Below are 134638 nucleotides of genomic sequence, written 5' to 3'. Positions count from 1 at the left end.
TGCGCCTCAGATAGCGGTAATATTTGCTTTTTGATCGACAATGTTCACGAGTATGAATGCAGCTACCAGTTCAAGACGGCTGGGCGTTCAGCAAGTGCTTAAACTTTGGCCGGGTGGCTGAATCGTGTGTCAGACAGACAGACCAAAGTTTCTGCGTTCAAGTATCCCAAGAAAGACTATCGTCTTTAAAAAAGCTCGCCTCAACCGTCGGCTGTTTTTTGTACAAGCAACAGAAACGCAGCGAACCAAAACGTCTTTATTAGCAAAAAAAAAATCTGCGGCTCGTTTTCTGCCTTGGCACCCTGCAGCGCGCACTGGTACACGTTCATGGTTCGGCGATCTCTCGCAGTAACCGAGTCCGAGGCGACGTCGCGGTCGTCTCTTCGGTTCAAGGAACCGACTGACTCGACTTGGAGGCGTCGTTCGCACTCTCTCTCTCTCTCCCTCTCTCAGAGTGTCCCCTCCCCCTTTACGCGTCCGGTACACGCACGGTCATATCGCCGTGATGCATTGCCGCCGCCTCCGGCTTATCTAGGAAGCGCTTCCCGGAAGTGTGCCAGTAAAAAGGAACAACAAGAGATCGCCTCCGAGGCAATACGTGCCCTGCTGATATGTGACTGCAGTCTGTATCGGGCACAATACACGCGTGTCGACGAAGGAAACAAGAACTTGTACGCTGGACAAGCTATAGAATTACGAACCCAGTTCTGTTGCCTTCCATATGTTGGTTTGTTTCCACGTATTATCCACGTATGTATGTACAGGGTCGACCACATCTAAGCTGAACACCTCATTAGTATTCAAACCGGTAAAACTAGAACGTTTCTTATACTTCACGAGTGCAATGCCCGTTATAGAACGTCTAATCATGGTGTCGACAAACACACTAATGATTTTCCGAATTATGTATTAAACAACAGCTTCAATGAGGTCTTGAATACTAATGAGGTGTTCAGCTTAAATGTGGACGACTCTGTACATACATGTCAGAGGCGTAGCCAGAAATTTTTTTCGGGGGGGGGGGGGGGGGGGGGGGGGGTTCAACCATACTTTATGTATGTTCGTGCGTGCGTTTGTATGTGCGCATGTATATATACGCAAGCAAAACTGAAAAATGTCGGGGGGGGGGGGGTGAACCCCCCACCCCCTGGCTACGCCCCTGATACATGTATATAACCATGTAACCCTACATGCATGGGTTTTTTTCATCTATATAAGTACCAGATAAATAACCTCGAGGGCGCAGAACGTTCTTCGACGCGGGTTCGATTTCTGGACATATATATTAATATTAATTGTTGGTGTTTAACGTCCTGAAACCACGATGTGATTACGAGGGACGCCGTAGTGGAGAGGCTCCGGAATTTTCGACCAGGATTCCTTAACCTTTACCTGGATCTAAATACACGGACCTCTACAGCATTTTGCCTCCATCGAAATGTGACCGCGCCGCGGCGACCGGGATTGAACCTGGGACCTTTGTGTCAGCAGTCGAGCACCGTATACCACTAGACCACCGCGGCGGGTGTACACAAAGTAATAATAATATCTGGGTTTTAACGTCCCAAAACCACGATATGATTATGAGGGACAGCCTTAGTAGAGGGCTTCGGAAATTTCGACCACCTGGCGTTCTTTAACGTGCACCTAAATCTAAGTACACGGGCCTCAAACATTTTCGCCTCCATTCGAAAATGCAGCCGCCGCGGCCGGCATTCGTATCCCGCGACCTTCGGGTCAGCAGTCGGAGCGCCATAACCACTAGACCACCGTGGGGTGTACACAAAGTCAGGCAGGACCCACAGTGACGAACGAGACCAACAAGCGCGAACTATCGACTGGATTATTGAACAGAACACGAGGAAATGAAAGCAATAACGTTTTTATCGCTCTCTTGATTTCCTTTCCCAGCCCTTCGAGACGCTGTGTACACAATTGAGTACAACCACTTGTTTTTGCTATTTGTATCAACTAGGTGCTAAGAAAAAGCAAGATATATTGAGCTTTGGATTAATTGAATCACCTGCACAATAAATTTTATCTTCGTTTAACTTCATTTTGCAGTGTACTGTTGCACATGATTACTGTGCTGAAGGCACTATACCACGTTCGACGAGCCGTGCGAAAAGTCTAATTTCGCTTTGCTCAAAATGCACATAACCAAAATTGAATTTGCAATATATTTCTAGATTTCATTCTATTTATACCAAAACAGAGCATGAAGGATTTCAGAATAAATGGATACTTTATTACAACTTCATCAGGATTACTTACTATAATGCGCACGAATGCACATATTATGGCATTATTTTTGTTGCAATAGAATATTGAGTGCCTTGAAATAACGTAGTATCGATTTGACACATTTACAGACAGTTCTTCATAAGCGGCGTCTGAAAGGGTTACATAGTGTTCTTGTGAAACTTTAACCTCTATTTCCTCTCCTGATAATTATCCCATGACGGCGAAATTAATGACAATAGAGTTCCGAAAGAATGGTTTATCCCTCTAAACTGATTCACCATGGTACAGATGGCTTGCGCTGATGTCACTGGAAATGCCACGCTATATAGCACCAACATGGCGAGACGCGAACTTTGTGATGTCACGTTATAGTGTTACCAGTACATCGCACGCTGGTTCCTTCGCTTTCGTGCACAGGCCCAATAACATTCCAGCGACGTCGTTACATCCTACCGAACCAGGTTAATCGCCGCGTCATTACACTCCCTTGACGCCATCTAACCCGCCATGTTGGAGTCATATTGTGTGTCCATGACGTCACGTGCAAGCTACCAATACCTTTAAAGAATATCACTTAACCATCTCGTGCACAGGCGTAATTGAGCAAATTGCTAATCTCATCATGAATAGTCGTTATGCACACATTTCAGATCCTTCCTGTGACCTGCGCGCAGTGAAGGAGTTTGTCTTATGTTCTTATATATATATATATATATATATATATATATATATATATATATATATATATATATTATATATATATATATTATATATATATATATATATATATATATATATATATATATATATGCTATAGCGTGTGGTGTGTGTGCTCCACAAGCAGATATTGCAGTACGCGTCATGCGAGCAGTGCATGCATGACGAACGCTGATGCAGGTGTGCACATACGTCTTGGCTGCGTTAAGTTATAGACCATGACGTCAGCCGTAGCAGCCGGAAATTCGACGCTCAGGAAGCAGTGAGCTGACGTCAAGTTGCCATCAGCCTCTTTGAACATTTCCTCTTTTTTATTTATCCTTTCGAAAAGTGAGACAGTGGGTTTGTGATGTATTAGGCGTGACACACAGTTTGAAACTTATCGTAGACTGCGTTTAACAATAGAAGGCGCATTGGCGCAGCCAAGTAGGTGGTGTAGGAGGTCAGAACCATGGCCCCGGAAAAAATTTTCTGGCTATGATACGGTGCAGAGCTTTTAGACGCTTTCCGAAAGCCATGAAATTTTCTGAGGGTTCTATTGATCGATTTTAGCAGCGTGAAAGAAGTAACACATGACAAGTATATGAAACGAAGGTATTTTGTAACCGTTATCTCTAAAATCGAAACTATGTAGATAACGTGACATATGTAGTATACCGCAAAGTCATATATTCACCGGTATCTATCTAACAAATTGATCTCCTCGTTATAATTGGCACTAACCTAATTACATAAAAACAGAGAGAGATTGAGCTGGTTTTAACATGTTTTCGATGTGATGTCAAAATAATATTAGTTGTTGTGCCACTGTACTGCCTGTGTCAAATGTTATTCTCTCAAATTTTAGAAAGAGATGCGTTCGTATCGGTAGGAATATATATAACTTGACCTGCAAAAATCCGGTAATTTTGCGTTTAAAGCAAGAAAAAGCCCGCTTCCACAATGTTTCACCAGGGGGCGCAACAGTAGTGGCGTACCTTCCTCACGCATCTACAGAGCTGTTTTCTTTCTTTTTTTTTTTTGGTACAAGAGTAAGCCGTAAACGTAAACGCCTAGACCGGGTTTATTTAGTTATTTTATTTTCACTACTCCAGACGTCTTCGGAAAACAAAACGAAAACTTGAGACAAAGAGAAGGAAAGAAGGAAATGCCTGTAGCAGAAGTAAGCAGCAATTTTCGGCTGCTCTTTTCGTCTGTACTCTTCGACTGCTCGAGAACCCATCGCAGCCTATGATTACGTTTCATTTTTCGTCGGGGCGTTTTTCGGAATTGCCGCTCCGAATGCTGTAGCTATACCACACGTCGAGGAGTTGTCGCTCCAAAAGCTGTGCGCCCCTGCCTTCAAACTGTGTTTATTTTCGGCTCGATAAGTGAAATCACAGCTCCGACATGGTTTCCCCTACAAATCCGATAACACGGGGAAATCAGTTTAGCATGTATTTTCGCCCCCCTCAGCGAAAAATAGCTGCAAAAAAAGTTATACAAAAAGATCATGAGTAAAAGGCATGTATGTTCTCTCTATCACCACTTCTAAGATATGCGTTTAAGCTTTGCGTTTGGTGACGTTAGCTTAAAGGATATTAATAATACCTAAAGGAATCTATGAGTGGCGATTCATTCTGCCGCGGGTATTATATATGCTGACAAAACCTGAAGAGAAAACCAGTGCAAGCGCGGGGACCCTTCGAGGTAGCGGATGCTAGCATTGCTTCTTTGTTGTAGTTTCAGCGCACTCACGGACCGCCACGAGTGACAGGGAAGTGAGTGAGTGAGTGAGTGAGTGAGTGAGTGAGTGAGTGAGTGAGTGAGTGAGTGAGTGAGTGAGTGAGTGAGTGAGTGAGTGAGTGAGTGAGTGAGTGAGTGAGTGAGTGAGTGAGTGAGTGAGTGAGTGAGTGAGTGAGTGAGTGAGTGAGTGAGTGAGTGAGTGAGTGAGTGAGTGAGTGATGAGAAACGACAACGTTGCAGACGACGCTTGAGTCGTCGTGTTCGTCTGTCAGCGTTCGCAATTTTGAAGGTATACGCAGAATGAACGGAAATAACGAAGATACACTAAAAGAAGCAGACGGCAACTACGCATGCGCACGTACCGCGTTGCAGACGACGCACAGATCGTCGTGTTCGTCTGTCAGCGTTAGCAGCTCTGAAGGTAGGCAGATAATGAACGAAATAACGAAGAGCCACCAAAGGAAAAACGAGCAGACAACTACATCGCGTAGCAGACGACGCGGCGCGTCTTCAGCAGTAACGCACGTTCGCAGACGACAGCTATGGCAACCCCGTTTTTCTCGTGGCTGCCGCGGCACAACGCTCAGTTATCCGGCAAAAGGGATGGACAAGCTCGACGCGGGGTGTATTTCTGGACGTCCCTGAAAAACGTGAGGTCGAAGCCCAGTGTTGCCTGACCCACGTGCTCGTTCACAGCCGGTCGTTGTTGCGCGGAGGAAGAGGGGACGCGACAACTTATCAACCCCGCCACCTTTTTGCTTTGCTTTGTTCATAGCGCTTGTGTTTTGTGCTTTTCTGCCGCCCGACTGACTGAGCCGACTCGGTGCAATGACGTCACCCACCCCCTCCTCAGACACTCCCCTACTGCAGCTCTCCCACGCACGCCCAGCCGTGTTTCGCAGAGCGCGTGTCATGGCGTCGCGGGGTTGCAGCCTGCGGCGATGACGAATAGCGGTTCTCTCGCTCTCTCTACAGTAGTATATCCTTACCTAGGTCCCTCACCGTTATCGTCTGCTATGCCGGGAGCAGAAACCAGACAAAATCAAAAGCGTCAATGGAAGCAGACGACAAAAAACGAAAAAACGTACGTCTGGACAACTACAAAACACCACTCCGGTGAGCCAATAAGAGAGCACGTACATGAACGGGGGTTGGAAGAGGAAAGGACTGTACGCTAAGCTTTTCCAACGTAAGTGGCGTGTGCCCCTGCAAAGCCCCACTAAGAAGCAAGAACCGTGCTACAAACGCAAGCTTGTACGCTACGTTTTCACTCCGTCTGTCGGCCGGTTGGAGCGTGGCACGCGCGAAACGAAAACAGATGAACGTCGAGAAGAAAAACTGCGTTAAAAGGAAAGACAAGAAGGTGGGGGAGTGGGTAAATACAGTTGGGAAACGACGCGGTGAGTGAGTGAACAAACGAAACCGGCGGCAGTGGTGGCTTTGATCTTGTATTGAATGTTGTACTTGGCGAAGACCCACAAATGCAAGTGGGTTTTGTACGATCGAAGCAGACGACTACTCTAATGCGAAGCAGACGACGACAGAACGACGCGTAAAAATATGTTGAGAAGGATGAGAAGGAGGAAGATATTTCATTCAGAAAAAGATCAATAAATTCAATAAATACATAAATTCACATGCCGAGAAGGAAGAACAAACTATACGAATGACTTTACGTCTGCTTTCAAAAACGTCTGCTGGTTTCCGAAACGGCAGCGGACGACACCATGCACCACTACACAACGCGATTTTATCAAGAGACATGGAGAGAAAGGATTCAAGCCAGCATAAAGTTTGCCAAGACGTTTGCTAAGACAACCTTGTTTACTGAAAGGCTATATATACAACTTTAGAAGCATTCATAAGCTTGGTGATTGTATTACGCATAGATGGACTTTCATGGCTACCTTCGAAAGTTAAGACGTCATGGCGAACCAAGTGCCTTGTGCTCCCCGCTACAATGTCGCAGCCCTTAAGCAACCATGGTGCGGATGAAACACGAGAAATAAAATAAAAATACTTCATGTACTTTGCAAAACTCAGCAAATTCATTTCACTGCGTTTTTTAGTCCGTTTTGTGATTTTTTTTCACTCAGGTGATTTTACTCCATTTTTACTCCGGTCTTTTTCACTTGTTATAACTCCGTTTTCACTCCAGTCTTTTTTACTGGTTATAACTTCGTTTTCTACCAACCTGTCACATTTTAATCAATTTTTGCTCCGTTTTTTTTTTCATTTGTAACTCCGTTTTTACTCGTCTTTTTTTTTACTCGTTATTCGTTCTCTGCACGCCTGCCACATTTTACTCCGTTTTTACTCCGAGTCCTTATTCCAAATTTTCTCTCCGATGATTACTCCGTCTTTTAGCTCCACTTTACTACTTTAATATTTTTTGCTCCGCTAGCACTTCCATTGCCTTACTCCATTCTTTCTTCACTCCGGTTTTGAAAAGCTCCCCCAACTTGGAAGGTTTTCACTCAAGAACCTTTATTGCAAGTGCTGACTCAAAATTTTCGCTCCGTTTATTACTCCGCCTTTCAGCACCATTTTATTGCTTTAATATTATTTTACTCCGCATTTATTCCCATTTTTCTGCACTCCAATTTTTTAAATTTTTTACTCCGGTTTTGAAAAGTTTCCCCCGGCTCACAGGGCTTTCACTTAAGTGTACCTTTATAGCAAGCCCCAGGCGACACATTTTTTGTTACGTGCTCTTTTATTCGTTTTTTTTTTTCGCACAAGTCCCATCGGATTATGTACCCCCTTCGTGGCGGTCGGGCTCGGTAAGCATTCGATCGATAAGCTGTGCGGTGAAGCGTATCAGGTGTGACTAGTCGCGACAGCGCGATTCTGGCGCGCGCCTACTCCATGCAGTCACGGTCCTGCTCAGCGGAATCAATAATACATCCTTACCGCGACGAACACGTACGAGATTAACTCGCGGCGGAAATTGGCCGAATTCTTGTCCGCAGTGTTTACCTGTGTCTTTCTGCGGCATTTCCTTTCCAGCTGATCTCTCGACTTTCTCTATAATAAGTTCCATCCCGTATACTTTGAAGGTACTTTTTTGTTCGAATATCAGTTATTTTTACAGCGATGATGTATATGGCTACACTCGGTTACAACCTACGAGGTCCTCTAAGAGCTGTTAGGGTGTAACCTAAAACAATCTAAAACAAACGCGAACTGAACGCAGACATCAAAACGGCAACTGTACATGTGTGCGTGTGTGTGTGTGTGTGTGTGTGTGTGTGTGTGTGTGTGTGTGTGTGTGTGTGTGTGTGTGTGTGTGTGTGTGTGTGTGTGTGTGTGTGTGTGTGTGTGTGTGTGTGTGTGTGTGTGTGTGTGCGTGTGTGTGTGTGCGTGTGTGTGTGTGTGTGTGTGTGTGTGTGATCACCCTACTGACAGGTGCTGTCGTACTTAGAAAAGTCAAAGTAATAATAAACAAATAGAAACCGTTAAAGATAAGCCATACTGTCACTTTGTTTTTTGCATAGTTATAGTTAACCAACGCAATTAACAGACAGCACAAATACACACAATGAAGGTAAGCATTGATTTGTCGTCTGTCCTATTCTGCGACAAAAAGAAAGAATCTGCGGCAGACAGATACACGCATGCGCGAGAAGTAGAACGAAAGCGACCGGAAATTACGACAGTTTCCGTGTGCCACGCATACGTAACATGCCCCTCCCCCGCCTTCTCCTCTATACGGTCGTCACCGGAAATGAACAGAAGACAAGCGACTTCCGTTTCCTCGTTACCATTGCCTTTGAACTGTACGCATGGCTCTTGGTTGCAAATTTGAAGGACAGATTATGCGTATCAGTGTGCTTAGATGTTATTGCATGTGCGTTGCTGCTGACAACGACATAAACTGTATTCAGTGACAACTTAAGAATAAATAATAATAATAATTGTTGGGGCTTAACGTACAAAACCACGATGGATGGATGGATGGATGCTATGAGCGTCCCCTTTATAACGGGGCGGTGACATGTCTGCCACCATGCTCGAAGAAAAAAGAAAAAACTTCCTTGTTTCATGCTGGCCTAATGCCTTGTCTACATTGATTAAATCTATCTTATTATACCAAAAAAATTTATAAATTCACGGTCTATCTCTCTGCCTCTTAAGGCAGAATGACCTTATTTTTTTTCCCCCATTATTTATTTTTGTACTTATCTCTACTCTTCTGCCACCAATACTCTAACCGTCTCTTACTTATTTCTATCGCGGACGTGTTCAGCTTTCCATTGTTGTCCCTAAAACCCAAGGCTTCCTGTAGACTCGTGCCCACAAGTATACCTGGGTGAATATCGCCACATTCAATCAGTACATGTTCCATCGTTTCCTTAGTTCCCCCGCCAGCATGTACTACAGTGTTCGTCTTCGTTACTGAATCTCGCTTTATAACTTCGCGTTCTAAAGCAGCCCGACCTAGCTTCAAACAGTAAAGCGCTTCCCCTTGAATTATCATAAAACCTTTCCCTCCTTATTTCGTTTTTTCCCTTTCGGTAGTTACTCAGAGCCGGCTTCTTTTCCATCGCTGTCATCCAATAAGTCCTCTCCGCCTCCCTGACCTTCCGCTTAATGCTCCCTGTTGCCATATCGCCCGCGCTGCTAGCCGTATATTTACTGGTGAGCCTCCTAGTTCTCTTTCTCCACTGATATGATCATGAGGGACGCCCCTAGCGGAGGGCTCCGCAAATTTCGACCATCTGGGGTTCTTTAACGTGCATCTAAATCTAAGTACACGCGCCTGAAGCATTTTCGCCTCCATCGAAAACGCGGCCGCCGCGGTCGGGTTTGATCCCGGGACCTTCGGGTCAGCAGTCGAGCACCATAACCACAAGATCACCGTGGCGGGCACAACCTAATTGCAAATATATCCTTCACGTGGTGCTTTAGGCAGGACGTTACCTTAGTTTTACCATACGCCTTTGTGTATAATAATATGGTACTTGGACGCCCCGGAAGATTTCAAACGATTATCCTCCCAGGGGCGTTGTCATAACTTCTTTTTCGAGGGAGAAGAGGGGGGGGGGGGCGAACCTCCCTTTGGGTCCTCGTAACAGTTTTCAGCCGAAAGGTAATAAATATTTTAGTTACAAAACAACGCACTTTTTTTTTTCACCGATAAGCCTGTAGCACTTATATCAATCAAAGCGAGAACACTTGACTTGATTGCGGACTCCAGCCGGTGCGGCGGGAAATTCAAAATGAAAGTTCGGCCTTCGCTTTCTCTGCTAGTAACTGACGCATATACTACCGCAAAATCAAGATATTTGTTCTAGTAGTGGCTACATAAACATATGACGCAGCACGTCTGAAAATTTTGCCCCGATTTCCAAGTGCTCCGAGTGTAATCGGTTAATCGATGAAATTAGACGGTGAAAGCGTGACGATTATTCAAACTCGCAGTTTTTTAACTTAGTCTCTATAGGCCTGGATGCCAGTACAGTCATGAGCAATATGAAAGGGAACACTGAAATCACCTTCAGAGGGAAGGGTTGCTAAATGCTGACAAGCAGGAAAGTGTTCATAACACTAAATGTTCAAGCGCAAATTTAGGTATACCACTTGCAAATCCATACGTTACATTGGTATCATCACATTGCCTGAGGACGAAATTGGTGTTCCCTTTCATATTGTTGACGACTGTATGCGTAGTTCACATCTCACTGATGAGCAGTGCATCTCGCACTGCTGATGGCGAATAATCACGACCTGGATCTAATCTCTCAACAGCAATTGGCTCTTTTCCGCAGCTTGCGTAAAAGAGCCAATCACGATCGGGAAATTTGATTAAGATCAGGCCCGCGATCGCGACCAAAGGTGACCGTGTGACACTGGTATTAGTGAAATATTCCATTTCACCTTGCGGAGATATTATTCGTCGATTACTTCCTTGTGCGGCACAAGACTCGCTGGCAGATAGATAAGCTAGGCGAACGCGCTTGATAAGGACGCTAAAGTCCTCCAGTCTTTTTTTTATTTGCTTCTGACATTCTTCTTCAATGCCCGTATATAGGAATTACACGCAGCGGTCTCTATCATAACATTGCACTGCAGGCACTCGAACAAGGCGGCATCGAGAACGATGGAAGAGCCACTGCACTTGAAGTCGCGTCTTGCACCGGCGATCATGTGGCTCCCCCCCCCCCCTCCAGCTGTTCAGCGTACACTGTTCGTCCGAACGGGTTTTCCAACCTCTTTCCGAATGCTGGTTGTGGTAATGGCATACCAGCAGCGGGCGACCGGAAAAAGACCAGACCTGCCGCCCCCCCCCCCCCCCCTACCTCCCATCCCCCAACCCCTCTCGAACTGTGGCAACCCTCACACTTTCGCCTGAGTTGTTGTGCAGATTTCCTTCATACAGAGGGGCCCGCAGTCAGGTCTTTCTGACATTTTTTTTTATACGAAAATTTGTGCTGTCATAAATATGTTATATATAATTATGTTATGAAATCATGTTACGTATGATGTCGTATTTAGTTTTTAAAGTGCTATAATGTCAGTAAAACAGTGTTGTTTGTGTGCTTATTGTTTTGCTGTGTGACGTGCTCTTTTTTCATAATTACATTTCAACGAATTCCAACTAGCCTTAGATTCAGATGCGTTTTTTCCAACGATTACATTCTTGTAAATTGCTTTATGTCAATAAATTCAATTCAATTCAACTGTGAATGGCGAGCAGTGGTGTTCTGGAATACCGCATTCACTCGCGTGTTAGCAGCAACCTACTGTAGTCGGTATAGTTTCGTTTCATTCTGAGGGTGAAATTAGTGCGGAGCCAATGAGATTGCGAGCGCTTAAGTACTGTTTTAGTTGCTGGATAAGTACAGCTGTTTCGACTGTCATGAAGAGCCGAATAACCGCCAACTGCCACTGAATAAGGAGCACGAAGGGATTGCGTACAGAAAACACAGTTCGGCGATGTGATGCTTCACTTCTTTGTTCGAGCAAGATTGACTGGAGAACTTCAAGCACTTTTCGAACTTTCGTTATGAAGATTTAGTCTCTTCTCTTTTTTATGTTACTTGAAATGTACAAACGGAACAGTTGTTCATTTTTTTTTTCACCGTTCGCTCCTGTCTTGTCTGTGGGCAACGAAAACGGCGTAGATGCATAAGCAATCGCCGATAAGGTATCCATCACATTTTTTTTCTTTGTTTTTCTTCAATAGCCCGAATTTACGTCATTATACGCTCAGCAACTGTTCTTTCGGGACGTGTGTTATCGTACCCCTTTGTACAGCATGGGACAAATTAGAAACCCACTTGATTGATTTCTCGCACAAAGCAACTCAAAAACGACGAAATTGTCGGAGAAAGCCAAAACAAAGCAACCGAACAGACACTTTCCCCGCATTGTACGCACTACCGCGCTATCTTATGAATGACGATGACGTCACGGCCGTAACGCCTCCCCACTGGTCCGCCTGACGTGACTGCACAGTGTGCTGACGTGCCAGCCGGGGTTCGGCTTCGTCTCAATGCACAGCTGACGCTTGCCAGTCTGCCCTCCTCCAAGTCATCCCCAAACATTCTTTTTCGAAACGTTAACTGTTTATTTAGCAAAGTACGAGACGTCACTTCCGAAACACTCGACCAAATGTCGGTGTTGATCTGAAACGGACGATTGAAAGCGCACGCTTGTAATCGATTTTCCTGATCGATGATTAAAAGCAAAATGCAGGGACCCGCGTATGTCAACAAACAGCTGTCAAAGAAAGCATCTTCCCCTTGCTTTCGGAGATGACGATATAATAATAATTAATAACTGATCGGGGTTTTGCGTCCCAGAACCACGATGTGATTACGAGAGGCATCGCAGTGGAGGGTTCTGGAAATTTCGACCATCCGGTGTTCTTTAATGTTCACCCAATTCTAAAGTGCACGGGCCCCTAGCATATTTCGACTCCATGGAAATGCGGCCACCGCGGCCGGGATTCGATCCCGCGACCTTCGGGTCAGCATTCGAGCACTATAAACACTTGGCCACCGAGGCGGGTTAGATGACGAGATGAGAATCAAAACAAGAGACGGGTTTTGAAAAAAGAAAACACTCACCAGGCGCCGATGAGGCAGCGGTGATTGGAGTGTCTCAACACCTCTTAGCACCACTCGCCGGTTGGAGTATTACAAAATTATGAAACAAAATCTCGTCGTTTTGAAATGTCAGGGACGCGAGAACTCCGCTTGAGGCGATGAATAATAATCCCCCAAGCTTGTCCTCCTAGTCAGCGTCACGAATGCGAAGTCGTCCGTCCCTAGCCCGGCGTTGTCGCGACGTTGAAGAGTTTTTTGCGACTTGTTTTGGAGATTCCTGACGATGATGGATTACGTGGACGATGTTCACTATCCGTGCGCTGATAACGAAGCTGGTGACAACGACACGCTGCCAAGATGACGACACACGCACAAACACTCGGGGCACTCACTTCAAAACAATCACACCTACTGTATTCGCTTCCTCCAAAACAAAACAACGTCGCGATAATCCTTTCCTCTGTATCCGTCTGCTTCTTCTGTGTCGCGAAGCAGAAGTACTCACTTTGGCTGCAGACGTCAGTTGACAGACGACGCGTTCTAATGGAGGGATGATGCTTTGACGCAGGAGGAGGGAAACACGACGAGCTTTGATGCTTCAGCGAGGTTGAAGACAACGCTTGTTGTTTCCGTCACATCCAACGGTTCATCAACTGCGAGCGCAGGATGGGTTCTCCGCAGCGTGTGTGTGTTGCGGGGAAAGCGAACACCGGTGGCGGCGGCGAAATGGGTGAGGAGGGAGAGAGGACAATAGAGAGGACGCGTCGGTGGTGATGCTGCAGCAACCGCGCGTTCGCGTCGTTGTGCTGTAGCGCTTTCTGCGCGTATGCGACGTTTGCGGAGAAGCTGACGCCAACTCCAGGGCCCGGCGGCGCTCTCCGCGCCGGCGTCGTGTTTCCCGATGCCGCCGCTACGGTGCGGCCTGGCGCTGCGGCGAGTTGCACGTACGTGTGGAGAGATGAAAGAAAGGCGACGACCTAGTTACCGCGCCAGCCGCTGGCGGCAAAGCGGCGCTGCGCGACCGACTGATTCGTGGCTGTCAGTGCGTGTAATATGAATGCTTGGCCTCACAGCGTGCTTTCGGCAACATCTCCCGAGAAGCCAAGCCTTTGTATATCGTCTTTAACGCTCACGTTAACGCGTGATGCAAGAGAGGAGAAAGTCGCGGTGAAGTTCCTACATTCATGCTCGGAGGCCACGGAAACGGGGATGGGATACTTGACCTTAATCGACTGTGACTTACATTTGCTATAAACAGAGACTGCATACGCATTAATTGGTGACAGCACATTCCGCGTGCTTGTGGTGAGCGTCCCAACAATGCTGCACACCTTTAACAAGACACGAACTGAAAGGTATGACGACTCGAAGGTGAACGCCATCTTTTCTTTCCTCTTTTTGTTCTCAGTCGATTGTATCGATCCCCACAGAAACCACTCTGCACCGAACGGGATTTTACACTGCCTCCGTGATCGGAATCAATGGAAGCTTTCAGCACCTCCCATGGTTTTGCCTCCGGAATCGGCCCACCTCTGACCAATTGCGACGATGTCACATGATGACATCATCGTGTGACGTCACACTATGCGACGTTTAGTGACATCGCGGCGGCATCATGTGATGTCCCGTAATGTGACGTTATAGTGACGTCGTAATGGCGTCACAGAATTTGGAGGCCTGTGCTGTGACGTCCTTGGGTGACGTCATCGCGTGGTGATGATCTTTTTCATTACTCGTGTTTACGCTGACGGTCACTGTTCGCGTTGCATGCGGCATCTAAGGCTTACGCGTTAATCTTTTCAGCTTACGCCCAACGCGACTCAGCGCGCCTCGACAACGGCAAACGCGGGTTTTCTTCGGTCGAGCTCGCGCCAAACAGGCCGTGCACGCGTGCGGCATGGCTCTCAAAAGAAAGGGCGCGAATGCAAGCTTGCGGGGCGAGGCCCTCATCAGTCACGTCAGCGCGCGCTGAAAAGGGCGCGAAGCACGAAAAGCGCGCCAACGCCCCTACGACTGCGCGCGGTCCATTTTCTAACCGCACGCGAATGCGAGTGAGTGAGTGAGAAGGAATAACTGCACAATGCTGTCGATTGTGTACAAGAAACTGGCGACGCTTTTCAGCACCCGACACGTGTCGTTTGCTTCCGTGTAATCGGAGCGTCGAATGTTCTATTCTCGTATCGCACTAAATATGTCAACACCTTTATGGGTGTTTATAACAAAGGTGTTTGGTTGTGTGGAAGATGGAGTCATTGGATGATAGGTAGGGGACCGGGAGGCGGGGGGGGGGGGGGGGGTGTCACATATTCTTCTCTCATTTGCCGACTGTCGAAGTCGACATTTACATCGAGATTACATCTAGATTTTGCACCAACCCATGCTCATTTATAAACCACCTTTACAGAAGCGCTCGTGATTCCTGCAATTCGTTGAGGCAGCTTTTTTTTTTTTTTTTTCACTCTGGAGCGGTATCTTAATTTTGTATCGAACATCTGAAATTTGGCTACTGCGCAATATTCTATACCATCGAAATGCTTCTTAAGTTATGATTTAATAAATAATATTAGAAATATTATTAAATATTCGTTAGTTCAATCACTAACTAAATTTGATTGCAAAGTGTGAGCACAGATTTTTTTTTTCATTTTTTATAGACTAGCATGATAGTGCGCGTCTCAAATTGTAAAAACCAGTTGCTTGCACACATTGAACAAAATTAATTTGGGCCTTCAACTGTTAAAGAGTGCATGGAACAAAAAATTACTCTCTAAAAGGAGTAAACTGTGTTTACAGTCCAAGGAAAATTGAGTATTTGGGGAGTACTTTTGCCATTGTCCTCTGGCTTGCTCGCGTTTCCCTTCTTGAAAACCCGGCTCTCGCCAATTCTCTATCAAGAATTCTATGTCACGCTGATATCGCGCACGCCGTTCGTGACCGGGAAGTGCCGGGACCGTACGTGCTGATAATTAACGCAAGGAAAGCCCGCGAAGTGGATGACGATTATAGTAGTGTGGCAGAAATACTCCCCAAATACTCGATTTTTTCTTAGAGTGACATGTTGTGGGACAAAAAAAAAAAAAAAGACAACTTCGCACTAGTGGCGCCCCAGGCCTGAAGGAAGTGCGGAACTGGACGGCCTGCCTTGTTTCTCGTTAGTTTTCTATTTGTTTCTTTTTGTCGCCTTCACTCTGTTTTTCTATCTCTTTTTTTGTCTCTGTTTATATCTATTTCTGTCTATCTTTCTTCCCTTTCTTTCTCTCTTTCTCTCTACTTTTCGCTTCCTCTTTTTTACTATCTCTTTCCCTGTCTTTCTTTGATTCTCTCTCTTTCTTTGTCTTTTTGTCCTGTTCTCTCTTTTTTTCTATCTTTTTTTGTGTCTGTTTCTTTCAATATCTTTCTCTCTCTGCCTAATTCTTTCTCTGTCTTTCTATCTTTTTCTGTCTTCCCTTTCTTTCTCTCTGTTTCTCTCTATCTCTTTCTTTCTCTCCCTCTTTACTCGTCCTCTCGCCCATCAGAGTTATTGCATCCAGCGTCGGACAAATCGGCGCACGTGTTCTGAAAGCGAAGTAGCAGAATAGGAAGAAGAGAGCTCATGCCAGTTCATGATTATGATTGTTTTCTGTTCGCACTGCACGGACTAACAGTCCGGCTTCAACATCCCCGCTATTAAAAGACACCCTAAATACGCCCCCTACTTTAAAGGGGTACTCACACGAAAATTTTCAGTTGTCATTTTTTAGCGGCAAATGAAAGACCAAGCCCTCAATAGCCTACAAAATGTACTGCTAAGCGTGGGTGCACCCTGGAAAAGTATTTACAGTATGTTTTTAAAAGCTAGTTTCGGTTCCTAACTGTACCCTGGCGTCACAACACGGTATGAGCTTTTCATCACGTGCTCGCACAATATATGGTGACGTTTCCACGGCCGCTCCGCACCGTGGCTCCGTTGGTGACGCACAAGCGGCCATCTTCAAAGTTTTGGTACCTGACGTCATCACAACTAGCCAGACTGCTGCGTGAAGTCACCAAAATTAGTACTGTAGCCTGACGTCAAACTAGTGTCGATGTCGATAGGTGCGCCATAGAAGAATTGACTTTATATTATCGAAATAAAATATCTTGTCAACGTTTGCTGAGCTTCACACTTGCTCAGAGCCGTCTCTGCATACAAGAGATCTGTATGGCAGAGTAAACTCGCCTTCGAAAAAAGGTGTCAGTACCCTTTTAAGGGTGTGTGGGACAAACTACTTTCCGAAGGGTGCAAACTGGGTGTTTTTAGAGTGCAACGCGGGGCCTCCCGCTTCGCGCCTTCGTTCCTCTTCGCACCTGCCCCGTCAGCCACTCCGATGCACACGACGACCCGACTGCAGGGTTCGTTGACCTCCCGAGAAGAAGAAGATTTGTTTTTTCTTCTTTCTTCATCCTCGCGAGGGCTGGACGCTTATATAAGACGTATAAACGACGAAGTCTGGGTGGTCGCGTTCGAGAAATCCTGATGGATACGCGCTTCCATTCGAGCCGTGCCCGAGGATTGTGTGGGCGTGTCTGGTTGGCGACAGGCTTCAAATGGGACGCTGTGTGGTCTAAAGGCTTTTGATTTGGTTTAATCTGATCTGATGTGCGTGCTCGGAGACATCAATTCCTCTTGTTAAAGTCATTTGCGGCCGAATTTGAAGGCAGAATTCGCACAGCGATATACCGTACTCGCCATTTCTTTCTTTCAGTCTTTCAGTGGTTAACGGAAGAAGGTGAATCTTTTTCGAGGCGCTCGATTCTTTGTTAGACAACCGAATGAATTCAACCGACATTTAGGACAGGGAAAGCATAGACGACATTAATTGTTGTCTTTAAGTGTAGTTTAGTATTTATGACGCAAATTTAAGTGCATTAAAGTCGACGAATAATCCCCCTTTACGAAGGTGGGATCCGAACCCACAACCTTTGAATTACGCGGACGGGGAAGCGCCTTCCGTTGTAGCTCAGTTGCTTGAGCGTAGGGCGCGCAGTTCGAAGGTTGTGTGTTCGGATCTCACTGACGGAAAGGGTGATCTTTAGTCAGCTTTAATTAATTTGAATTTATGCCATAATTATTACATTACAGTTAAAGACAACAACTGATGTCCGCTCTTATTTCATTGACCTAATTGTTTATTGGGATCATTGGCTGTTTCAGTGGTTAAAGGCGTCTAATTAATGCTCTCACTAATTCTATTGTTAGCTAATGAAACGAACAAATATATCGGTCATAAGAAAGGTCAATCTTGAATGTTCTTTCGAAGCAAAGGTAATGATACTGAAACATTCTTATTTCTTTCATGCCATGTGAGCCACCGTGCAGTCCAACGGACTGCACGCTGGTCAAGTCTTGGCTCTGATTTGCATGGCGGAGGCGAACAGTGCTAAAAATTGCCAAGCACAGCGGACACCCCCTGCTCACGATCAGAAATCATTACAGAGATCGATACTGTGTTTCAATCAATCAATCAATACAAATGAGTTTACTTTAGCTTCGATTTAGTGTCCTGTTTGAATTGAATTTATGTTGTCCCCACTACAGTATATATTGATATGAGTTGAATATAGTACGTTGATTCTGTATGGAACGTTGTTCAGAAAAGTAGCTGTTGCAGTTGTGTTGCATCGTTATTAAATCTCCGTCGCCCTCGATCGGCAGACTTTTTTCGTTGACAGAGTATTAAACATAATGCAGGATTCTCATTCAAGGGTTAACTGGACAACAGCTCCGAGGCCCGCGTGCGTAACTCACCTTCCAGGACATGCTGGGATAGTACCGTGCCGCCCTGCAAAAATAAAAAAAAGGAGTTTGGTGAAATGTGAACCTTTGTTAGGCCTAGGCATACGCCTCATGATTATAAGCGAGGCTAAGAACGAACGGGACGTAATATTGAACACAAATCACACAGATATGAAAAAAAAAAAAAAAAAAAAAAACTCGCGGTGTCCCTTACGCATTCGCCTACGACGACTCGAAGGCGAAAGCCATCTTCGTCCTTTTCTTCTCAGTCAATATACTGATCCTGCCCCGCACACGTACCTAACGTGATATAGCACTGCCTCTAGGATCCGAGACATGGCAAGCTTTCTGCACCTCACCTGGTTTCGCATTGCCTCCGTGATTGCGGCTCACCTTTGACCAAGCGACGATGTCATGATGACGTCATCATGAGACGGCATAAGTGACCTCGTGATGACGTCGCAATATTTAGCGATCTGTGACGTCATGATTACGTCATATGATGACGTCATTGCTTGATGATGAGTTTATGCATCACTTGTGCTGACGACGACGGTCAATTTTCTCGTTTGATTTAATAATAATTGTCGAGATTTTACGTCCCAAAACCACGATATGGCCATAACCTATGACCAATATGAAATCGATTACCTCACTGAGTTGGTGTACATGAAGTAAACGTTGCGTACCGCACACCTTCGCGTCTCTAGCTCCCAAGGCTTCTGGCGACCTTGGATGACGTCAGGGTACGAGCGCGCTATGGGAATGTTAAGTGGGCCCGCAATCCGACATCCCCAGCGTCGTTCGTCGAAAGACAATAAAATACGGGGTATAAGTCCCTTGAACTCGAAAGAAAGCTCCGCTGACTCACCTGTTTGTCGTCTGCCTCCAACAACCAGTATGCCGCTATTGAAAGCGTGATTACAGGGCACAACGTTGTGCTAGTTCATGGTTGCAATGTAAAAGCTATAAAAAAAAGGCTGAAAAAGAGCCTTTATGTTCTCTCCTTTTTCCTGAAGTTTTTACATTGCGCCAATTGACCTTATTCATGGCATGACAGGCACTGAAACACGTACTGCTTGCAGAACGTTTGAAGCTTTTTAGATGTTCAAAGTTTATTTTCGTTGTGAAAGAGGGGGAAAAAAAGGGCGCTGTATTCATAAGGAGGACCAAATCACGTTTTGTTTGTTTGTTTGTTTGTTTGTTTGTTTGTTTGTTTGTTTGTTTGTTTGTTTGTTCGTTCGTTCGTTCGTTTGTTTGTTTGTTCATACTGCACCCTCAACGAGGCTATAATAAGATTACGTAGCAGTACAAAGAAGCAAAAAAAAAAAATAAAAGAACAAGCATAAACATTTATCCGTTGGCTTGCGAGAATTCTTTTATTGGCAATTAACGGTTGTTACCGGGCAATTAACGCCCGCTCATTAACTCTCCCGAAAATTAACTCTCTCGTAAAGCGCAGAAAGTTTAGATTTGAATTTATATTTGAAACTAAGTAAAAACTGCGCGGAGGATGGAACACAAGCAGAAGAAGTAGGCAGGACGAGCGCAGTTTTTATTTATTTCAAATGACGTACCTCCAACTCACTTTATTCGAATTTATAGTTTCGTTTTCATTTAATTCTCTTTAGAGAGAACATTGGCATCAAATACGGAAGACATTAGGGCGAATTAGAAATCGAGCTTGCTGGCTCAAAATCACAACAGCCCGGGCCCAACCAACACAAGAGGCCGGTGACCTCCATATCCATGCTTCCTCCCTTGTTAAAGCTGCAGCTGCTGGCGTCAATGTTTCCGGTGTTTCGGCACTCCGCAAAGTGTAGCGCTTCCCTCTGTTTACTCCCCGTGAAACACTGAAACAAAGTTGGCGTTTGGGCTATATCAGGAAATGTGGTTACTAAACAAAGAGTTCGTGTACGGGCACCCCTTGAACGAAACGGAGAAGCTGTAAGGGCCTGTAGACAATGTTGTTTATGTATGCGCTCACTTCTGCTTCGGCAGAAGAAGAGTATCGTCTGCTCGCGTCTACTACTACTCGTGGAGGAAGAAATAAACATATGAGAGGTTATGTCTTCCTCCATTACGTCACGCAGCTGCTGCCTTGCGAAGCGAAACTCTCCGTAAGACCATAGAGTTAAAGGGACACTAAAGAGAAACAATGAATCGGTTTAGATCGACAAATTGTGCTCTGAGAACTCGAACGTCGTTAATCTCGCCATCATAGGTTTATTAATAGAGGAGAAAATCAAGTTCAAAGTCTCATTTTTAAATTTCGCGCCGAAATCTATCAGCCTGACGTCACGGATTTCAAAATGTATTTATCGTATTTTGGCGCCATTGGCTCAACAAAATTACTCCAAACTTGGTTATGTTAAGTCTATGGCCCCCTCAGAGGACAATGCACTTCGTTTTTACCAATTAAGAACTACGTAGTCCCTTGTAGGCGCCGTCAAAACATGTAACGTCACGGCGAATGGTGCAGAAACTTCAAGGTGGCGTCGCCACCCACATTTTGTTTTTGCGCGTTTTCTCGCTTACTAAGAGCCTTCGCTCAGCAAGCATGGTGTTTTTGGTATCGTGAAAGAGTACTTTACTAATATGAGAAAAATCGTTTTCCTCTCTAGTGCCCCTTTAATATGTAACGTATCGCGAACTAGTTACTAATCCAAACAGTTAAAGTAGAAGTGCAGGCGATGATGATGATGATGGGGGGGGGGGGGTTCTTGAGACGACGAGAGATTACTGAACAGGCGATATCGGGGTTGTTAAGTGAGAACGTTTCGACAAGAGCGCTTGAATTTGTCAGAGCAGCAACTGACGATCAACTCTTCGATCTTGCCAAAACTTCGGTTCCAGCGACGTTCCGAGTTAAACGACTTCTGATCACAACTGCAGTTACAGTATTAGTTATAGTTGTACTTATGATGCAGTGAAACCAAGAAAGAAATGTTCCGATTTCTTTTCCGCTGGTAATATCGGTTCAGCATTTGACCTCTGACGTATGTACGTCGCAGTCACGCGGCGATGACGTGTTCGGTCGATATATACACACTTTTTTTTTGCCTTCAAGCACGATTGAAAGAGAGAAAGAGAATGAGCGTATAATCATTCATGTAATATTAGACGTTTATTAGAACGAAAAATAGCATACGTCTCACGCGAACGTGACCTAGCTCGAACGAAAAGCCGGCATGAGCGAAATCAAGCGAAATAATGATCGCGAACTGCGCGCTCGCTTCGTCTTTGCGGCATTCGCGTGACTAAACGAAATTTCAAAAAAAAAAAAAAAAATGCGCAAATACTGCGGCTGCAACGATCTCAGCTGCTTACAAGAAAATCGTATTCTCTTTCAATGAAGTCATTCCGTTAACTTTCGTTAATTATGCTTCGTGCGTGATGCGTTAATTTTCTTCGTGCGTGATGTCTCGCTTACTAAGCGTCTTCTCGCAGCAAGCGTGGTGTTTTTGGTATCATGAAAGAGTAGTTTGCTAATACAAGAAAAATCGTTTTGCTCTTTAGTGTACGACACATCTCCCCATCCGTGACGCGTTCCCCATGCGCTTTTGTACGTAAACTACGTCGCATTGCAACTGTATGAAAATGCACACCAAACGGCACCTGTTGAACGTTTAGGCCGCAGCTGCCGTGTTGTCAGGATGGCCGAGCGGTCTAAGGCGCCAGACTCAAGGTTCGACACCTTTCCTCTGATAGGGGACTCGAGCCTTCTGGTCCACGAATGTGGGCGTGGGTTCGAATCCCACTTCTGACACAAATTTTTTACCATATGTATCCAATATACCTTTTAACTTGGACCAGAACTATCGATTTCATAACGGTATTATTATTTTTTTAGAAGACTTCTTCTGAATATTCTGCAAACTGGAAATGCTCGAACGGAAGTGCGTCACTAGGTGCTCGTGCCATCAGAAATGCGGCGTCCGTGTGTACAGAGCACGGTGTAAGAAAAATAATTTAGGTGTGGACACTCTCCGGCCGCCGCGAAGGAGAGCGCGTCCAGATCATGGAGGAAGGAATAACTAAGGAGAGGCCCTATCCTATCCCAATGCATTGCAAAAAGTGTGGCGGAAGTGACGTCAGATTTATGGGGCAAACAAACCGGTATGGGGCAAACAAAACAGCAGACGCCCCGCGGCGTGCTCTCCGCGGTGGTTCGCTTCTGCTCGAATCTGTAGTCCCGGCGTAAACTTAGCGCGTATTGCGCGGTTCGCACGCAGTAAAATGTTGCAAGCAGACGTTTACCAGGCTGTTCGTGCGTGGCAGGCCCGAGCGCTGCGTGCTGAAATTCTTCGTGGAGCGTTTTGTGCAACAGTACAGAAAGTACCGGTACGTGCCGTATTCAAAAACATTGAGCCCCTGCCTTATCGTATTCGAACTCACCTAGCAGTGACTTACGCGTTCTGCTGGGCGTTAGGCCTTTCTTTTCCTTTCTCGTAGCCCGATTTCCAGATCTACTGCCCGATTAGCGGTTCTTTGTTCGTGTATATGGAGTAACCGTAGTAGCTATTCGGCGCAACGCCAACCTATAGTTGGCGTAACTTCACGTCGAAAAGAGGACACCGCTGTATTGTATACGCGACCGTGCATGTAAAGTTTGTAATTCCAGTGCGCACACAACACAAGCACGCAGCGAGCGCACACCGCACAATACATACATCACGTAGTCCGATAACAACAACAAAAGTTTATTGCCCTATCGTTTGAACGACAAAGCCTCTAAAACGTACGATGCCGTCAGCGCATGGTATGTACGGCAAGGTCAATCTAAATAGGTCGCGAAAGTCGGAACGAAAAGTGGTCGGAAACCTATTGCGACAAACATCAACACCCGCGTGACGATTAAAGCGCTACTAGGTGAGGGGGGGACAAATAATGAAAACAAAAAATTAATTAAGCGTTTATTTTCATTAGTTTTAAATTTATTTGTCACGAATTAAATTAGTAGATTACTTTAATCAAACTTTAGTCTTGGGTATGTGGTTGAGTGGCCAATTTTTTTCGTTTATTTTCAGAAACAGCGGGCACATGCAGGCAGTCTGGTAACATGGGCCAACGGTTTTGCGCATTTTGAGATGCAAATGGCGTCGCTCGTTTTTGCGCAGTAGGTTTGTGCCTGTCGTCCGTAGATATTTCCTCGCATAACCGTTGTTTTGTAGTCGTGGTACTTGGCAGAAGGTAAATATAGCCCATCGTAGCCATCGGGAACCGTTCAGTGACTGTGTTTTGCCAGCGCACGGCCGGCGTGCTGTCGCCCTTCGGGACGATGAGTCCGCCACGCTACGCGAAGAAACGCTGCGCTGTCTACGGATGCAAGAGCAACACGTATGCAAGGTTTGTGAGTGTGATGATGTGGATTGTGTGGCCCGTGACGGGGCGAAGAGGGAACGACAGTTCTGCTCTGCGGTACGCCTTGGAGGGGACGACGACGAAAAGGAAGCGCGAGCGCCGTGTTGCTCGAGGAGTTGGAGCGCGACACGGTTGGAACGGCAGCCGCTGGTCGGCGGTTCGGGTCGCGACATCGCTTAACCAGGCGTCCGGCAGCCATGTGGACCTGGTGAGCCTGATTCCCGCTCTGTGCCCGGTGCTGACACAGAGACCGGCAGCCTAGTCTGTTCTGGCCTGAGGTCCTGGGGCCCGAGTGGTGTCACGAGGTGGCCGCGGCTCATGTTGGCGACGGGCAGCTAACCTGCGCTGCAGTGGCCTGGTGATCTACCGGCCTGCAGTGCCATCATCACCACCACTACCACCTCGCCACGGTCAAGGCAGAGTGACTGTTGACTGCCCAAGGAGTACCGGTGACGACCGACCTCGCCGCAGCGACAACAGTTCATAACGGCGAGTAGGACAGTTTGTGTGCGAGGCGCGTAGGACGTTTAGGATATAAATAAGGAATGTTGTAGTGTGTTGCGTGTGAATCGTCAGAGTTATCGGTTGTGTTAAAGTCTGTGTTGTGTGTACAGAATCACCTGACTGCCGGTTGAATTATTTCGGATCCTGGGCCCACATTACACCATCACAGTGTGCACGTTGAATTGTTATCCTACTTCTGATTTCTGTGTTATATATTTTGGGGTAATATCCTGTTCAACTGCAATATTTCGCCAATAAAATACACCTTATTTATCAAATCTGTCTTTTTCGTCTTCCCGTTATCTTGCAGGCTTCCATTATGGAGCCGTCAAAGTGATAAAAAAAAGAACATGCAGCTATAAAAAAAAGTAAGAAGCGGCGCCCTGTCAAAAAATTTCATAATTTCGCGCCCATCGCGTTAAAACGTGACGTCATTTCCGCTTCCGGTTGTGACGTCATATTTTTCTTTTTTTAATTTTGTTTGTCCCCTCCTCACATAGATGGCGACTGTTGCAACAACTAGCCACCGGCTTGACACGTGGGCTTCTACGGAAGTTACGCTACCAGTTTACATATACCTTGTGTACGGCGCGTCAGACGCCAAAAACAAAATTTCACGCGTGTTCCGAGTTGACAGAATGAGTAACAAGCAGCAGAGCGCACATCCGAGAGCTTCGCACGCAAATACCATGCCAGTAATGAAGCGAACGTATACGTACACATGAAAAGTGACACCCGGTACAGTCCGCAGTGCACGCGATTTGCACAGGGTATACACAACAGCTGGGCATTGCGTAGCTTTCCTAAAGAACACACACAAAGAGCAGCAAGCGTGAATCGCCTACACCGCTTGCACGCGTCGAAAAACAAAGAAACAAAAAAAAGGCTGCAAAGTTTCGCGATGCGCGCATGCGCTTGCAAACGTCGCTACGGAAGTCGCGAAATGTTTCGCTGCGCCTACGCTAGGAGGCGATGCGGGTGTTTGCGATGTGGAGGATTCACGAATGTGACGTCAGGGCCTCTCCTTAGTATTCCTTCCTCCATGGTCCAGATAATGTTCGCCTTTAATACATGCGCCGGCCGCAGTTTCGTGGGGGGCGCTGCGACATGGGGGCTTAAGAAACCTACTGCGACGAGGCGAACGCGCGTTTTTCTTCATTTTTTTTTCAGCTCATTGCATTTTTCACGGCGAGTTTTCATACGGCCACGGGCGTAAACGGCGCACCCGACGCACATAGCGTCCCTAACAGCGTTGCGTACGTAAAAGCGCGGCGTCTTGCTTAGAGCGCGTGAGCAGTCTTTCTGCTGGCTGACTTCTCACGTGCGCAACGCCGTTACGGACGCTACGCACGCAGCTCGTCTTCTATAGTACATGCGCCGGCCGCGGTTGCGTGGGAGGCGCTGCGACATGGGGGCCGAGAGGAGGAAAGAGGCGAACATTATGTGGACGCGTCGTCGGGCGGAGTGTCCACACCTAAATTATTTTTCTTACACCGTGGTACAGAGTAAGATAGCCACACCGTATGGCTTTCGGCTTCGAAGTTGTCTTCGGCGAAGGCGTGAAGGACCCAGAGTGCTTGTTGTTATTTCCTTTTCTCTCTCTCTCTCAATCGTGTTGTGTCATGTCCCCTCCTAGTTCTTCATCCCTTTCCTCCACGCTGTGACGTAAGGCCTCTCCTCCTGGTTTATTTATTCCTCCATGACAAGAAGGATAAGCCACACCTGCCCTTTCACTTACCAATACATCACGCATGCGCCGATTCGTAAACATTCGAGGGGGGATATCCTGGTACACGCGCTCCAGCTAGACGTGTCGTGGCCTGTATCAGATGCTGCATGCATCCTCGCGCTGCGCGCGCATCACAGCCGTTGTGCATGCATGCAACGTTATGCACGTTTGTATGCGCTGCCTTCGCACGCATATAAAGAAAAGGCCTACAGCAAGGCGGCCGCATTCCGAGGGGTTCGTTCATCCGTACGCACGCGTTCCTTCTTTCCAGGGATCGCTTCGCCAGCTGGACACACGTCCGGAGATCAGTGCCTCTTTTTTGTTTGCTGCTGCTGTTGTTTATTTATACGTAGACGCCTGCTTCTCTTCTTTGGACGTGAAAGAGAGGAGACACACGTGCGCTGCGTGGCGAGGTGATTTACATATATCATATATGGCAGTGACGGCCGGGGTGACCCTGTGTATGTGTTGCGGAATGCCGCGAGTGGCTTAATTCGAGGGAAGGCCCGCGCAGCTGAAAGGCGCGTACTGCCGGAGACGAAGTGGTCAACACGTCCGCCACGTGCAGGCCTGTTTGACGCGCGTGCTTACCGGAAGTACTGCACCGGAAGTCTGATTCGGTTGAGTTTTGTTATGGCTCGGGTAGACACGCCCCCATGTTCTGGACACTAATTCCCCCATTGGCCAAGTCTGATTGGCCCGGCTGCCACGGCCTCTCCGACTAGCTTGAAATGCCTGCATTACACAATCTGACAAGATGGCGGAATTTTATAATGTCCAGAGTAGCACCCTCGGGTAAGATTGGACGATGGGTACTCTGACCTGTGTTTACGATGTTAATGGAAGTACCTTGTGTATATACCACTGCGTGATTAGTGTAAAAAAAGTCATACAGTTCCTTATGCATTCCACTAAGACGACTCGATCAACACGAAAGCCATCTTCTTTTTCCCCCGAGAGCTTTCCGCATCTAACGCACGTAGTGTTGCATTGCCTCCGCGATCGGAAGCATTGCAAGCTTTTTGCACCTCAGCTGGTTTCGTACTGCATCCGGGATCGGCACACCATTGCCCAAGCGACAATGTCGTGTGATGACACCGGCATGCGACGTAATGTTACGTGACGTCATAGGCGTGCGCAGGGTTCCCCGTCAGGGGGGGGGGGCGAAGGTTCATCGCAGCGCCCCCCCCCCCACCCTACTAACTCAATGTATGGGGCAGATTTTGCGCCCCCCTCCTCTTAGGTGACTATAAGGGTCAATGTACGGGGCAGATTTTGCGCCCCCCTCTTAGGGGATTAGGGGGGCGGCCGCCCCCCCCCCCCTGCCCCCCCTGTGCGCACGCCTATGCGTGACATCACAACTTTCGGTGATCTGTGACGTCATATGACTCACAGGATGACGTCATCGTGGCGTCGATTCTTATAGCGTGATTCCTTGCATCGTTTGTGTTGACGCCGCCGATGCCGGCGGTCACTTTTCGCGTTTTATGAGGCGTCTAAGGTTTTCGCCTGATAAAATTACAGTGTTTACCTCAACCAAATTGTGCCTTCCTCAACGAACTACCGTCGTAAAAGAATTAGTTGCTTATGCGTTCATATTGCTAAACAGGACATAGAAGAACATACACAGCACATGATGTCTGCACAGAATTTCCGCTGTGCAGTTCAGAACTACCGTCAATCGACAACAGAGGAAGGGCCCGGGCTCTTCCGTGTTCACGCATCTGCTTCGCGCCTTGGTCGCCAGATATATGCCACCACCATCTGTGGCGACTGTTTATATAGGAACCCTCGGATCCGCGACGCGCTGCACAATGTGATGGACTGCAGATGCGCGTGCGAGTCACAGACGCGCATGCGCGCGAGAGAGCGTCGCGCAAGCTTGCACCTCTGTCGTCGTGGTGCTGCTGCGCCAGCGTGTGTTTGTGTAAAACAAAAGTGCCCCAATAAACATGGGCATAGGCGTCAGTTACGGTAAACGGGGGGGGGGGGGCGAGAAGGAAGGCACGTGGAGGCGACCGACCATCCCTTCCCGGCCACCACTCGAAAACCTTAACATGCCCATTTACCGGCTGAATTCAGTCTACGGTCACTTAGCGTGCTTTGAACGGACCGTGCGTTAAAAAAAAGGAAAAGAAATTATTTTGGAGTTTCGATCCCAACGACCATTTATTTTGTGTGCCGCCATTTTTAATACACAGCTACGTTTGTGGGATGTATAATATTATCTTACATTTACTGTTTGATTATTATATGTTAAAAGATGTGGGGGTGCTATCATCCCCTGTACAGTCGTTTTCGAATCATAGCGCACGCGCGTCCGGCGGGTTAGTCGTAGTTAGCTTGAACGCCGCCGAGCGAGAGGTGGCGCTGTGCTCGCGCGGCGGCGCCAGCAGCGCCGCCTGGCGCGAGCGAGGTTACGCGGGGGCGTGAGGAAGATCACTTTGTCTTTCTCGCGGCTTGGCGTGGTCTGCAACGGTCGGCTCCAGGGAGGGCCCGTGGGTGCGATACCGCGGCTCGTTCCCCCGGGCCCTCGCGGTGAGTCGGACGTGTGCGACACTGCAGTCGCGGTACATTGTGTGTGTTATGTCGTTTGCGCGTTGTATTGGGATTATATTGGATTTTTCGTCATATTACTAGTTGTTTATTACACTCGCCTGGCGGTGCTCGCCGTTGTAAAAGTTGATAATAAATGTCCACGTGTTCGTTTGCTCGACGGCGTGACTCTGTCCGTGTGTTCCACGAGCGCGGCTCTTTTTTAGACCCCACAAAGATGAGTATTCTTCATGCGTTGTACATTTGTTTCACTGCATCGCAATTATATACGCTAAGATAACTGTTTTATATGTCGTATTTCCGACAGCAGACTTACAGCTGCTGCCATATGAGGTCCTTAGGGCGCGCTCCAGCTGCGTGTCGCAGCTTTTCGCCTGGAGGGCGCCAGTCACATTTATTTATTTATTTATTTATTTATTTATTTATTTATTTATTTATTTATTTATTTATTTATTTATTTATTTATTTATTTATTTATTTATTTATTTATACAGTTCCCAAATTTAGGGTTATAGCAGGTTTGAGAACGTTATCCAGTGCTGGTAAGGCAACAAACAAAAAAGCCAGAAAATAAATGGATCACAATGCTAGTGGTAAAAGATACACACAGCAACAACAACAAAAAAAGAATAACTAAAAAAGGAAGCAATTCGCATGCTAGATAGATGCGTCGGAAGATGACATTGTGATTAATTCTGATTCTGAACAAAGAAAGAAACGATAAGACCGTTGATAAACGTGCATTGATCTGAATCGAACGACATGTACGCCTCGTTCGTGCTTTTTTCTTTCTTTTTTTTTTAAGTAGGGCATCCTTCAGGACCCTTTTCGGAAATCAAGTTCTACCACCATCACCAAAGGCGAGTCAAGAGCCAGGGGAGCATGCATTGACAAAAAGGTCATTGAACGAGCATGAATACCCAAATCTATGGCCCGCGCATTGAGTTAATGAAGTCACAATAATCGTCGATATCCTCTCGCACAGAATGGGGCGTGTAATATGTGATGACGTCATTGACGGGCATTCAGAGACTCCGCAAGTCCACGGGAAGTGACCCGATATAATGGAAGAATCGAGACTTTTTTTTAACGTACACCCCTACTGAGAAGGTTCGAAAGTTGTGGGTTCGAATCCCACCGACGGAAAGGGCACTTTTTCGTCCACTTAATTTCAATATGTCACATGAGTAGTATACACCGCAGTTAAAAACAACAAATAATGTCCCCTATGCCTTTCCTGGCCTAACTGTCTGTCGGATTCATTTGGTCGTGACTAACAAAGAAACGAGCCCCTCGGAAAAAAAAAAAGAAAGGTGCCCTGTTCTGAGGAAATAAAAGAACCCCTTCAACACGATCGATCACGTGACTGCGGGCAGAATATGTGTGTGTGTGTGTGTGTGTGCGTGTGTGCGTGTGTGTGTGTGTGTGCGTGCGTGCGTGCGTGCGTGCGTGTGTCATTCATTCATTCATTCATTCATTCCCGATGCCCTGAGAGCTCGGGTCGCATCCTGAACCCGACGACCAGCCTTAGCTGATCATCAACGACTTCTTCATCGGCGTGCGCACAGGGGGGTGGTGGGGCAGCCCCCTCCCTCCCTGTGATCTAAGAGGGGCGCCAAGAAGCTCCACTGTATCTTTTACTCAGCCTGACCTGATGGGAGCAAAATGATCCCAACAGGTCACGTTACAGGTGCACGTTAAACGCACCAACGCACTGCGAAGAAACATAAAGCGCGTGGTTGTATATAAGTACTCCAAGACCCCCCCAACACACACACACCATTTTCAACCACCCAACCCCACACACGCACTCCCTTACATCTTTCACTGCGGCGTGTTTCATAACGATATTGTGGTTATGCCACGTCAAGCCTCCCCAATTTAATTTTTTCTTAAATAACACCACTTTTTCTTCCCCGATCACATAAGCATATACGAGAGGAGCCTTCGCACGCGTCAGTCTTCCCACGCGTCGGAGCAGGTGGCGCTGTTTGCTTGATAAATGCGAGTGCGTGGTTGGTCTGACGCGTGCAGTCGCTTGTGCGGTGGCGTTTTGAGGTCAAGCAAGGTCACGGCAGCCTTTGTCTCAAGCTCTCTTAAGGTCAAGGCGCTCTTTCTGTCCACCTTCGCAGCAGGCGTACGTGGGTTTGAGACTCCTGAGCAAGGTGCCAGCGCATCTTTTGGGAGTTTTCTGAGGCTATGACACGCGATCCTTTTTCATTTCTTTCTTCCTTGTTTTTTTCTTTTTTCAAGGCGCGGTTTCCAGAAACATGACAGCTGAACGAGCGTTGAGCCTATGTCTACAAATAAATCACGCCTGCATCGATGAAGTAATTTTTTGTGTGTGTGTGGGGAATGTGCGCTTAATTCTTACACATCGTAATAAAAAAATCATGACATTCATGTCATGATTTTCATGTTACAGCCAGTCATTTACGTTCGTCTTAAAGTCATGTCACACCAATTTTGGTGTATATCCAGTTAATGAAACGGTCACGAGAGCACAAAGTCGTAGGCTGATAGATATATATACAGACTAGAGCTGTGCACGGGCCGTATTTCCGAGCCCGAGCCCAGCCCGGGCCCGCTGACTTTGTCGAAGGCCCGCCCGAGCCCGACGGCAAAGGGCTGCGAGCCCGCCCGGCCCGGCCCGACGTACGAAAACACAATCCCGGGCCCGGCCCGGCCCGGCTTTTTGAAGGTTCGTTGCGAAAAGAAAACATCGTTTTCCGGTAATTTGGCATTTTATTGAGCATATCAAATATTATCAAACGACACACGACGAACAGTGTCTAATAGAGACCTGTTAGCGACACTTTTGCTATACAAGTAGATGGCCTCATGCCAGCAACAATGGAGTTCGCTCGCCAAAGCCGTCACGTGTATGGGGTATTGCCAATGCAAGCGTCAGCTTGCACGAATGCGATCTACGTCGGGTCGCTCGTCGCTGTCGCGTGCATTTTCACTCATTTTGGATTTGGCCTTAAATCTAACGCGGAACAGTCGCGTGGCGTCGTCACTAGCTCAGGTGGTGTTACTTCTGTGTTTGTCGGAGTGCAACAGAGCAGTGCTTTACCTGCTCCCCTTTTGTTTAAAGTTGCGAATGGAAAGGAAAAAGCGGTAAAGGGCGGTCGCCGAAAAGTCGCTGTATGCGTGCTGGAAAACAATTCCCGCTCATTCTCTATATTTCGGGCTTGAGTCGGGCTTTGCGCCAGGCCCGAGCCCGGCCCGATAAAACTCCAAGTAGCCCGAGCCCGGCCCGGGCCCGAGGTGAAAATACGTCGGCCCGCCCGAGCCCGGCCCGCGGGCCGGGTCGGGCTCGGGCTTTCGGGCTACCCGGAGCCCGTGCACAACTCTAATACAGACAGACAGACAGACAGACAGACAGACAGACAGACAGACAGACAGATAGATAGATAGATAGATAGATAGATAGATAGATAGATAGATAGATAGATAGATAGATAGATAGATAGATAGATAGATAGATAGATAGATAGATAGATAGATAGATAGATAGATAGATAGATAGATCTGCACGCTTTTCTGGTGGCAATGAAGTGCTGCTCTGCATTGCGAAACTTTTCCCCCGCCTCAGAAAAGTTACCCATACGACAGCAATCTGCTTACTGACGACAAAGAAAGCAACGCACGTGAGTAAATTACATCTTCGACGACCAGTCTTGCACCTAGAAACCATTAGGCAGCGCAAAACGCGGTGACTGCAGGCGCACATATGTCCTTGAATAACCAGGAACGCATGCATATACAGGCGTAATGCAACAGCCCGCACACCGCGGCGTTCCGGCACTACAAATTGACTACAAAGCGCGAACTTTGGCGGATGTACCTTGGATGTACAATCACGTGTATCGTTCTGAAAGACGTCCGTGGGAATCCTGGCTGTATTAGTCTCCTCGTTTTATATTTGCTGACTTTTCCATTCACATGCAGAGTGTGGTAAGGTCGGACGAAATGTGACGCTAAGCGCGCGCTCTCTAATGGAGTCACTAATGCGTGCGCGTCACTTCTTTTCATTCAATGCGAGGAAGTTCCCACCTCAGAAGACGCGCATGCGCAGTACGTATCTAATAAAGTGCGAAGTAACTCACTCGAGCAAACATATACAGACCAAAAATTCCCGCAGTTAAGCAGATGTATCTACTTGCGCGCGCGCGCGCGCGTGGTGTGTGTGTGTGTGTGTGTATAAACTTAAAAATGAGGACTTTAGTTCGAACTTCACATTGCAGAACTGTCTTAAATTCGGTTTGTGGGTCTGAACTTACCGAGTACATACGGTACGCGTATGCTTTTGACTTCGGGAGTACTTCGCGTGTATTTTCGAGTCATGTACAAGCGTACGTGCACTTAATTATGCAACAGCCTTAATACTGTATCATCTTATTAACATGTAACATATGTTCTTATAATCATTAAATGGTAAGCATTTCTTGGCAAACTTCTGCCACTTTGAGCGTACCTATCTATCTATCTATCTATCTATCTATCTATCTATCTATCTATCTATCTATCTATCTATCTATCTATCTATCTATCTATCTATCTATCTATCTATCTATCTATCTATCTATCTATCTATCTATCTATCTATCTAGTGTAACTGTTTATCCGTCTGCTGTCTTCCGGCGTCATTACATCGTCAACAGCAAAATAGCACGTGTGATCCATCGCTGCGATGTCACCAATAGCTTTGCGATCTCTGGTTGAACTCTGCTTTACAAGAGGGCACCACCATCAACAACACTCACGTGTACGTCATCGGCATTCCGAAAAAAAAAAAGTACCTTACGTTTGGAAGGTGCATAGGCCTGCGAAGGAGTGACCTGAACTGGCTATAATTTATCCTCGGTGACATTTTTTTCGGGGTTCTCGGAATTTTTACGGGTGGGTTTCGGTGCCGCCATATTGGGCTGTTAACTTAGCCGTCTTATATCATTTAGCAACTAAACGAACAGTGGTACGATAGGCGCATACGCGTGAAAACGGTTGGGTTGGTGGCATATTCGACGTTTCGTGACCTCGCTAATTTCACGTCACGACATACAAAAATAATTAAACATTCACTTAACAGACCAAGATGGCGGCGCCCATGCGTAGAATGTAAAGATCGTCTATGGATTACATACGCGAGGACGTGTACAGGGTTGGCGAGTGAATTTATTGTATCCAGCGGTTATATATGGCGTACGTCAAAATGGCAGAGGGAGCTTTTATCTTTCGTGAGTATGCTCTTGTTTACGTAGCGATAGGCGTCCAGATGGCTTGGGGGCCGAGTCTGCGCAAAGCTGCAAACACCCTTTCCTCTCTATATAAGTGTTCGTTTTATTGCATCGGCATCATTTCCAGACGGCGCTCCGGAACCACTCGAACATTGCACTTGGTGTACACAAGCCGCGTTGACCGGAGCGTCGACAGGATGTGGGTGTAACGGATACCGTAATGGACACCGCGCGTTTCAGTGCATAAACGGTGTTGCAGCAAGTGCAAAACCACGCGAACAGAGTTGTGGTGCTTAAGTACACTTCTGCGGTGATGGAAACGACTTTTTACTGTTTGGAGCAGATTTCGGAGCAGAAAAAGTACCGCTTTGGAGCAGTCGTAAGCGTTTTCGCAGCAGAAAAAGTACCGCTTTGGAGCAGCCGTAAGCGTTTTCGGAGCAGAAAAAAAAGAAATGTTGTTTCGGGGCAGCTATTGGTGTTTTTTAAGAGCAGATGGCAAAATATGCCATGCAACTCCTGGAGTTCAAGGAATCGCCGAAGCGTCCCATAAATATATTAATAATATTAATATAAAATAATATCAATTCTTATTATAAAATGCATTTCACAGACAACAGTCTTCGTAAATTGCATGAAACGAACAATTATAAAGATGCTTGGTTATCGCATGTGCCGTGAAATGAGATATATATTTAAAATATCAGTACCTGTGGCAGAAATGGGACCAAAACGGTAAAGCTGAGTACCACGTTATAGGTGTACCCGCAGATCACATATATAACTGTTGCCAAAGCAGCAGTTCAAAACAGTTATGAGATCAAAGCAATTTCGGTCATTTTCACATTTCACCACAATAGCCTGCATGTCAAGTAAAAAAAAAGCAGCTAAATAAGATCTGTGCTTTATACTGCAGTTCTTGTTGCATAAACGAGGTCGGAGCCGATGAAGCTGCACATCAGCATACTGGGATGATAGTATATATACAGATTGTTTTCGGTTTCTTTAGGGCTTGCAAGTTGGTCACACGGTCACAGTTCATTGTTTTCATTTTCCCGGCGCCGTTTCGGAGCAGCATTTCTCTTTTGGAGCAGTTTGGAGCAGCATTTCCATTACTGCATTTAAAATATGTATATACACGAACGGATTATGTTACATGTGGGTCTGTACCAGCGTGACGTCAGCTTACCTTCGAGTGCGCGGTTTGGCTGCTTAATGCCTAATAAACGCCGTGGCGCTCGAAGAACGCCTCACAAAAGTATCGTGTTTACAGTGCAAGGACAATTCCCCGCACAGTATTCGTATAGTGCGTCTTTTCACTCTTCTTTCTCTCCTGAAAACATACGCACGCGCTCAGTGCAGTAACTACTTCCGTTTCGTCTGCTCCGCGCCGTCTGCTGTGACACAGTAACTGCATCGTCTGCTTAATCACTTCGCGCCGTCTGCTCGCATACTCAATAGGGAGTCACTCATACTCTTAAAAAGGAGTCGCTCACCGACAACAGTGCGGCGTGCTATTCACTAACTCACCGAATAGCTCATCTCCACCGGTCCACCATCCGCGCAGCAGCGTACAATCCACGCCGTTATCTCCGGACGTCGCGAGCCTGTAAAAGCACTTTTTCGTCTGCACCGCTCATCGCGGCCGCGGCTTCTGTTACTCGCTAGAGGGCGCCGCCATCTTGCTTACGTCCATTTTTGTTTCATTCATGCGTCCCCCTCCCTCCCTTTCCTCCATACGTCTTTTTGTATATTGCGCCGGGTTGCGCGCACGCTTTGCGTTACTTGCGCATCTGCCATCGCCCTCGCTTGCACTTGCCACAAGAGCGCAGCATTTTCTTTCCATCTTTGACGAGAGACTGGGCCCCAGAGATGACGAGAGAGCGCATTTTGCGCGGGAGGAGCGATCTACGTTGTACGCCCGATGAATTTATCGCTTTATTTTTGTTCGGTTTGCCGGCGTATTATGTAGCTTAGGGGCGTGTGGCTTCATCTGCTGCCGCTGCTTTCCCGAAAACTCCTCGTCAACTGCTGCCTCGCCTTAAGACTCAAGCGGAAACGCCACCAGGCTCTGCGACATTTCTCTCCGCAAAGGCGCCTCCCCCCTTCCGTAATTTTTATTTCTGTGCGCGTACTTGCATTGATAGCGGCGTCGACCCGTCGGGCAGCTAGCCCTGCGGAAAGACTGGTTTATACTTCTCTTGTCTGTGAGGCGCTTCTTCTTCTGCTTGTCGCCTGCTTGCTTATGTTTGCAATCTTCTCGCTTTTACTTCAGTTTGTCGTCTGCTATGTCTTCAATTTGTCGTCTGCTTGTTTTCACAGTCTTCTATTGCTTATTACAATTTTCTTGCTTTCACCGTCTTCTTCCGTTTGTCGTCTGCTTGCTTTCACGGTCTTCTTCTGCTTGTCTTCTGCTTGCTTACATCGTCTTCTTCTGTTTGTCGTCTGCTCTTCTTCTGCTGTTCCTCCTTTCCCTCTCTCTGTCGTCTGCATCGTTTTATAGTTCTGTTTTGTCCTTACCGCTCGCCCTGCTGCCGATCGCGGGGCGAGGCGGCCGGTTGCGCAGTGTATTATCGTTGAAATTTGTTCGTTGTGTTTCGCTGGCTTTATTTACATCCGGAGCCGGCAGCGGCGCAACGAAGGGTTTCCCGGTGTCGGCGCTTTGATAAAAGCCGACCCAGCCGCGCGCTTCGAGATTGGAATGCTAGCTACATCGGACTCCTGCTGTTGCCGCTGCCGCTGACAGACGTTTGCCGCAAGCCCCTGACACCGCCCCCCACCCCCTTTTATACTCCCTTATATGGCGCTTCTGTACGATCTACTGCTACAGAGAGCCAGACCATGTAGCAGTAGATAAACCGCCATGCGCAGTACGTACGTGGGCGAAGATGGAACGTGAAAGACCTGTTTAAGGCGGACCAGAAGCCACCACGGCACGCAGGTGTCGTTAAGAGTAGTTTTCTCCGGCCTTCTTGTCCTTCGATTATTGATGATGACCTCTTCGGCCACGAACGGGTGCGGACATGCACGAGCAGACGCTGTGTAGGCAGGCCTTTTTTTTTTTCTTCTTTTTTTCCAGCGACATTACACAGCCTCTAGTCTGACGGCCCCTGACGAAAACTAGTGGTCACGCTGGAGTGCCCACTTATAGGGACAATAAGTCGAACGCCGAACTAGTTAAGACCGATAAATTATTCCTATATCGTCGTTGAAGTTTGCGCCTAAAGCTCTATGGTCGGTACGTCAGCATGACGTCAAAGATTTGAAATACCATGTTGGCTGAATGAAAGTTTGAAACTATGGCACTCAACATCCGGCTTCCCTAGAACATAATATCATCGATTTTTTATTGATAGCTAATTATAGAAGTCAAAGCAAACGGTTCCGGTCAAAATCTATGACGTCACGACGGGCTGTCGCGGAAAGTTGCGGGGCGGCGGCGACTCCAGCTGTCTTTGTACGCAGTGCCTTCTTGTGGCAAGTGCGGCATTTTCCTGACATTTTTGTTATTACAGGTTATATAATTTTACTCTGTAATGTCCCTCTAGTGTTGTAGTTAATTCGGTGACTGGAAGTGACAGCATAGCGGCGTCTTTGGGAACACTTTAGTGGCAAATGCTGGATTGGTAGGCATATATTCATGGGCGCCGCCATCTTGGGCTGATAAGCGATTGTTTTGCCGGTTTTCTACGTCGTAATATGAAATGATCGTGGTCATGAAACGTTGAATGTACCTGCCCAAGCGTTTTCGCGGGGGCTAGTTCACCGTAGCACTGTTTATTTGATACGGATACAAAACTACAACGTTATCAGTCCAAGATGGCGACGCTTGAGCGCCATCAGTGGAGAATTGCATTTTTCGTACAGTTCATCGGTTTCCTTCGGTCCCGCACAGCATCTACGATGAAGGTATTACGTGACGTGCCATATTTAATGCACTTCCGGGGAGATTCCTGCCGGAACTTCATGACGTCACAGAGTTGTGTGACGTCATAGAATTCGCCGGGTAACGTCACCGAGTGCAAGAAAACGGACTCGGAAATCGCGCAGTTACGTGATGTCTTTAGTATAACATACTTTAAGCGCATTTATGCAAATTTATTTTCCACGGCTCATCAGTGGCTAGTTTTGTGATGTCACAAGTACCGAGTGCAAGAAAGCTACTACGTCTTTGACACTGGCGTATCCAAGGGGAGGTGTCAAAACCCCCACGAAATTTTATCATACAAACACATGCACGAACCAACATAAATGGTGGTTGATCGCTCCCCCCCCCCCCTTCTTTCACCTCCAAAAATTTCTGATTACGCTTTTATTCTCTGACATTTCAAAGCTACATTTTGTTAAAAATGTGGTTAATTTGGCAGTTCGGAAAGCATACACCAATCTGTACGGGCTCGTTTCTTTTTCGATTTTGTGTGTTGCACAGGACCAATCTTGAAACAACATAGTTACACAGCTTCACTTCACAGCAAGAACAACTTTGCATTATCTATATTCTGGCTGCACTATATACAAGTGGGTGCAAGTAGCAAACAATACAACTCCCGCTCTCAAATGTACAAGAAATACATCCTGTTATGTTCAAGTGTTATAGCACAAAAACCACAACCTGTTTCAAAGTGCACTTCAGTCCTTGAATAGTAAAAGCACTCACGAAGAAACAACGTTAGTCACAAACAATTTTTTTTATTGATACCACTTTTTGTTTATTTTACTCTAACAACAAAATCTTCTGCACGTCTCCGAACATTTGTCCAAAAAGAAGCTGTTCAGGGGGGGCTTTGCAACAAACGGGTCGGGCGTGGAGGAGCAAGAGAGGAATACAACAGAAAAAAAGCAAAAAAGAAAAAGGAGGCCAGGCCTATATTCATTTAAACACGAAACGGCACGCAAGAATTTATGCATACATATACATTAAAATAAAAGAAAAGACAATTGAGACGGGAGTAAGCGCACATCTCGACGATAAAAAAAATGACACTACACCGTTCCCGACAGAATGGGTCTCGAGGCATGAGAAGAAAGACCTCCCTATCAGAAGCCCGTACTTGCACTGCAGCCTGTGGAATGCGTGGCTCTTAGCTGGTACTCTCGACATGATGCACAACATATAGAGTCTATCCATCATCAGAAAGGTTTTTGAAATTCTAATTGACAAGGAAGACGGTTTGCAGGTAAGATGGTCCACCAAGAAATGGCTTGTCGAGAAAAGGAGCAGTGACCAATTCAGTCACCACTCCGAAGCGATTACGACGATCCTAGCGTGCAAGTCGGGTCAGTACGCTGCAGTCGAAATAATTTTGCGATGTGGCCTTTCACGTGCTACCGGGCAGCGAGCACGACGCAGTTCCGCGAGTTTGGAGCCAGCCATGCGTTCCACAAGCTGCGAGACGACCATGGGCAGTTTTGGAACCCTTGACAAGCCGCGGACGCATGAACAGTACAAATCTTTTGTCTCGAAGGACTGCTGTTGGCTTGTTAGAAATGCGGTGTTACTGGAAACGCATTTGCTAGAGAGAGAGAGAGATAGACCACACAACAAGGACCTTCAGTGTGCGTCGTTTGGAAATAAAATGGAGGTGGGGAGAGCCGTTAGCAAGACGTTGAAGACCTTACCGGTGCCGCCCTCAAATGCTAGGTTCCGCACTCTGTTGGAACGCATCACACTGGGCATCTTGTGCCAAGTGTGAACCTTTCTGACAGTCCCTAACTGCAACAACAAACTTAACGACGTGCCACGGGTACTCTCTTTAAGTACTGAAGACGACCGTAACCACAGTGATGGAAAACGCGCTGTTCGCGACAACGGCAGCGGCTGGCTCTTAGCATTACTGGCGGCTAATTTGAGGGCGACAAATTGGGGGGCCGCATGGCCCGGCTACCCTGAAATACCACGGACGTTGCATACTCGGCTAAGATGATGGGGGCATACTACGCTGCCTGAAAGGACACTGGCTAGTGTTTCGTCCTCTGCGGCACATGGGTGCATTTCGGGAGTAAAAATTAATCTGCGCTATGAGAGCTGACACCCTTACAAAACAATGTCGAGTGCACTGAAAAAGAAAAACACTGCGTCTAGAAGATGACTGGTTGCTTTCAACACATTTTCAACACCGCATCAAGGCGACCGTCATCAGACGTACAAAAAATGAAGACGAGGTTGAGACGGCTAACTAAGTCAGTTCCTTCACAATGTGAGACTAAGCCTAGACACAATTATCTGCAAAAAAGAAACCGAAGTTCTGGTGCGCTAATACAGACTACGGCTGGTCAATTGAGCCTTCTGTTAACAGAAACTAGGCACAAAGTTGCGATGTCACCGGCTGGGGCGATACAAGCTGCCTAGTAGAGACCGACCGATGGTCTAGTCCGACATAACTTCGACAAACCACTGCCACAAACGACTTCGTAATGAGACGGGAAAAAAGCCACTCCCCTCAACAGCAACCACAAGGCAAGAATAAGTCAGGAGGAGATCCCCTCAATGGCCTAGCAATTCGATGCTGCAAATGCGCTGGCTTTGCATTTACGGAATTCGGTGCAACTGGAAATCGGGCAACTGCCCCATTGCCTTAACAATCAGGTATGTTGCAAGCCATCAGACGACTTCTTTCAATGTCTCCCTTTTAACGCATGTTTTTACGCTTCAAAATACTGCTATACAATCGCGTAGTAATTTTAACCCCCATTTCGGCATAAACTTGCGTAGTACACTATTACAGGTGTAAACCTTAGATAGCCTAAGTACACCATTACAGGTGTAAACCTTATCACTACACCCCTAAGAAGAAACCTTGCACCGAAAAGAGAGTAAGATTTTTGAAATAAAACTTGCACCCAAGAGGGAGTAAAATATGGAAAAAGGACCTCGCACCCCAAAATGGGAGTAAAGTGATAGGGGATTCATTTGCACACCCGCAAGGGTGTGACAAAAACGGACGTTTCTCCTCCTGCGTGTATTCCTTGCGCTGTGCCAGTGACGATGCGTGCCGACAAGACGTCACTCGAGAAGGGACAACCATGACTAGAGTCACTAAGTGGGAAATCTAAAACACAACTGGCCACACCGCCAAGACGGAAAATGCTCAGAAAAAAAAGGGGGGAGGGGTCTGGCTGCAGCTTGAAATGTGCGCCATAACGAAGCTCAGGAGAACTTGGTTGTCTTCTCCACACCCGCATGCACGCACACACACACACACTAGTGATAGAAAGAGGGGGGCACGAAACAAGCACATGCAAAGCTAATAAAACAAAGGGTAGTCCACCCGCTCCGTTAGAGAAGTCGAAAATAAGACAATCTGTCCGCTCCGTAGATGACAAACTTCTCCTCAAAGGCCATGTAAGCCACACATATCTCTTGTGCCTGCCTCGAAAAAAGACATAAAGAAGCTAGTTCTATGTACAAGTAAAACGACAGCAACGAAAATCACCGAGGCAAAAAGTCGAAGGAGAGTGTGCAAATAAAATGAGGCAACTGGGTGAGAGGGAGACTCACTCTCACCCTTTCACACCATTTCTGCACTCCTCTTTTGTGTGGCCATATGAGGTCACACAGCAGAGAAGCACAATGGATAGAGAAGAGACTGGAAGTTTCACGTGAAATATCCAGCCACGTAATAATAATTTTCTTGTACAGGTCAGTCAGTCGGCGCAGTATGGCTACAGAAGCGCGACAAGGTTACGAGCACAATGCGGTTACTTCCAGACTTAACGCGCATGCCGCGAATAAGCCAATACCCACCCAACCCGCAACTTTTTCTCAACGCCCAATAAAACACACTGCGCCAGCTTTTCGGAGCAGAACGAGTTCTCAAATTTACTACGATGGCCATCCTAACGAAATGGCTGAGCCAATGCGGTGAGGTCGTCGCGAAACACCAAAGGTGCCGTTCTCGGCGTACGCTGTGCGTAAGATGACCTGCGGCTCATACCGGGGCCTTGACAAATGGAGTAGCCAATCGAACGCGTAGTGGCGCGCAGGAATTTGAGATGCGAGCCGTCTCCGGCATCTCTAGAAGCCCTTGAGACGTCGGCTAGTCGCTTGCTACAGCCACCAAAGTAGGGTTACGTTCCAGTTCGAAGGCAGAGCCATGGTAGCATGAAAGAAGGAGCAGGCGGCGCTAAACGTTGCAGACGAGGAGGAATTTAGGGTGGGGAAGGGCAGGGGGGCAGCATGGGTTTCTCTGGTGCGCTTAAGCCATTTTGCAAAAGTGAGAAAACAGATTGGCAACTTCTGTTCTTCTGCGATGCCACTTGCTACCTTTTTCCTTTTTTTTCCTGTTAAACAGCCGCCAAATATCTGCAAAGAAACGGGAAAGGGAAAAGGACTTATGGCATGGTCTTCAGCTTCGGAGAAACTCGTTCTTGCAGTTCTCAAGTCCTTGGCCACTACAGCATAACTGTACCTTAAAATGGCAGCATTTTTTGGCACTACGGACCTTTTCAAGCACACTCATGAAACAAAAATTAACGTGAGTAAGAAGGTGTCTTTTTGCCCCACAGCGATCTTCATCTATCTTGCACGCCTTTCTTTTCATTATTGCTGCCCTTCCGGCACTTCGAGGTAAGGCACAGCATGCACACTATCAGCGGACATAGTGTCCTTAACATGATAGCGGCGAGCGCGCAGCATTTTCAAGAAACGAAATGCAAGCTGGCCAGATGATGATTATTGTTGGGGAACAAAAAGACGCACTCAATTTTTAGAGTGTGGTATAGCTAAAACTCTGTGCAATATGAATACTTGAGATGCTCAAAGAGCCAAGCAGTAAGATCAGAAATGACCGCCCCAAACAAATCTATTCTAGGGGTATTCACACACATTGTTTTCTCTTGGCTAACTAGAAGCGTTTGCAATGAGATTTCTTTTCATAAACATCGCAGCATGGTTGTTACGTTTCATGGTTTTATGTCCACCTTCTCGCGATTACATTTGTAATTGCACTGCCAACAAAAGTAGCGGTTTGCTCGGCAAAATCATTTTACGACAGAGCTGTTAAGCTTTTCATTACGTTGTGTGGTGCCACCAGAAAACTATCATCATCATGAACCGGCACGCGCTCTTTGTCTGCTGCGCCAATTTGTCCGGTGTGGGACGCAGTTAAAACTATGTTAATTAGCCCATAATAATTACAGCATTGCTAATTAAGATCTTGTTAATTGAGGTCATACTAATTAACGTCTTGCGAATTATGACTATACTAATTAAGACCTTGCTCTCTCTCTTGGCTGCACCAGCCCCGCTGATCTTTTAGGCTGGGCACCACAAATGCGAAGCCGCCCTTTTTTTTCTGCACGACCACTCACCGGATAAACGCCCTCTACACGGAGAGGGATATGAGGCTGTTGTAGTGGGTCATGTTGCGCTTGAGGATCTCGGCGCAGGGTCCCAACACACGCTCAAAGCGGGACCGGTCGAGCTTGACACACTTGAGGGGCCCACGCGACACCACTGTGGCCGCCCGCGGCCGGTCCAGCAGCAGCGCGATCTCGCCTGCAACACAAGGAATTTGACAGAAGGTTACGCAGTCAAACCTCATTACAACGAAGTCACCTCTTACAAGGAAACGGCTTCATTATACTGCATATTTGTAACAATGAATCAATGAAGAGGTTATTCTTCATTTACTTCATTATAAACGATAATTCGTTATATCGAGGATTGACTGTATATCCTTCTGTGAGACGTTATACTGTATATTCGTATAAACGTATATTCGTAACATTGAATAAATGAAGAGGCTATTCTTTATTTATTTCATTATAAACAACAATTTCTCATATCGAGGGTTCACTGTATATCCTTCTGTGGGACCTAACTGCTTTCAGGTAAATTCTTGTTACTGATCTGTATGCCTACGACCTTTCAATGAAACAGCAAACCGACCCTTCCGTGAGAAACAAGCTCTCTCTAAGGCCTCTAAAAATGCTATGTCCTACTTGATTGTCAAGAACTTGTGGCAAAAGCACAGCCTGACACCACAGAAGGAAGGGTAACTGCGCCTTACATTACTGCAATCGGAAGCAACCGCTTACCATCTGCACGGTGATAATGAAGACAACATAGAAGGAAGCAGCATTAGGGATAAAGTTATTGCAATTACAAGCAGGTTTCAAGAGCTGCAGCAAAAGCCACCTTGGTGCTGAAGGTGCTTTCACTGAACAAAGGTGCGTGCTTCCCGATACATGTCAATCAAGTCACACTCAGGACAAACAGAATGAAGGATTGGGTGTAGCGTACCAAAGTAATCAGAGGGGCCAAGCCTGCCGACCTCTTCCTGTGGCTCGCTCTCGGATCGTCTCTGCAACACTGATGCTGAACCCTGCGAGGGGAACGAGAAAAAGCGACTAATGGTCAAACCAAATCGATCTTGGTGAACTGCGATGTCACAGGGTGCATGCAGGTCGCAACTGCATCGACAATGTTACCATGCACATGCGACACTGCTCACCTCCTCAATGATGAAGAAATCATCGCCGGGCATGCCTTGTTCCACAATGATGTCGCCATCGTTGAATGTGACAGGCTCGAGCGCATCGGCCACTGTGAGTCGCTCCCACTTGTCGAGGCTCTCTGTTGGACAAAACACCACAAAAGAGTTTTTTAACAAACAAAAAATACCACCACATGCCGCATAAACACCTTGATTTCATAACGAAGCTGTCCAATCGTACCTTACATGGGCAAATGCAGCACTGCTAGACACATTGGATGGGACTACTGCTTGATAATTATACGACGCCTCGAATTGTGAAGGTTTTTTAGATGCGAAGTACCTTAAGGCGGAGCTCAATCTGGTGGTGGTGGTGTGCGGCGTGACCACCCTTACTGAGCATGCGCATACCCTCTCCACTCACCCTCTCCAATTCCCCTCTCTACTTTCCCTCTCCCTCTCCCCTTCCCCTCTCCACTTTCCCTCTCCCATACCCATCCCCCTTTCCACTCTTCCTCTGAAACGCGGGCTAGACATGCCGAAATCCTCTCCTGCGCAACGCCGCGGTGAGCTCGAGCGCATGCGCGTCCCCTCCCCTTCTCTCCCCTCTCCTACGCTGCCCCCCTCTCGCCCGCCTCTCGACCGCGTTCCCCGCTCGCCCTGTGAGAATTAACGGCCAGGCTAGATGGAAGATACGATGCGCGTAGCATCCCTCTTCGCGTTCCACGACGCGAGGTCGGTAGCATGCCCAACGATCGCCAACAGAACGCGATCGTGCAAGTGCTCCGGCTTCGCATCGCCTCATGGTCCCCTTTAGCGGGAGATGGTGTAATTTTTTTTCAGTATATGTATGCGAGTAGTTTGTCCATAGATTTCTTGTTGTTTGCGGATACCGGTTTACCGGAGTTGTTCACCACAGCAGCAAAGCTGGTACCGACACCTGGTGGTGTTTTGTTGCACTACAACACACTCAAAAAATCTTTTGCTCTCAGCAGTGTTCTTGTGGAAACAAAGTTGTGAAAATAATGTGAGTTTATCAATGCTTTACACGAGCAGTTGAGTGCAATGCATGAGCCACTGCAATATTCGCTTTGTATATCTCTGGTTAGGCTCTGACATTGCCTATCGTGTATACTTCTCCGCTAACTCATAAATATGCAATGGTATGTTGTCTCATCATCATCAGCCTGTCTCATGGCCACTGCAGGAGGAAGGCCTCTTCCTATGGTCTCCAACCCACCCCGCCCTACACGAGTCGATTCTATGTTATGCCTGCAAATTTCTTAATTTCATGGCTCCATCAAACTTCTTGCCGTCCACGGCTGCGCTTTCCGTATCTTGATATCCATTCCGATGTTCTGACTGACCATCTGTTCGTAAGAAGTCGACAGGCAAACTAAACGTCTCCATTTAAAACTAAGTTTAGGAAAAGGCCCACTCACACTCACCCAGAATGGAGACTTTGCTAAGAAATTCCTCGTACATTTTGCGCTTGCGGATGGTGCTTCCCTGGAATACAAGTGAGAAGGTGTAAGCCAATGCGATGTGATGCAAAAAAGCATGCAGGACCAACAATGTTTTGCTGGCCGTCAACTCACCATCAAGATTCGTCTGTACGTGTCTCGGTCGATCGCCCAGAGCTTGACATCTGTCTTGGCCTGCAGTGACGGCAGCGAAAAATTCTAACATCTACCAAGTTGTTCAACGGTGTTAAACGACATATTTCAAGCCAGATGCCTGACACAAAAGCTTTTTAAACAACAATGAAATACTAAAATTTTAAAGTGTGATGCAGTGTCAAGATTTAAAATATAACCAAGTGCCGTCTCTAAAATAAGTTTGGTAAGTGATAGAGTTAACAATAGGAAATGAAAGCTTGTTGACTGCTTACTTCGCACTGTTTCGCAATTTGCTACGCACCGCACAGCAAACATGGACCAACTAGCTAAGCAACAAGTAGAGATTTAACGTACAGATGGTTCCCATGCCACACAGTTACTGTCCATAAAGTACAACAATGCTAAAGAGCTCTTATGTAACCATATCTCCTCCCTCTAAAACTTCGATCAGTTATATGAAAAGCCACCTGGCAGCTCAGGCGCCTGCAATGCTGAAGTGAGTTTCAGTACCGGCGCAGTCTGATCAATCAATCAATCAATCAATCAATCAATCAATCAATCAATCAATCAATCAATCAATCAATCAATCAATCAATCAATCAATCAATCAAATCTCCTGCCTCCTCTAATACCCTCTCACTAGTAAAATCTAAGGCCTCACAATAGCTCAGGTTTCCGCAATACTCCAAGTAGCTACAATATCAGCACTCTCTCTTCAATTCATTAAATGCTTTCTTCTTGAAATTGACGTCTACGGAGCTATTCTACGCCGTGCAAACCATAGGTAGCGTTACGTTGCAAACATCCTGTAACGGAGTGAATGTGGACGCACCTTGACTGTAGCCGCCCGAGGTGTTCCGTAAATTAGGGCCAGCTCCCCGAAGCTTCCGTTTTCCGCAATCGTGGTGACGTGCTGTCCGTTGACATACACCTGGCAAGAGAACGCATTGACCACAGTGAGTGTGTATTCGTTTTCCGAACTCAAGAGTTGAGGCGAGTGCCGTGAAATGCCACTTACGTCCACTTCCCCTTGGTCGATGACGTAGAAGTTGTCGCCCTCGTCCCCCTGCTGGATGATCACCTCGCCCGCTTTGTGAACCACGGGAAACATGGCGTCGAAGATGTCGCTGCGGGCAGGTGCAAACACGAATGATTTCTTGAGACGTGAAAACATGCAGTGTAGAAATATCGGTTGGCACCACAATATTACAAAGCATTGTTCAACTACAGCTAATCAGTTAAAAGGGCCATGACACCCAATTTTCGATCATAATCCGTGCTATGTGGATTAATCCTTGTGCGTTCCCGAAAACAAGCTGGCGAAATTTTAGCGCATGTTCTCGAGCACTTCATTTATAATTGAATATTTTTATAAAGACGCAGGCGGCCTGACAGTCAGGCAACAGCATACCTGCCAACCTCACAGCATGAAAATTCGGGAGACCGCAGCGGGGCGGGGGGAGGTTCTTTTTGCATAGCAGAAATTACTGAGACTGGAGACTGACATCAGAAAGGAATAAGGATGTTTGTTTGGGCTGCTTGAACCAAACTTCTTTACTTGTGAAGGCACCAAGGCAGTTCACAGGCGCACATGGTACAGAATCCGAACTTGTCACCTTTCCACGAAGTCACAAAGCACGGAAACCCAGCTGTGTACGAGTCCAGAAACAATTGCAACTACTTTGACTTTGACGCCGTCATCGACCTTCTAACTGAACTCTGGAAACATGCAACCCACCCGGCAGACAGCGTAGCGTACAAAATGTGGGGGCCAAGATGGAGACGCAAAAGTTCTGGCTAGGCTTAACGGAAACGACTGCCGCAAATGAACTGAACGATGGCCGGAGCGGCAAGATTGCGACACGCGGCGCTGTTTCTCCGAAGCACGCCGATATCGAGAGTGCAAAGCACAATGGGGGCCGCTTACTTACTGCCGGTATGCCAGCCACCCCTCCTTTGGAAAATGGAATGTGCTCGACAGTCTCGTTATCGGAGCGCTCGTGCAATGCCGTGGCTCCGGCCGCCATGCACTTTTGGCAATCTTTTTCCGTTGAGACTGTACCTTTTCCCCCGCCTTCTTTTGGTACGGTGGCGAGCGCTTCTCACGGCCAGCCGGCCAGCCTTCGCCCAGATGCGCAGTGCCTAGAATGTACTCAGCGGTACTCTACGATATGGTTACAATGAAATAGAAGTGTGGTGGCAAGTGCTCTTCCACAGCACCGCCACAGCAGGAAAGGCTGACGTACGCACATGATTTAAAAAGAGAAAAAAAAAAACCCGCCTCTGCTGTGGTGGCCACTTTTCGGGAGATTCGGGATGACATTCGTACAATCGGGAGATTAGGTCCAAATTCGGGAGTCTCTTGGACAATTCGGGAGAGTTGGCAGGTATGCAACAGTGACTGGCACACTTGCGAGCTGTGACATAACAAGCTGCTTGATGTGCGAGCGTCTGCATTCTGGTGAACGATTTTGTTCCCTAATCAGCTGTGTGCGCAGTCGAGCCATTTAAGCTTTCTTAAGCTTAGCACTGAAGTCGAACGATTTGCAGCAGCGAGAACATGGGCAAGACTTCAGAGTTTTAACATCCTCATGGCACCGTTTGTTGTGAATTTTTGAAGTGCCATCCTTCAGTGGAAGACTTCAGGCTATAGTTTGGTACAAACTCGTAAATTTGCACACCATGCAACTCACCTCCGCTCGTTGTCGTCCAAGTGTGAGAACAAGACGTTCTTCTCGATGGCCTTCGAAAGTGCAGCCATGGTCTTATAGTCCTTGGGCACCATCTAGAGCGTGTAGCACAACAGCAACAATCAGTGCAAGGCACATCGTGGTGTGCCGGCAAAAGTTTGTCTTCAATCCCAGACAATTTTGCTAAAGACCTAGCTGTTCATCTGACTAAATGTGTTATGCAGACTGTGAACTTATCTACAGCTTTCCATTTAGCTGTAGGTATTTGACAGCCAAGTATGCATATTTATGGGAAGATTTAGTTAAAGGGACACTAAAGAGAAACAATGAATCGGTTTAGATCGATAAATTGTGCTCTGAGAACTCCAATGTCGGTAATTTCGCCATCATAGGTTTATCAATAGAAAAGAAAATCAAGCTCAAAGTTTCATTTTTATATTTCGTGCCGAAATCTTCCCACATGACGTCACGGATTTCAAAGCGTATTTATTGTATTTCGGTGCCATTGGCTCAACAAAATTACCCTATACTTGTTATGTTAAGTCTATGGCCCCCTCAGAGGCTAATGTACTTCATTTTTACCGATTAGGAACTATGCAGTCCCTAGTAGGAGCCGTCAAAACATGCGACGTCATGGCAAATAGTGTCGAAACTTCGAGGTGCCATCGCCACCCACATTTTGTTTTTGTGCGTTTTCTCGCTTTCTAAGCATCTTCTCACAGCAAGCGTGGTGCTTTTGGGATTGTGAGAGTATTTTACTAATATGAGAAAAACCGTTTTGCTCTTGAGTGTCCTTTTAAACTAGTAAAGTTTTATGGCCAAGACTGACAAACATTTATTGGCATTCTCATCCTGGATGAATGTTTTCTTGCATCAGGAACAATGTGACGGAACAAGTAACACAATACAACAAAGGGGTGTTAAACAGATTCTCCTTACTTTGCGACAAACAATTCTGTATGATTTCCTGGCAAACCTCACTTTTTTTTGCGGCTGAAAATTCTTCTAATACTTCTTCCTGTAGGCATGTAGAGACACTTTCAACCGTTGCTCTCTCAGCAAGTAAACTTCGGGAGTCACCATTTTTAGGTAGTTACAGAACCAATAGAGAGTTCTCGCTTTTCTGTAAACTCCTTACCATTTGCGGAGATCGGGATACTGGTGGCGTAGACAGCAATAGCAAAGCTGGTAACAACATTATTGTGTACAAATACAACGTATTAAAAAAAAGTTTGTGCTGCATCAGTTTTTGTCAAAGGAAAACCCATGGAGGAGCTGCTAATTAACTATTATCTCACTAACGAGCATTACACCAATGATATAAAGAACATGTAAGTCGCTGCAGCGTTAACTGGGTGTGTTTTCGATTACAGTCTGCCTCACGAGATGTTGCTGCCAGCGTCATTAACCCAATGAGAACAAGACGTTCCCACACAAATGACAAGAAGCTTACAGACAAACGAAAATTCTCTGATAACAGCTTCGCAGTAAAACTTTATACCCTAATGATACTCAGACAGAGCAGTCATAATGGTGGTGTGCCACGGACCTTTTTGACGTATGACGTGGCGTCCTCCTCAGAGTAGGTCTCGGCGCTGACCGCCCCACGCCGGCTCCGCTGGGGCGGCACGGGCAGTGGCGACAGCTCATCCTCCTTCTCTTCGCACGGAGGTGTGGTCGCCATGGGCGAAAGCTGCTGCTGCTTGGCTCTTGTGGCCGCCTCCTGCATAACGGCAATGTGGCATCGCTTAGACACACTTGGCAGGTATGCTTAGCAGGTATGCATTCCCTAAGTATGGCCAGTACGTAGGCCATAAACACACCCATACATAAGTTGTACGCACAGATGAAGTCGAATTGACTGGCGCAAATACTCGGACAGGGACGAAGAACAGAGGATGCGGACAAGCGCACCTTCGCGACTAAATTATATTCTTCCGAGAGCACATGCCTCACAACCCTCAAGCATGTGTACAAGACCAAAGTAATGAAAGTCATCTGATTTGTAGGGACACCATTTAATCAAATCCTATCAACCAGAAAGCTATACCCATTCTGATAAATGGTCACTGGAAGGAACGCTGATACATCGATCACCAAATTTCTGCATATACATAGCCTCAGCCGATTCCCGAGCCACTTCGTCTTTACTTTTCCGCAAAATGCATGCATTGTCCGACAGAGATTCACACGTGCATTTCTTGCAGTGATATGGCAAATGAGATCCTGTCCCATTTCTGATGGACAAGGTGTGCTCTGCAAAACGGTCACTAATACACCGGCCAGTTTGGCCAATGTACAGACTTGCCCACCTCTGCAGCATGCTAGCAGTCGCTGTGCACATGCGTGCGTACTTTCATTAATTTCGCCGTCATAGGTTCAATATAGCGCGGCAAAACGAAGGCCAAAGTTTCATTGCTGGATTTCCCGCTGATACCTCAGCGCATCCCATTTCGAAGTCTTCACTTGCACTTGTGGCCCCACTGCCCTACAAATATGTTCGCAAAGGCCAAACTTTTCTTTTCCTTGACAATCTAAAAGAGGTTGTGACGTTTGACCTTTTGGTCCGATTAAGCCTTTACGGTCCGTTGTCGGGCCCCCCTGGACAACAGGAACGCGGCCACAGCAGTCCATTGCCACGCACTGCTGGACAAGCTATTTCATGTGCATGTTTTCTCGCCTGCATTACGTGCCTTCTTAAAAGAATTAGCAAACTTCTCTTACTTGAGCTTTACTCTATTTTTTTTTTTTTAGTTTCACATCAAAATGGATGGATGGTGGACAAAGGTTTCGTACCGCAAAGGGACCGCAAGAAAGCAAAATGCTGCCACTTTCATAACGCACATTCTTGTTCAGCCATAAAAGCCAAGCATGCAGTGCTCTGTCTAGCCCTCACCACTGCTGCCGCCACAGCTACTCCGGCTGTTTTGCAGATGCGTGGTTGCAGTCGTCCATCTGTGCCATCTACAGTGCTAACATTTCCGCGACGTTGTCTGAAGACACTGCAAGCCTATGCAGCCAGAATCCAAAAGCAAACACTTTCTGCTACACGTCAGTTTGCAAGTAGGGAGTGTGGCTACTTACGCAAGTGCGGCCCTGACTCAAGCGTGCATAGAATATTCGTGAGATCGGCAAGCAGGTGCACGCGTGACAATGAGGGTAAACGAACGAATCATAAATCAAGATGAGGATCAAGACTCCCCCCGTTGTACGCAGGTCAAAGAATAGCACAAATGACTGACAACAAATACAGCGAGATTGGTGGTCGCCACATCGTACTCCCAACACTACCCCTTGTGCTCCGGACAGACAGTTCTCTAACACACTGAAAACCAATGGGATGAAACGAACTCAGGTTGCGGAGTTTCAAATGCAAAGCAACATACACAGTCAACGACGGATGCCATAGTATGGGAGGGAAGGCTCTGGAATAATTTTGGCCACCTGGAGTACTTAACCCTTTCAGGTGCAACCTATGAAGAATCAAATCTCAGGCTAGAAATATAGTACACTTTCATTTTCAGTTATATTCATTTTGAGCAAAGAAAAATTATACTTTTGACTTGGCTCATGGAAAGCGGCACGTAGAACAACTCGTCGAACACGTTAGTGCCTTGAGCGAAGCGATCATTAGCAACAGTACACTGCAAAATGAAGTTAATTGAAGACACTTATTATGCAGGAGATTCAATTCATCCAAACCTCAATGCATCTAGCTCTTCGCCACTAGTCTATACATCTAGCAAAAATGTGTACAAAGCGCCTCAAAGGGTTAATTGCATCTAAGCCCAAGTACACAAGTGTCCTCACATTCTGGATCCCCAAGAGGATGTGGCTGAGTGTAACTGTTGCATAATTAGGCTTGAATAAATGAATGGGTTTAAAGTATATTAATGCCCTGAAAAGGCACTTGACAGTATTAGCACTGTTCTTGGATATCTTGCACATTACTGCATAATCATTCTTAGACAGCTGGCAGCTACAAGGTGCTGCGAACACGAAATTGAGCTGATTCATCAAGCTCTCGAGGCCGTATAAGATCTACATGTCTAAGTTCGATCCTTAGCACTGTACCTGAGTGTATTCTCTATGTAGAATAGACACACACACAAAGCTTCTTAACAACGCTAGGGTAAAATGGCTTCCCCGTAACGATCCATGCTAGCCTAAGATATTCCAAGCTCGAGCCATCTGCCTGTCACTCTTCGAGAAGGTCAATGTAATTTGTTTGCATCAAGCGTGTTTGGTGACACCACTCCTAATGACAGTGAAAACAGTTCAAGGCACAGAAAAAAGAAAGTTGCTATCTGCTACCTGTAGGTTTGTTTCCAGAAATAGATTCCCTTGCTTTTTTTTTTCTGGATTGAAGGTGGCATACCCACACACAGTGACTGTATCCCAAAAGATTATTACAGTCCTAATTTAGGCACACTGAATTACTTGATAATACCTAGGTGCATCTTTTTGCGCAAGTTGGGTCTGTATAACTGCGTTCAGCGGTTAATGCTGCTGCCTTTCTGCAGCTGGAGGCCCAACACAACAGGTGGTTCAAGGCCAGATACAGGCTTTTAAGGCATTTTGCGTACGAAGAGGCCTTCCATGAAAGCCTAACTTTCTAGCGGAGATAAAAAGCCAAAACCTTGCGCACCCATGTATTCCGAGTAAGGCACACAGTGACACTGATAATCTCCAATGCGCAGCACACACACAGCAATCTTGAATCACTCATTAGCAGTCACCTAACAAGCTGCCTTAAGTGGGGCACAACACACTGCTGGAATTGGAGAGTAGAGATTGCACACCGACGTATTCCGAGGAAGGTGTGCGGTGAGGCTGATGCTTTTGCACAACACAACACATGCGCAACAACCATTTAACTGCCGGATACTCACAAACGGAAATTTGACGAGCAACTAGCCGAAGGTACGCTCGTGCAGATGTGACACGTTCGAACCGCGGGCTCGGTGCCAAGAAGGGGCCTCGAAAACACAACTCAAGGCAAAGCTGCAGCTGTACGTCTCACTCCCCCCAAGAACACCCAGCGGAAATTTGTGTGTCGAGGCACTAGACGCGCCGAAGAGCTTCGCACACCAACCTAGACAATCCACACGACAATCGCAACAACACAGGGCCCACCGCCGCTCGAATACTGCCCGATTCAAGGCCCTCGCAGTTCGCGAGCCACAGGTTACGAAAAGCCTCTGATACAGTTCAGCCACACGGCGCGCTGCCACCGACCGAACCCGCAAATAGACGCGTTATGAGCGCGCCGGTCCACGCAAAAATGGAGGACGCGGCTCCCCCCCCGTTCGGGAGGGCCGGGATGCCACCACCCCCGCCCGTGGCAACCTCAAATAAGAAGGCACCAGGGTTCTCCGCTCTCTTGGCATCGTCCCACGAATGCCACTGCTACCCTCTACTAAAACGCACCCCTCACTGCCTCCGCGTCGCGCAGCCCCTTCGTTTTGCCTCGACGACATCGAGCCAGCCAGCCGGCTTTGCGCACGCTACGCCTCCAACCTGCATGTATTTTTGAAAAGGTCCTCGACATGCACAACCCCCTCCTCCGTCAGATGCGTCCAGCAATGGGAGAGGGGGGTAAAAAGAAGTGCGAGGAGAAACAACTGACGAGAGGAAAGCCCACGCGTCCTGACAAACGTGGGCTCCACCACGACGGGAGCCGACCGCTGCCCTGGACCGTTACCGGGATGCCGACGCTGCGACAGCGGAATCATGGTGAGATGCCCGTTTCTGTTAACATCGCACTCAACCCTCATTATAACAAAAGGGTGGCTGCTCGAGTGAGTTGTAGCGTGTATTAGCACGGCACATGTAAGAAAGAAACACGACACACGTATAGAGGCAGGTAGGTGCTAAACTTCCAACAGTTGATTTCATGCCCTTCACACTCTTTAGAAGCCGAAGGCATAGCAGAATCGGGACAGGTGTGCGAACTCACCATCAATTTTCTTGTCGGGGAAAGGAAATGATATACCTCGGATTAAGAACACATGCAAGATGAGTTGTTTTCTCGTGCATGTATAAAAAGAGTCTGAAGGGCATGAAATAAACAGCTGGAAGTTTAGCGCCTGCCTGTCTTTAAGTGTGTGTCGTGTTTCTTATAAGCACTGTGCTAATACACACTACGCTCATTACAACAAAGTCCCATCTAACATAAAAAGAACTTTGTCATATCTGAAACCTCGTTATAGAGGTACATTCGTAACACTAGTATCTACGACCAGACTATTCATTTATTTACCGATAATTCGTTATATTCGTGTTTGTTATAATGAGGTTTAAGTATATAAGCTCTACTCACCAAACGTACGAGGTACAAGTGTTACGAAAGGTCATTGTTGGGCTTGTACCGTGTGAGGGCGCGACTGCAATGTGGGGCACATCTCTGCGAGACGGTTGCTGCACACCGCGAATTTCAGAGTTTCAAGAGCTTCAATGCAAGCGATGCATCTGATGTCTCAGTCCCTTTGATGCACTCAATACACATGGCTTACTCTCCAACTGTGTTGTCGGCAAGCTCAAAATTTTCATGTTAGTCAGTGAAACTTCTTGTATGTTCTCACTTGCTTTCACACATGCTGTAAACTATTGATAGCTTGCACATGACGATGCGGACGCGGGTTCTTAATGTACTGGTACACCAACATGGCGGCTTTGATGACGTCGAGGCAGCATGGCAGTTAACCTGCTTCAATGTGATAATGATGCCGTAGCAAAGTTTTGGTCCCCTGTGCATGAATAGCCAAGGAATCTACACGCAATTCATATGATAACATTAACGTGACATCACGTTAATGTTACATCTCACCGACACGGTGGTTTCATGATGTTAGTGCAAGCCATCTATAGAAGAGTTCAGAGGTGTCAGTTAAGGGGGGGGGGGGGCAAGGCCAACAGCCAACATAAGTTTGTTGCTTGTTTACATTAAAAGCAAGCTGATGTTGGTGTCATGAGGTGCTCTGTTTTGCATTCGCTTGCGCAGCACACACTATAAAATTGAGTTTAAGCATGTCCTTAGGTATATTTGCCATTGATATTTTGTAGGTGATGTATGGGCGTAAACACAAATCTATCTCACAACTTATCTTGCCATCAAAATTTTGTATCGGTACTTTAAGCTGCATCTTTCACAGATCAGTGAATGTGGGAAGCGACAGGCCCCTCCTTGACATAATTTTCATATGGCATGGCTCTCAAGTGCACTGAAATTATGATGCGGGTTATTCCAGCAGGGCATCATGTTGTGCACTATTTCACACAAAAACTCAAGTCATAGGTTGAGTGTGCAGCTCTGACGCACAGACACTCCATTCTGGAGCATCTGCTTAACAGTTAAGTACAGCCCAAGAATCAGCTGTATGACAAAGCTACGGCTGACACACAATATCAATCAATGACTTCACATCGCAGTGCTAACTACGATGTTTTCTCTTTTTTAGAAAGCTGATATCATACCCAGCTTGACAGGTATGTTACCCTAACTATAACTGCTCACAACTTAAGAACAAATATACGTTCCAACCACAAAACAACGGTGCACTTGTCCACCTCTGCAGAGAATCGTACCAGCTCGTTTTCGTTCAAAGTGCAAGTACTTTCTCTCTGCTAATGTAAATACTAGGCAAACTGGAAAATAAAAGTTCACCTTTTTCGAGCAAACTATCATCTTTGGCTGAGTACTGGTGTCCACAAATCTCTGATAAAATCTGTGAGGATGTTCATGTTATCAATCTGTGATAACAGATTATGTGGAAGCCAACTATCTCATTAGCACTAACTAGGTACCGTTGGCCGCAGAAATTTGCGGGATCTGCAGCGCATGGCACAGCGACAGAAAGCTGCCTCGATGGCCACCTACCGTTACACGCCGTGGCGTTGAGGCCATGGCGATAGCCTCAATGCCACGGCGTGTGATGGTAGGTGGCGCAGCAATGCAGTTTTCCGTCGTTCCACCACGCGCTGCAGATCCTGCAAACTTTTGCGGCCACGAGTACACCTAACAGCAGAAGTTCGTGAGATGCGCAAGGTTCGAGAAGGCTATATTCTCGCTTTTTTCTGGGAACATAAATCTCCAAAGGAATGCTTAAGCCTGTATTTCGTATGGCAACCTACACAGTTACCAGATATATTAGAAGCATTACGTGCTAATAGAGCAGAAATTCACATTTGTTGCAGAGCCAACGTCCCATGAACTTTTGCTGTTGGGTGTACGTAAGAAACTTGACCCTTTGAGCCACCACCTACAAAGAACTGCCTGTAAATGCTTCAAATTGACGCAACATTATTTCAAGGCACTCGATATTCAATTTTAACGAAGAAAACGAGCCCTTGAAATTAACACTTTTTTTCTTTGATTTATTTGTGTTATAGTAATTGATCCTAAAGAAATCGTAATTACATGTTTATCCTCAAGTCATTCATGCTCTCTTGTTGCATAAATAGAATCAAATGTCAGGCTAGAAATACCATGCGAATTCATTTTTGGTAACGTCCCGTGTACTTAGATTTAGGTACACGTTAAAGGGGTACTGACACCTTTTTTTGAAGGCGCGTTTACTCTGCCGTACCAACCTCCTGCATGCAGAGACGGCTCTGAGCAAGTGTAAAGCTCAGCAAATGCTGATAACATATTTTAATTTGATATTAAAGTCAATTTTTCCATGGCGCACCTACTGACATCGACATTAGCTTGACGTCAGGCTACAGTACTAATTCCGGTCTTGACGTCAGGCTACAGTACTAATTCCGGTGACTTCATGCAGCAGTCTCGCTAGTTGTGGTGACGTCAGGTACCAAAACTTCCAAGATGGCCGCTTGTGCGTCATCAAAACTTCCAAAATGGCCGCTTGTACGTCACCAACGGAGCCACAGCGCGGAGTGGCCGTGGAAACGTCACTATATATTGTTCGAGCACGTGACGAGAAGCTCATATCGTGTTGTGACGTCAGGGTACAGTAGGAACCGAAACTAGCTTTCAAAAACATACTGTAATTACTTTTCCAGGGCGCAGTCGCGCTTAGCACTACCTTTTCTAGGCTCTTGTGGGCTCAACCTTTCATTTGACGCAAAAAAACGACAACTGAAAATATTCGTGTCAGTACCCCTTTAAAGAACCCCAGGTGGTCAAAATTTCCGGAGCCCTCCACTACGGCGTCTCTCATAATCATATTGTGGTTTTGGGACGTTAAACTCCAAATATTATATTATTTTTGGTAATGTTCATTTTGAGCAATGAAAAATTACGCTTTTGTCGTGGCTTGCGGGAAGTGGCACGTCGAACTATTCGTCGAGCGCAATGGTGCCTTCGGCATAGTGAGTATAACAGTACACTGCACTATTAAGGTAAATGCAGACACATACATTACGCAGGAGGTTCAGTTCATTAAAAGGTCAATGTATCTCGTGGTATCTTAGCTACTAGTCCACATTACTAGAAAAAACAGGTGATGTACACAATTGTGTACAAATCGTCTCGAAGGGTCAAGTAAAGGATATATCAAAAGTCAAGACAACACCTTTACACCAGTGGATGCTGTATAGAGAGGCATGCCTGCTTTGACAGCACTTAATGTCAAAACTTTTACTGCAACAAACACATAGCAAGTTAGGTTCAGTTTTTTTTTGCAGCAATTGAGCTGTCATACTTTCCATCGACAATAAATTACAAACGTGCTTGGAAGAGACGGTAACTTTTGGCCGCTGAAAAAAAAAAAATTCTGGAGCCCTTGGCGCATAGTGAAGATGGGGCAAGCTAAGCTTGGAATGTGTGCCTGACGCACTACCTTCTTTCATTCCATCACACTGAGCAATGCTGTTTCCTTCGTCCATGCCGGCAATGGGAGCGTCATCCACGCGCTTAGCGGCGCAACACTTGTTTTTACAGGCAACAACGACGACGGTCATGGGTTCATACCCAGGCAACAATGAAATGCGGCAACGTGAGATGACAAGCCGCCTCGATAAAAGATCAGATATCCGTATCAGAGCCGGCTGAACGCCAGGAAGCCCACGATAAGAGCGTCAATTATTGAAAAAACGGAGTACGTACAAATACGCATATGTTACCGCGCACCATTGTGTGCTACACCCGATTTTTTTTCTTTTTCTTCCTTTTCTTGCGGTCACACCTTCAACGCCAATTTGTGGGGCAATGCAGGCTTCGCTTGATAAAAGTCGCAATCTGCGAAAGCGATACTGTAGACACACCCGCGAGATTCGTTTCTCTGACAGAAAAAAAAATCACTCCGATCGCTTCGTAACATACCGCAGTAGCGTGAACGCCTTTGAAATTAAGGTGTACATACCTTGTATTCTACCACGCAAACGGCAACCGAATAGCAAATTTAATTATCCCCACCTCACCAGCCGTTCGCCCCTCGCAACTTGTAAAAATAAATCGAAAACGAGTACGCGTTGAGATGGCAAAAGCGAAACCAGCAACACAAACAACGCGAGCTGGTCTGCATTTCTTCGATTCGAACGAAATCCCGAATGTAGACAACAGCCGGTCGGCCGGGGATATCAAGTTTTCCGGGAATCGGAATAACAGAACGAAAGAATGATGACGAGAAATCAACAACAGATTTCCGCGTTGCGCACTAAAACCACCGATCCCGAAGCGAACGAGTTAATCACAGCAATTTCGATGTTAGAACGCTCCCAACGCGAGATCATACACTTAAAGAGAACCTTACCAAGAGAATCTGCGCGAGAAAAAGACGTTTTTTTCGCTCTCTTTGTCTTATTTTTACACACAGCGGGCTAATGCACGCTTTTCAACCTCTCAGACTTCGGCCAGCACCGCATGCGGTTACAGTGGTGACGGTGAAACATATTTTAAAGAAGCAACCACTGGAAGCTTTGCGTTTGAAAACAGGAAGAAGAAGAGTGCGGGAGTCGTACTATTTATACGTCGCCTAGGCATCACCCGAATTCCATGTCTCCTTCGCCGGCAACGCCACAACAGCACACACGAACTACGGGATGGTGGAACACTCCGCCAGTACGGAATACTACCCGTCAACGACGACCTGCCACGGACGCGTTTTGCCTCGTTAATTTTATTTCAGTCGATCGGGGAGCGTGCGATTTCGCACAAGCACGGGACGGCGAAGGCGAGATCACGTTCGAAAGGCCTAGGGCATCGCTGTAAACTCCGTCGTAAGCGAAACCTGGGACGTCGTGGAAAAAATAAAACCACCGATCCGTTCACGACCGATCAAAGCCTCGCGACATGCGGCGATCGCTCACTAAGAGCAGTAATTCGTGCGATCGTGTGGATAATTCTCGAACCGAGAATCCGTGGCGTAATTTTATTGTTATTTGTCTCGCAGTCGCGTCGCTTTGGAAGCACAGCACCGAGGGAGGGGGGGGTAGAACGTTTCGTTTTCGGGTGGGGTGATCGTTACCTTTTCCAGGCGTGCGAAGTACTCCCGGAGGAAGGATATCGGGTTGTCCGGCCTGCTCACGCATAGCTGAACGATGCAGTCCTTCAGCAGCTTCTGGATGTTGTGCTTCTGCACGTAAAGCTCGCATTCGCGCAAGCTCTGCTCTTCCTCTTGAGTGGACGCCATCTTGGACTTGCCGTGCGCCCCCTCGTTCCTTCGCACGTCTGCCAGATTGTTTTGGCATGTTCCTCCGCGCTAGTCATTTTCGGTCTGCGGTCTTTGTTTCCCGACTTTATTTCGGAATCTCAAGACAGCGATCTACGCAGAAACTACTCGGTTTCTTTGCGCGAGTTTGCGTAGACCGCAATTTTACTTTAAAACCGATTAAAGCTCAAAGAGTTTGAACTACTTTTCGTTGCGGATGCATCAACCCGAATTCGCGAAAAACACACAACTGCGCATGCGCTCGGAAATCTCGTCATCTCGTCTCGCGCCCAGTGCGTGGCCTATCTGTGTGCATTTTGCCGAAGCGTGAGGAAAAAAAACCCTTTGTGCCTTTCTTCCAGGATCAAATCGCGTTTAATTCGGGGTTGTCTCGGGCTTTGATTTAGCTTTCGGTGTGTTTGAGTTTTGCCGCGTTTAATGTTTTCTAGGGCTAGGTCTTTCAGAAAAGCACCGCCTTCGTGTCCCTGATGGCCACCGCAGTGCAAGCGTTTGAGCAACCGCCGACACCGATTCCCTGGGAGTAAGTGATTCTTTTTTGTCACACGAGTCGTTTCTCTCTTCATCGAAGCCCTTCGTTAACGTCCGCCGACCGTGACATCAAAGATTCGTGTCACTAACGTAACGTCACCGCTACGAAGTCGACCACCCCAAAAAGTAGGCCTAAAAAACGTGGAACGACATTCCGGTATCGTGCTCAGAACTGTTTTGTTTGTTTGTTGTTTCTTCGTGGATGCGGCTCCCACTGCGTTTCAAAAAACGCAGCGGCGCATTGATAATCGTTGGCTGCTGCCGTTTCATTGTAAAGCTGTGCCTAGCGCCTCGACCTTTTTCTGTTTTCCTGACTGTTACGCGCCCGATCGCCAACGCACCGGGAACGATCTGAAATCGGCACTGGCCGCACTCTTTCCAACTTTTTTTTTTTTTTTTTTTTTACAGGAAGTTAGCGCCAGAGCATGCTGGCATGCTTCTGAAAAACAACCGCTTCTACCAGGTGCTACGCAGATCTAACCTGTCAGTTTTTTTTTGTTTTTGCTAGCTTACCTGATTCACGGTGGGGTGCCTTCCTTTCACGCAAGCCACTCGGTCAAAAACGTTCGTCTCGCTGGAGTGCCAATGCCTTATTACCGTTCCTGGCGGCGTTTTGCTAGCTGCTTAGTTGTCATTAACGGTGCCAACTCGTTAGCTAGCGTCGAGTGGGCCCTTGGACTTGCGCAGCTCAGTACGTAGTACAAGTAGCTTCCCATGCACTCTCCTCGAAAGCAATCGAGAGGTTGGAGGGGGGTGGGGGGGTAGGAGTAGAGCCTTTGCATTGTCTGTGCCGCAGGACTACAGCTAACCTCTTGCTGCTGCAGCGTCATAGCGAGCGAGACAAGAAAGAGCCTCCGCATCTGTGAATATGCCGCCGCGCGAGCTTTGTTCCGCGCCATTTTGTTCTTTTTGTTAAGTCGTCGCGGTTTTCTTTTGCTGGGGTAGAGGGAACAATACGACCGCTTTTCCGGAATACCCCTGGACTGTTGTAGAGATTTGACACCTGCGTTTTGTTTTTCTTTCTTTGGTGCTCTTGCTTCTACAGGGGTCTTAACAACCGTAAATTGGAGTCCAGGACTGCTCTCTGGGTCGTTACAGATACAAACACTTCAGTCTTCATTGATGTACCCTCTCTCTCATTTTTTAATCCCCTTTGGGAAAGTGCTGCGTACCACCTATGTACTCGAGTTCGCTACTTGTCGGGTAAAAAAAACAAAGATCGGACTAGTTGGTAGGCGGCTCAGATTGGATCGGCACAGATACTAGCACAAGGAACACAAGATGCGGACAAGCTTCTCGGTGTCCTGGGTTCCTTGTCTCTGTATTTGCGCCAGTCGGTTCAACTTCAAAAAAAAAAAGATTACTTAGAATTTAAAGGACAGAGTTCCCGAGTTGCATTTGTTTAGTACCGAACTTCGTACCCAAAACATTGCTTCCATGCACACTTCGGTATCTGTGCTGGCACAGTCTGAATTGCACTTGTCTAGAGTGGCCAGTCAGCTGCTTCAGCTGCTGTTTTTTTGCAAATATCTGCAGAGACAAGACGACATGACGATACCAAACATAGTCGCACTGCATGCTAGGTTCTTGTGCTACAATCCAAGCATGACCGGAAGCTTGTAGCTTATGCGAGGTAGCAGCTGCGGACGGCGTCCGGAGCCGTGCACTCTAGACAAGTGCGATTGGGCTGTAGAAGCTACGTACTAGAGTTCACTACTTCCTGACGGATAAAAGAGACAGCCAGAGTTCCCGTGTTGTATTTAGTACTGAACCTTGTATTCAAAACGCTGCTACTTGTGCACGCTTCGGTATCTGTGCTGATACTAGCTGACCGCCAATAAGAAAGCGATAGGCTTACCACTGGGTTTCTTCAAGGAACAGCGCAAAAAAAAGGACAGCAGAAGATGCAAGCAACAATTTTATTGAGAAAAAAAAAAAAAACAATGCACCGCATATATATACCATGTTCACACGCAATAACCAGTCACAAAGTACCGAATCATGCAGAATGCCACAGAAGGAAAGGGCTTTACATTCATATTCACAGCCACCTGCAGTACTGCATACGTGTTACAAGATTGTCCTGTTTTTTTACGCTGTTCCTTGAAGTATGTACAAGAAGCTCAACTATCCCCACTTTTGGAATACTATTGGGACTTACTTTTGATGCTGAAAAGCTTGGCGAGGTGGGCATTTGAAGCCGAAGATCTGGCCTCCTTGCTTGCTTGGAAAGCTCGTCGGATTTCGAAGCATCCGCCATGGCCGCGGCACCTTTCACTCACATCGACTCGTACAGTAGAACTGATATACTTTCAGGGCGGCATCGTCATGGCAGGTTTTTGCCGCGCCCGATAGTGAGGCCGTTGTCTCTACGTCACACTTGTGACGCCGGACGGGCGTCTTAATCTTGGCGCGACTTCTCCGGCGCTTTTTTGTACGGTCGCTTATCTTTTGCGAGTGCTAGATAAGGCATTAAAGGCGAATTTGCCGCCCCTTCACGATGCCTCCGCGGCTCCGTAGTGCGAGCGTAGGCAGAACGTGCGTTCCGGCTTGGAGTGGTAAGTGGCATAATGATTATGTAAGTTAGTGTTGAGAGATCTGACGAGAAGTTGTAGCCGAACGTTTTCGACAGTGGGGTGTCATTTCGTCTCGCGACAAAGGCGGGTCCCCTCGTGGAAAGTGTTAGCTCCAGCAACTTTCTTTGTTCAACTTCTCAGCGCTTTGACATTCCAGTCTTTCCCTGAAGTTCCATCAGGTTCGAATCGCTGGGGTAATTCGTAGCACGGAGGCATAAGGCCTGCACTGATAGCAAGATGTTGAAGTTGAAGAGATTAGTTGAAGTGAAATAGCTGCAGCGCTAAAAGAACAGGGACAAAGCGAAGACGCGAACCATCATACACGGGCACCATGTATGTCGGTGTGTGTAGCCCATCTATGTCGGTTCGTGTTCTCACTTTGTCCTCGTCCCTTTGGCGCCGCAGCTATTTTCCTCAAGTAATGAAGCAACTAGCTCAGCAACATGCCTTGTTAAAGAGTAGTTGAAGTGCATAGGAAACGGCCTTTGCAAGTGAGCAAGCACATTCAGTTAGATGCATCATGCCACAAATCGCTAGTCTTGGAGAGCTCATCATAGCAGTTGAGGCATGCTTCATGCTTACGCCAGACAAAATGGTATGTTTGAACGGATGCTTGGCCAAGCTGGTTCATACTTGGGAAAGATAAAACAGTGCAAGAAAGACTGAACACACAGAGAGGGGCAGAGCGCAGTCTGTGTGTCATTATGTGTGCTGTCTTTTTTTTCGCTGTTTTATCTTTCAAACATAGTATCTGCTATGTACTGCTTTTTAAAAAGTCAGTTTGACAAGGTTGTGGTTTGGTTATGGAAGTTTTAACTCGATTGGAACTCATCCGAATGCATCACACTCGGGCTACCTTCGTTCCTGAAACTTTTCGTAAAAATGTGATGCTAGAGTTAAGAAAGCCTTTAGTGGGTGTTTCCAAGGGTTCTTTTTGCGCTATTGCTCAGCATGGAACAGTTGTCTCCGTTGTTTTAAAAGCTGTTTTATCTTTATTCAGACATGATTAGACAGAGCAGTGGCTGCTGCAGATATGTGGGCTTTGTTTAAAGGCTAGTGAATGCATCCCCAGAGTTTTCCAAACAGTCTGTCTGAGCGAAGTGCCTGAAATGCACAAAACTAAACTTTATTAGAAAGAAAAAAAATAACAAGTGGGCAATAGCAAGCATTCTTTGGGTGCCGTCGATTCTGACAGAAACCATATGTCGATTTGATATCAAGTGTTGTTGGTACTTTTGGGCAGTTTACAAGGCGAGGTATACTTGCATCGTGATTCTCTTATTAGCACGGTACTTATTGTTATCAACCACTGATAACCACGCGGTCACTGGTGATCTCGTCGGTGCGGCACCACTCACGCTGGTAGTGAGGCGAGATTGAGGAAATAGTTGTGATAAAACTAAGTTGCACTGGCTCTTCGAGACTTCTTGTTTGCGGTAGTTAAGCAGTTTTTTTTTTTTTTTTTTTAATGGGGGGACACAGCTCAGTATGTGGGGTAGCATCGTGTCAAAACAGTGACATGGGACAAGGTCAAGCAAGGGCAGTCTTTACTGTTCTGGTCTTATACCCCTGTCGCATGGCACATGTAATGTCATTTGCAGTGAACTTAATTAGGTGTTGATGCCATTTTTTTGCAGCTACGTGGGCATAGTAAATGACATTCACAGCTGATGGCATTCGTCCATTGAATACATTTTCTGAACTCGTGCAAGCGTGACGTGTAACCTCGACAACAGGAGCTTGGCAAAAAATTGTGAAGGCGATAACTTAAAGCAAAATGTAATCAATGTTAAAGTTCTTATTAATGGCTGTTTTTAACTTTTCGGTAACTTTTTGGCGGTAGTTGAAACAACTTGTGCTTCGGCTTCATGCCAATGCCTGCTGTAGGCCATGCTTTCACACGCCCGTTTCTTCTTTCTTTTTCAATTCGTCCATGTTGTGTTGGTTCTGTAGTGCCACGGCAGCAACGTCAGAATTTCGCACAGGATGTCTATCTGCCAGCCATGGAAGCAAATTCTGCAGTTTCTTCAGCGGAGACTGATGGCAAACATCAACAATTGCGAATGCCATCTTGTACAACTTTGTGGATTAAGAAAGTGAAACTGCAATGGCGTGCAGTATGAATGTCATTTACTGCGAGTGACATTACATGTGCTGTGTGACAGGGGTGTTAACTTGATATCCTTTGCGTCTGGTCACACTGTAAGCACAAGCGAACTATACCAGGAACAAGTTAACGCTGCATCACAAAACTCAACTTCTGTCTCTGGTTAGTCCGAGAGTAAATAACAAAGTTCTGGAGAATGTTACGGTCTGTAACACTTGAAGACGAAAGCCTTCTTCACACTGGGTAATGCGTTAACTCGAATCATACAATCGGTGAACAAAGTTCTTTCAAGGCATAGTGAGCTGCAGAGCTAGACGTGCGGTAAGTTAACTTGACATTCGTAGTTGATTGCATTGTCGAGGTTATATCAAAATCGATAAAGAATTATGAGAGGTTATGAAGAGGTGCATCCTCCCTTAAACAAGTTTAGTACCGGGGTATGTATTTTCATTGTGTTGACATAAGGCTGAAAAAAAAAATGCCTGGACATATGATGTGCCTCCCTGGCCACCCTCATAAGAAACAAAGCATAGCACACGAAGATACTGATCTGAGACCTTGTATATATAAACGTGCAGTAAACCGGAAAGCAGCAGCAAAGAGATGGAGGGTGCCGTGCCCGTGGACCCGAGCCAAGCTTGGGAGAACGCGCGCAAGGCCCTCGAGAAGGTGCAGACTAACACTGGCAAGGCCACAACCGGCAATGAACAACAGGCTGCTCCTCCTGGCTATGGCGCAGGCTTTGGCTACGGATTCTGGCCCGGACAGCAGCAGCCCCAGCAGGGGTGCATGTATCCCGGCTACATGGGGTGGGTGGCCGTGACTTGTGTTTTGTGTCGTGAAGGCATGAAAAAAATCTTTAAATACGGGGCTTTATAGAAGCGAACGTTTCGACAAGTGGTCTTGTCTTCAAGATTGCTACTTTAAAAAAGAAAAGACCACTCGTCGAAACGTTTCCTGCAGTGACGCTCCATGTTCCGAGGATTTTTGATCTCGTCAAGCTTCCGTCTTTCCTTGAGCCTTATTAAATGCGAAGCATTTCTTAGCGAACCTCTGGCACTTTGAGCGTTTCTATCTACGTATCTATCTATCTATCTATCTATCTATCTATCTATCTATCTATCTATCTATCTATCTATCTATCTATCTATCTAGCCGCCTACGTCTGGGAGCTCTCATGATCACCTCCTTAACTTGGTGTAGACCAAAATTTGCATGGGAGGGTAAGAGGATTTGATGAATATGATTGCCGGGTCATGACATCAATAACGTTAAATCCTGTCGCGTACGTCGTCAAACCCTTTCCACTAGACACGTGTGGCACATACCTGTTTACCACGGGCCGCGGTGTGCGGGTATGCGCCACAGGTGATTGACAGTTTATATCTACTCAGGAACGGCGAGAACAGACATTGGTAACTTAAATGCTAGAGCGTTAAGGAAAACCAACATCAGTAGCGTTGACTCAACGAATGGAAAGAATAAAAATTAGGATCGCAGCAGGAATCGAACCCAAGCATTCTGTGTGGCAATCAGGTATTCTACCACTGAGCCACGCCAGGTCTATAAACTGGCTTGGAAAAACAGCCTACGCAGGCGTGCCATCGGTGCAACGTCACCTGTGGTTGTGGTGCTGGCTATCTAATTTTACAAGACAGCAATAAACACTGCATGATACTCCTACGATGTGTACTCCTAAGACACAGGCGTCATATCAGATGAGCGTCGGCTGTTCCAGTGTTGGCTTCTCTTTTATAGCGGTCTAATGAACATTACATTTGTATTCCTATGATTCAGGAAGCTATATTGAAGCATTGCTCGACCCCGGAGGAATACATTACCGAAATGTACATATGATATCCACATAACCGCACCGTAAAGTGCACTTCGTCCACCAGAACGACGCAGTGTCCTCTTCATTTCTTACGAGGCTGGGCGATGGCCTCATGCTGACCGAGGATGATGCCAGATTAATTGACAGCCGCTTTGTAGACTAGGCTACGTAGGCCACATACGCCCAGGTGGTCTACGAATACGACAAACACCATCCAATGAAGTTGGTCTACGTAGCACTAGCCTCAACGGCCTCTACCTCATCAACACGAAGGGTGGCTTCAGGTTCGGACATGTCGTTGGCTCTGTCGACAGATAATTTGTCGACAAAATGACAGAGGCATCCACGAATTTCAACAGCTCTACTATACCACATACCTCACTGCACATGGACCCCTCGTCACCACGATCACGACTGGATCCTTTAAGAAGTCACGACCAGCTGCTGGTGCTCACTGATCATGGTTATGATGCCCTTGATCAAGAACTGTCAAGAACTTCTTGCACACATGCACACGGGTTCGTGAAACGTGCGTGCGTTCTCGGGACACGTATAAGCACTACATATCAGCTTACCGCGTCTGGTTTTGGTAATACCCACGTTGCCATTGGCAGCGTTACCCAACCGTAAACAACTGGTTATATAACACATATGCGGCTCTCCAACATATATATGTGTGCGTATAAAATACATACAGATCTTTAGCGTCATTTTGTAACGTGTAGCTCAGTAAAAAAAGTACGTCACAGTCACCTACCCGCCACATGCTTCGCATAACATCGACTCCCACGTACGTGGGATCTGCCGAACTTTTTTGTACAAGTCTTGTGTGACAGTTCAAGGAACACAGCAGACATGAACAGAGAGGTCTGCTGGAATCTCAGATTTGTGTAATTTAACTTTCTGCTGTTTTTGTGCAGGTACAACGGTTATCCACCTCAAGGACCCGGAGGGGCCGGCTACGGCTTCTACCCCCATTTTGTGAGTACCTCGCATTTAGCCAAAGGGCTTGCCACACGTGTGTTTTGCACTTCTACTTTACTATGCACCTTGTCAGCGAAGGCTCCCTGGTCGTGGCCGTAATCTCCTCTGGGCTGTTGTTAAGGGGAGACACGGGTCTTCTAGAACAAAAAATCGCCAAAAAATCGACTTTTTGAAATATTTTTTTTCGCAATCTAGACGTCCTAAAGAATCTATTGCTGCGATATTAACGCGTTCCGCCGAGTATTTATTTTGTTATTGCGCTCTAAAGAGAGCTTCATGATCGCTTTCGCTCGAAAAACGCCCCCCGAAAACAGGCAAATTCAATGCCGTCGCCTGCGGTAACCGTTGGCCGCAGCGCGGCCATTTTGGAATCATTCGAGAGCTGAATTCTTCTACATTCCATTTTTAGCGAGAAAACACCTCTAGGTCTGGCGACTATGGAGCTGCACGCCAACGAAAAAAAAGAAAATACTCGCACGGCATTGGCGCGTTTGTACCACGTGGGGTGAATCCTGCTCTCTGATTGGACGACCAGAGTTTCGTCTGCCCGACAATGCGAGACGCCTTGTCAAAAATTGTTCGGACGCGACGATGGCTGGCGGGCGACGCAAGTTCGCGACGGCTCATGCCTACGGCAAAAAACGTAAGCGTCGGTCTCGGATACCTAAAGCAGCATCGAGTGGATCGACGGCAACGAGCTCTGCGACATGCGCCAGCGGGTGTACGACATCCACCGAAGCTGCAGCCGCGCAAGCGATGCCTGTGGCCGACGACCCGTCGAGGACAATGCGCGTTGACACGCTCCTTGTTTCAGAAGCTGAGAAAGTGGCGATTGAGCATCGCGCGGAAGCGCAACGCCAGAAGCTTTCTTCATTATCACCTACGCGCCGAAAGCAGTCGCTTATCGGAGATTCCCCGGAAGCGGCGGGGTGCGGCACCGAGTTTACGCTGCTAAGCCTACCGCTGCTAAACCAACTGCTTCGGTGCGCGAAATGCGAATTCTGCTCCGGCCCTTTGAACGTTTCAAGAGGTGACCGTGAGTACGAAGTGGCAGTTAAAATAGTGGTGAACTGTGCCGTCTGTGGAGATGTCAGCACCGGATGGAGCTCGCCGAGAGCAGGGGGGAATGCGACCTGCAACCCATTCGAAGTGAATGTGCTTGCTGCTCTGGCAGTTATCAGCACGGGAAATGGGCAGACCGTGCTAAACGACATTTTCTCGGCGCTGAACATTTCTCGTCGCGGTATGCACAACAAAACTTACCAAAACTATGTAAAAACAAAGATGAACCCTGCCGCCGTGAATGCATCCGCGGGAGTCATGAGTGAGTGCGCGACAGCTGTGAAGGCCATCTATTCCGAACTGAACTTCGGGAACCCCGGCAATATCGCAGTTTCATTTGACGGGACTTGGCTCACTCGTGGACACCTGTCACACATTTGTGTGGGAACTGTGATCGAACTCTTTTCGGGATACGTGCTGGACTTCAAAGTTCTATTGAACTTCTGTTTGGGTTGCGAAATTGGCCCCAAGGACGGTGACCCACGATACAGTGAGTGGCGAGCTCGTCATAAGTGCCAAAAAAACTCTTCGAGCAAGCCTGGCCAAATGGAGGTGGAGGCTGCCAAAATTCTGTTTGGCCGGTCCCTTGAAAAACATGGACAGCGTTACACAACGATGTTGTGCGACGGAGATAGCCGCGCTTTCAACAGCCTTCAGGAGGAGAAAGTGTATGGCTTTGTGCCCATCGAAAAGGAGGATTGTGTTAATCACATTCATAAACGAATGGGTGCTGCACTGAGAAACCTCTTGCAGAAGAGCAAAGGGGAAGGTCGGCCAAGCCTCGGTGGCAAAGGCAAGTTCACTGCTGAGCTTGTTACAAAGCTTACGAATTATTATGGCTGGGCACTCAAGGCACACCAGGGAAACATTGATGAGATGGAGAATGCTGTCCTTGCCACGTACTATCATGTGACTTCCACAGATACAAAGCCACAACATTCACGGTGCCCAAAAGGTGAAGAATCATGGTGTGCACACAACCAGGCAGTGGCAAGGCAGCAGGCTCCTCCCAAGCACCGGTACAACCTCCCTGAATACGTTGCTGAAGCTCTCCTCCCAGTGTACACTCGCCTCTCTGATCGGAAGCTGTTGGAGTGCTGTCAACGAGGCAAAACTCAGAATTCAAATGAGAGCCTCCATTCAGTAATCTGGTCGCTTGTGCCAAAAACCAAACACGCCTCGCTCTTCACAGTCGAAACTGCTGTTGCGGAAGCAGTCGCCCGGTTCAATGCCGGAAAGAAACGTGCCTCTGAGGCCATTTTGAAGGAGCTGCATTTGAGTCAAGGCAGCACAGATGTTGAAAGGTGTCTAGAAAAGGACCAGCGGCGGCTAGCGGCATGTGACAAGAAGCATACCAGAGCAGAAAACTTCAGGAATGCCATGAAGAGGAGGCGTGTGAAAGAAAATGATTCTTGTTGCAATTGAAAGCTTATGAGTTCCTATACACAATAATACTACTAAATTATAGACTTGGTCAAGAGAAAATTTTTTATATGCTGATAAAACTGATAAAAATTTTCATGTTCCCAACCATTACATTACAGATGGCAATAACTTTTATAAAAATATAGCTAAAATTACAGTAATGGTTTAGTTGTGATCCTTGATTGTTCTAGAATATGGCCATATCAAGTTTTCTAGGATATTCAATGATTAAATTGCAGAACAATTGGGCAATTTGATCATTCATTATTTATTTAATATCTCAAAAACTACTTGAGCTAAGAAAAAATGGATTGCATATCTGTTTATAGCAGGTTAAAATATACATTGCCTGAAAATTTCATTTGAATATGACAATAAACAAAAGTTTTTTTTAGAAGACCAGAGTCTCCCCTTAATATGTGTGACCCCCCAAAAATGCACTGCTGAGGCTGTGACGTGATCCTCCTCTCCATTGAAAAGGTGTAGAGACCTCTTGAACGGAGAGAAGGATCACCTCCTTTCTGGACTGTGGCACGGGAGTACAAAGGCTGACGTCAACAGTGCATTTATCAGGGGGTGGTGGTGTTGGCATGCCTATTAATAGCCTAGAGGAGGGTCTCTGAAAGGAGCCTCCTGTGAAAAAATCTATACACGGTTACCAAATCAAAAAAAGTGATTACTGTCCCTCCCACAGTTAGTTTGTAACTGCTCCGTCCGGTAGTGCTTACTTATTTTCATGATGTCAGAGTGTTTCAGGCGGTTGACTTTTCCGTACAGACACAGGTTTGTGTCGCTAGTTTTAGATAGGAAACGTCCTGGTAAATTTTGTCGGAGATTCTGACAACACTGCTCAGCCAAACATAATGTTTTAGGCAGTAATGACGATCCTTTAACTATTAATGTGTGCAGTGTTTACATTAGCCAAGAAAAGGTACTTCCGGTTCGAGCAAAAACCAGCTAGCACGACTCTTGCGCAGGTGAAGAGCAGGCACGATGTGTTTGTGTGGGCGGAGCTGACATTTTTTGTTGTGTGCAGTGTTTACATTAGCCAAGAAAAGGTACTTCCGGTTCGAGCAAAAACCAGCTAGCACGACTGTCTTGCGCAGGTGAAGAGCAGGCACGATGTGTTTGTGTGGGCGGAGCTGACATTTTTTGTTAGGTTGTAACCGAGTATAGCAGCACTGAAATGGTTCATAGTTGGTGACTACGAGTGGAAAAAGGAATTTCATTCACTGAATGGTTGGATCGCCTCTTTTGGCAAGTGTCGTCGCCCTTTTTTTGCACAATTTATCGGACGTGGCAGAGAGGTCGCATGTTTTATCTAGACCCCATTAATTTGTACTGGTAAACACATTGATGGTGCTTTGTGTACATGGGGGCGAGAATGTTCATGTTGAGAATGCTCAGCAGACCCGCCACGGTGGTCTAGTGGTTAGGGTGCTTGACTGCTGACTCGAAGGTCGCGGGATCGAATCCCTTCTGTGGCAGCAGCATTTTCGATGGAGGCGAGAATGCTTCAGGTCCGTGTAGTTAGATTTAGGTGCACGTTAAAAAACCCCAGGTGGTCGAAATTTCCGGAGCCCTCCACTATGGCGTCCCTCATAATTGTATTGTGGTTTTGGGATGTCAAACCCCCAACAGTTATTCAGAATGCTGAGCACTCGCAACTGGTGCACAAGGCAGGGCAATTAGGCTGCTGTAAAAGCTAGTGTCTTCTCTCAACGTCATTACAAGACAGTCACTGTAAAGATTCCTTTAGAAAAAGTTTTGTTTAGCTTCAGATACCTTTTTAATGGTGTGAAACAGCAGCACTGCACAGAATCGTTTAACGTGTGGTGGAACTTGATTCAGTACTGTGTATAACGCCAGCTCTTGAAATAGTAAAATTTTCGTCCATTTGTTTTGTAGCATGAAGATAGGTCAGTAATCGACACGGATGTCTGAGAAAGACTTGTTCAAATTTTATTGCAGTCTTTTGTGAGATGCATCCCGTTTCCAGTGATTCCACTCCTGCGCCAACTGCGCCAAAGTGCGCCAAATTGTATTTGCTGCGCCATCCTGATAATATCGACGAAATTTGCGCCAAACTGCGCCAAAGTCTTGGGTTTGGGGGCGTCTATCACCGGCAATCGCACCGCCGGCGCGTCAGAACATGTGAAGCTCGATCTTGGGGCTGCCAATAAAGTCGCAATCATGGACCAAGAATTATTCCGCTGAATACATAGCGCTCGCGCGTGCGTTCCGAGTAAGCCAGGATGCCATGCACGGTGCCTACGCAGCTTCTGTTCTGCAAGTCGGCTCGACACCAAAACGCGCTCTCCGCAGAGGCTCGTGACGTCTAGGCCTATCGGTAGCGAGAAAGTGCGACGGCGATTCGTCGGCGGACGTCGTCTGTTCCAGAAACGCTGCTGATAGCTCGTTTCAAAGCATCGCACGGCACGTAAGGAAAGCAATGTTCAGTAATAACTACATGAGTGCCGCTAAAATGTCTGTCACTTCTGTTTCCGGACATCGCGGAATGAAATCTGGGATCGCTCGCAATAGATATATGGGACAATATCGAATTTTCCTTGCTTCGCGTTTATGGAAAAGCACGCGAACGGTGGAAACGCGTTGACACTTTTCCTCAGATATACTTTACCCATGGATCTTCATCCAGAACAGCTTTTTCGCAATTCCTTCCGCCAGCACGTCCGAGTTTGTAATCACTCTGCGGTAAATACCCCCTAAAAGGCCCTGCCCTTTCTCGAGCTCACGTGCTAGGGTTCCAATTCGAATTTTTTGCTTGCTTTTTTTAAAATGTCATCTCATTAGTAAATCATATCTCCTGGTCGGAGCAGCCGCAAATGCGCAGCCAAGCGAGTGACATGTCCCTAGAGCCAATGGGGACGAATATTTGGACACGATGGTAGCGCCGTCTGGATTCTAACGGTAGTTGCAAAAACAATTCAAAATGTTATCTTGCTCTCAACAGAAAAAGCTTTTAGCATCTTTCACATGCAAGTTAGTTTTAAGAACTACGAATATTGTTTGTAGATTTTATAGCTGTGTATAAAATGAAATATGTTTCAAACGCACAAGGGCGTTTTGATATGGCGCCTGGCGTTCCGCATAGCAGACGATGCCATCGTCGTCTGCTTCTACGTCGCCGCTGCCCCCCACTCGCTCCGGCAGCCCCCTCTCCACCCTACCTGAATTTTTCCTCGTTTCCGTAATGTACACTACAGTCACTTACTCATTAGGTACTCACAAGTATCTTGCATACTTTAGTAGGGCAGTGCTGCCGCATGCAGGCCGAGAGAAATGACAACGCTGATCACACGAACTTGCTGCAATAAATTATTTTATTGCGACTGCATCGATGGTTACACAAAATGAAGGACACGTAAGTAGCGTTTTAGCATGTATACCAGCGAATAACATGCATGCATAAGTGTTTATATGCAAAGAAGGTACGTACTACGCATAGCCCCACCACAGATGTCCGGAGCACAGAAGCTGTCCAGCGTTGGATGATAAATAGATCCAACTGCACGAAGCCCCTCGCTGGTATAAGAAAGGTATACCGCTAAAGTCCCTGCACTTCTGCTGCTCAAGATGTCGCACCACTTCGTTCACAGTATTCAGCAAACTGTCTGTAACTGATATGAACATATCCGCGTCCCTTTCACGGCCACCAGTGCGGCGTGACTTCTGTTTCTGGTTTGCGCTGGTTTGCGCTGCCACAAAAGTGCGTCACTTTCAAATCTTTTCAGCCTTCGCGCTATACACGCTTCTAACAGCATAAAATAATGAGAAACGGTTTTTTGTGCATGTGGACCTGAAGTCTTACAAATAAAATCGGCGAAAAAAAGGCTTAGATGGCGTTTCGATTACCGCTGCCGGCGGTGCGCTGTCGTCGTTTCGATGGGGGCGGCACCTGAAGGCCCGGACGCGAAGCTCGCATCATGCCACCGGCTTGGCGCAGCTGTCAGAAGCGGGCCCACAGTGAAGCGGCTACGCCATGTTACACGTCCGCCCCTCGCTTTCGGGGGTCAATAGCTAACGGTTAAAAAAACTCAGTTTCGCTTAAAAGCGAAGCAATGAATGCGATACCAAAAAATTGTATTGTGAAACGAAGTAAGACTAGCAGCTAACTCTTTTGGATCCGATCTCGCGTAACTCAACAAAACGCTGGTTTAAGGGAATATGGCCCCTCCAGGAACCGAAGCGTTTTCCTTGCTCTGAGTTCTCTAAACGCGAAGTAAGCGTTGAGAGCACAGCAAGTTTACGAGCCGTCTCCTGATGCCTCGAGATAGCGCGCGCGCAAGCGACTGCGCCCTTCGAACGATGCGCCCCTCCCCCCTTCCGCTCCCCTGGCGTCCCTTCATGCTCCTTACGAAAGACGGGCGGGGCGTTTCCTCTCTGTTTGATGAGCAATCGACGGCAGGCCGCACGCGGAAAGATGTTATCTCATGCGCTGTCCGTGCGGCGGAGACAGACGGCCGGCTAGTTTAATCTCCGCTTCAGCCGGGTTCGTCGCCAGCGCTCGCGAGCTTTTACCCGCGGTAAGAATGCGCGTGGTGATGTTATTAATTTGGACTTTATACGGCAAATTACGGCGACGGCGACGGCAAAAATCCGCCGAGAGTGTCCATATAATTGCTATCGCAAGGGTCAATGTACGGGGCAGATTTTGCGCGTCCCCCCTCTTAGGTGATTAGGGGGGGGGCCGCCCCCCCCCCTCTGCCCCCCCCCCCCCTGTGCGCACGCCTATGCTCCTGAGATGATTTTTTCCATGAGATTTGCAATGAATCGAAATATTTCTAGCCTTCATAAGAGCCCCATAATAATGCTCAGGTGCTTTAATGTTAATGCAATATGCTTCTGTATTGCACTCCAGGATGTAAAATTCGCTGCTCCAAAGCGCTTCCAGATCCAAAATTATCTGCTCCAAAGTGCTCCAAGATGAAAATTTTGCTGCTCCAAAGTGCTCCAAAACTGAAATTTTGCTGCTCCAAAAATTGCTCCAAATCAGAAGTCCTCGGTAGCATCACTGCGTTTCACACTTTTGAATTCGTCACAGTTAGGAAACTTGAACCCGAGTCCAGTGTTCTTCCGCAACAGTCCTGTGCTATATGAGCTAATTGGGAGGACGAATTTTTTTGTATGACAAAGGCAGCGCTGCTAAGTTCAAAAGACAGAAAACAGGGACGACACAGACTAAGCGCATCTGACAACTGATTTTGACTGTGTCGTCCCTGTTTCTGTCTTTTGAACTGAGCAGCACGGCCTTTATCATCCAGTATGTTCCAAACTAGCCCCTACACAAGCTCTTCTGAATTTTTCTTATGTCAATAGGGTGCTTTCTTTCTGAGAAATCCACAAGAATTTTTGTAACTTCATGCTGTGGAGGGGTCGATGACCTGCATCGACCTTGCGGACTTCCACAGAAACGCTTCACCAACCCATCACGTTTGTGCTTTTCAGAACATGTACGGTGGCGGCTACTTCCCAGCGTCGGCGCCGGTACCGTACCCCCAGCCCACTGCTGGGCCAGCCGGTAATACCGGTTCCCCTACTTCCGGCTCGTCCGTCGCTACGGGGGTGCCGCCACCCCCACCGGGGGAACAGGGTGCAGCGTCCTCTTCGGAGAAGGAGAGCGGCGGTGCCTCGGAGACGCCTCCTTCGGGTGGAACCCCACCCCAGGCGCAGCCACAGCAGCAACCCCAGCCCCCCATGGGATTCGGCCCGCAGGGCCCCGCTCCCGGCTTCGGCGGCCCCGGCTTCAGTCCGGGCTACTGCCCTCCGGGTCCTGGCTATGGCTTCTACTACGGCTACAATGGGATGGCACCCAATGGCGACGTTGGACCACACGGTCCGACACAGTTCAGCTCTGGCATGCAGGGAAAGCGTAAGTGGAAATTCTTGCTCTACTTTTTGCTTGCACCCGCTGCGGTGGTCTAGTGGTCATGGTGCTTGACTGCTGACCCGAAGGTCGCGGGATCGAATCCTCTAAAAAAAAAAAAAAGTTGAGTAACGAAGGGAAAAACAAGAAAAATAGAAAGGCAGAGAAAGAAATAGGCATAAAGAGAAAAATTTGTCAGACAGACAAAAAAAAGAGCTAGCATAGGTAGCCATGTTTAGTGTCGTATAGCAAGGGGTGTGAAAGAGAGATGCGAGGGTAAAAGCCTTGCCAAGCCAGGACTAGCCAGGTGCCCACCAGCTCTGCTGTGACCCAGCCTTGCGCGGCTTAGTGGAAGCAGCGCTAATTATATAAAAAAAAAAATTGCAGGCCTAACATGGAATGTGCTCGTGCAGGACGGCAAATTGGGAATCATTGGGAGTTGCCTTTTGTCAGGCAGGGGACACAAACATTAGTGAATTCTCATGAACGCTTGCTTGACACTTGCATGTATCTGATCTGACATGTATCATGTAAGTTGTATAATGTTGTGATGTATGATTTTGGGACGTAGGTGATGTAGCATGATCATGCAAGTCGTAGAATGTACTATCGGGATGCATAATTTTTCGTATCGGCTATGCATTGTTGCTTTGTTTGTCACGATTTTGTTATGTCATATTTTGTACAAGTTATGTATAATGCCTCATAGTGGTTTCAAATTCTATGTATCATCTATACATTGCTACTCTGTGTAAGCAATGATTGGTTTTGTCAGATTTGTACTCCACTCGGGTAACAGCCCAATTGGCCGACGGTCCCTGCAAAATAAAAAAGAATGAAAAATTTACGGCGACTTTGAGGGAGGAGCTGCTGTGGTGCAGACGTGGCCACCAGCTATTGGCCATGGAACTTGGCGGATCATTGTTGCTGTCTGAATTCGGAAAAGCCACTGAACCTTTTGCTTTTGCACTGTCCTTCTTCCAGAGGCTCCTGGTTCGGGCGGTGTCCGGTTTAGCCTGCCCAAGCGCGGCAAGTTTGGCGGGCGGGGTGGCAACCGCGCCAACGCCTTCCAGCAACAGCGCATGGCGCAGGGCAACAATCAGCGGTCCGCCGCCGATGCCACTCAGCGCCTCGAGGACTGCATGTAAGTTGAAATCCGCATCATACTACAAATTGTATTGTTAGGCACGTGCATGTGTCGGGACTAAGTCGTGCACTGCCGCTGTCTTTTCCAGGGCCAACCTGACTCCACATGGTGGGGACTGGCCTGAAAGCCTCAAGTAAGTTGTTCGTTGCTCCTTTGTCGGGCACTGATGTTTGCAATTTCTTGCGAGCAAGAGCGTCATGCTGAGGCATTGCACTTGAAGAGAGAATGACAGCAGCTTTGCCCCCCTCCCCGCAGGCGGTACGCCATGCGTGCATTTGGCAAGTGCAAGTCCGAGCTGGACCGTGACCAAGTGGAGATTGTGCTCAAAGGCAAGCTGACCAAGATGTACCGTGACGGTGCCATGTGGTCCATTGACTGGGACAATGAGCCGCTGCCCAGGTACTTACCAATTTTGTAACTCGGGCATGTAGATGTGTAGTTTAGTTTAGGGCTAAGTAATGCACATATTTTATGTCCACAGTGTTCAGTTCATGTCGTATCGGTGCAATTTCGGCTCGAGCACTTGCATCAAAGCCAACATTACCTTTAATGGCCTGATTCATAACGGGAAGCATCAGGTTATGTTGTGCAGTTGTACATACCGGTTGTTATACAGTCGAACCCACTTATAACGATCTATCGGTTATAACGACCATATTTGGGTGCACTTACGATTTTCCTATGCTAACCATTGAAGCTACGTCCAGATATAGCGAACATTTTTCAAAGCCTCCTACTTTTACAACGAACACTTCAGACACGCTCGCGGTAAAAATATGGCGCATACGAAGCGAAAAAAAGTTAAAACATGCCTTCTAAAGCGCGACAGGGGCGCGCGCTCGCGCGTGCCCCACTCCAGTTTACTCGTGACTAAGATACCCTGATCAGCGAGCACCGCACGCAGATTTCGGACGCTGCGAGCGAGGTCGCTCACTTTCCAGGCGTTTCTTCAGTGGTAGAATGGCAGTGAGGGGGGAAAAAAAAATAGTAGGCAGCATGAAGCTTTGCGGTCAGCTTTCGCACGGTAACCTTTCCTGACGCCGTTCTCTGCAGCTACGACCGCCTGCGATGAACCAAACAATGCCTTGGAACGCAAGAAGGCATAACCGCGATAACTTTCCATCGCAAAAGGGTTCACTGCGTCCCTAAACTCGTCGACGCCACAATGTGCCGCGAAAAGTCGTCCGTCTTTTCGGTAACGGCAGAGACCGGTCGATCGGTGGTTACGACTTCCGCGCAATTGCGGCGATGCTTTCGCGGATAAGCATCAGAAAAGAGCGAAGGTGAGGTGGCGGCCGTCGATCAACGTGCCAACACAGCCATCTGTAGATATCTGCTCGGCTGCGCGTGTGGCGTGCGCCGTACACTGCGGATTGACGGCGGTAGCCATGCTGCCATTCGCAAGTTCGCCGCCGCGTCGTGCGAGACCGCTTTAAAGTGCGCGTCGCTTTGTAGAAACGAAAGTATAGCTCGCTGTTGTTGAGCGGCGCGGGCACCGAGAAACGTCGATGCACTGACAGCGAGCGTATACTGCGTGTTTGACTAGGTGACAACTCAAGTGTGCCGCGCATCGTCGTGCAGGGCCGCGAGAGAATCGCGGAGACGTTGAGTGCGCGTTGCTTGGAAAATGCTTGTTTTCGCCGCGTTGAACGAAGAGGCTAGTCGCCGCACCCGTGCACGGTCCGGAGTGAAGCAAGCACGAAGAACGTACAAACGCGCGCATACGGCATACAGCAAGCGGCCCGGCAGTGACTCCGCGACCCGAGTAGGCGACGCGCTGCACGCAACTAGCCAGGGATGATCGTCTCCACGTCGCGGTACCGCGCTTCGGTGCAACGGTGTCAGCTCATTGCAAAGGCGGTTAATTCACTCGTGAGCACGCAGCGGGCGTCGCTTCACGACGCGAAAAGGCTTAGCTTATCACCGAAGGGGTTGTAAACACTTTAATAAAATTGCACAAAGAAAAAAAAAACGGCTTGGCCGCTAAGCGCACGTTTTAAGGGCGAGTCCATATACAACGAACTACTGATATAACGACCACTTTTCGCGACACTTTCGAGTTCGTTATAAACGGGTTCGACTGTACTAGGAGTTTTGACATTGCTTTGGAATCCGGAGCACTGTACAGATGTGGGGGTAATGGTCTGTTATACGTGAAGGTAGGTTGTATGTGGATCTATTGGAATAAGGGTGATCTGTATCACAACTGAAAATTGTGAGAACTGGTGGGATGGCTGCTAGTTAGGAGTTCACCTCCTGTTGCTTTGCTTGTAATTTTTTTTTTAATTTTTGTACTTTTACTCGAGGTGAGCTGTGTAATCAGCGTCATGCAGTGACCTTTTTTTCGGCAAGGTACTAAGCTCACAGAATTTAGCCCAATGGAGAAGTATTGAGGTAGAAATGTGCCACTTGTACAGGTCCGTGAGAGAGGTCAGTGTCATGTTGCTGTGAATCTGGTGTTATGTGTAAAAAGCGGTAATGCCGCATCAACTGGATTAAAAAAAAACAAGAGTACTTGCAATATCCAGCCCTAGGATGGGCTTCTTTCCATGAGCACTGTACTAACATAATGTTTTTTGCATCTTCTCACAGCATCCACAGCGAGCGTTTGCAACAGGAGCAGCAGAAGTCCGGGCCGGGTGCGGCGATCGGTGTTTCGGGCATAGACAGCGCAAATAATAAAGTTGGCGGTGGCACAGGTGTCGGCCTGTCGCCACTGGGTGTGGCCTCTTCCAAGCTGTCTAGCCCATCGTCCAAGCCCGGCATGGGCTTGGGTCGGCGGCTCGGCGGTTTGATGGCCGGCCGGCTGGGACCCCAGACGACGCCCGCAGGTGGTGCCACGGGTGGCAGGCTCGCCTCCTCGGCCTCTCCCGCCGGAGGAAGCGGAGGAGACTCTCCGCCGGGTTACATTCCGCTCAAGAGTGGCGGTGGAGGTCGCCGGGGCGGCGACTGGGGTCGAGGTTCTTCGTCGCGCAGGTCTCCGCGGTCTCGGTCTCGTTCGCGCTCCAGGTCCAGGTCGTGGTCGCCGCGGTCGCGCAGCCCTGCCCCAACACACGTGGCTCCGAGGGATCGTCGGAAGAAGAGGCGTTCGAGGTAATTTTGGCGAGCATTGTCTCGACTGGAAGTGGATATGACTTGATGGGCTGCGTGTGAAGCTGGTGTGCCCTTCTTTCTTAACTGCAGTCTTTACAATTTGCGAGGACAGGTTCTTGCGGAATCCATCTGAGTGGGCACTGCGGTTAGAGCTCAGAGGGGAAAGAGTCGTGCCTTCAGCTCAATTTTCTTCTAACTCTCCAATTACGCCTTCATGGAGCCTGTTATTACACGATGCAAAGCTGTCCCTCGTGAAAAAAAGTGAAGTTTATCGCAACAGTAGGCAACAATAAAACGCAGATGTGGTGCACATGACATGCTACAGTAGAATCTCGATGATACGAATCCCGCGGGGTCACGAAAAATATTCGTATTAGCCGAAATTCGTATCACCGAAACACATGTAAAACTAGCTATATTAAAAGTCAGAGGCAAACTCATTTTTAGGAACACATAAAAAAAACATTTATTTCTTGCAGAAAAAATCTCTAATGTCTTTCTGCTTCTTTTTTTTCGCGAAGTCACTCAGCAGACTTCTTTGAAATCCGTAAAAACGCGTGCACGTGTCGTCGCTGATTTCCTCAGCGGCCATAGCACGCCTCAGGACGTCGAGCGCGTGCAGCGTTTCAGCCGCCGGTGGTGGTCCTTCACCATCGCCCTCGTCTATGTTGTCGCCATCATCGCTGGAATCGGCAACCTCGCATGTGGCCTCCTCAACAATATCTTCCACCGTGCGCGCACCACAAGTGGCGAGGTTGTCATCCGCCGTGCAGAAGTCTTCAGCTGTACACCCAGCATCAAGCAGTTCCCAACCCTCAATTGGCTTTTCCTGCTCTGAGGGCACCTCTTCGGAACTCCTGAAGAAGCCGCATTTCGCAAAGCAGTTTGCTATGGTAGTCGGCGTTACTCGATCCCAAGCCATAGCGATAAAATGGATGGCGTCCAGGAGGCTTATTCGCAGGTCTCCTTCGTGTTTTCTGTCAATATTGGCAAGTAGGCGGCGCACAAGAAGGCCCTTGAAATGATGCTTGAGGTTTTTTATTATTCCAGCGTCAAGCGGTTGCAGGTGCGTCGTCGTGTTTGCGGGCAAAAAGATCAGTTTGACGTTTTGGAGCGTTACTTGCCTCGGGTGGGCGGCGCACTGGTCAAGAATCAAAACAATCTTCCGATTCTTGCAGGCCATCCTTCTGTCAAGGAGCGACAGAAATTCTTCGAACAGGGCCGCCGTCATCCACGCCTTTTTGTTTGCGCGATAGACGCACGGCAAATGGCTCTCGCGCTTGAAACACCGAGGCTTTTGGGATTTGCCAATTACCGTCAGCTTAAGTTTCTCCGACCCGTCGGCGTTACAGCACAAAAGCACCGTTATTCGCTCTTTGCTTTCTTGCCTCCTTGGCACGCTTCGCCTTTTAAGCAAAGGCTCTTCTCAGGCTGAAGGTTAAAAAACAGGCCAGCCTCGTCTGCGTTAAAAACATCACGAGGCTCATACCCAGAGATGAGTGACTGCAGCTTCGCGAGCCAGTCGCTAACAACGGTCTCGTCAGCCTTCTTCGCTTCCCCACAGACGCTTTTGTAAACGAGACCGTGTCTCGTCTTGAAACGGTGCAGCCACCCACCTGAGGCCTGAAATCCGTCGATGCGCAGAGCAAGTGCGATCTCGTCGGCTTTCTCACGCAACACTTTGCCATCGATGTTCACACCAGCTGCAGTAACCTCCTTAAACCAGGTCAGAAGAGCTTCTTCAAGCTTCACGTGTTGGGCTGTCTTCGCTTGCCTCGCGTTGACGTTAAATGAAAGCACATTCTTCATTATTGAGTCCCGCTGTCCAACAATTGTGCTTAATGTCGACGTTGCGAGGCCTAGCTCCTTAGCCAACTCCGTGCGTTTTCTTTTGGGATCCTCATCGACCTTTCGAAGAATGTCCAGTTTCTCCTTAAAGGAGAGGGCTTTCCGCTTGCGAGACATAGCTTGCTGCCACTCGGCAAAAAAGGCACCATCACAACAAAGCAAGAACGCGGGCTCGAGCACAGCAACCACAACCACTCTGTCCGACGGCACGCATAGAAGAAAGAAGCTCCCGCGGGCCGTGCCTCTCCCTCTCCGGCGTCTCCGCCTGCCGGCCTGCCTCCGCACCAAGAAAAAAAAAAAACGTGGCCAGCGCCATCTGTAATCTTCAAGAGAAAGCAAAAGGCACACTCCGGCCTCCGATACACGCAGATCTTGGAGGCTGTCGCGCGCTGCTCACCGGCGGCGCTGGCAACGTGCCAAACCGGCGGCGCCGCACGCATTCCAGCGCCGTAAGTGCACGCTGCTATCTTCCGCGGCCGTCGGTGGGGCCAACGTTGCGTTGGGTGGGGCGGCGTTTATTCGTATCAAACGACGCGGGTCAAAAATCAGTTCGTAACAACCGTACTCAAGCACGTTGTAAATTAATGGGCCTTGGCCGGGACCACAGAAAAATTCGTATCATCCCGAAATTCGTATTAGCCGTGATCGTATCATCGAGATTCTACTGTATATATCTCCAAGCTTTCTCTTGAAGTTTAAAAATATTCTGTGCGTAAAGTGTCTTAACCCTTTGTGGGTTTGCCTATATTTTTGACACGATCATATAAAAACTGGCTGTGGTATATTCATATAAGCTACAAAGAAATAGTATTAAAGAAATTTCATCAAAATCAAGCCATTAGTTTACTGAAGAAAAAAAAGGTGGGACATGTATGTCCCACTGACTTGTGGGAGTGTTTTCAAAATGTGGGAAAACACTGTCCCACAACATCTCGAGATTGCATCAAGGGTTATTTGGGATGGACCGGCCGAAGCAAGTGGCACAGAGTATCGCTCCTCAAGGTGTGCTGAGGAAAGTTGTGAGGATCTCATTCCAGCAGTAGACCACCTGCGCCTCTTGTGAGCCGTCATAGCGCTGTTATCTGTTCCTGTAAAGCTTACTCCACCGCATGCACCAACCATTGTTTTGTCCATTTGCCAGTCCTTGCTTTGGCTGTTGAAATTGTCGAGTACAGCTGTTGTCCCTGAATGTGTGCCTACTTTTCAAGAGGTATATACAGTAGAATCTCGATGATACGAATCCCGCGGGGTCACGAAAAATATTCGTATTAGCCGAAATTCGTATCACCGAAACACATGTAAAACTAGCTAAATTAACAGTCAGAGGCAAACTCATTTTTAGGAACACATAAAAAAACATTTATTTCTTGCAGAAAAAATCTCTAATGTCTTTCTGCTTCTTTTTTTTCGCGAAGTCACTCAGCAGACTTCTTTGAAATCCGTAAAAACGCGTGCACGTGTCGTCGCTGATTTCATCAGCGGCCATAGCACGCCTCAGGACGTCGAGCGCGTGCAGCGTTTCAGCCGCCGGTGGTAGTCCTTCACCATCGCCCTCGTCTATGTTGTCGCCATCATCGCTGGAATCGGCAACCTCGCATGTGGCCTCCTCAACAATATCCTCCACCGTGCGCGCACCACAAGTGGCGAGGTTGTCATCCGCCGTGCAGAAGTCTTCAGCTGTACACCCAGCATCAAGCAGTTCCCAACCCTCAATTGGCTCTTCCTGCTCTGAGGGCACCTCTTCGGAACTCCTGAAGAAGCCGCATTTCGCAAAGCAGTTTGCTATGGTAGTCGGCGTTACTCGATCCCAAGCCATAGCGATAAAATGGATGGCGTCCAGGAGGCTTATCCGCAGGTCGCCTTCGTGTTTTCTGTCAATATTGGCAAGTAGGCGGCGCACAAGAAGGCCCTTGAAATGATGCTTGAGGTTTTTTATTATTCCAGCGTCAAGCGGTTGCAGGTGCGTCGTCGTGTTCGCGGGCAAAAAGATCAGTTTGACGTTTTGAAGCGTTACTTGCCTCGGGTGGGCGGCGCACTGGTCAAGAATCAAAACAATCTTCCGATTCTTGCAGGCCATCCTTCTGTCAAGGAGCGACAGAAATTCTTCGAACAGGGCCGCCGTCATCCACGCCTTTTTGTTTGCGCGATAGACGCACGGCAAATGGCTCTCGCGCTTGAAACACCGAGGCTTTTGGGATTTGCCAATTACCGTCAGCTTAAGTTTCTCCGACCCGTCGGCGTTACAGCACAAAAGCACCGTTATTCGCTCTTTGCTTTTCTTGCCTTCTTGGCACGCTTCGCCTTTTAAGCAAAGGCTCTTCTCAGGCTGAAGGTTAAAAAACAGGCCAGCCTCGTCTGCGTTAAAAACATCACGAGGCTCATACCCAGAGATGAGTGACTGCAGCTTCGCGAGCCAGTCGCTAACAACGGTCTCGTCAGCCTTCTTCGCTTCCCCACAGACGCTTTTGTAAACGAGACCGTGTCTCGTCTTGAAACGGTGCAGCCACCCACCTGAGGCCTGAAATCCGTCGATGCGCAGAGCAAGTGCGATCTCGTCGGCTTTCTCACGCAACACTTTGCCATCGATGTTCACACCAGCTGCAGTAACCTCCTTAAACCAGGTCAGAAGAGCTTCTTCAAGCTTCACGTGTTGGGCTGTCTTCGCTTGCCTCGCGTTGACGTTGAATGAAAGCACATTCTTCATTATTGAGTCCCGCTGTCCAACAATTGTGCTTAATGTCGACGTTGCGAGGCCTAGCTCCTTAGCCAACTCCGTGCGTTTTCTTTTGGGATCCTCATCGACCTTTCGAAGAATGTCCAGTTTCTCCTTAAAGGAGAGGGCTTTCCGCTTGCGAGACATAGCTTGCTGCCACTCGGCAAAAAGGCACAATCACAACAAAGCAAGAACGCGGGCTCGAGCACAGCAACGACAACCACTCCGTCCGACGGCACGCATAGAAGAAAGAAGCTCCCGCGGGCCGTGCCTCTACCGTCTCCGCCTGCCGGCCTGCCTCCGCACCAAGAAAAAAAAAAAAAACGTGGCCAGCGCCATCTGTAATCTTCAAGAGAAAGCAAAAGGCACACTCCGGCCTCCGATACACGCAGATCTTGGAGGCTGTCGCGCGCTGCTCACCGGCGGCGCTGGCAACGTGCCAAACCGGCGGCGCCGCACGCATTCCAGCGCCGTAAGTGCACGCTGCTATCTTCCGCGGCCGTCGGTGGGGCCAACGTTGCGTTGGGTGGGGCGGCGTTTATTCGTATCAAACGACGCGGGTCAAAAATCAGTTCGTAACAACCGTACTCAAGCACGTTGTAAATTAATGGGCCTTGGCCGGGACCACAGAAAAATTCGTATCATCCCGAAATTCGTATTAGCCGTGATCGTATCATCGAGATTCTACTGTATCAAGAAAAATGTTTCTGCGCACCAATATCCACAGTTGCGCTGAGGAATGAGCGTGGCAGTATCGTAGGGGATTGTTTCGATGCATTTATCTATCAAGTTATTCCGCAAATTTACAAAAACACGTGATGACTGGAAGCTAAATTCACCTCTCTGAAAAACCAGAAAAAGAGGAAATTATCTGGTATTTCATTGGTAGGTTCATTCCGTCTGGAAGAAGAAAAAAAATTCAGAAGCTATCACGAAAAATTGATTGAAATTTAACGTCACTGTGACACTACTTCTGCGCTTCGAAAGTGTGGTAAAAGATTTTTCCTCGAGAGTATGAAGACTTAGGGTATGATATAAGTGACTAATCGTTGCACTAATTGCAACCTGCAGACCTGCAGATTTTTTTCCTGCAGACGGAAAAGTGGGACATATGTGTTCCGCTGTTGCACAACGGGTTAATATTAGAGCTGTGCGAATAGCAAAATTTTGGGTGCGAAGCGAATTCGAATAATAAAGATTGAGTGCGAATCGAATCGAATAATTTCAAATAATTTTCGAATATTTCTCAAAAATTTTTCGAATAATTCGAAGTGAAATTACAGAAAAAGGTGCAGAGAATCCCTAAGTATGTTCTTGTGAGATTGCAACATGAAAGCGTTTCTTTTCGCTTTCGCTAGGTTGATGAAGCGCTGGTGGGGTCATATTTCATAGTTGTCTTTTTTATCAAGAGTGAGGCAATGTAGAGGCTGAATTGTATTTATGTACATGATTTGGTGCAACCAAAGTGTTGCCAACAACACTTTACACGTGATAGGCAGAGATGCAATTTCCTCAGCCTCTCCTCCTCTTTCAACTTCTGTGGAAGCCCAACTGATGTGGCGGACAAGGGTGTGCTCCCTTCAAGTCCGGAGTTCCAAATCTGTCTCGTAGACGTCGATATATAAGAACATCTGAAATTTTGGATGCTAAAAAGCTTCGGCGTCCGATTTTTCGGACTTCCTGCCCAAATTTCAGGTCCAAAACAGCATTAAATGAGCCCCCAACTCTGCCACATCTTTCATCTTCATATTGGAACCAGCGTTTTCTAGAGTTAGTACATTTGCGACCGTAGCGGAGCTTGAAAGGCAGCTTTGCCGCAATACGGGGGTGTGAGGAAGTGAAGCATATTGAAAATCTAGGGACCACTTCCAATCAGACGTTGACTGTCTCTTGCCCAAGTTCGACCGTAACGGAGCTTGAAAGGCAACTTTGCCGCAATACGGGGGTGTGATTAGGTGAAGCATATTGAAAATTTAGGGACCACTTCTAATTGGACGTTGACTGTGTCTTGGCTAAGTTCGACCGTAACGGAGCTTAAAAGGCAGCTTTGCCGCAATACGAGAGTGTAATGAGGTGAAGCATTTGAAAATCTGAAGGGGTCATATTCAACCGGACGTTGACTGCATTTGTTTTTGGGAAGTTCGAATAGTTCGAATAGTAAAATTTCAGTGCGAATCGAATCGAATAGCAAACACTATTCGAAAAATATTCGAAACTTCGAATATTCGCACACCCCTAGTTAATATCACTACTAAAGTTTCGCACATTCCTATGTGGTATTCGTTGTACATATCATTTGGCACTGTTGATTTGAATTATTCTGTGTGTGTCTGCTCTCTGGTGTTGCAGCAGCTCCATGGAGTCCAGCCCGAGCCCAGAGGTAACTCGCACGTCCAAAAAGGCTCTCAACTCCAGCGTCTCGTCCTACACTCACGGGGGCAACAACAGCAACGCCAACGGTGGCAAAAAGAAGTCTGGCCAGGGCAACCGCAAGGCCAATAAGAAGCAGAAGAAGCTGCTGCAGCAACAGCAGCAACAAATGTGAGCCTTGTTGGAAGTTTTGCACATGAGTGTACGTGCCTGCCTTCTCTTGAAAGATTCGCGATGCGGGTGTATGAAGCTTGCCGATAAAAGTTGGCCTAGGGCTGAGATTGAGGTCAGCAGCAGAGGATGAATGACCTAGATATATAAACGGGCTGCACCAATCATCCAGCTCCAGTGGGAATTATAAGTGCACGAATTTGTGCAAATACGTGCTTGCTGCCTTGCACGCTCTTGTAGCATTTATAATTGCACTTTGTTGGTCCGAATTGCTAAGCAGTCGTCATTGTCATTGCTAAGCTGCAGCGAATGTTTGCGTTTTATAACTGTGTTCTCACGGCCACTGAACCTGAACGACCTTTTTCTTTTGGTTTTTCTTTCCCAGGATTCAGTTTCAGGTGGAGGAGGACATGGCGACGACGGAGAAGCTCCAGAAGCGTGCGGCGCGCTTTCAGTCCGAGATCTCTGCAGGCAAGAAGAAGCGGCCCTTCTCGCTGGTGCTGAGCATCAACGCGGGACCCAGCCTGGGGCCTTCCTCTGGCGACGGGGACGGCGACCTGGACTGGGAGTCGTTCCCCGTCGTGGGCACCTGCCAGGACCTCGAGAAGCAGTACCTCAGGCTAACCTCCGTAAGTGTCTTGCTACTTGTGGATGCAGATTTCTTTTCTAGAGGCTCAGACTTCCGGGTGCCATTTGAGGGTTGCGCAGATTTGCACGAGTCGTAGGCTCGGAGCCGGTTTTCGGCCGGAGCCCTCAGGGAGAACACGGAGGCACCCACTAGAAAAATGCCTTTACTGCTCAAAGTCCCAGGCCAGACTCACTGGATGTAGCAGTGAGCGGAAGTGTGAGTTCGAGCGTGCGCATGTCCAAGCAGGCCGCCTTGTGCTCCCAACCTTGTTTTCAAGCTAATGCCCTGTAGAGTACACCTTGTACGAATCAGAACCATTCAACTCAACACTGACTACTCTAGCACACCTTTATCACTACCGCTCCAACCCTTCATGTCCCATTTGTCTATCCACGTACGCAAACGTAGAACATGTCCTTTTATCTCGTGCCCCGCAGTTCTACAATCCCCTTGCCGACCAGCTTGCCATAGTCCTCCTAGGGGAGAAATATCTATAGGTCTTCTCACCTGTTGTGGTTGTTTTTCTGTTTCTCAATTTTTCCACCTCTTCTGTACCGCTCAGGCTCCCGACCCGTCGACCATCCGACCCGTGGAGGTCCTCCGGGAGTCGCTGGACATGGTCAAGGAGCAGTGGCTGCGGAAGCAGGACTACCACTACGCCTGCGACCAGCTCAAGTCCATCCGGCAGGACCTGACGGTCCAGTGCGTGCGGGACCCTTTTACTGTGCAGGTGTACGAGACCCACGCCCGCATAGCACTCGAAAAGGTCAGATTTTCGGATTCCGTGGACCCCTCGACCATGCATGCTAATGTGGCTACATGTCCTCTCTCGTTATTGCAGGGTGACCACGAGGAGTTCAACCAGTGCCAGACACAGCTGAAAACCCTGTACCAGGACCTCCACTGTGGCAATCCGCTGGAGTTTCTCGGTTACCGCATCCTCTACAACGTCTTTGCCAGGAACACGTTAGGTGAGTGTTTCCCCTAGAGTCTTTATGAAGCGCTGGTATTTATTAGAGGCCCCCTGTCGCTACTAGGCAAGTGCTAGTTATGTATGAATCCCTGCCTTTATTTCAAATTGCATGTGTTCCGCTTTGTAACTTGGAAGAGTGTAGGTGTAGGCCAGCTTGTGATTCATGATTGGGAAAAGGAACCGCAAAAGCACACAGGACACAGAAACTGACATGAAGCGGTTCGGACGATTTTGACCTCTTTGGTATTGGCAGACTTTGACCATGAAGCGGTACTACAAGTATTAACCACTTTTTATTGGTCATATACTACGTAAACTCCTAGGGGCCAAGTGTGGGTCAGGTGTGTGAGTGACGACACTGTCATGTCTTTCAACAAAATAGCAAAATCGCTCTTATCGCGCAGAGCTGAAGACTATCCTGGCGCACCTGAGCTCATCGGAGAAGACTGACGAAGTGGTGAGACATGCGTTGGCAGTGTGCCACGCGTGGAGCCTGGGTAACTATGCGCGGTTTTTCAAGCTGTATGAGCGGCCGCCCAAGATGTCGGGCTACCTGATGGATTGGTTCGCGGTGCGGGAGCGCCGCAATGCGCTCAAGGCCATGGTCAAGGCGTGAGTACTCTCTCCTTCCCCCAACACCCTCATCACAACTCCTGGACACCCTGATCAACCCTTATCCTCTGTTTAGATAAGACTATTGGTGAATAGTCTCAGTGCACTGATAACCAAGACAAAGGAACACAGATGCAAGCGGCGACTTTCAACTGTAAACTTCAGTCAAAGGTAGCATACACTTTAACTGCGTATGGCAATGAAAAAAAAAATGACAAGTAATCATAGCTAGGTCAGCTGCAACCTTAAAACGTCAAAAAAAAAAAAAGGAGCCTTCACCAAATTGCATGCTTCACACGCTGTAGCTGTTACACATTTTCCGTAATCTAAAAAGGAATCGTGAAGGGCTTGTTAGGGGTGACTATCGCAACCTAGCTCTGCTTTCTGTATTTCATAGCTAGTTTTGGGTAAGATCTTTAGATAACATGTTGCCCAGGGACAAGTGCTGGTTTGGAGTTTCAAGATAGGGTCTATCTCTCACGACGGAAATGTTCTGTTCACTTGTTTGTTTTTCGTGCGGTTAGTTGCCCGACTGGTGACTTACCATTGAGCACTGCGACGAGGGTCGTGGCAATGTTAGGAACTGCAGCGAATGCACATTGCGGTAGACGAAGTAGTGCGTTGCACAAGAATTTGGCTCAGTAGTCTCAAGAAGATTGTCTCTCATATTGACAGTGGCATGGCAAGGTCTCAAGCTAGCCGATGTCTGATCAGCTTCAGGAAAACGTCATGGCTGCATGATGAGCTCTGCTTTCAGCCAAGTTAGATGCTTACTGGCAACAGGTTCTCACTTGTGCATACAAACTTATACTGCTGCATCAGTGAAGGAACCTGTTTGTCATTGTGGATTGCTTGTAAAAGGATGTTTCCTCTCTGGTGTGTTGCTGCACTAATGGCACCTTGCACCACTAAAACAGCACAAAAGCGTAACTTGCATGTACGTGCTTAAGTTCTTTTATTTTTCCTTTTTCCGTCTTTTTTTTTTTCTCGAGACCGAACCAAACTTGCACAAAAATTATTGCGTTGGCTGCTTTTTATAACTACTGCTAACTTACCTAGTGCACTATTTGAAGCCTTGTTTTGTGAATTGTTAGGACTAGCTCTTGACCAGCTTTTGCTAATACCGCAGCAGTGTTCGTGTTGCCTGATATTCATAATGTCCTGACGCTTCTTCTTTCAAAGGCGTGTGATAGCAAAGCATGCAAGTCCTATGAGCAAGGTCACTATAGATGCGTTCACTGCAACTTTGTGATGCACTGTATTGTGCTGTGAGCTAATTCAAAGAAGCTTGTCAATGCAATGCAAAGGTTTTCATTAGGGGTGTGCGAATATTCGAAATTTCGAATATTTTTCGAATACTGTTTGCTATTCGATTCGATTCGCACTGAAATTTTACTATTCGAACTATTCGAACTTCCCAAAGACAAATGCAGTCAACATCCGATTGAAAGTGACCCCTTCAGATTTTCAGTATGCTTCACCTCATTACACTCTCGTATTGCGGCAAAGCTGCCTTTCAAGCTCCGTTACGGTCGAACTTAACCAAGAGACAAAGTCCGGTTGGAAGTGGTCCCTAGATTTTTAATATGCTTCACCTCATCACACCCCTGTATTGCGGCAAAACTGCCTTTCAAGCTCCGTTACGGTCGAACTTAGGCAAGAGAGAACGTCTGATTGAAAGTGGTCCCTAGATTTTCAATATGCTTCACCTCCTCACACCCCCGTATTGCGGTAAAGCTGCCTTTCAAGCTCCGTTACGGTCGAACTTAGGCAAGAGACAGTCAACGTTTGATTGGAAGTGGTCCCTAGATTTTCAATATGCTTCACCTCATCACACCCCCGTATTGCGGCAAAGCTGCCTTTCAAGCTCTGCTACGGTCGCAAATGTATTAACTCAAGAAAACGCTGGTTCCAATATGGAGATGAAAGATGCGGCAGAGTTGGGGGCTCAATTAATGCTGTTTTGGACCTGAAATTTGGGCAGGAAGTCCGGACGCCAAAGCTTTTTAGCATCCAAAATTTCAGGTGTTCTTATATATCGACGTCTACGAGGCAGATTTGGAACTCCGAACTTGAAGGGAGCACACCCTTGTCTGCCACATCAGTTGGCCTTCCACAGAAGTTGAAGAGAAGGAGAGGCTGAGGAAATGGCATCTCTGCCTATCACATGTAAAGTGTTGTCGGCAACACTTTGGTTGCACCAAATCATGTACATAAATACAATTCGGCCTCTACATTGCCTCATTCTTGATAAGAAAGACAACTATGAAATATGACCCCACCAGCGCTTCATCAACCTCGCGAAAAGAAACACTTTCATGTTGCTATCTCACAAGAACATACTTAGGGATTCTCTGCAACTTTTTCTGTAATTTCACTTCGAATTATTCTAAAAATGTTTGAGAAATATTCGAAAATTATTCGAAATTATTCGATTCGATTCGCACTCAATCTTTATTATTCGAATTCGCTTCGCACCCAAAATTTTGCTATTCGCACAGCTCTAGTTTTCATGCACTCAAGTCGTAAAGCAAGCGTGCCTGGGTAGCCCGAATTTGCGATGACATTAAGTCTTCCGTATGTGCATGCATTTGTATTAGTGTTACGTCTGGGCTATAGCATCGTTGTTTGCATGGCCGCACCTTCTTTTGGCAAAATTGTGTAATACTTTGACATAGTAAATGCAGCACGAGTTCATCGGTACACTAACGTGACCTGCTATGCGTTGTGTGTGTGTGGGTTGTGTAAAACTGTTGTCTACGACATCGGCATTAACAGTATTGCAGCTAATTTTATTGGTGCTTTATAAGGGGTTTTCTTTGTGCAGTTCATAGGGGCGCTGTTGTTGGGACACTTTTGTCATGTGGACATTTCAGAATTGAATCTGTTCAGTTCCCAGTTCCAGGAATAAGCTTTTTTGGCGGTAGACTTCGGTCCAGTGAGCCAGTTCTCAGAACAGGGCACATGCCATCGCTCGTGGCCACAGAAGAAAAACTAAGTTACATGCTGTCATTACTTTTAATGAATCGCTGAAAATTCAGTCACGCCATTGCTGTCTTCACTGCTATGCACAGCAACTTACCTGTACATAACTGTCGAAACTCCAAGCCTGAATACCCACTGCAATCTTGCACTGTAAGAGCACCTCGTTTCACTGCACAAAACATGAACGGTACAGCGCAGTTTATTGGGTACATGTTGCGGATGTAACAGTTGATCTTGTAGGCTTGCTCGGTCCGATTCACCAGCCAACTGCGGTGAGTATGAACCCCCCTTCACCCTCTGGAAGGAACGGTTTACTACATAGCACACAACCTTGCGCCATATAAGGTTGTGTTGCCTGTTGTCTAGATAAGGACCCATTATGCTGACTCCGCGTACTGAATGCTGTGAAGCAAAGAAAGTTGTACACCAAGATTGGCAATGTCGTAATGCACCTTTTGTATTGGCTGATATGTTTTGGTTAGTAACGCTGGCCGCTCCTGGAATGATTGGCATGGCCCCTTTCAATTTTAGGTTTAGTTAGCCTGTGTCAATTAAAATTATGCTTGACTAGTCTCTACACTTTTGTTAGATTGCGGTTAGGCTTCTGTAGATGCAGCAGGAGATTTCAACCATACACTCAAACCTTGATATAATGAAAACGGATATATGGAATCATCGGGTTATAACAAAGTGCATGAATAGTCTTGTTATAGTGTTACGAATATACATTTATAACGAACTTTCAGATACAGTTGAATGCCTTTATAAGAGGCACTGATGTAAAAGACAATTGGGTATAAGACACATAGTGTGCCTACATATCAATATGGTTTGATTGGAAAATGAGAACTCTGTACCCTGCTTATGAGGCAGATCCTATATAAGGGACATGAACTACTACCCGGTGCATGCCTCTCTTAAAGGTGTTCATCTGTATAATGAAGTTATTTTCATGTCAGATGCAACTTCGTTATAATGAGGTTTGAGTGTAGTTTGATCGAGACTAACCTTTCAAAGTGTTAAGGAGGTGCGCAGCGACAATAAATCGTTGCTTTGACAAAGTCTGGTATTTCTCGGGTAGTATACTTGCATATAGCTTTCATTCTGCACCAAATCCACATAGCTTCGATACGTGGAGCCGGCTTGCTGGGTGAAACCTTACAGCTTATAAACTTCGAGCTCTTTCTCTTACGCGTCTCCTTGTGTGCTAACTGCTCTCGTCCTGTCTTGTTTTAGATACCGCCCGGTTTTGCCGGTAGAGTATATTGAACGCACGTTGGGCTTCGCCGACCGCGAGGACGTGCTCGCGTTCCTGGCCGAGCTAAACGTGACCCTGGCCGAGGACGGCGCCAGCGTCGACTGCAAAGAGTCCCTGGCAGCCGTGCTTGCCGCCTGAGCTGCCGACACTGCGATTGCCGCGGCGACGGTGGTGGCTGCGCCCTTTTCTCTTTACCCTCGCTCTCAACAACCCCCTTTACCCCACCTGCCAACCTTCTTTCACTCAGCCACCGCCTTTGCCGAGGAAAGGGGTAGCGTGTAAAAAAAAATCTCGTGCTTCTTTCCGGCAAGGCCCTGGGAGAGCAAGTTCATCCGGGAGTGAGCACACAGCGTTGCAGACTGTAAATAAGTGCATTTCGTCCCCGCTTTCTGTGCCTACGCTCGCCGCAACCGTCAGCAACGCACGGGCCTGTCGGTTGGGGCGGGCCGTTGGTGCGGAGGTTTCCCAGATGGAAGAAGACGAGGAGGTGGTCTCTCTTCTCTCCTCCAGCTACGGACAGTTGTGTTTCTGCCGTCGCGTGGGCGGGGAGGAAAGATGGGTGTTTTCTCCGAAGCAGTCGCAGGGAAGAAGCGCGCGTTTCCCACCACCAGCCGCGAGTCAACGAGTTGCAGGGGCTTCTTTGATCATGCTCTGGCGTTTTGTGTGCCTCACGAACTTTTTTTCTTTTGGGCCACATCATCCACCCAATGCCGTGTTCTCATCGGAGGCCCTGCATTTGGGGAAGGGGCAAAATTCCAACTACCACATCGCCTACCGAGAAATGCCACTCCGCCCCGGAAGGGGCCTAGAAAAATTCCGGAGGAAGCGCGACTCCGGCTCTACCGCCCTTCACCCATTTTCGACTCCGACCGGTGTCCGGTTTGTTCCGGTCAGCGTTCAAGTCATCGACAACTGGTAATTGCTTTCGACCGCCGGGCCAGTCCTGAAATTTCACAGATCATCTCTTCAGCAGCACCGGGCTCCAGCAGATCGCCGAGGATATCCGGTACACAGCCAGCCGAGCCTTTGCCAGCGGTCTTAGCTGCTGCCAGTTTCCCGAGATTTCATTGGCTACCTTAATGTTGTCCTGAGCTGTTCAAGTAGTTCTAGGCTGGAAGCCGCCACAGAAGCAGGCGGGAATTGTTGCTGCACCTTGTATGCCGTGATTCAACGCTCGTTCGCATGAAAACATAGTTGCAGTGGAAGCAGCTCTGCTCTTCCTTAACCTGGCCAAGACAGGAAAGCCGGGATAGCTAGCTTTTGCCAAATATCAGCTCGTCGTGCAGCCATTCTATTCAGCAGCGCAGCTTCATAAAGCTGAATGTCGTGAACCGGATGGTCTGCCTGGTGTTTTTGGAATCCGCCAGCCCTGAAGTTCTTAAAGACCAACGCGTTCATTCATACCATTGCAGTAGTTCGAGCACTGTTAGAAACCGGAGCAGCAGTGCCAAACACTGTACAGTCGATCTCTCAAGGATCGGGAGATGGTTTTTCTTAAAAGGAGGCGGGTCTTGGAAGTCGGCACTGGCTGCCCGGCTTCTCCACATCTCCTAAGGCTCGTCAAGCATCGGGTTCTGCAAGCCGGTCGACCGTGTTGCCGAAGCGCCAATTTGTCATCCAGCTGCCACTGCTCTTTGCGCAGATTTTCCAGATGGAGCCCGTCGGGTGACGAAGACGCGATGCCAGCAAGATCCGGAGTGCTGCATTCCAGGAACGAAGATTACCGCAAAGGTAAAGCAAGTCTTGCGGGTACCTGCTTTGAGCGGTGCCAGAGTTGGTGCAACGAAGATAACCCGCAAAGGTAACAAGTCTTCGGGCACCCAGGTGATGCGAAAGCCGGTGCCGAGGACATTTTCTCGAAATGCCTGCCCAGTCTTTTGTTGTGGCCTGTGCCTGTCGCAGGTTGTGTGTGTGTGTGTGCATAAGTCTGCTCGTCAAGGACATTGCTACATCTACCATTTCAATAATGAGAGGTGCAATGTGTTCATAATGTACTTAAATTATCTAAATGTGTAAGTAGCTGATTAAAAAGCAGCCTATATATATATGTAAATGTGTACATATGTAAATAATAAAGCTAAATTTGACTTTTTTTGGTCCGAGTCATTTCATTTCGGGTCCTTGAAGTGAACACGGAACACGTCGATGCATTTGCAGACTGGTTGTTAAAGGGACACTCAAGTGGAACAGTAAATCAGTTTAGACAGTATAATTATTCCTTCAGAACTCTAGTCGTGAATTTTGCCATTATCCGCGATGCGCAGCGCCCATAGGGGCGCCACTGAAAGCCGCGTAGCGGCGGCCGTTGGAACCGCTGGTGGGTCGCGTAGCAGACGCTTCATTTGCGCGCATGTGATTTGCCGCTTGTGCGCGTCCCAGATAATTACTTTTGTGGCGATAGTGTGCGCAAAGGAGCCGCACTTTATAATAGTGGACACGTGTCCGATGTCACAGCTGTGTGGGACGACAATGTACGTCACCATACGCGCCAAGTGTTTGCCACAGACAAGCGTCAACAAGCTCCCCTACGAAGTGGAGCTCATTGTAAGTACACCGCCTTCATTATAACGTCGCGATCAATAATGCCTGCATGCGTTGACGCGTGAACCAACGGTTTTTCTCGACACGGTAGCTTCGTTTACGTGCCATGTGTTTATATAGTAGATTTTGAGGGAGTGCTGTCGCACCGGCGTATAGATTTCACAGGTGCGGCCACGCGAAGGGTCAGCGTTGGTAAAACTTTGAAACCAGCACGATAAACTTGTGAAAAAATAAACGATACACTTGTCATAATCGGTGCAGAGGCGCACAGCGAACATTCTACACCGATGATCGTATTCCAGTGCGATCAATGGGTAAAATGCAGCCGATTTCGTCCAGCACACCTGTGATTTTGTCCAGCACACGGCGCTTTTATAAAGGAGTCGTCACCTTCCCCACATTCTCTGGTATTGCGCTTCGCGCCATTCGTTTTTCAAGAGGGCCTAGGCATCGCGTCTTATCACTAATAACAACCTCATGTGCATTGTAGCGTCTACAATGCAGGCGAGGCGACAAAAGTGTAAACGTAGTAGCGTTCGCTGAATACGTAGCGACATAAATGGAGAAATAAAAATCACAGCATATCCACGGAGTGAATGATGAGTGGGCGAAGGTTCATCGGTAAACCGTGAATCTTCCGTGAATTCTGCCCAGTACATCATCACCGACGTGAGATCGGGCGCGTTTATACTAAAGGTTCGATGAGTTATGACGACTTGCAGCTCACTTTAATTTTACATGTACGTTGTGAATTTTCATTGTTTAGAAAACCATTGCTTTAGAAAACATCTGGCGTCTTTCGTTAAGCAGCTGGCGTCTTTTCGTTTTGCTTTAGAAACGTGGCGTTCTTTCGTTTTGCTTTTAGAAAACAACTGGCGTCTTTCGTTGCTTTATTTCATCAATCAACGGCGTTTTGAACAAAATTTTTATTGTTTAATCACGCACAGGAGAAATCTCACCAGGCACTACCTTGGAGGTAAAGAATGGCTGCTAATGGGAATAAGACACAGAAGAAGTCGGCTTTTAGCTAACGCTGCGAATTTTTTATTGTTCAACAACGCACAGGAAAAATCTCCCACCGGCACCACCTTGGAGGTCAAAGCGTAAGACTGGTTACGCACTACGACTACGAGGGACGAACAGGCGCCGCCTTAAGGAGCTTCGCCCCTAAAAATACGGTAATCGTTCTAACACTGCCGTAAACAAAGCGCGATTGCTTACTTTCTACGTCGTACAGCCGCAGTCCACCGCCGCCGTCGCTCTCGCTCATGAAATAGCACCGGAAACCTGTAGAAGTGCGTTCCTGCGATTTTTTGTGTGTGTTTGAGCAGCCGACAACGCAGCAGTTATTTTTCGACATCGCTGAGGCCCTACAGAGTCGTTAAGTCGCGACGAAAACACATCCATCCGTGCACTCGCGTAGACGCTCGCGGGAACACTGCTCGCCGGGACCCCTCAGCGCTTCCGAGCCGTGGCGGCAGATGGCGTCGTCGGCGCTTTGCGCATCGCCTATAGGGCAATTAGAAAGGGAAATGGTCAGTTTCGTTTTTGAATTTCGCGTTGAAACTGCAGTAGTGTAACCAGTTTGATGTCGCATATTTCGGTCTTGCGCATTTTTTCCGCATGTTTGGTAAGACATTGGATTTCTTGAACACAGCGTAAATTAACGTAGGCCCTAGCATACACTGTCAAACTCTGATGTTGTGATGAACTAGTGTGGGAACTTCCAGGTTTCGTCACCACGTAGACTTTATTTTCGCGCCTTTTCTCCCTTGCTAAGCTTATTCTCTTGGTAAAAGTGGTACTTTTGGGGTCGTAAAATTTCAGTTTACGAATACGGGAAACTTATTCTCTGTAGTGTCCCTATACAGGGGCCCTCACTTGTGCTTTGTACGCCATAACTTGGGAATGTGCAAAGCACTGCGTTTTTACATGACATTTCAAATTGGACCCTGCTGTCAGAACTCCAGCTTCTCTACCACATACACTGCCTTTGCCAAGGCAAGAATCCAAGCTTACCATTGAAATAGAATTCGTTCGCACTTAACTATGGTCGAATCACACTGATACTGCAGGTGGAATCTGTCATATGCCTTTGCCAAGACAGGTGGATGTTCCATGCTGTCGTACAATAGTTTGTTACATATGGAATCATTTCTATACTTACTGGAAGTGGAATCTGTCATGCCTTTACAAAGACAGGTGCATGTTCTGTGCTGAGCTACTATAGTTTGTTTCATACTGAATCGGATACTTGCTGAAAGTGGAATCTGTCATGCCTTTGCCAAGACGGGTGAATGTTCCGTGCTGAGCTACAATAATTTTGTTTCACATCTTGTTGCGAAAGAAGGCTTGCTCAGTGTGTGCCGCACACTTTCAGTTTGTGGTACTTTGTACAGTGCACCTGCATTTTTTATGTGAATAAGGCAGTTCAGTGGAAGATGAAAGGTTGAAGAGGTTGAAAATTCTTGGAACTCGTGGTGTCCCTGGAGCCAACGTTTGGGCAAGTGGTCTTGTCTTCAAGGCTCCAACCGAGTTGTACTACAGGGACCTTCCTTCCTGCGGTAGCTCGTCGATCACAGCCATGGAGGAAGCAGAAAGCAAGAAGGGAGCGTCACGTGACAATCGTGAAGCCTAATCATAAAACGCTGAACGGCGCGCTTTGGTTACGGGGGCCTAATCCCATAGAGTTTCCTACAATACTTACTAGAGGGAACTCTGGCGCTAGTGTCTATGGGAGCTGCAATGCATCGCGCTTCAGCCAGCATGGGAATCATGGGTAGTACACGGATTTGTCTAAACTTCGTTCTTTCGGCTCCATTTGGCTCCGCGTCGCCTGCGTCCGCTTTGTCGCAAAACGAAGTTCAGCAAAAATCAGCAGTTTCACTTCACCACTTTAACTTCTTTAGGCTCACCGATTCAAATCTGGTCACGAAGTTCACAACGATCCATTCTTTTATCCGAAAGAAAACCAAAACGTAGCAATAAACAAAGCCACAAGTGCGTTCGAAGCCCACAAGCACGAAGACTAGGCAAATCCGTGTACTACTCATCATTCCCATGGTGGCTGAACGATCGCAGCGCCAGAGTTCCCTCTAGGTCATTTTAGGAAACTCTATGCCTAATCCTACCCAGGAAGCACTGGTCGGGAGGGGACGAGGCTGGCGGAGTCATGTGACGCTCTGCGGTAGTTTTTTTTCCTTCCTTCATGAACGCAAGTTTCCTCCAATTATTTCAAGAAACCAGAATCTCACAAGCGTACTTTCTAGCAGTTTTCGCTAAAGTGCATGCACCAAACACTTTCTCACCGCCCGAATGTGCGGTATATGCCGCATGGGGCAAGGACCAGAGCAGTTTATGGACACTCGGCTAGTTTTTGCCGTCGCCGTCACGTTCCTTAAAAATTCCAAATCGATTACATCAACACGCGTGCGAGGCCTGCAGTCTATGGCTCTAAGCAGATGGGGAAACACCCCGGCCATCTTTCGTCGTGCGAAGGAGCATGAAGGGTCGCCAAATGGCTGGGGGAGGGGCTGCGTCGCTGGAGCAGCAACTGCGAACTTTGATATAAGGGCGTGGTCGCGAGCGCTCGCTATCGACAGACTGCTCGTATACGGCTGTGCTCGTCGCTCGCTTCGCGTTGAGACGACAGACAGCACGAAAACCACTTCGCTCCCTGGAGCGGCCGTATTCGCTTAAACCAGCGTTTTGTAGACTTGACCGAGATCGGATCCAAAAGAGCTGCTAGCCTATCTTCGTATGACATACCAATTTGTCGCTAGCGTTTTCATTAATTCGCCCTTGCGGCGACACTGATTTTTCAGACACGCTGCTTGAAATCGCAGAGGCAGCAGAACTGAGAAAGAGTGAGTCGTGTGCGTAGTGGGAAAACACTTTGTTGAATAGGCCTTCCCCGGAGGGGTCCGCGAGTCGGCGTGACATTTTCTTGCGATTCTTGTCGAACTCGTATGGGTCCGTCTCCGCCGGCACCGTGCCCTGTAGTCTGTTCGTCATGCACGCCTGCGATCCACACGAGGAAAAAAAGAAAAGTTAGGTGACCTTAATGTTCCATTTCAGTTTCTTTAAATGGTACTGACACAAAAATAGTTTTTTTTTACATCGGAGCTGCGCCACTAGTGCGTAGCTGCCACCTCCCCCCCCCCTTTATTTTGCGTCAAATGAAGCGCCAAACCATCGAGAGCCTTAAGAATGTGCCAGTAGGCATGAGTGCACTCTGAAAAAAATAATTACACCTTTTTTTTTTTTTTTTTTTAAAGCTAGTTTTGGCTCCTACTATACCCTGACGTCACAACACGGTATGACATCGCTCAAGATGTGACGTTTTCACGGCAGCTCCGTTGGCGACGCACGAATGGCCATTTTGAATGTTTTGGGACCTGGCGTCATCACACGTCATACTTGTGCGTGAAGTCACCGGTATTAACACTAGCTAGCGTTTGACGTCACAATAGTGTCGCTGTCCGTAGGTGCGCCATGCGAAAATGAACTTTTAATGTCAAAATATCAGCATTTACTGAGCTTCACACTTGCTCACAGCCGTCTCTGCGTACAGTAGATTTGTATGGCAGAGTATAAACGCAGCTTCGAAAAATTGATGTTAATTGTGATGAAACTGACGCGTATGTTATTATGTCGTAATCTATCAGTCCATGTCGGTCTCTCGTACCCTACTATGCAAATACATGTGTCTGCGTACCTTGTAAGCCTTGGTGCGTTGCAGGAAGTCCGGATCTCGCTTGTCTTTGCCCTGCGTTAGCCAGATGCAGATTGCGGTTATCCGGAGAGAAAGCTAAGCCAGTAAGTACACACACTACGGAAGGCATAAACGACTTTAGTCAAATTCAAATGGCGTTTAGGGCACGTTTACATCGCGCCTATGACTCGCGGAAGTCGCTTTGGTCAGTCTTGCGCTGCTCGATTTTAGATGCGAAGCAGCTTTTGCTCGGGGCTGTGTCTGTCTATTGGCGACCGTCCGCTCGGTATAACTTCCATGGTGCGGAGGCTTTTTTAAAACGTATTTTGTGCTTGGCACCACGAAGAATTGCGTCTTTTCCGTGATGGATGTGACGTCACTAAAGCGTTTTCTGGCGTTCGGGCGAGGTGTGACTATTCTGCTTTCCACTCCCAGACATCATTCCCTTCTGATTTTCTTGCGGCCTGTTGATTCATCTACCGTCTGGACTTCGTTACAGTCAGTTAACAAAAGCCTCTTACATAAGTTCGGTCAAAACTTATCGTTAATCGCCTACCACGTCACAGAAATTTGGTGGGCTGAGAAAGACGCGTCGCGCTGTGGGCCTTTGAGCGCTGGGTGAAGGACTACATACGACCAGTGGCATCCACGATTAGCTCCGGCAGCTCGAGAGCAACGGCGCGCAGCTGGAGCCACTCGCGGAGGCCGCGGCACGAGGGCACGAGCCTTCGCAGCACATGGAGTTTAAAACAGGGCTCGTTGGATACGCTGCCTTTTTTTCACTCGCAAGTCGTTTAACTTTCGTATTAGCGACGTAGGAACGTCAGGGTGTCTGCTTGTTATCACATTTTGCCAACGGCGGTACACGCGAACTGCGTCAAGCGCGAGACGTGAGCGTTTAGATATGCCGAACCGGAGTGGAAAACGGGCATATTTTTGCTTTTTCATACTCTGACCGTCGGCCCGTCAACGCAGGAAGTATTTCGCAGGGACCACCTGCATTGCCATTCTTTTTGCAGGGACCATCGACGATGATAGTCCAGTTTGGGTGGGAACAGTCTAACTTTAAGCGTCACCCCCAAGAAACCTATATTCGCTTCAAGAAAGTCGCACGTCCCTTATGCATTTGCATCAAACGACTGGAAGGCGAAAGCCACCTTCTTTATCTTTGTTCAAATAGTCCGCTTTATAACTTATATTCGTATTTTCCTATTTATCTAATGCTAATGTGTTCAAATTTTGTTTAATTTTTATTTCTTCTTAATAGACAGTATAATTTAAGAATTATTTTTAAAGCTACCCGGATCACGGCCAATTCCCAAATGTGGGTGTGTGCCAGGGATACAAGGATGTACTCTACTCTGAGCTTTCTGCATCCATCGTGGTTTTGCAGTGCCTCTGGGATCGGCCCACCTTTGACCAAGCGATGATATGTGGTGACGCCCTCACGTAACGTCACGTCATGATGACGACGTCGACAGTCACTTAACGCGTTCGATGAGGCGTCCAAGGCTTTCGCCTGATAAATTTCTAACGCCGGTTGGGCAGTCACACTTACCGAACTGTCTTGGACGGCATCCACGCTGCAAGTCATAAAGATGCCCAGCTGCGGAAACCCAGCGCCCGCCAGGAACAATAAGAAAAAAAAAAAGACAGGTTACTTCAGTTCGCCACAGATGTGGTGTACATGTATGTATGCTCACTTTTAAATAGTAATTGTTGGTGTTTTACGCCCCAAAAGCACGATATGATTATGAGGGACGCCGTAGTGAAGGGCTCCGGAAGATTCGACCACCTGGGGTTCTTTAACGTGCACCTAAATCTAAGTACACGGGCCTCAAGCATTTCGCCTCTATCGAAACGCGGCCGGGATTCGACCCCGCGACCTTCGGGTCACCGCTAGACCACCGTGGCGGGTTATATTCACTTTTTCAACATAGTGAACACTCTTCAACAAAGTGAATCGCCGATTTGCTGTGTGTGTCTCATCCCTTCAGTCTAGCCTCACTCTGTCTCCAGCTTCCCCTGAACTTGCTTGGAACCATCAAACCACTGCATATAACACCCTTAGAAATATTGGGAAACTAGGCCTCTATTATAGTCAGCTTTTTATTGGCCAAGAAAGCTACTACAACCCCTCTGATTGGCTTAAAATGCTCGCATTTCAGAACTCGGGCAATATGGAGGTGATTCGACGATATCCACAGTAGTATCCCTGGTTGTTGTTGTTTTCGTCGTCGTTATTATGGTTGTTGTCTCAACGACTAGTTCTGTGTCCATACCTGTTATTTGTTCAAAAGAATGGACTAGTTGGTAGTACACAATTAACGCAGTCGCGCAAAGAACCACATGGCCGGCGATATAGCAAGATGGGACACAGCGCTAACAACTCGGTGTTTATTGAACGTGATCACATATATATGTACAGCACCGCGCAAAGGAAAAGGGAGAGGGGAACGCGCAATCCTATCGACGCAGCAAATCAAACAGGTGGCTGACGTGATAAAAAAAAAAGCATTTCCTTCTCTGTTAAACACCGAGTTGACAGCGCCGTGTCCCGCCTTGTTCTTTCATTGTCATGCAATTCTTTGTGCTTCTGCGGGAAGTGTTCTTTGTCGTCATATTTTCGGGCTCTTCGATTTGCAGTACGTGTTGTCGAAACAGAAGTACCGTTTTACATGCAAGAGAGATTGAATGTGCCACGTACCGCCATGGGTTCAGCGCAGTCCAGCATCAGGTCGGTGACGTGCGCCCGGTTGGAGAAACATTTCTTCACGAACGGCTGCGTCTTCGAGTGGTCCAACTGGGTGCGTGCACGGAAAGATTGCATACCTGTCAGTCACGACAGTACGCGAGCGTGGTGGAGACCCCATTTTCACTGGCCATACTCTGTTACGACCTATAGGGCTAAATACGAGTTCCATCCACTGCCACCACTGTCCCACCCAGAGATAATTTGCATAGACGTCCCATCCAATCACATTCGTTCATTTCCGTGACGTCAAGCACTTTTCGCGTGTTTCAGACGGTTGGTGTTCCACTACAGGCACATGTTTGCGTCCCTGGTTTTAAGACGAAAACTTGAACGTCCTGGCGAATTTCATCAGAGATTCTGACATCGCTGCTGAACCAAAGGTCACATCCTAGGTATACGAACGACGAACTTTACAGAGGTGATTGACAACCGCGCCGCATCTCTGTGGGCGGAGCTTGTACTTATTCTTACGTTGTAACCGACTATAGTGACTTCGAGCTTTTCATTTAACCGCGAAGCGAAGTCACAAGATTCTTCGTGATGAAGACTTGTTACGTTACCCGTTTTCAGCGAGCTTGTACTTCAGTTGTTCCGGGTAATAGCTTTGATTGGTGACGTCACGAGTGTTCACTTATGACGTACGTCACCGCTGGAAACTATATAATGCTCTAGAACCAATTAAAGTGCTTTGATTGAACACCAACCGTGACGTCACGGGTTGGCGACGAACGCTCATAACTGCTAGTCGCGGATTAAAGTGCACCGTTTATGCATGCGCGTTCAAAGGGGACAGCTGTCTGTTCTGTCTAAGCGGAAACGTCATGGCAACGCCTCTGAACTCGCCTTATATTGAGGCAGTCTATTATTACAGGAGGCCGTTAAAGCGACACTATACGATACCTCCTTAAAATCGCATATCTTTTTTATTACCCTTTTCGCTGTCATTGAGCTGAGAGAACTTGGTGAGCTATGCGACTGGTATACGATCCGCTTCGCGTGTTCTATATTAATTCACAATATTTTAATTCGTGGCCGATACCGCCACTGCCGTGCGACCTAGATCGTGACAGGAAATATACAACTTCAAGTACGACGTGTATAAAGTGTTTAGGGAAAAAAAAAGCAAATACTATTACAGTGCGCAATTACTGACCGTATATACAACATATATATTGTTCGCCACATCCATGATCTCTTCAACCGACTTGAATTCTCTCACGAAAATATTTTAAATAAAATATATGACGACCATGGTGATATCGTGCCGGATAAACTGAACATATCGTGAGTTTATCCAAATCCCGCTTGTATGAGGCCTGTACACTCACCTTGTAAGTGTCGTAGTGCTTCCTGGCACACTTATCCGCCACGACTTCCACTGAAATCGCACAGAGGAAACCATAAGAACAAAGGTGTGAGATCGAACGCGACACTTAATTGTGCTCTACCGTCTAAATATCGCGCAAGCCCTTTTAAAGGCCTAAATTAAATGGATGGACGAACGGATGGATATTTTTGTCTATATTAATGCAGTTGATCCCCTTGATGTCTGCTAGACTCTCATGGCCGACAGCTGAAGTTATGTGTATACATCGTGGGCAATTTCATAAGGTCAGCAATCTAAGCTGCAACAACGAAAAAAAGAAAAGACAAAACACTGTGCGCAGGCACGATCGCAATGGGCAGAAAACTCGTGTTGACGTCGCCGGCGGTCAATTTCACTCGCAACACCACGGATAGTCCGTACAGGTATTTTTGATCCATTTGGAGACAAAGATGACCATGTGACTGGCTGAGTACCGAACAAACTCAACGAAAACGAACAGTAATGTCGGTCACAAACAGTCTATTATAGGCCTTGTCTACATTGAAGATCGTTAATACCATTCGCAGCACGGTTCTTGCTTCCCAGGGCGCGATCATGGTCCAAGCAGTTTGACAGATCAAGTGTCTATTGGTCAGTACTTTAACATTCCTTGACCTAAATGCTCCGTTCTTGGCTTATGTCCTTGAAGTTAGTGGCTTCATTTGAGTGGTCATGGAATCCATTATTTGTTTGTTTACTCGTTTTATTTTATTGCTGGCTCGCACTCAGTTTGAAGAGATGATAAATTCTTGAACACGCGGTGTAGCTGGAGCCGACGTTTCGACAAGCGACCTTGTCTTCTTCAAGGCTGCAACTTGCAGCCTAGAAGAAGACAAGGCCGGTTGTCGAAACGTCCACTCCAGCGACACCGCGTGTTCAAGAATTTATCATCCCTTCAAGCTTCCATGCGCCCTTGAACTTCTGCCTGATTTGGATTCACAGTCAGTACGCCGGATTGTTCAATAAGCGGGTGAGTTGAGCTAATTGCACTTATACGAAAATGTATACCGCTGATATAAACTTCCGGATAGATGGAATGAAATGCAAAAGTGAAAAAAAAAAAGTTATTTCCTTCCTCCGCGCTACGTACATACAACTTGCGAAGGAGAAACTTTTTTTCATAACACCGTTTCAGTGTTTCAATAGGCGGAGCAATATATTGAAATGCTGCAGCGCCGATTGAACGAGGGTGAAAAGGCGCTCGCGAATTCTTCCTGGAAAAACATGTCCGAGGAAAGAAAAATGGCGCGGCCTTCCGAGAATGTGGCGCCACCTGCCCTCAAACTTTTTAACAAAAGGCGCAGCGCGGTCGAATGACTCCACGACGCGACATAGTGACTGCAACAAACTACTGCCCTACCGACGACTATGTATGTATGTATGTATGTATGTATGTATGTATGATAGGCCCGTAGCCAGAGGGGGGGGGGGGCGAAATTTTGATCAGAAATGGTGTTTTAGCGAAAATAAATAATGAAAATAGGTGTTTTTCTCAAAATAGTCAAGGTTTTCAGCAAGTAGGCCCCCTTCCCCCGAAAAAATTCCTGGCTACGGACCTGATGTACGTATGTATGTGTGGATGGATGGATGGATGGATGTATGCGTGTATGTGTGTGTGTGTTTTGTAATGCGCACATCACTGTCTTCTCATCAAGTTCTTCTAAAAAGTCTCAACATTACAACTTACGTGTGTCACCGTTCGTAGCACGTGAAAGTGGTACTGACACCGATTTTCGAATCGGTTTACTCTGTCATACAAATCTCCTGTGTACAGAGACGGCCCTGAGCAAGTGTGAAGATCAGTAAATGCTTATAGAATATTTTGATTCCAAAGTCAATTGTCGCACGGCTCACATACTGAAATTGGCGCTGGCGTATTGTCAGGCTACATTGTCAATTCTGGTGACTTCACGCACAAGTATGGCTAGTTGCGATGACGTCACTGGCTGAAAAATGTGGTCACTTGTGCGTCACCAACGCAGCCATGGAGCCGTGAAAACGTCACAATATCATGCGTGAGCACGTGACCAGCAGCTCTTAACGTGTCTTGACGTCATGGTATATAGTAGGAACCGTAACTAGCTTTTAAGAACATGCTGTGCTTAAGTTTTCAGTGCGCACTCAGGGTTACCAGCTTATTTTCTCGGCTCTTGAGGGCTTAACCTTTCATTTGACACACACGCGCGCGCACACACACACACACGAACGGCAGTGGAAAAGTTTCGTGTCAGTTCTTTAACTGCTTCGATACATACATTACACAAGAATACAGGGGGATGGAAAGAAACGCGAGCAGCTCAGCGCGCTGTTTTCATCACGCTCTGACCTTGGTGGCAATAAAAAGATGCTAGAATGGATCTTTATTGTGTCATGGACGACTCTAGTGGCTTTTCATCACCATCCGGGCTACAACTGCTTGAAAAGAAATGCGAAACAGCAGAGAATGTGGATGCCACTGTTCGCGTTTCTTTCCATGCCCACTGTACATACATACATACATACATACATACATACATACATACATACATACATACATACATATGTACGGACATACCAGGCCCGTAGCCAGGAATTTTTTCGGTGGGGGGGGGGGGGGGGCACTTGCTGAATGCCTTCACCGTTCGAGAAAAAACATCTATTTTCATTATTTATTTGCGGTAAAACACCATCCACCACAAAAATTTCGAGTGCCCCCCCCCCCCTTGTGGCTACTTGCCTGATACATACATACATACATATACATACATACATACATACATACATACATACATACATACATACATTGATAAAAAGCGACCAGTCAGCGAGAAGCAGCTAGAGTTACTGTATATGCTACCCTAGAAGCAGCCACTCATTAACGCCCCCTGTGATGATTTGCGTGAAACGTGACGCAAAGTGCTGCGCCAAGTTTAATTATCAGCGTGCCATGGCGTAGATTCGTTAATGGGAGGCCGATCGGCGCCTGCAGGGTTCCCCGAAAATTAAGAGATTTCTCTAGAAGTCGTGGCGTGTATAGTAATAGAAGGGGGGAGGATCTCGGAATCAGAAGTCGTAAAGCTATCGCCAAGCGGCGTCTTGTCTAAGTTCGCTTAACGACCTTGCTGATGTGTACGGTGCTGTGTGTGTCAGCGTTTAGTTTTGTGTCTTTGCTTTTGTGTGCAACCTTCTTCTATCGTAAGAAGAAAGAAAGGAAGGAAGGTGAGCTGCAGAAGAGCGGCTGAAAGGCTTGTGACATTTTTAAAACAGTGGGCTTCGAAAGAAACAAGAGTTAATAAATATGCGTTCACCAAAGAAAAGAAAAACTCATAGGGTTTCGTATGTTCTCCTATCTGGAACACGAAAGCCACCTCGTTTTCCTTCTCAGTCAATGTACTGACACTTCGCCGCCACCCTCCGACGGTTTTTTTGCGCCTACCGTGGTTTCTGCACTGCCTCCGTGATCAACCCACCTTTGACCAAGCAACGATGGCTTGTGCCGTCACCATTTGACGTCATCACAAGCCGTCGTCGCTTGGTCAACGTGACGTCATTACGTGATGGTGATTTTTTGCATCACTCGTATTGACGCCGACGGTCAATTTTCACGTTCGATAAGGCATCTAAGGCCTTTAAAAAATTACGGGTGAAAAAAAATAATGTATCTGCACAAGAAATTCTGCAAGGAGGGAAATATTAGTGCTCTTATGTCTTTTAATATAGTCGAAACTAGCCTTTTCAACTGCTTGTAAATGGTGTTAATGTGTGTGTTCTTTACAACAATATGTTTCATTTTTAACGGCCGACTTCACGGTTGTCACGTCTTGATAAAACAACATCAACAAATACTTAATTGCGTGCACTTCTAACACATGTGATGGGTGGCCGTCTTACATGTTCTTGACTCTTCTTTCGGTGCACACTCTTTTGTGCGATTGTGTGCGCGTGTGTTTATAACACTATCAAACATTTTTTTTTCGTTTTTTTCCCTGTGTATGTATTTGTTGAGTAGCGAATTCATAGTTTCGGAATGGCCGACTTTGACGTAGCCTACCTTCCGATGCTCGCACTCACCAATAAGCTTTAAAAAAGCAAGTGCGCGCTGAAGCTGATATAATTACATTGGGATCTGCTATAACTTGACTGGCATGGCTACATGCTATAACTGTAGCTCTGTTAGAACCATGCGAAACCATTATATGTTCTCCACTAGTGTACAATGACCATACCACAAACCGATATCTCCAATACTTTTTCCTACGTCACGAGCGATCACGTCATTCTGATTGGCTCGTAGTTCCTTCAGGGGGCGCTCGAGGCGCCACTTGGGTTAAATGATAATCAATTGCATATAGGATATAAGACTTTAAAAAACCCAAAAAAGGCAGACTCAGCTTGGTTGTTGAAGATGATCCATCAATCAGTGTTTCTAGCTTTTTCACTATTGCTGGGAACGGGAGCGTGATTACCTTTGTCAATGACAGTGGCGCAAATCTATAAAAAATCATAAGGGCGGACACATATATCTTGCTATGGTGGCCATGTTGCTCTTATAAATGTAAGTCTTATTTTTAATGATACAAAATTTCATATCATGCTTTGAAATAAAAACGAGCATGTGTTCACACCTCACCTGATGGCAGTTGCAGTTTCAGCACGCAGTCTTACAGAGCTTAGGGTATTGAACACAGATACCGCTACATAATAAACAGGTGTTAAAGAAGTTGAATACGAGATGTTCTGTACCTGTGACTATAATGACCACATCAAAATATGCATTCGACTTGCATAGTCGTCAGTCTGTATGATGTTTGAAAGATAAATTTCAAGGGGGACACTTTCAAGGGGTGTCCCCCCGGCCTGAACACAAGGGGGGTCAGACCTCCCTGATCCCCCCAACCTCTTGATTTACGTCACTGGTCACTCATCTGTCGTCCGGCCCAGCCCTAGAACAGTTCCGTTGTTAAAGACAAAGTCTCACCTTCAACACAGGCTCTTTTCACTTGCTCTATTTTGGCTTCTCTGGAAGGCACCAGCGCCGCTATCACCAACAGCGGCAGCAGGGAGAACTTGGGCGTCGTCTGCATGGCCCGCGGTTACGATCGTCTGCCTCGGCGTTCCCTCGTCGTCTGCATAGTCGATACGCGCGGTACACGCTTGTTAGTGAAGATTCGAAAAAGGAAAAAGCCAGCGACAGTGTGTGAGCTACAAGAAAAGTGAAAAGAACGAAAGAAAGAAAAACAGTATTTTCTTTTGCTCGGATTGCGTCGGCCGTGTCAAGCTGGTGTTCTGCGAATGGAGGAGCCAGCAGTTCGGGATAGAACGCATCTCCCAAGGATTTTTCCACGTACTGTTTTTATTGTGCGTCAACGTGGCTGCAGCAACACCAAGTGCAAGAACACGACCTGAAGTACAGGTTTGATTGGAACGATATGCTGCGAAAGTGCATCCTCGATCGCAATCGTCGAGGGCTTCTGGCGACGTCGTGGTTTCCGGAATTTTCTTCAGAACACCATTTCGGAGGACATCGGAGGCTCTTTATGAAAGGTGTTGCGCGTTTTCAAATTGCTCTGCTGTTAAAAGGACACGCAACTGCAACAACATTTCAGCTTGGCTGGATTCGTAATTTGTGCGCAGCATTTTACACCGAAGCAATTTTGGCAAAGATGTACGGTTGGCAATGGTGCAACTTTTATGTTGTTTTTGTTGTTGTTGTTGTTCTTGGCAACCTTTAGTCAGCGCCCAAGCAGACGACGCGTGCACCTGGTGGTTGTCGCTACGACGTAGGTCCAGGCACGTCACCTCCGAGACTGTTCACCGCACCTAGAATGTCGGAGGCCATGCCTTGTTATATACCACGCCAGGCGAGCAGTAATGGTGGCATTTTTCTCAGCTTCGGCATCAAAAACGACTATTTTCGGCAAGCCTGTGACGCTTCTGCTCGTATTCGAAACGTCGAATTTTCCACGGAGGTACCTCTATACCTGCAAAACCTGAAATTATGGCCCTTTACGTGGTCTGAAACGTTTCGTTTCGTTTCAACATGACACGAGACCAGTTTAGTGTCACAGTTATTTGACCCGACGTTCGATTGCGATGAAAGTACAATCAGTAAAATAACTAGTAGAACCCAAACGTTTGGGCACAGAAACTGGAATTACTCGCCGTGTGTTCTGTGTGAGACAAGATTTAGCATGTATCCAAGCCAGAGAACAGTGCGCACGGATAGAGCGGTGTGCATTTCATCAGCAGGACTGCGTGTGAACTAAACGGTTCCTGCGAAGAATACATACGTTCAGAACTTCTAGGTCCGTGGAACAGGGGCACCCACAGACGAATACCCGAAGAATCAAGGTGACTTGGTGTAAGCAAGAACATCGGGGTCGATCTTCAAGAGCAAATTTACCCATATTACAAAGGTTCACAGAAGATGAAGGCCTGGAGTCTATACAGCGGTTGAAAAAACCATATCGTAATCCCTACACTAGTGTGGTTCAAGAGCCCTCTTCGTTCTATAATCCATACAATTGCGTGGACTGGAGGGTTAACGGCGGCACCTCTTATTCTGGCTGACATGTCAAAGTATTGGTAATAGGAGAAGGTGTCACCGCCTTTATATGTGGCATTTTCTTTTTCTTATTCTAAAAGAGCCCTGAAAAGTCCACTTTAAACGAAACTGAGAAAAAACGCAGTTTTTTGTTATTGACAATATGGTCGGGCCTGCTCTAACAATTTCTTGCCAGTGTATTCGTGTCACCAAAATACCTCAAATCTATATATTGCGGCCAAAATCTATATAGCCCATTATTCTCGTTATTCAAGAGTGAAATTTGGATTTGGCTCTTATAGATTGGAACATTTCATCCAGGCTTTAATTAGCTCATAAAAGACGTCTAAATCGCAGCGAATGAACGATGTAGCATTATTTTGCGACAAAATTAACATCATCCTTGTGCTTCCGTCGGTGCCGTCCTTTGTTGCATGGACGTAATGGCGATGACTAGACATGTAGAGCGAGTGGTCCTTCCAGGCAAAAGGCGCACCATTCTGGACTCTCGGCAGCGTTTTATCGTTCTTGGCATCTATTGAAGGCCTTCAAAAAATGCTTCAGCTCTTCTTCTTGACTCGTTTTATGCCGCGCCGTTTCGGATCACTTCTTCTCCAACGAATAGATCGTTGCCCGATATCTTCATTTCAGTTTTCTTCTATTTCAAATACACGATCTTCGAGCGAAAGAAGGACATGATACTGTAGCGCAAAACTAGAAAAGAAACACTAAGAGGCAGAAAGAAGTAGGAAAGTCGGCCCTTTACCCTTTCTATTCGAGTCATGTCCAATAACATCACGTTCAAGGCTTCAGTATGTATCAACTCGCCCAAAAAGTGCGGAACTAAAGCACGATAGGAAAGCAACTAGGATACAAATGAAACAGATTGAATACGGCCATGTTGGTTGTTTGGTCACGATTGTTGACGCAGTGCTGGTTTAATAGATCTGGCTCAGTTTGATTCAAACATATGCAGGATATGGCTCATTTTTTATTCGAAACTGCCTTTTTGAGTCCACGTTACACTGAGGCATTGCCACATGTTGAATACAGTCGTTGTGAAAGTGAAAGATACTTAGGCGAGCTTTACGCTCCCGTAAAATCTAGCCCAGTTTCGGTTTCTGAATTTGGCTCTTCTAGAAAAAAAAAAGCCACATATATCGACCAGATTTAGAGAACGTTGCAGAAGCCAGTGGCCAGAAGTGACGTGCGCAAAAAAAAAAAAAAAAATATGAAAGAGATGAATGTGGGACTTCAAATTATTCACTTCGACTGCCCGCTCCCAGGAAGCATCGACAAGACAGTCGCCGGGTGGTGGCCGCATGACGGCACGGTAGCCATTTCAGATATCACTACCTGAAAGCATCAACACTTGTATAATTTTCACCGCCATGGCTGAATGCTTACAAGTCCCACCGGTAACCTCGGAGTGTCAACCAGGAGCGTGCGTCCTTATAGACTACAGGCTCACTGACGTGTCAACCTGTTGCCGAGGTTAAAACCCTCTACCTTCCAATCCCTGCCTGGGTGCCTCAATCCACCCAGCGAGTGTATTGGTAGTATGCAACTCTGCCAATTCCATCAAAGGATTTCGTGACCTTTCTCAGAAAACTGCTTGACTTACACTTGAGGAAAAGTGTGACACATCATAAGCAAAGACGATGTGCTATTACCGAGGATACGGAGACATTACATGGTTTCGTCACGGGTTCCAGTATACATGACGTCTGTCAAACTAGTCGTTGTCGCTGCGTACCAAAAGTGATTGTAATTGGCGGCCCGTAAAATATCGCTGAGGGACACACGTACGTCCAGCTTTAGACCCATTGTTGACCCAAAGAGAGTGCCAGGAACACAAGAACGCACTACGTTACAGAGGCGCTGCAAACGGTACACATATTCCTTTTATTTAAAAGATCATGCAGTCCTTGATGCGCATCAGCTCTAGTTTCTGTTCCCGCACTTCTCTCTTTCTATCCTTTTCTCAAATGTACAAGGACGGAACAATCGGTCTCACCCGAATCAGGGCCAGGCGAAGCACTCCAACACCGCAGATTTGACCGTGCGGTCACGCCCTTGTCAATCAATCCGCCCCTGGCTTCCCAGCGTTGTCGACCAGCTGGGAGCCTCTCTCCAGTTTAGGCTTAGCGGAGAGGCGTCTCCGTCTTGTCAGCCAGCTCGACGTGTGAGGCAAAAAACGTGAGAAGGCACACGCAAACACGCACACAAACCCCACTCTCCTCCTTTCACACCCTCGCCCGCACCGCCCTTGAATAAGAGCTCTCCGTTGCTGCGGGAATAAGATGCGTCGACGTTATTTCTGCCGGAGCTCTTCCACCAACGCTGCCGCGTCACTGACGCACGCGCAGAACCGTTTCAAAGTAGCCGCGTGCACCTCTTATTACATCTCGTTCGAGAACTCTTTTATGGCCTGCATCAGAGGAAAAGCTGGAGTTTCATAGCGTGAAATGAACTGGAAGTGCATTTTGTCTCTACTAGAGAACATTCCTTGGACGGCGTCATCCTCTTTGTTGGAGACCTACGAAATCGAAGTACGAGAGACCCCGCCAGCGCACGGCCTTAGCTGAAAACCGTACTCCGTTCCCGATCTTCGGTGATCGAAGTTGTAACTGCGATTAAGCCTAATCATTTCGCACCGCGTCGTCTGCTAATTATCGTCGTTGTCGATAGCAGACGACGCGCGGGCAGAAGATGAGCGGGTGCAGCGCGGAAGGATACATCAGGTGTTTCTTGAGTCACAGACGGTTCTTTTTTGAACCTCTGGTTCCGGTTCTCTATAGCCTCCGTCGCGTTGCACCGTTTTAGAGGTGTGGCCGTCAGAATGGTGTACTTACTATACCTGCCAGCTTGCGGCAGGCGGCGCTCGTAACTCTTCAAGACATCCTACACAGGCCAGCTACAGCTAGCGGCCCGCGTCGCCGTCTCCTTTCCTTCCAACCTCCTCTTTGCTCTGAGCCCTTTCTCATAAGAATCAGCTTTGAATACCAATTCCGAATGCATGCAACGCCCCTTCTGTATCGTACATAGAGAAGAGAGAGACAGTTTTCTTTCCTTGTCGTTTTCAGGTCCAATTTTTCTTATGTGTAGTCCCTCGGTGACGCGGCGGCGTGACAACGCAGCGCACCTTCTTCGCGATCGTAGATCAAAAGCCTCGTTTTCTTTTTGCCTTTTTTGTCACTCGTGCACGTATTTAGCGAGTCGCGCTCGCTTGCGCGTGCTGCATGATACAGGGAGCGGCTTGTGACGCCCATATTCGTCGGCTTTTGCCGAGGTGTACACACACAGACACACGTTGGATGGAGTCGTCTCGTAGCGTGCAGTATGTTTTCAGGATGGTCGCGTATATGACACCCGGAGACAGAAGTTTATGGGACATGTACGGGCACTGCGGAAAACGTGAGAAGGAGGAAGAATAGATTGAAATATTGTGGTATAGCTGGAAGTTGTCGAACAGACACGGGCTATAGGTGGCCATTCGAACACTCGTGCACCACGGCAGCGCGAAAGGATTAAGCAAAACATACAAACATGACTATCGCTTGTCCTGTTTGTATGTGTCCTTTCAGCGCCCTTTCTGTCTGTGTCATGATGCATTCGAACACATCACGTGTCATGGCAGAAGATTAAGCAAGGGGCACATACGAACAGGACAATCACTTGTCCTGTTTGTATGTGCCCATTCAGCGCCTGTCCTGTCTGTATGACATGATGCATTCGAACACATCACGTACCATGGCAGAAGATTAAGCAAGGGAGTGATCGATGGATGAGGAGGAGGGTAAAGACGCTTGCCGAGTCGGAGCTGTAGGTGTATACCTCCTTGATAGTATGGCGCAGGGAGATCTTCCCTTGCTATCCCAATTGCTCATTTACATATGCAAACCTGTCACACTGCCTTTTCTACTGCCCGACTGCTCAGCAATAGGGATGGTCGATTAAAATTTTTAACCGATTAATCGTTAATCATTAATCGATTTAGCCTTTAATCGATTAATTGCTTTGGGTGGAATGTTTTAATCGATTAATCGATTGATCGACATTTTTTATGGGTGCTTTAAATCCGATATCTCCTTGTTTGAGAGGCATCGTTCGTGTTTGATATGGACCCAAATGTCTTTATCAGACGCGCTGACGATCGAAAATTCCTACTTTCTAAAGTGTCGACGACGGGCCCCTTGTGTCCAGTGTGCGAAAATTCCCACTTTCGCGCACTGGACAGAAGGGGCCCGTCGTCGTTGGTTGATGTCGCGGATTCAAGAATCTGTGGCCATCATCCCTGGACTATTCGGCAGCAGGTCGTATTTTCTCGAAGCCTACCTACTCGAGCTCATCGAAACCGGAGGCGCGTTCGGGGACCACACTGGTTGAAAGTCGCAGCTGAAACATGCAGTGTGGTGGAGGGTGAGGAAATCCCGAGAAAGGTAAAAGAGAGACGAGGAGGAATTAAATAAGAAGCTCGCTCTCGTAAGCACGGCATCTTTTCTCGGTTTGTCGGTTAGATATTGTGGAAGCCCACATAATACTATAATGCGGACTGACGCGATCTTTCTCTTGACGTCACCCATGCAGCGATTACACAGAAACATAGTGGCCTCAAACAGACCATCGGTACAGGCAACTGCGGGAAATAGAGTGACATGAGTTTTTGCCTCCCAGCTAGAATAAACAGCAGCTGCTCCAGTATACTCCGCAGGTTTCATCTGATCGTTGCCTTAACACGGCGCCACTCGCACCTTTTCAATCGTGCGTACCGCCTGAATTGTGAGCGCTATCTAGTGTATCAGACATTACAACATAAATTTCGCGACTGTCCTTCTTTCCTGTCACAGCAGAAGACGGGGACCTCCAGATGAGAGCTGCATTTCTCCCTAAATGTCTGACCATACAGTATTACTAAATGCTACAAGGTCACTTCTTCAGTAGTAATGCACTGGATGCTACACGTTCGGTAAACCGCCGCCTAAAGTTTAGGATTACATAAAGGGTCTATAAGACCCTTTTCACAATTCGCGAGTGCGTATTCCTGTGCTACATTTTTTCCCAACTAATGGCAGCAACTTTCGTCCTTCAAGTGGAGACGAGGTTGCACGTGCTGTCTATTATGCGTGTTCGTGTCAAGAGAGCCGAGTCTACATTTTCTGCGTCCCAGCGCAAGCCAACCCCGCTTGAACACTCTGTTTGAAGAAGTGACTAGCTGCCATTAATTGGGCTAACTGCATCGCAGGAAAGCTAGCTGAACAATTATGGAAATGGTATATACCCTAAAGACGGACAGTTGGGCTAGTTGGTTTACAGCATAATAAAAGATGGTTACTAGCGTCCTTGTCCTCTTTACGCTAGCAAACGTGTCTTATGTATATACGGATTACCTAATCCTCTCCCCATCATCGTATTTCATCACTCTTTCCCCCCGGTGCAGAGTAGCGGGCAGGGGCGTACTGTAGATCAGGCCACCCTCTCTGCCTTATATATTTCCTCTCTCTCTTTCATTGGTAAACAATATTTTATTTGCTAAAGAGTAAAACAGAATGGCACTAAGAACCAGTCAGGAAATAAGCAGCGCATATTACAATGCCGCACTTACACAAGAAATGAGTAAAATCTGAGGGTTGAATAAAATACAAAGAAAGTTGCAATTGACACTACAGGCGACGAAAACTACTCGTTTATCAAATGTAAGGAGAGATGCGTTTATGCGGCAACACGGTGAAACAGCGCGGCAAAAAACAAACACGAACAAAATAAGCAACAAGACGATGCGCTGACACGTATGAAATTTACAAAAAAGAGTAAAATTCTATGTTGAAAGTTGGCGAATCGCCGTGCTGCTTACTTTCTCAACAGTCCCTTTTTGTTTTGTTTCATGGGGTTGCTGCTCCGAACCACATGCTTTTTTCTACTGAGAGAAGAAATATCAGGTGCCCGAGATGCTCGGGCGACAACCGACACCTCCTTTGGGTCGCCACACATCCAGCATGCGAAAAAAGGCGCGGTGCGGTCTGCGCCAAACGTTGCTAACAGTCCTTGTAGGTGAAGCCCGAATACATCAAAACAAAGCAGTAAACACGCATGGCAGCAATATCGCTAGTAATATTAACGGTGGTACTACCAGTGGTACTACCGATTGCACTACCGATAGTTTGTCGACAATAGTACTACCGATTGCGCTACCGATAGTTTGTCGACAATAGTATTATCGATTGTTTGTTTACGTTATCGACAGTTTAAAAGAAACTATCGATGCTATCGATAGTCCATTTACCGATAGTTTTGCATCACTGATACTCAGGCGACGCTCAACTAGCTTAAGGGAGAGGAGGTGAAGGCAGTAGCAGCAGTAGACTGTGGGCCAAAGAGAAGCGGGCAAGTTCATTTCTGCCGCGATGGGGTGGAGGCGCCTCCTGCCCGGGCTTGAAGCATTGGGGAGTGCTTGGAGTTGGACGCCGTACGCGACGGAGATCAGGGCGGCGAATTCATATCTTTCTCTATGGGGTATGGCCGCCGCCAGCTCCGGGCTCGTTCTGCTAGCGCAGAAATATGCGCTGTAGTGAAAGAAAGCAGTGAAAGAGAGGCGATGTGCACGGCATCTGCATCTCAGGATAGCGCGCCTCGCAGTCATGCGCTCCGGCCAAGGGGCGAGGTTGGGGGCGGGAGTTGGGGTTGCCGTAATCGATTAATCGAATAGTTTTAATCGATTAATTCGATTAATCGAAAGGCGGAAATCGATGACGATTAATCGATTAATTGTGGACCTTTCACCGATTAATCGATTAATCGTTCATCGATTTTACCATCCCTACTCAGCAATCCAGCTCTTATCCTCCCCTTTTCCTTTCCATCACCACCTGGCTCGACTGGATCGGCGCCGAAGGGGAAGAAGAACAACGTCGACTGGTCGCGCAGGCGGTCGAAATGCTCGGCCTATGAATTTGGCTGAATAAAAGTCTATTACTATTACTACTACTACTACTACTAAGCAAGGGACACATACGAACAGGACTATCACTTGTCCTGTTTGTATGTGACCTTTCAGCGCCTGTCCTGTCTGTATGGCATGATGCATTCGAACACATCACGCGCCATGGCAGAAGATTAAGCAAGGGACACACACGAACAAGGCTATCGCTCGTCCTGTTTTTATGTGCCCTTTCAGCGCCTGTCCTGCCTGTATGTTTGTGTTCCCCTTGCTTCTGTCGTGCTGCAGTGTTTATTTAAGGAAACATGTACCACAAGAAAGAAGGGAAACAGAAAGAAGGGAAACCGTACCGTAACTGTCTAACGTCATCAGCTGACACGTGACCGTCTAACTGTAATCGTTCCAACTATATACAGTGCATGTTATCGCGTCTTAGAAGAGGCCGGAAATCAAAATTCAAGGCAGCCTGCCGAAGCAGCGGAAATATTCAGCATTTTTCTTGTGTCTCGTGGTCTCTAAACTTTTCACGCTCACTGTTCAAAAAAAAAAAAAAAAAAACAGAATATCTTAACGTTCGCTTGTGGACGATTGACCTCTTCGAGAGGGTTTTGCCACCCGGTTAGGGTGGCCATTCTAGCCACTCTAACCCGGACCCGCAAACATGGAAATATATATGGGAGGTTAGCCAGATTTCAGGCCAACTGGTCTGTGGTATGGGGGTAAAAGGAATAGCTAAAAGGGTCCCTTACGCATTCAACTAAGGCGACTGGAAGACGAAAGCCGTATTCTTTTCCTTCTCAGACGATTGCATTGATCGTGCCCCGCCACCCTCCGAAAGCTTTCTGCACCTAACGTGGCTTTCCGCTAGCTCCGAGATCAGAGGCACCTCACCTCGTTTTCCACTGCCTCCGTGATCGGCCCACCTTTGACTAAGCTCGATGTCATGTGATGGCGTCGTCATGTGACGTTACGTCACGTGTCGTCATAATGACGTCACAAATTTTGTTGATCTGTGACGTCATGATGACGTCATACGGTGGCATCATCACGTGATGATGATTTTTTGCATCTCTCGTGTTGACACCGCCGACGGGAGACGCCGACGCGGCACGCCGGTCAATTTTCGCGTTTGGTGAGGCATCTAAGGCTTTCGCCTTAATAAAAGATGATAGGAGGAGACACTGCCAAAAAAAAAAAAAGGAAGAGGACGACACTCTTCGAAGTCTGTCCTCAAGTTCACTTGTCCGTGTTAGAAGCGTACAAACGTGTTCAACGTCTCGGTTCAGGGCGGTCTCGGCCAGCGTCCTACTGATAGCTTGCACGTCATGTCATGGACACCGGTTCTTGACGTATTGGTACTCCAACAATGCGGCTGTGATGACGTCAAGGCAGCATAATCACGCTGGAATATAGGTTCTAGTATACTCTAATCACGTTTCGGTTAACCTGCTGCCGTGTGATGATGACGCGGCGGAAACGTCATTCCTCTCTGCAGGAATAACGAAATAAACTGCATGCCATGTAGTGTACTGATAAGCTTAACGTGACATCACAAACTTCGCATCCCGCCATGTTAGTATCCCAAAATGGCGGTTTCAGTGATGTCAGTGCAAGCGGCCTACAGGATTCTTTCATCTGACAAAGGGCGATTGTCAAACGTGAATTTCTGTTGACCTTGAATGTGCGCTGATTGGAAGTATCGCAAGAAGAACACGCACCACATACATTAGTTAACAGGACGAAGCCCACATTAAAGGTCAACCTGAACCAACTAGCCCCTTACATTGCCTTAGCTAATTTCGGCTTTGTTAGCGTGGTATCGATGATCGTAATCTAATGAAAAATTACGTATAAATCGCGCAAATACTGTACTACTACAGGCTCGAACTCAGCCTCGAATTACATGTATCTGCTGGTCAACGCACCTCATCTGCGTTCTTTATAATGGAATAGGCTGAGGCCTTTGGATGCATGCACACATAAGCAGGAGAGTCGTAACATATGTAGTCAACGTCCTGAATGCACGTGTGCATACATGCAAGCAGAGCGTGCGGTTCGGATTATAGGCGGTTCTTTTTTGGATCAGTCTGAACTGCGCGCCGACTGTCAGTCATGTATATGCCGCCAATTTGTGTGACGGCGCCGTCGGTGTGGGCAAGAAGTGCGCATCAAGTGGCCGTGGCCCTGACGATACTGAGAGATTGTAAGGCGAAAGCCTTATAACGGCTCCTCGAGCGAAACATGGCAGGCGAATGAAGTGGTACAAAAAACCCATGTGACATACATCGCTAATGAGGTCATATCGTGACGTCACGTCGTCATTATGACGTCACATATATATCATACATTTGTGACGTCATACGTTGACGTCATATAGTTCAGATCGCCGCTTGGTCATAATGGCCGATCCCGAACGCATTACCAAGTATGAAGCAGGATTTTGCTTTCAAGTGCTACGTCGCCATTGTGACGTCACAGATATCAGAAATGCGTGACGTCATATGATTATTTCATCAGTTGACGTCGTCGCTTGGTCAAAAGTGACCGATCCCGAATGCATTAAAGTGTGAAGCAAGCTTTTGCCTTTAGGTGTTACACAGTGTGTGACATACTGCATAACTTTTTAGCGTCTGTACTGAACGGGTTCCAGTTTCTGCGAAAGGCTTTGTGATAGGCACATTGCGTCCACTGACCAGAAGGCGCTACGTAGCTCTCATTGCACGACCCAATATCACCGACATAGGCCTCTAGGGCGTACACAGAAAATGAGTGCGTCGCGTCCGGCCCCTTACCCAATTTTCCTTCTTCCGCTCGCTAGGCTGTGCTTTCTGGCGCTGCAGTCGTATGTGAAAAACTGAGTCGTATGGTGTCCATATAAGCAAAGTAATGATTAATGTCATATCCTTACCGCTCACACTCTTTTCTTGAGTGTCATAATATCATGAGTTGGCGCAAAAATGACAAACGAAGGAGACGGCACATATATTGTCGCGTTGTTGTGGCCGCGAGGGACGCAAAACTCAAGCCGGTAAAGAACTTGTACCTAGGGAAAGAAGGAATCAAAGTATACAAGCAACACTCGCTGTACAATGGTAACGGTGAGCACGGACGTTGGTCGTCGATAATCTGATTGTCGGCGTGACGCGCCCTCTTTTATACGTGAATGATCGAAAATTGCCAGCGCTATCATTGGGGCTCGCGATAGCGCCAGAACGTGCTCGGCTACTCGTGTCGCGCGCGCAATCTTACCAGAATAGTCTAAAACAATCGAAAAAGTTATAAAACATTGCGATCCGGCCTGCGTAGAGCGGCGGTAACAGTTTTTGTGGGTGAAACCCGATCACATAAAAAAAATTGCAGTGGCTTAGCTCGGCTATGCCAGGATATACGCAGCGTTAGCAAAGGTTCAGCTGATTATTCTGAGCTTTCCAGATTGTCTAGGATTAGCTTGATTGTCGTGCTTACTGCTGCTCCAATGACACACACACGGTATGCGTATTATGTGGTACAAGCATATTTATTTTTGCTCAACGTCAGGTTGCTTCTTCATTCTTCGTACGCTGAACCGCTAATTGCCAGGCAACTACTTCGGGATCCGATGACATAAGCTTCTCGGCTCTTCTGCGCCGTTGAGCAGCATTTGCGCTCTCCTTCTCCATGGCGTTACCCACCTGCAAATGCCAGTCAGAGGCGCTATCAATCGGCACCAGCGCATTGTCAGACCGCGTCTGCACAGCGAAGGCGAATAGCTGCGCCAACACCACCTAGACTTGTTGTTGGCTGCGCGCGCCATGGCTACGACGTCACCCCTCTCGAATGCGCAGAGCAGCAGCGGCGAGTCGCGCGCGCCGGCGCCAGTCTGTCTGCCCGGCTACGACGCCACTCCTCCCGCTCTCCGCCACCAGCAGCGGCGAGCTGGGCGAGCCGCGCGCGGCGGTGGCGGAGAGCGCGTGAGATGCCGGCTCCGCCCTGATCCTCGCGCATGCGCAGCCCGACTCATGAGGAAGCACGCGAAATCGGCTGCGGCTAGGCAAGTGTAGCTAACGCTACAAAAATGGGGGACGCTTAAGCTTCGCCTTTAAGAGTTGAACGCGATAGCGATATCGGGCCCCATCCTCATCGTGCTCTGTTTCGCCTGTCATTATGTTCAGTCGCCCGGTATCACACACACGCACACACACACGACATACCTATAGTAGGTAAAGGTTTCCGCCCTCTTCAACAGCACTTTTATGACAACAGCGTACCCACTACGTGTGTGTAAGAGAATGCGCGCACTAATGTGTATGCCCCTTGTAATGGGTGGCATGCTTTAAACCAGCAGCAATTACGCGCGTGATACTTTTTCAAAGTTGCGATGCACCCACTACGTGTTCGTAAGGGAATACGCCTAGTAATATGTGTGCCTTTTGTAATGGGTGGCCGGCTTTAAACCACCAGCTCGTTATGCAGTTCACATGGTGTGACGTCCGATGGAAATATACGCTTGTACCCCATTTTACTGCGATATTACATCTCGTACTGTGACACCTGTATACAGGACGCATATGTTTGTGAAGCATTAAAGTCAATTTCACTGCAGTTATCAGCAAGAGAGTGGCTCTGTGGTAGAACACCTGCTTGCCGCGCAGACGGCCTGGGTTCGATTCGCACTCGAACCTAAGATTTATTATTTATTTTATACAAGATGATGATTTTTCGCTCACAACCAACGACGCCGACACCGGAATTTCTGCTGAACGAGCTCTTTAACGCTATCGCGTTAAAACTCACAGGATCCCGTATGCATTCTTCAAGACGACACGAAGGCGAAAGCCATTTTCTTCTCCTTCTTTTTCTTCCCAGTCAAGCATTCTGCACCTAACATGGTCTTGCACTGCTTCCGTGATCGGTCCACCTTTAACCAAGCGACGATGTCATGGGATGGCGTCACGTCATGTGTCGTCATAGTCACGTCATGACGTCACAAATTTTGGCCATCTGTGACGTCATCACGTGATGATGATTTCTTGCATCACTCGTGTTGCTGATGATCATCGTTGATGATGGCTTTCTTGCATCACTCAGGCACGTGGCGGCATCCCGCGGCGGCCGCGGTAACTATGGAGCTCACGATGCTCAATTCAGCCAATGGCCGATGGACTTTGGGTTTACGGCGTGGTCATTTGGGTTTATGGCAGCGTTTGTCGAGAGAAGAGAGAGTGATTTCTAACTGACTCGGAGAATTAATTATTATTTCCAGTCCGCGTGCTGGGCTATAATGTTTGGCTCGCGTGTTCTTAGGAGCCTTGACCATCGATCGGCAGCGTTTTCTGAGCATGATGAAAAAGTGTTGCAGGGACCTTTTAAAAAAACAAAGAAATAAGCGCGCATGGCAATACGATGTCATCTGCTCTTTCGAGAGCAGACGACGAAACAGACGAACCCCTCAAGCGACAATTAAGTTGGGAGGCCCTATAACTCATTTCGCAATGTTATACGACCGCGTTACACTCGACACGTTCAAGGTGGCGGAGTCGGCCGTAAGTGTCGTCATATTGCTTCAACTCGCGAATTGAATCTGTCGCTATACGTTGCATCACCCTTACAGCTTTTGCGAGTTGCAAATTTCGTGCGTCTGTGTTGCCACCGACGACGACTTGTTCTGTTAAACGTCTCGCCTCCTGCGGCAGTAAATTCGCGCGTCTCGTAATGTATACTGAAGAACTTTTTCAGGTAGATTGGGCGGGCTGGTAGGTTTCCATGATAAGTATAAAACAGCGCTTAATGCACGGGACGAAAGGAGGGAGTGACACACATGGCGCTGAACTTGCAATTGGGTTTATTGAAAAAATGACAGCGAGTGCGCGTGCTCATTGTCGAAAATTCCCCGACGATTACGATACTGCCTAATGCGGATTCTAGAGCGCAGCTACGTGTTGGGGCAAGGCCAACTGCGTTTGAAGTTTTGGCTTTCCGCAAGGTATCGGCTACGCCAGAAATAATTTTTGCGAAGTAGGACTGCACCCACTACGCCATTGTTCGTCTTTCTGCGGATAAGCGAGGTATACCCGCTACACTTCTGTAATAAGGTATTATGTGCGCTTTGTTGATACTGCATGTGCCTAATGACGACGAAGAATTCTGGCTGAGCACTTTGCAGTGGGTGGGAAGCATTAAACCACACACTTGTTGCGCAATTAGCATTGTGTGATGACTGGTTGTTATTTTACTCTTCCGCTACGCTATAATATGCAGGTCAACGCGATTCCTCGCCCGACATGACGCCTGTATATGCAAGTGAGTTTCAAGCACCAGAGTGGCTCTGAAAAAATGAAATAAAAAAAATAAAAATAAATTACGGGACTGGCTTTCTAAAATTCCTTAAAGTATACCAGAGGTTCAACCCTGGCCAGCCAGTCAGGAACAAAGTCTTGTTGTTGGAGCACATCTATGTATTGAACAATGTTTTTTCATCTTGACACATTCTTGTAGCAATGTGTGTTATTACTGTAAGTGGTGTCTGTTATTGATGTACATGTGACGTTAATAAACCGGCAATAAAGAAAAAAAAACAGAGTGGCTCTGTGGTAGAATACTCGACTGCCACGCAGAGGGACCGGGTTCAAATGCCATTCAATCCTGGGCATTTTTTTTTCTCATTTTATTTGTTAATATCTATCGGTTACGCCACCGACGACGACGCCGCTCAACGCAGGAACGGGCGCCTAAGAGCTGCACTCTAAAACGATACATTCGTAATTCCCAGAGGCACTGCCTCGTGGGAGCTCACATCCCTGCGGTGCCTCTGGGAATGACGAGTGTATCGTTTTTGACAATGAACATGCGCGCTCGCTTTAAACCTTTTGATTAAAGGGTCCCGACACCATTTTTCGAAGGTGAATTTACACTGCCATACAAATCTCCTGTACACAGAGATGGCTCTAAGCAAGTGTGTGAAGCTCAGCAAATTCTGATTAGATATATCTAATAAAATATATTTTATTTTGATACTAAAGTCAATTTTCCCACGGCGCACCTATCCACATCGACACTGACTTGACGTCAGGCTACAGTACTAATTACGGTGACTTCACTCAGCAGTCTAGCTAGTTGTGATGACGTCAGGTACCAAAACTTCCAAAATGGCCGCTTTTGCGTCACCAACAGAGCCACGGTGCGGAGCGGCCGTGGTAATTAACGACGCGATATCTTACGCGAGCACGTGACAAAAACCTCATACCGTGTTGTGATGTCAGGGTATACAGTATAGTAACCGAAACTAGCTTTTAAAACGCACTGTGCTTACTTTGTCAGGGTGCACTCACGCTTAGCCGTACATTTTCTAGGCTCTTGAGGGCTTGGCCTTTCCATTGACGCAAACAAAAAAAAAAAACGACAACTGAACATTTTCGTGCCAGTACTCCTTTAAAAACCCTCAGCACCGTGTGTGCCACTTCCTCCTTTCGCCCCGTGTGTTAAGCGCTGTTTTGTACGTGTGGTGTTCTTTTTTTCTTTTTTCTAAAAGAGCCAAATTCAGAAACTCAAACTGGGCTAAATTTCACGGGAGCGTAAAGCACGCCTAAGTATCTTTGACTTTTAAAATAATCAAAATGGGGCAATTCCTGATTGTGACGTGAGCTCAAAAGGCAGTGTCGAATCGAAACTGAACCAAATCCTGCACCTGTTTGAATCAAACTGAGCCGGATCCATTAAACCAGCGCGGCGTCAACAATCTTGATTAAAACAACCATCGTAGCCGCATCCAACCTGTTTCGTTTGTGTCCTAGTTACTTTCCTATCACGCTTTCCCTCTCCAATTAGTTATTCTATGGCGAATTGGTACTTACTGAAGGACATGATGTTTTAAGGCAAAACTCGAATATAAAGAGTAAGAGGCCGACCTTCCTTACTTCTTTCTGCCTCTTATACCCCGGTCACACTGGCAAATTTAGTGTCATTTTGAGCGAGTGCACTTACGCTCACAGAGTGTCACTTTGGCGGCTCACGGGGCAACTTAAGGGCACTTTGAGGGAGTGCACTTCGCCGCTAGTGTCATTTGCACGCTGTCACACGGGAACGTTTAGGGACACTTGCTGCAAAGCGCACTTGCCAGCGAGTGCGTTCGCCAAACTCACTTCACTGCGACGGAGTGTCTAGCCTCGGTGGCAGTGGCTCGAAAGTAAGTATGTTATTATTGAAAGCCGAGTTTGTAGTATTTTTTTAAGTATCGTTTTCGTTATTAGAAATATTTTTATGCATTAAAACATACTATACAACAAAAAAACTACTCCGCTATTCTCGCTCTCAGGCAGTTTACAGACACGACCGCTAGGGGCATGCCCAGAACACGCCTTGCAATGGCGGCAGCCGCCGCGTTTGCACGTAAAGTTCATTTTAAGGGTTGCTTATAGATGTAACACATTATTACCCAATAAACATGGCCTTAAATGACAAATATATGCTGTGCTACTGAATTACTCATCGCCATTACCATCATTTCCAAAGTACACTTCCCTTTCTCGTGTAGCAGCGCGCCGCCAAAGTGACATTCTGGAGGTGTAAGATCACTCGCTCAAAATGACACTAAATTTGCCAGTGTGACCGAGGTATTAGTGTCCCTTCTTGAGTTTCGCGCTACGATAACATCTCCTTCTATCGCTTCAAGACGGTATACTTGAAATAAAAGACAAATGAAATGAAGATACTAGGCACCGATCTATTTGTTAAAGAAGAAGTGATCCGAAACGGCAGGGCATAAAAGGAGCTAAGAAGAAGAAGAGCTGAAGCATTTTTGAAGGCCTTCGATAGATGCCAAGAACAGGAAAACGCTGCCGACAGTCCAGAATGGTGCGCCTTTTGCCAGGAAAGACCACTCGCTCTCCAAGTCTAGTCAACGCCATTACGTCCATGCAACAAAGGACAGCACCGGCGGATAAGCTCAAGGATGGTGTTAATTTTGTCGCAAAATATTGCTGTATCATTCATTCAGTGCGATTTAGACTTATTTTATGAGCTAATTCAAGCCCGAATGAAATGTTCCACTCTATAAGAGCGAAACCCAAATTTCACTCATCAATACCAACGATAGTGGGCTATATAAATTTTAGCCGTAATATAGATTTCAGGTATTTTGGTGACATTAGCACACTGGCTGCGTTTTTCTCAGTTTCATTTAAAGTGGACTTGGATCTTTAAAAAAAGCGCCACAATAATCATCGCAATGTGTACAAGGCACGAGGCATAACAGGAGACGATGTCACGTGGTTGTATAACGCCGCCGCAAGCGCCCGTGCAGCCGCGCCACCTGCAAGAAAAAAAAAAAAGCGTAGCAATCAATGCAAGACCGGAAGGCTTTTCGAACGAAAGATTACTTGCCTCTCTGGACGTTGCGAGGCCAAATGTAGCTATGTCAAAAGTTAATATGGTTATGAAGGAAAAAAAAAAAAACAGCGCTACAAATGGACGAGGACTAAGGAAGAAAACACGTATTTTTTTTTCCTTCACAATGTTGAATCACCAACTAGCCCAAGTTTCTCTTCTAGTGTAATATGGTTAGTGCTTTTCGGTTCGAGAAGCGTGGGTTCGAATCCGGACCGCGGCCATAGTGTATACGCATTGCGATTAGATTTCGACGCATGTTGGAGAAGTTCAATGAGGGGTATATATATATATATATATATCCTATCACGACACTCGCTGACCTCTCTATCTTTAGATAGATAGATAGATAGATAGATAGATAGATAGATAGATAGATAGATAGATAGATAGATAGATAGATAGATAGATAGATAGATAGATAGATAGATAGATAGATAGATAGATAGATAGATAGATAGATAGATAGATAGATAGAAGTGTAACTCTTTAAGATAGGGTGCGTTCAGTAGTTTTATACAATGTTGCGAGCGTTGACGTCAATGCAAGTGCTCCTCTGGATAAGCACACTAAAATTCTTCTAATCACTTTTAACGCACAGATAAACTGATAACATCCGACCAGATGCGTTGCCGAGCTCTGATGTCGGTATACGTTCTGGAAGATGGCGAACGTAGTGGCGCTCAGTTTCTGTGAACCGGTCGTTGCGTAACACGAATTGCCGTCGGTAGGAATTTGCTCCCATGTTGACACGAAGAAAGTAAATAGTATTCAGTCAGGGCAGGATTCTGATGTGGTTCCTGCGGGTCGGGAAGGGCAGGAGACTGCCCGTGTATGGATTATTCTTCCGAAGAATGACGCAGCAAAAAAATGTTTACAGCAGCATTTTACCGCATTCATGGAGCGTACTCACGCGCTGTAGCTGTTCGCAAAAGTTTATCCCTACCAGTCCTGGTGCAGGACGTATCGTTAGCGGAGGCAACAGCGAAGAGCGCTTACAAAGGTGATATCGGGCTGTAGCTTCTTTGGCAGGAATATAGGGGCGGGGCGAGACCCTTTCAACAAAAAGGCAGAGACGCTGGACATGAGAATAATACGAGGCATAGCAGGCTTCTTTCTGTATCTATCCGGTTGTTTCGGCTGTTTGGAAGCCTATCGTCTCAAAGGAAGGGCCACACATGAGTTTCCGGGCAATTTCACTTGAAGCCTTGCGTAGGCTACTGGGTGTTTATGCATAGTAACTTTCAGCGCGACGAAAACGGCACAAGCGCCCTGTCGTGATGTTTGTTTTTGTTTTTTCGCGATAGAAGCTACTATGTAAAAGCAGGGGAAATCGCTGTTGGTTCTCAGCCACGGACGTGTTGGGGGACCCTTCGTGGACCGGTGGAAGTGATGGAGGACCCTTTGTAGTAAGAGAAAGGTGCCTAGGGGGTCATAAATTAACACAACATGCAACGCGAAATTGTTGCATTTTGTTTTCTCCCTGGCAAAGAATGGTCAAACTAAAGTGCCACGCCAATTCGATCTCAATAGCTTGTCACTAAGCTGTGCGGTCTGCAGCCCCATTGAAACTGTTTTCCGCTGTGTTAGCTCTTCAAATATGCAAGCCTGGAAAAAGCATGCTCGCATGCATGTTGTAGAACATTGCACCAAAAGCTTTATACAGTAGGGGTGCGCGCATATTCGAGTTTCGAATCGAATAATATCTATTGGAATAATTCGATTCGAATTTCGAACAGCTAGTATTCGAAGCGTCGAATAATTAGACAGGACGAATACCTAAAACGCGACAAAGCCCAATGGTGCAACATAGTTAGGGTGGGGTGGTTAAAACTAACGCTAACGTCGTTACAGTCAGATTTCGTTAAATCTTTCACCGATATCCTGGTTCAAAAGCGAGCGTATGTTTATTTTAAAGGAGATTGTGTCATTTCCGTACGCAACAAAAAAGTAGTTTCGCCTCAAGAGCGAAGCAATGAATGCGATAGCAAGAACTTGGAATGTCACAGGAAGAACGGCAAGCAGATAAAAACTTGCTGCGCGCTGCTCAAGCACAAAGCACGCAGGAAAAGAAAATACAAAGCGAGTGCGAACTAACAACTGCCACAGCTGGACACTTACAGCGCGCTGCTCAAACACAAAGAAGGAGGCACGAAAAGAACGCACAGGTATACATAGGACGAGCGCGAACTGTCAGAGTTGTTACTCCAACTAACTCGTACTTCGGCTCTTCTAGCTAGCAGATCACTCCTATCGCAAACGCGGCCGCTGCAGCGAGCAATGTGACCTTCGTGTGGTCTATAGCTTCAAGGTGGAAGTACAAGACGTACAAAACTCCCCCTCAAGAGATAATCGCGCGAGCGCGGTCGAACACGCCCTGTATGTCGAAGTACGAGTCGAAGGCGCACATCCCAACTCCGGCGAAACAGTAGACAGTTTTAGAATTGGAGACCCAAGAAATTCGGGAGCCGCCAGGACGCATGCGCAGAACGCAAGCCACTCTCGGACTCTCGCGCTCTCGTTGTCCCAAGACCCTGCAGCGCCTTCCTTTGGGCGGCAAACAAACCCGCAGAGCGCACGACCTCAAAAGAAGAAAATAAAGACGGCGCTTGGCAGTGGCACGTGAAGCGACGGCTCGCGTTCCCTGCGGGCGTCGATTCTGGTCACTAAGATAAATCTTCTTTTGGCTGTAGTTGGTACATATTCCTGAGGCTAAAATTACAGTGCAAAGGCACTTCTTTGTCCTTCTTACTTCTTTACTTCTTTGTCCCGGCCTGCACCCACCTGAATATAATTTCATGTCTTCGCGTATCTAATGCACTATAATCCTTGTTACATGCACGTTTTGGTTTAGAGCTATTGTTGTGTGCGCATGTACGGTAAGGTTGCCTTGGGCCTATATATGCATTGGCGTATGAAAGAATAATTCAGTTAGTCAGCGCTTGTGTCATGCGTTTCATTTCTTCGTGGGTGTCTTGTGCGTTTGCGCTGTAATTTTAGCCTCAGGATTATGGTTGCGGTGTAACATATATACTGTGATTCTGGTTCAGCCGTCTCGTTTCTTCCCTCCTGTGGCATAAGTCTAAAAGAGCCAAACCGTTCCCACTAGCTCGCGCAACCATGTGCCACGGGACGCTTTTCTTTTTTCCTGGCCGACTGGCCCACGAGTGGCGTGGCGTTACAACCCCAAAATGGAAAACTAGCGTAGGTCGCTAGCAATACGACGCAAACGCAGCGCGGGCAACGACGCAGCATGGTCCATGTCTCACATAATTTTATTTCGTCACGTGTGGCGTCCCGTACGTTTCACCCAACGCCGCGTGCGTTTGTATTCTGCCGTTAGTATCCTGAAGAACGCATGAGGCCGTTCTGCCCCAACGTGGGACTAAGCCGGGTGCGCGACTTCGTCGCGCCCTGCTGGACCTAATAAAAGTTGTTTTCATTCATTCATTCATGAGGCGTGGCATAATTGTCTACAATAAAGAAAAAAAAAGAATGTCATAATTGTCTAAGGCAGCGAGCTGCGGAGCGAGGGGTCGCCGGTTCGAAACCCCCGTCGAGCGTTTCGGTTTTTTTTCTTCTGAATTATTTTATTGCGATAGCAATTATATGGACAGTTTCGGCAGGATTTTGCCGTCGCCGCCGTCATCCACCGTATATGTATAAGTATGTATATATATATAAAAGCCCCAAAGAAAAATAATTCAGAAAAATGCTTCCGAAGCGCGGAATCGAACCAGGGATCTTGCTCTGCAGCGAGTGGCGCTAACCACTACGCCACGAAACGCTTTTTTTTTTCTTTATTGCCTCACAAAGTATTTTCATAACTAATCGTAAACAAGGGAACAGTACAATGATACACCACCAGCTGTTAGCTGACTACATGTTAAAACTTTGGCATGTGTAACAACGACTCCACTCTGGGAACCCACCCCGGTACATCCATCTGCACTTTCTGCGTTTCGACAAAACGAGAGACACATTCGCGAAAGTAATCGCGAACAGGTCTGACTTCCACATCGGCATTGTGAAAGGCCGTTCGGGTTTGCCATATACTATGCAGGCCCAGGAGCATAATAAGGTCAAAAGGTACGCTTCATTTTCAACCGAGAGAAACCAGATTCCATGTGAATTTAACGGTAACTTCTTTTTTAGAGTTCTTTGTAATATGTCCCAAAAGAACACCCCACTCCAGCAGTCTAGAAAAACGTGTTCAATTGTCTCCGGTTTTTTGCATAGAAAACAATCTGGGCTCCATGGTACAAATAAGCCTTTATCTTCCAACCATGTTTTAACTGGTAAAGTGCCGGTGTGCAATTTAAAGAAAAATGTTTTAACTCCTGGCGCTACGAGCATTCTTTTCACGCGTTTAAGCACATCTTGGCCTGGGCCTGCAGAATATAGCTCACGGTACAACGGTACAGGCAATAAAATATCCACAAGGTCTTTATACAATTTTCTACGTGACACTTCAGTCAAGTATTCAAACGAAAAACGCGCTGACAAGAAATGGAATGATGAAACAACTTCTTTAAGATAGCCCCTTATGGGTCCTTGCACACTTTGTGACGAAACTATGAAACCCGGTAAGACTCTACACAGCCTCAGTTGTATGACTGTCCTCAGAAAAGGGCCATCTGTATCACGAAGGAAAAGAAAACGATTGACGACTTGACGTAAGTACATATGCGTTAAACCAAGCCCCCCATCTCGTACTTTCCTGAAAAGATTCGTGCGACTTGATTTTTCCCACACAGAGCTCCAAATGAAGACCGCAAATACTCTGTGTATTTTTTGAACGTTTATTCCACTGCAATGTAACACTTGCATTACGTACCATAGCTTGCTTACTAGAAACAAGTTGCACGTTGTGGCCCGCGCGAATATTGACATACCCCAACCCTTCCATTTGTCTGTCTTATCTCGTAACACCTCTGTTTCTTTTTTCCAATATGACTCGCTGTCACTGTAGTTCTCCAGCGGCACTCCTAAATACTTTGCTGGCATTTCTTGCCACTGAATGTTCATAAAATACCTTGGTGTGACGTCCCATTCCCCATGCCAGAAACCAAGACATTTATCCCAATTTACGGCGCTACCGCTTACTTGGCAAAAACTTTTGACGGCATTGACGGCATGCATTATACTGTCATAACTGGTACAGAAAGCTGCGATGTCATCAGCGTAAGCAAGAAGGCTAACTTCGGCCTTATGTAAATTAAATCCGCGTATCGAGGTGTTCTTAATTACGCTTAAACAGAATGGCTCAATAAAAATAGCGAATAATAAGGGCGATAGTGGGCATCCCTGTCTTACTGATCGAAGCACCGGTATACGCTCACCCACTGATTTATTTATAACCAGTCGTGTTGTACATCCTGTGTAAGCCATTCGCACTCCATCGCATATCAAACTACCAACGTTCACATACTTGAGTATTGAAAGAAGCAGTTCATGTGGCACACGGTCAAATGCTTTCTCAAGGTCAATTTGCAACATGGCAACATTGAGATTCATCGCGTCACAGCACTCAAGGATTGATCGTGCTTTGTGTATGTTAGTCATTATTTTCCTTCCCTTTATCCCACAAGTTTGGTGGGGGCCAACCAGTTTTTTCATAGCTGTCTCTAATCTCTTCGCCAATACCTTCATTAATATCTTATAGTCTACATTAGTTAAGCTAATTGGTCTATATGCCGTCATACTTCGTAATTTCATCGGATCTTCTGTTTTTGGTATTAAAACCGTGTGAGCTGACAAGAGGGATGGCGTTATAAATACCGCCGCCAAAAAAGGCGCGATCACGTTTTTGAATGCCTTGTACTCTGCAGCACTTAAGCCATCCGGTCCCGGAGACTTGCCATTATTTAAACTATCAATCGCCTTTCTAATTTCTCCCTCTGTAATAGGCATTTCTAAAATTTCCTTTCTTTCATCTTCCAGTCTTGGCATCAATGAAATGTACTCACTCTTAAACC

General features: G+C 47.1%; 3 protein-coding genes and 1 non-coding gene across 7 annotated transcripts; 2 read left to right on the top strand and 2 right to left on the bottom strand.

Moving 5' to 3' along the window:
• The first annotated feature begins 22145 nt into the window (after window positions 1–22145).
• Window positions 22146–22264, top strand: Trnal-caa (transfer RNA leucine (anticodon CAA)). Its single transcript has 2 exons — window positions 22146–22183; window positions 22219–22264. It is a non-coding gene; the product is annotated as a tRNA-Leu (tRNA).
• A 16306-nt stretch (window positions 22265–38570) lies between these two features.
• Window positions 38571–61506, bottom strand: LOC119400139 (cAMP-dependent protein kinase regulatory subunit). Of its 3 annotated transcripts, none has more exons than XM_037667119.2 (11): window positions 61305–61506; window positions 50180–50353; window positions 48634–48725; window positions 46959–47067; window positions 46773–46871; window positions 45920–45979; window positions 45770–45830; window positions 44340–44461; window positions 44129–44210; window positions 43195–43381; window positions 38571–42187 (listed from the first exon to the last, which is right to left on the bottom strand). In XM_037667119.2, the coding sequence occupies exons 2-10, from the start codon at window positions 50312–50314 to the stop codon at window positions 43209–43211; spliced, it is 933 nt and encodes a 310-aa protein (XP_037523047.1). In that variant the 5' UTR covers window positions 50315–50353; window positions 61305–61506; the 3' UTR covers window positions 38571–42187; window positions 43195–43208. The 3 variants fall into 3 exon arrangements, with proteins under 3 accessions (XP_037523047.1, XP_037523046.1, XP_037523048.1); XM_037667118.2 differs by lacking the exon at window positions 61305–61506 and adding an exon at window positions 60060–60300; XM_037667120.2 differs by lacking the exon at window positions 61305–61506 and adding an exon at window positions 53523–53730.
• Window positions 60516–96558, top strand: LOC119400138 (leukocyte receptor cluster member 8). 2 transcript variants are annotated; one of them, XM_037667117.2, is made up of 14 exons: window positions 60516–60783; window positions 66053–66283; window positions 68229–68289; window positions 76249–76672; window positions 77651–77810; window positions 77902–77946; window positions 78069–78212; window positions 80406–80906; window positions 87820–88008; window positions 88394–88637; window positions 89199–89402; window positions 89478–89607; window positions 90014–90221; window positions 94443–96558. In XM_037667117.2, the coding sequence occupies exons 1-14, from the start codon at window positions 60731–60733 to the stop codon at window positions 94600–94602; spliced, it is 2754 nt and encodes a 917-aa protein (XP_037523045.1). In that variant the 5' UTR covers window positions 60516–60730; the 3' UTR covers window positions 94603–96558. The 2 variants fall into 2 exon arrangements, with proteins under 2 accessions (XP_037523045.1, XP_037523044.1); XM_037667116.2 differs by having other exon boundaries at window positions 60518–60783; window positions 87817–88008.
• A 4186-nt stretch (window positions 96559–100744) lies between these two features.
• LOC119400924 (uncharacterized) lies at window positions 100745–114644 on the bottom strand. The gene is made up of 7 exons (XM_037667811.2): window positions 114381–114644; window positions 110798–110945; window positions 105803–105852; window positions 104427–104522; window positions 103278–103325; window positions 101723–101773; window positions 100745–101025 (listed from the first exon to the last, which is right to left on the bottom strand). The coding sequence occupies exons 2-7, from the start codon at window positions 110901–110903 to the stop codon at window positions 100750–100752; spliced, it is 627 nt and encodes a 208-aa protein (XP_037523739.1). The 5' UTR covers window positions 110904–110945; window positions 114381–114644; the 3' UTR covers window positions 100745–100749.
• Window positions 114645–134638: the final 19994 nt, after the last annotated feature.

The sequence above is a fragment of the Rhipicephalus sanguineus genome, chromosome 7, assembly GCF_013339695.2.
Source record: "Rhipicephalus sanguineus isolate Rsan-2018 chromosome 7, BIME_Rsan_1.4, whole genome shotgun sequence".
Lineage (NCBI taxonomy): Eukaryota > Metazoa > Arthropoda > Arachnida > Ixodida > Ixodidae > Rhipicephalus > Rhipicephalus sanguineus.
Note: the sequence above shows the minus strand (reverse complement) of the source record. Positions and strands in the feature narration are given on the sequence as shown.

What these genes read in the sequence shown, in the direction of transcription:
- LOC119400139 (XM_037667118.2), bottom strand. Translation starts at nt 60,224, where the DNA reads ATGGCGTCCACTCAAGAGGAAGAGCAGAGCTTGCGCGAATGCGAGCTT. An exon ending in ACTTCGCACGCCTGGAAAAG is followed by an intron (nt 50,354 to 60,059) that starts GTAACGATCACC and finishes GCCGTTATGCAG; the next exon opens with GAGGCGGCCACAAGAGCCAA. An exon ending in CGTACAGACGAATCTTGATG is followed by an intron (nt 45,831 to 45,919) that starts GTGAGTTGACGG and finishes CTTGTATTCCAG; the next exon opens with GGAAGCACCATCCGCAAGCG.
- LOC119400138 (XM_037667116.2), top strand. Translation starts at nt 60,731, where the DNA reads ATGGCCACCGCAGTGCAAGCGTTTGAGCAACCGCCGACACCGATTCCC. An exon ending in CAGCGCCTCGAGGACTGCAT is followed by an intron (nt 77,811 to 77,901) that starts GTAAGTTGAAAT and finishes TGTCTTTTCCAG; the next exon opens with GGCCAACCTGACTCCACATG. An exon ending in CTTTGCCAGGAACACGTTAG is followed by an intron (nt 89,608 to 90,013) that starts GTGAGTGTTTCC and finishes CTTATCGCGCAG; the next exon opens with AGCTGAAGACTATCCTGGCG.
- LOC119400924 (XM_037667811.2), bottom strand. Translation starts at nt 110,903, where the DNA reads ATGCAGACGACGCCCAAGTTCTCCCTGCTGCCGCTGTTGGTGATAGCG. An exon ending in ACTGCGCTGAACCCATGGCG is followed by an intron (nt 103,326 to 104,426) that starts GTACGTGGCACA and finishes GGGTTTCCGCAG; the next exon opens with CTGGGCATCTTTATGACTTG. An exon ending in AACGCACCAAGGCTTACAAG is followed by an intron (nt 101,026 to 101,722) that starts GTACGCAGACAC and finishes TGTGGATCGCAG; the next exon opens with GCGTGCATGACGAACAGACT.